The 123,005-nt window shown below is 41.4% G+C and overlaps 2 protein-coding genes, 1 long non-coding RNA gene and 2 other non-coding genes across 7 annotated transcripts; 3 read left to right on the top strand and 2 right to left on the bottom strand.

Annotated features, from left to right (window-relative positions):
* Positions 1 to 5,180: 5,180 nt before the first annotated feature.
* LOC132689821 (U6 spliceosomal RNA) lies at positions 5,181 to 5,286 on the top strand. Its single transcript, XR_009615168.1, has one exon. It is a non-coding gene; the product is annotated as a U6 spliceosomal RNA (small nuclear RNA).
* Positions 5,287 to 14,333: 9,047 nt separating this feature from the next.
* Positions 14,334 to 28,172, top strand: GUSB (glucuronidase beta). 2 transcript variants are annotated; one of them, XM_060649121.3, is made up of 12 exons: positions 14,334 to 14,604; positions 15,930 to 16,115; positions 16,449 to 16,630; positions 16,811 to 16,953; positions 17,406 to 17,593; positions 17,915 to 18,067; positions 18,318 to 18,496; positions 18,575 to 18,721; positions 21,234 to 21,318; positions 22,896 to 23,072; positions 26,139 to 26,274; positions 27,801 to 28,172. In XM_060649121.3, the coding sequence occupies exons 1-12, from the start codon at positions 14,395 to 14,397 to the stop codon at positions 27,968 to 27,970; spliced, it is 1,956 nt and encodes a 651-aa protein (XP_060505104.2). In that variant the 5' UTR covers positions 14,334 to 14,394; the 3' UTR covers positions 27,971 to 28,172. The 2 variants fall into 2 exon arrangements, with proteins under 2 accessions (XP_060505104.2, XP_060505105.2); XM_060649122.3 differs by lacking the exons at positions 14,334 to 14,604; positions 16,449 to 16,630; positions 16,811 to 16,953 and having other exon boundaries at positions 15,936 to 16,115.
* Positions 28,173 to 30,143: 1,971 nt separating this feature from the next.
* VKORC1L1 (vitamin K epoxide reductase complex subunit 1L1) lies at positions 30,144 to 93,527 on the bottom strand. Its single transcript, XM_060649123.3, has 3 exons — positions 93,134 to 93,527; positions 37,658 to 37,767; positions 30,144 to 34,048 (listed from the first exon to the last, which is right to left on the bottom strand). Exons 1-3 carry the CDS (start codon positions 93,490 to 93,492, stop codon positions 33,822 to 33,824), a joined length of 696 nt encoding a protein of 231 aa, XP_060505106.1. The 5' UTR covers positions 93,493 to 93,527; the 3' UTR covers positions 30,144 to 33,821.
* On the bottom strand, positions 84,057 to 84,129 carry TRNAK-CUU (transfer RNA lysine (anticodon CUU)). The gene has a single exon. It is a non-coding gene; the product is annotated as a tRNA-Lys (tRNA).
* An 11,773-nt stretch (positions 93,528 to 105,300) lies between the features above and the next one.
* LOC132689395 (uncharacterized) lies at positions 105,301 to 112,788 on the top strand. 2 transcript variants are annotated; one of them, XR_009614986.3, is made up of 4 exons: positions 105,321 to 105,378; positions 107,607 to 107,674; positions 110,251 to 110,363; positions 112,100 to 112,788. It is a non-coding gene; the product is annotated as an uncharacterized LOC132689395 (long non-coding RNA). The 2 variants fall into 2 exon arrangements; XR_009614987.3 differs by lacking the exon at positions 107,607 to 107,674 and having other exon boundaries at positions 105,301 to 105,378; positions 112,100 to 112,785.
* Positions 112,789 to 123,005: the final 10,217 nt, after the last annotated feature.

The following is a 123,005-nucleotide window of genomic DNA, read 5'->3' on the forward strand; positions in this document are numbered from 1 at the left end:
TTAATCATTAAGGAAATACAAATCAAAACCAAAATGAAAGATCACTTCATGTGCACTAGAATGTGAGTTACTTTTTGTATTTAGTATTAAGGAAAAGGTCCAACTTCATTCTTTCCCATATGGAAATCTATGTGTCTGAGCACCATTTGTTGAAAAGACAATTCATACCCGATTGAATTATCTTGGTACGCTGGTCAAAAAATAGTTGACCAAGGGTAGCTGGGTGGCTCAGTCAAACATCTGATGCAGGCTATGATCTCACAGTTTGTGGGACTGAACCCCTTGTCGGGCTCTGTGCTGACAGTGTGGAGCCTGCTTGGGATTCTCTCTGCCCTTCCCCCACTCGCGTGCACTCTCCCTCTCTACATCAAAAATAAATAAATAAAAACTTAAAGACAGTTGACCAATACAGGGGATGAATTGTATGATATGTGAATTATACCTCAAAAAAACTGACACCCCCCCAAAATAATCAACTATTATTTCTAACAAATAAGTATTGTATGGAAACCAATTTGATAATAAATTCATATTAAAAAAAAAAAGTATTTTCTATGTGGACCAGATATTGCACTCAATGCTTTCAGTTTATTTAGAGTTTGTGGAACTCATCTTCTTCCCTTTCTCGAAAATTTTTTTGTTTCTTCCAGTCTCACCAGTAGGCTCACCAGCATCCTGCTATCAGCCACCACATCACCCACAGAAATTCTACAAACTCACCTTGTTCTCAGTAACACCAATCTCTTACCAACTCCTGTGGCATCTGAATGTGCAAGATTGGGCCTAAAAGCTTAGCCAAATGTTCAATTTTTCACTTATTTTTGCTCAACTTTCCCTCCCCTCCCCATGGCACCTAGACCAAAGCTTTCACACCTTCTTCAACCTCCTAACCTGATCTGAACATCTCCCCCAAGCCCCTGGAAACCATTAATCTACTTTCTGTCTTTATTGGCTTGTCTACTGAATATTTCATATCCATGGAATCATATCATATGTGGCTTTTTGTGCCTGTCTTTTTTCACTTAGCATAATGTTTTCAAGGTTCATCCACATTGTAGCATCTATCAGAATTTCATTCCTTTTGATGGCTGAATAATACTCAATTTTATGATATACAACATTTTGTTTAACCATTAATGATAAACATAAGGGTTGTTTCCACCCTTTGGCCATTATGAATAGTGCCACTAAGAACATTCATGTACAGGGGTATCTGGGTGGCTCAGCCAGTTAAGCATCCAACTTCAGCTCAGGTCATGATCACATGGTTTGTGGGTTCGAGCCCCACATTGGACTCTGTGTTAACAGCTCAGAGCCTGCTTCAGATTCTGTGTCTTCCTCTCTCCCTCCCCCACCCCTGCTTAAGTTCTGTCTGTCTCTCAAAAATAAATAAACATTAAAAAAAATTTTTTTAAAAGAACATTCATGCACAAGTTTAACAAAAACCTCTTAATAACTAAATCCCTCAGTCCTTATCCTACTTGACCTCTCTGAGATTCTAGACAGTGTTGACCATTCCTTCAAGAAATCCCCCCTTTTTAAATTAAATACAATATGCCACAGTTCTGAAAGTAATATTAACATATTAAAAGGATTATATACCATGACCAAGAGAGATTTCTCCTAGAAGGCAAGGATGGTTCAACATACAAAAATTAATCAGTGTGATATACCACATTAACTGAATGAAGGAAAGAAACCTCATATGATTATTTCAATAGATTCAGAGAAAGCACTTGAAAAAACTCAACAAACTAGAAATAGAAGGAAACTAACTCAACATAATACAAGCCATATATGAAAAACCTACAGCAAACATCATATGCAGAGGTAAAAGGATGGAAAGCTTTCCCTCTAAGATCAGGAGCAAGAAAAGGATGCCCACTTCTTCAACATAATCCTAGAAGTCCTAACTAGAGTCATCAGGCAGGAAAAAGAAATAAAGAGCTTCCAAATTGGAAAATAAGACATAAAATTATTTCTATTCACAGACAATATTGCCATATATGCAGAATATCCTAAAGATTTCATTAAAAAACTATTAGAACTTGGGGCGCCTGGGTGGCTTAGTCAGTTAAGCGTCCGACTTTGGCTCAGGTCATGGTCTCATGGTCCATGAATTCGAGCTCTGTGTTGGGCTCTGTGCTGACAGCTCAGAGCCTGGAGCCTGCTTCAGATTCTGTGTCTCCCTCTCTCTCTGACCCTCCCCCATTCATGCTGTGTCTCTCTCTGTCTCAAAAATAAACATTTAAAAAAATTTAAAAAAAACTATTAGAACTAATAAATGCAGGAAATTAGCAAGATACGAGGTAACACACAAATACCAACTGCAGTCCTACACACTAACACTGAACCATCCAAAAAAGAAATTAAGAAAATTTTATTTACAACAGCATCAAAAAGAATAAAATACATATGAATTAACTTAACCAAAGAGGTGAAAGATTTGTACAATTATAACTACAAAACACTGCTGAAAGAAATTGAAGAAGACATAAAAAAATGGAATGACATCCCAAGTGCATGGACACTTAGTGATCTACATGTTTAATACAATCTTTAAGTCAAAATCCAAATCGTGTTTTTAGAAAAATAGAAAAACTCATCCTAAAATGCGTATGGAATCATAAGAGACCCCAAATAACCAAGACAATTGTGGGGGGAAAAAAGTTGGGGTGTCATATTTCCTGATTTCAAAACCTACAGCAAAGCTATAGTAGTCAAACCAGTGTGAGGACGCCTGGGTGGCTCAGTCAGTTAAGCATCCGACTTCAGCTCATGATCTCACCATTGTGGGTTCGAGACCCATATTGGGCTCCGTGCTGACAGCTCAAAGCCTGGATCCTGCTTCAGATTCTATGTCTCCCTGTCTCTCTGCTCCTCCCCTGCTCGTACTCTGTCTCTCTCAAAAATAAAAAAACATTAAAAAAATTAAAAAAAAAAAAAACCGGTGTGATACTGGCATAAAGACAGACATATAGAGTAACAGAACAGAGTTCAGAAACAAACTCTCACATATATGGCCCAACGATTTTCAAAAAGGTGCCAAAACCATTCAGTGGGGAAAGATAGTCTTCACCAAATGGTGCTGAGAAAACTGAATATCCATGTGCAAAAGAATGAAATTGGACCCTTACTGAATACCATGTACAGAATGAACTAAAATGGATCTATGACCTAAATATAAGACCCAGAACCCTTGGAAGAAGACACAGGGTAAAAGCTACAGGACATTGGATTTGGCAATGATTTCTTGGATATGATGCCAAAGGGAAAAAAATAGATTGACTTAATAAAAATTTAAGAATTTTGTGCACCAAAAGACACTAGCAACAGAGTAAAAAGCAACCCACAGAATGGGAGAAAATATTTGCAAATCATGTATCTGTTAAGAAAATAATATCCAGAGGCTATAGTTAACTCCAATTCAACCACAAGAAAACAAACAGCCTGATTCAAAAATGGGCAAAGTCCTTGAACAGACATTTATCCAAATAAGGTATACAAATGGCCAATAAGCACATAAAAACATGTTTAGTATCACTAATCAATAGGGAAATGCAAATCAAAACTACAATGAGGTGGGGGGCACTTGGGTGGCTTAGTCTATTAAGCATCCGACTCTGGATTTCAGCTCAAGTCATGGTCTTACAGTTTGTGAGATCAAGCCCATGTTGGGCTCTGGGCTGAACTTTCTTGGGATTCTCTCTCTCCCTCTCTTTCTGCCCCTCCCCAACTCGTGTGCATGTGCATGAGCATGTGCTCTTCCTCTCTATCTCTCAAAAATAAATAAATAATCATTAAAAAAAACTTACAATTGGATACCATCTCACACCCAGTAGGATGGCTACTATCAAAACCTATAAAATAGCTAGTGTTGACAATAATGTGGAAAAGTTGAAGGCACTTCGGTACTGTTGGTGGGAATGTAGAAGGACATTAGTCACTGGATTTAGGGCCCATCCTAATCCAATATGACCTCATCTTAACTAATTATATCTGCAAAGACCCTGTGTCCAAATAGAGCCATTCCTATGGGTTAAATTGTGTCACCCCCAAAAAAATTGAGGAGAAAAATCACTGAAGCAGAAAGTTGATTCTTTGAAAAGATCGACAATATTGATACACTTTCAGCAAGACTATCTTGGTCTGGTCAGGTTGTTAGAACAAAACACCACAGAGTGGATAGCTTATATAAAACAAGTCTGTTTCTCATAGCTCTGAAGATTGGATGTTCAAGATCAGGGTGCCAGCATGGTCAGATGAGGGCCCTCTTCTGGGTCACAGGTTTTTCATTGTATCCTTGCATGGTAGAAGGGGTGAGGTTGCTTTCTGAAGCCTCTTATATAAGGGCTCTAATCTCATGAAAAAGACTCTGCCCTCATGACCTAATCACCCCCAAAGGCCCCACCTCCTAATACCATCACATTGAGCATTAGGATTTACCATATGAATTTTGAGGGAACACAAATCTTTAGACCATGGCATAGACTTACACAGAAAAGCAAGATATAAGTAACTAAGATCAGAAGTGAAAATGGGAACATTATTACTAAGCTTATAGAGATAAAAAGGATTATAAGAGAATACTATAAACAGTTGTGCACCAACAAATTAAATAACCTAGAAGACACGGACAAATTCCTTGAAACATGCAAATGACCTGAAGTGACTCAAGAAGAAAGGGGAAATCTGAACACACCTATAGCAAAAGATTGAATCAGTAACCAAAAAGCTCCCAACAATGAAAAGTCCAGCACCAGATGGCTTCACAGGTGAATTCTACCAAATATTTAAAGAATAAACACCAATCTTTCTCAAATTCTTCCAAAAAATTGAAGAGGAAAAGACAGTTCCTAACTCACCCCATGAGGTCAGCATTACCCTGATGAAGACATCACAAGAAAAGAAGATTACAGATCAATGTCCCTTATGAATATAGATGCAAAGATTCTTGACAAGATATTAGCAAATTGAATCCAACAACACATTAAGAGAATTATTCACCACGACCAAGTAAGATTTAGCCCAGAAATGCAAGGGTGTGATTCATCGTAAGAAAATCAATCAATGTGATACATCACATTAATAGAATGAAGACAAAAGCATATGATCATCTTAATTGGAGCAGAAAAGGCATTTGACAATATCCAACATTGTTTTATGATAAAAACTCCCAGAAAAATTATGTTTGCTTTGACAGGTAAAATTGGAGTGATATAGGGAAGCTAAACATGGCCCCTGTGCAAGGATGGCATGCAAATTTGTGAAGCGTTCCATATTTTTGTCAACTATACTTTGATTTAAAAAAAAAAAAAAAACAAAAACTCTCGGGACACCTGGGTGGCTCAGTTGGTTAAGTGTCCAACTTCAGCTCAGGTCATGATCTCATGGTTTGTGGGTTCAAGCCCCGCATTGGTCTGTGTGCTGACAGCTCAGAGCCTGGAGCCTGCTTCAGATTGTGTTTCTCTCTCTCTCTGCCCTCCCCTGTTTGCACTCTGTCTCTCTCTCTCTCTCAAAAATAAATAAACATTAAAAAAAAACACCTCTCAGGTGGGGCACCTGGGTGGCTCAGTCAGTTGAGTGTTCAACTCTTGATTTCATCTCTGGTCATGATCCCAGGTTCTGGGATTGAGCCCGGCATCAGGCTCTGTGCTGAGTGTGGAGCCTGCTTGAGATTTTCTCTCTCAGTCTCTCTCTCTCTCTCTTTGTCTCTCTCTCTCTCTCTCTCTCCCTTTGTCTCTATCTCTTCCCCTTGGCTCCTCCCCTGCTCATGTGTGCACACCTGCACACTCCCTCTCTCTCAAATCAAATTATAAATAAATAAATAAATAACTCAAAAGTAGGAATAAAGGGAAATTTCCTAAACATAATAAAGGGCATGTATTTATTTATACAATTATGATAATCTTTTTTATTGGTATCATAATACATTGGCTTATTAATAATTAGGGCATTCTGCATATACAATATCTCATTATGGACAAGAAAATTTTAATGTTGATTATTTGCTAAAGGGCATTTATGAAAAACCCACAGTAAACATCATATTCACAGACTGAAAGCCTTTCCCTTAAGATAAGGAACAAGACAAGGATGCCTGCTTTTACTGCTGCTATTCAATATTGTAGCCAGTGAATTAGACAAGAGAAAGAAATAAAAGACCTCCAAACTGGAAAGAGATAAAACTATGTTCATGGATGGCAGGATTCTGTATTTAGAAAATCCCAAAGAATCCACGAGAAATTTGCTAGAGTGATAGTGTGTTACACCAACCCTAGAAAACTAATACAGTCACATTCTGAAGTTCTGGGTGAATATGAATTTGAAGTGGGGAGAGGCACATTCAACCCACTACACTGGGCTTTCAGATTCCTTTACTGACATTTATTCTTCTATTCCTTTTTTTTTTTTAAGTTTGTTTATTTATTTAAAGAGAGTGAGCGGGGGAGGGGCAGAGAGAGAGAGAGAGAGAGAGAGAGAGAGAGAGAGAATACCAAGCAGGCTCCTCACTGTCAGTGCAGAGCCCAATGTGGGGCTCCATCAAAACAATGAATGAGATCATGATCTGAGCCAAGACCAGAAATCTGATGCTTAATTGACTGAGCCACCCAGGTGCCCCTATTCTTCCATTTCTAATCTGAAGATCACTTTCCCAGACAGCTGAGGTGGAAATAAGACAAGCTGCAGGCAGCCAGTCACTACGTTCTTGTTCCAAACACAACTTCAAAGCCTCTTATGGTCACATTAGCCTGTTTTTGTGTTTCCACCTCTTGTCTTCTCATTGTAAACCAGGTCTCCACACGGCACTGGACCTGTTTGCCTTGTTTTCTGTTTCCCATCTGCTCCAGTTCAGCCAGAACGACTCCCCCTCCCCCACTCATTTGACATTACCCAGTAGAATTTGGATTTTGAGGTTTCCAGAGCCACCCTCCTCCTTAGAACATCTACTGAACTCCGTGAGTTCAGCCGCTCACTTCTGGATCATGTCTTAGAGTTGTATGCTTCCTGCCCAATATTTGAGACTAGGGATTGTCATTTTTGCTAAGGAAAGGGACTGTTGTGGGAGCAGGGACCTGGTTGATCTTCCCTAAAGGTGAAATCAGAAGGAGTGGATCAGTTTGACAAGCTCCCTCCTCAGGGTCAGGACCCAAGCAGAACTTTCATTCGCTGCCTTAGCTGATGCCTGTCCTGTGGCTGACCTTGAAGAATGCCCCCTGCACCCTGAAGTACCCAATGGCTCCCCGAGCCAGGCTTGAGAGCTGGCCTGGGCTGTTGGCAACTGCTTCATCTTCAGTCCTTGCTCTGATAAATCCTCCCTCCTCCAGACAACGGGACATTCATTTCTTTTCTCTACTCTTACCCCTTTGAAAGTCCATCTCTGGGATGTCCTCAAGCATCCTTCCTATCGGCAGAGCAGCTCTGCAGTCTGGAAATGGGAGAGGAGGCAGCCCTGACCCATCTCCCAGACGTTTGCTCCTCAAAGGTGAACTCAGACCCCACAGCAGGCAGAGCCTGGAGATCAAGGACCTGGATAGCGAGAACTTCAATACAAGTTCAAAACCTCCTGACTCCCTGGGTTGTTATTTTTTCCTCCTCTTCCTTTTGTTTCCCCTGGAGTGAACTCTTAAAGAAAAAAAAAACAAAAAACAAAAAACGCCTCTGGGCATTTTTTTTTAGGGAAGGGAGGAGAAAATGTGATTCCATATTTTCTGTAATGTTCTGCTAATCTTGAAAAAAATGTATAAAGTGACAGACCTAAAAACACTGATTTCGTATTCTCAATTCACAAAGCAGGATTATAATATAGACACATTTATTTTCAAACATTAAGAGGCAAAGCCCAGGGGTGCCTGGGTGGCTCAGTTGGTTAAGCATCTGACTTTGGCTCAGGTCATGATCTCACAGTTCATGAGTTCAAGCCCCACACTGGGCTCTCTGTTGTCTGGGTATACCTGCTTCAGATCCTCTGTCTTTCTCTCTCTGCCCCTCACCCACTGTCTCTCTCTAAAAAATAAATAAGCATTTTTTTAAAAAGATGCAAAAGACCACATATTATATAATTCAACTTACATAAAACATCTGGAATAGACAAATCTATACAAAATCTAGACAAAAAATAGATTAGCAGTTGCTTAGGACTGGATGGGAGGGATAGAAGGATAGAAAGCAAAGAGCACAGAGTTTCCTTTTGAGGTGATGAAAATGTTCCAAACTTGATTGCAATGATGGTCACACACATCTGTGAATATACCGAAAATTATTGCATTGTATACTGTAAATGAATGAATTATGTGGTGTTTGAATTCTATTTCAATAAAGCTGTTAAAAAAAATAAACATCAGGGGGTGCATGGGTGGTTCAGTTAAGCATCCGACTCTTGATTTCAGCTCAGGTCATGATCTCACGGTTCATGAGATCAAGCTCCACGCTGGGCTCTGTGCTGATAGCTCTCTTTGCTGAATCCACTGCAAGAATGGGGACCATTTATCACTAGCCAGACTGTCCACATTCCAGAAATGTTATCACTCTGAAAGACCAGGTATTGTGAAAGCCCAGAGGAATCCTGTGGAGGGACCTCATCACTTTAGAAATCAGCCTCCTTGGAAAGAAAAGCAGGAGATTCTGGGTTGACAAAGAGAAACTGGTGACAGTTCACACAGTCTGTAGTCAAATATAGCACATGATCAAGGGTGTTCCACTGGGTTTCCATTAGGAGGAGGTCTGTGTGTGCTCACTTCCCCCATTTATATCTGTATTCAGGAGGGTGGGTCTCTTGTTGAAATCTGATTTTTCGTGAATGAAAAAAATCAATCTGCTGGGTAAGTGAGGCCCAGTGTTACTTGTTCAGCATCTTAAGCCCAGAAAGTTACTGGCATTGAACTTGTACCAAACTCAGCTTCTTTGATTCAGCAAGCTACAGCAGTTAATCAATCACAGGCTATCAGAAAAATTTTAGATGTTATCTGTCTCTTAGAAAGGAAATGATTGGTGGGCTGATGAAAAGATCTGAGGTCGTTCAGCTACAGAAACTAGAAGTTGCCAAATGAGTCCCAGGACCTATTTGAGATAATGTTTAAATGCAATAAAATTTATCTATTGGGAGCAAAATAGGAAGTCTCAGACTTGTGCTCTGATCAGCTGAGTATCCTGTGACTTGCTTATTAAATTCAAAGCTGTGACCATACAATCTTTGCAGGGACATTTTGTGTTGCTGCACTCGACCACGAAGGGAAAGCATTAGTATTTTCCGTCTTAGACATCAGAAAGTCCTTTGGATGTAGGGTAATTTGGGAAAAGGAGTGAATGTGCCATCATCAATGGTAAATGTAGTTTTGGGTGTATTACCTTGAGTAAGTCATTTTACCTCTCTGAGCCTTAATTTCCTCATCTGTGATAGAGACAGAATAGTCATTTTATAGTCTTCCAGAGCCATAAGGATCCCTTAGCAGAATGCCTGCTCACAGGATTTCTATTGTTATTGTCATCAAGTGATAGGAATCCAGTGGGCACCCACACACACCTCACCTTTGCCCCAGTGACGCTCTGTAGGCTCTCACTTGGGGGTCAGGGACCATGTGATGGTAGTCATGGGACAAGGAAGAGGGTCAGCTGCCAGAAAGTCACAGTCTGGCTAAAGCCAGACAGCCAGGACTCTAGTACTGTCCCCTGAGTACAAATGTGCTGACAGCTGCCATCCCAGGAAGAAGGAAAAGGGAGAGGAAATGAAAGACTTGGCATCTGAACCACGCTTAGAAAGATGACCCGGAGATCAGCCCAGACAGTGCTACAGCCTCCAAGACAAGCCTGGGAAAGTATTTCTGGGCCCAAGAGGCGGGTACATAAGCAGAAGTGTGCTGAGGGATGGGAGAAATGCCCAGAAAAGTAACTTAAGACAGACCTACAGTCAAATAGCAAAATGACTCCATGTTTCAGATACAAAATACCGGTGAATAAAGCACAAAAAGAAACAGACCCGGAAAGATCTAGTCAAGATTAAAGTAAGCGAGGCCTCTTTGTGAACCAGACACAAGCAGAAGTGGTGAATAGGGAGCCACAGGGACCTGCCCTGGGTCAAGGGCAGAGCTGGTGGCCGAGCACTTCCCTTCTGTGGGGCAGCAGGAAATGAAAGCACCCATGTGTACCAGCCCCATGGAGGGCCCTCAGGATGCCCAGTAAAGGGGAAGATGAGCAGACCCACCAGGCCGCCAGGCCACATCTCTATTCCTAGAACGCAGCTGGGCAGTCTTGCATGTGAGCACAGGATCAAGAACCACCTGAGGAATGGACGGCGTGGAGTTGGTTGTGAAAGTGCGAAATGGAAACAGCCTAATTGCTGCATAGGAAAAGGGCAGGGGCACCTGGGTGGCTCAGTGGGTTAAATGTCTGACTCTTGGTTTCTGCTCAGGTCATGATCTTGAGGTTCGTGGGACCGAACCCCTGGATGGACTCTGCACTGACAATGCAGGGTCCTGCTTAGGAGCCTGCTCTCCTCACTCTGCCCCTCCCCAGCTCATGGTCTCTGTCTCTCTCAAAATAAACAAACCTTGAAAAAAAAAAAAAAAAAGGAAAAGGGCAAAATCAGTGGTGGTGTATTCACACAGTGGAATCTTCTCCAGCAATTAAAATGGGTGAACTAGAGCTATGTGTATCAGTGTGGACAGTTTGGGCCAAAGCACATGATGTGGCTATGCGTGGTCCTGGGGGTGGGAAAGTAAACCCATCCCCCCAGGGAAGGATGCTGCTGTCACTGAATGGTTATTCAGTCTACCACAGGTATTCAGAGAAAGAGAGGAGCAAGGTCACTTCAGACTACGACCAGTGTCAGGGATAAATCAGGGAGATGTGAGAAGGCGACTGGAGAGGGTGCTAATTTATATTAGGTGTGTCAGAGAAGAACCTGCCCCTTATTTCTCTTGTTTAAAATTATCTTCTGGGGGTGACTAACTGGCTCAGTCATTTAAATGTCTGACTTTTGATTTCGGCTCAGGTCGTGATCTCACGGTTCATGGGTTCAAGCCCCTAGTCAGGCTTTGCACTGGCAGTGCAGAGCCTGCTTGGGATTCTCTCTCTCCCTCCCTCTTTCTCTGCCCCCTCTTCTCTCTCCACCCCCAAAATAAATAAATAAACATTAACTTCAGATTTCCAAACTGTTCACTGGCGGTTGAGGGGCTACATCATCTGGTGACCAATTCAGACAAGTTCTCTGACAAATATTTGGAGGAAAGCCTCAGAAATAAGAGCAGGAACTAGAAACCAGTGCCCAAGAGAGCTGAAACTCAGTAACTTGCCTACATTTGTTAGTTAGGCTAACGTTCTCTTTCTGGCAGATGAGTCCTTAGAGTAGAAAGAGTTTGTGCACCTGTATTTGGAAACATCAAAGAGGGAGCTGGTCTCATTCCCAGATCAGGTTTAGGGGCTGGGGAGAAGAAGATTTCGAGGGTGAGGTGGGTGGGGGCAGCAAGTGAGGAAGACAAATGGGAAGGCCAGGTAGAGATGCTCCAAAAGAACAGCTATGGAGTGGCAGGTGACCCCAGGGAGAGGCAGAGCATTGGTGGAAGAATGGCTTCCAGAAAGAATGAGATGAGGACTGCTAGATCCAGAAAAATGGGGCGGGCAGAAGAGATGGCTCTTCAGTGTGGTAAAGGAGCAAGTTTATAGTGAATGGGGATGGTGAAGGTAAGAGGAGATTGTGTTCTGGATGGAACCTCAGAGGCAGTGGGGTTTCAGAAATAAAGAGTCTAGAGTGTGGTCCAGTATATGAGCAACGATGGGAAAAGAAAGGACTAAAGTCAAGTAGATCACAGAACTGAGCCCCAGGATGGGGAGGCTACTCACAGGGACAAGAAGTAGGACGGAGAAGGGGCTGAGCCACGGGCCGAACTGCACAGTGAGTTTGTGTGAGCAGGGAGAGTCTTGGAGACCAAAGGGGTGTGAGGATAAAGCTGTCTGAATGGGGTATTAAAGAATGAGAGGGGTGCCTGGGTGGCTCAGTCGGTTAAGTGTCCAACTTCAGCTTAGGTCATGATCTCAAGGTTCATGGGTTTGAGTCCCACATTGCGCTCTCTGCTGACAGCTCAGAGCCTGGAGCCTGCTTCAGATTTTCTCTCTCTCTCTCTCTCTCTCTCTCTCTCTCTGCCCCTCCCCTGCTCACACTCTGTCTTGCTCTCTCTTTCAAAAATAAATTAAAAAAACCCCACAAAGACAAAAAACAAACAAAAAGAGAATGAAGGCAGAGGGAAGGGCATGAGCGGAGGCGCAGAGTCATGCAGCAACATGGTGTGTGTAGGAATCGAGGGCCAGGAACGGGTGTGATGGTTGACAAACCAAGCTTTGGGGTTTGGATTTATCCTCAGATAGGGACCTGCTCATTTCTCCTACTCCTATACTCGTAATTTTGGGATGTCTCTAGATACATCTTTGGATCTGCTCTCTACCTGCCTTCACTTCTTTGGTGACCACATAAATCCTCAAAGCTGACAACTTCCAAGTTTACATCTCCAGGCTCATATATTTATACAAGACCAAAAACTTAGGGGTGGAGGTGGGGTAGGAGAGGAAATTGGGCCAATGGGCTTTACCCACCAGGGTCTGTTTTTCAGGTTCACCTTTCATTAGTTCTCTGTCCTCTTCCCCATTAGACGGTAGAAAATCAATTTGTATTAAAGCTGAAGGGTAAATGAAAAATCAATTTATTAATTTTAGGAGACAATAGACCTTTAATTATGTATTTTTTGCCTGTTTTTTCAAAAATATATTTTTGAAAATTTGTTTTTTTTAATTTTAAATGTTTATCTATTGATTTGTTTTATAATTGATTTATTTATTTTGAGAGAGAGAGAGAGAGAGAGCTGGGGAGGGACAGAGAATGAGAGAGAATCCTAAGCAGGCTCCGCACTGTCAGCGCAGAGCCTGATGTGGGGCTTGAACCCACTAACTATGAGATCATGACCTGAGCCCAGATGAGGAGTCAACCAATTAACTGACTGAGCCACCCAGGTAGCCCTATTTATTGATGTTTGAGAGAGAGCGAGCACAAACAAGGGAGGGGCAGAGACAGAGAGATACAGAATCTGAAGCAGGCTCCAGGCTCTGAGTGGACAACACAGAGCTGGATGTGGGGCTGGAATGTATGAACCACAAGATCATGACCTGAGCCAAAGTCCCACACTTAACCCACTGAGCCCCCCAGGTGCCCCTATTTATTTATTTTGAGAAAGAGAACATGGAGGAGGGGCAGAGAGAGAGAGGGAGAGAGAGAATCCCAAGCAGTCTCCGCACTGGCACTGACATCGCTGAGTCTGATGCAGGGCTCAAATTCACCAAATTAGATTATGACCTAAAAGTCTGATGCTTAATTGAGCCACCCGGGCGCCTCTGCCTGTTTGATTTTAAAAAAGCATTTATTGGTTTGATTAAAAGAATAATGTTATGTTCATTGCAGGAAATTTCAAAAAAATCAAAAAAGTATGAGAAACAAAATGGAAATTATCTATAACACCAGTAATGCTTCACATCTATCTGTATTTCTGCGGATACAATATTTTGATCATACTGTATGTACTTTTGCATCCTACTTTTCTTGTTTTTATATTGTGAGAAAAAAAAAAAAACCTTTAAATCTTGTCAGCTCCTAAAATATATTTTATTTTTACTACTCTGGGGACACTGTTGGCAGTATGAAGGCCCATTATTAGGTTGCTTTGTTAAGTATAAAATCAGCAAAAAGTAAAAAAAATAGTATTTTGAAGAATCAGGTAACTGTACAAACAATTTTATCTAGACCAGGTTACTGGGGCCATAAGCCCCCTCTCCTTGCATCTTTATGATCCCACAACACCAACTGGGAGCCCTGAGCCCCTGGTTAGAGGTTTGGGGCTCAGGTGACGGTAGGTGGAGGCCCACGGTCAAGGCTACGGCCGCGGGGTGCACGCCACCAGGCACCGCAGAGACTTCGCCTGGGCTCACGGGCTGTCCGGCTGTTTCCCTGGGTCCCGCTCTGGCCGCAGCCCCGGACCGACCGCCCCGGGCGGGGGAGCAGTCGGACCGGGGAGGACAAGGCGGCGGGGCGGGCGCAGAGCCGGGGACCTCTGCCTTTCAGGACGAGGGCCGGAGGCTCGGGGTCCCGCTCCCCTGAGGGCCTAACCTCGGGCTCCCCGCCGGCCCACCCCCATCCCCGCCGCGGCCCTGTGGCCAGCCGACAGTGGCGTCCCTGCGGCCCCAGAGCTCCTCCGGACCGGGAACTCGCCCTCAACCAAAATGGCGTGGGAGGCCTCAGGTGGGGCACGTGACTTCGCGCGCCGCCGCGTCCGCCTCCAGCGCCGCCCCGTCCGCCTCCAGCGCCGCTCCGAGCCCGGCGGTAAGCGGCTGGCTGTGAGCTGCCACGGGCGAAGCATGCTCCGGGGGCCGGCGGCGGTCTGGGCGGCGCTCGGCCCGCTGCTTTGGGCCTGCGGGCTGGCGCTGCGGGGCGGGATGCTCTACCCCCGGGAGAGCCCGTCGCGGGAGCTCAAGGAGCTGAACGGCCTCTGGAGCTTCCGCGCCGACTTCTCCGAGAACCGGCGCCAGGGCTTCGAGCAGCAGTGGTACCGGACGCCGCTGCGCGAGGTGCGGGCCCAGCGGGGTAGGTGGGCAGGGAGCCTTCCTCTGAGGTCTCGGAGCTGTCGGCCAGGAGGAGGTTAAAGCTGGACGGCTTTGGAGGCGTGGGATCAGACGACGGGGAGAGGGACTGCGAGGGAGGAAACGGGTGGAGGGCCGGCCCGGACGTCCGGGGGGCGGCGGGGCAGGCCTCTGCTCCAGCCCGGTTCGGTAAGACTGGCTGAGCCGGACAGGCTCGCGGCGCTGGCACCGAGCTCGGGGGCGGGAGGACAGGAGGTGTAGGCGTCTTGGCACCAGCCCTGCCCCGGCGCGAAGGACTTGGCACCCACCTGGCCAAGGACTCCCCCCCGGCTCTCCCCTCTGACTTGGGTGGTGTCGGCGGGAAGTGGTGCTGGGCCTGTGTGCCCACTGGCCCTCTCTTCTCCCCTAGATCCTCTTTTCTCAGTCTTTGCCATCCGTTCCCCAGGGGAGGAAGAACTGGGTGCCGGGCTTGTGCCCCACTCACAGTTTCCTCAGCAGAGCAGCCCCTGCCCCCACCAGCTTCCTCCCCGGGGCAGTCAGTTGTCTTCCTCTTAGGGTCTGGTCTGAACAGATCCTCTTGCCTCTGCCTGGGTTGTGGGCTGGGCTCGCCCCTGTCCACAGACTGCCCTGAGAAGGAGCTGGCTGCCCCCCAGCCCCAGACACAAACCATGCTAGCAGGAGGATCTCTTACCAAGTTATGGATCCATTCAGCCAACGTTTTTTGAGTCCCTTACCTGCAGGGCTGTGCCAGACCCTGGGATACAGCTGTGAGGGACAGAGGAAATCCCACAGACAGGATGTCAGGAAGGTCTTCCCCAGGCTGCTTCCAGGCTCACTGAGCTGTCCTGCTGGTGCCTAGAGGACATCTACTGGAGATGTTCAGGGGATGCCCTGTCAGGCTCAGGCTCACCCAGTTCTGCCAGGTTGTCAGAAGGCAGTATCCCATGGGCCCCCAAAGGCCTTCCCTGACCATCCCTGCCACCCTCCACACTCTCTTCATAGAGCCGATCACCTTGCTCAGCGTTGTAGGTATTCACTGTACACTGTTGATCGAGTGACTGAGTGACCGCTGTCTGCTTCGTGGAGCTGTGTGAATTAAATGAGCCCCATAAACGGCATCAGTCAGTTGCTGGCAAAGAATAAGAATGGTGGGGTGGCCTGGAATCCCGGGGCCCAGGAGAAGTCATCTCACCCAGCCTTCTTCCTGCAGGCCGGGTGGCTGGGGGACGTGGCCCCCGGGGAAGGGGGTTGCCTGGGTCCTGGTCTTCGATTCCTAGGTGGTCTGGACCTGATCCCAGCCCTTCTTTCCTCAGTCGGGCCCTACCCTGGACATGCCGGTTCCCTCCAGCTTCAATGACGTGGGCCAGGATAGGCAGCTGCGCAGCTTTGTCGGCTGGGTGTGGTACGAGCGGGAGGCGACCCTGCCCCAGCGATGGACTCAGGACCTGGGCACCAGAGTGGTGCTGAGGATTGGCAGCGCCCACTACTATGCCATTGTGGTGAGTACAACAAGCATCGGGCAGGGCGAGTGGTCAGGTGCAGTTGCTGAGCAGCCTGGGGCTGCCTTGAGGGGTGTGGTTCCCAGGGGTCACCTGACAGCCTGCCTCCTGGGGTGGACTGGGGGGGGGTACACCCATGTCCCACACTGGGGTTGGTGCCCTGGGTCGGGGGAAGGTTGCCTGATGTGTTTAGCTAGAGCTTCATTCCTCTATTCCTGAGGCGGGGGTGGCTGGCGGGGCCCTGAGCCCCCACATACGACACTTCTGTGTGAGGGAGTGCCTGCGATGGCCGCCCTGACTTGCTGTTCCCTCCCCGTATCTCTCTGTCTGCAGTGGGTGAATGGGGTCCACGTGGCAGAGCATGAGGGGGGCCATCTCCCCTTCGAGGCTGACATCAGCAAGCTGGTACAGAGTGGGCCCCTGGCCTCTTGCCGCATTACCGTTGCCATCAACAACACGCTCACCCCCCACACTCTGCCGCCAGGGACCATCCTCCACCAGACGGATACCTCCAAGTGAGCGGCACCCTGCTCCCCCCTCCACCCCACTCCCCACCCTGCCGACTGGTCTTCCCACTAGGGGCAGGGTGGCCCTAGCAGAGGTGAGGCCCTGGCTCTGGGAGGCCAGGGAGACATGTGAGCTGAGGTCAGAGGATCAGAGCAAGGTCCAAGTTGGCCATTGTTCTCCCATCCTAGGTACCCCAAGGGTTACTTTGTCCAGAACATAAACTTTGACTTCTTCAACTACGCGGGGCTGCATCGGCCCGTGCTCCTCTACACCACACCTGCCACCTACATCGATGACATCACCGTCAGCACCAGCGTGGACCAAGACACTGGTAAGGGCTCCCTGCAGGAACTTCCCTCAGCCAGGCCCCAAGTGGCTCTGCTCCCTGTTTGGAAAGATGCTCCAGGAGAAAGCCTCTGCCGGCATCTCTTCCCCCTCGGGCTTCCCATCTGCCCAAAAAGAGCTGAAATCCAGCCTGTCTGAACTGGCACGGGCAGCAGAAATCATTCATCTGGTCTGACCTCATTTTGTGAGGGAACGAAGCCCAAGGAGAAGTGGGGCTTGTGTAAAATCATAGCTCAGGGTGAATCGCTTAGGATTCATGAGAATCTGTGTCCCTTCCCACTGTGCTGCCCTCGCCTCATCTCCCCTCACTGCAGGTTGGGCTCCAGAAATAAACAGTTGTTGGCTGAGGACTCCTCAGAGTGGTGGCTGCAGGAGGCTCTCTGTGTGACCCAGATCGTGTCCCTCCCTTTTTGGTCTGATCTTCCTTGTCTCTTGCAGGGCTGGTGGATTACCAGATTTTTGTTGAAGGCGGTGAACACTTTCAACTGGAAGTGCGTCTTCTGGACGAGGAAGGCAAAGTCGTGGCCCGGGGGACAGGGGGTCGGGGCCAGCTGCAGGTGCCCAGTGCCCACCTCTGGTGGCCATACCTGATGCATGAGCACCCTGCCTACCTGTACTCATTGGAGGTAACGAGGTCTTTTGCCCCCACCCAGCAGCCTTGGCTTCCAAGGGGGTGCAGGACAGGTAGTCGGGTGCACGTGGTCCTCTGAGCTTCCGGTCTGATTTTCTCACCGCTTGGTAGGGAGGCCCAGTTTTGAAGAGCAGGCACCAGGGGCAGGGTGAATATTCCTCCTTGTTAATGGCAGAAGCTGGGAATTTCTGCATCTCTCTGCGTGCAGTCCCAGACGTTGGCCGTTGTGGTTCACGAGGGGCCTTCCCGCTGGAGGGTGGGCTGTGTGGGGCTCAGGCCAGCACGGATGCCTCACACCGGTGCTCGGCTTTCACAGGTGAGGTTGACCGCGCAGACGGCAGCTGGGTCTGTGTCTGACTTCTACACTCTCCCCGTGGGGATTCGCACGGTGGCTGTCACAGAGCACCAGTTCCTCATCAATGGGAAACCTTTCTATTTCCACGGGGTCAACAAGCACGAGGATGCAGATGTGAGTCGTGGCTTCTGGGTTCCTGTGACAGTTGTTGCTCACCACTGTCTTCCGCGTGACCCCTGAAGCAATTGAGGGTGACTCAGAGCAGTGAAGCAAACTGCTTGAAACAGTTGCCGGATGGGGCCTGATGGGGCCTGTCCTTGTGCCAGATTGAGGGCTAATGGGGTGACCCTTCCGGGGCCTGGCTCCAGACGGAGGTGCGTCTGGGACAGGGGAGGGAGGATCACTCGACTGTGCTCTCCCCTAGATCCGAGGGAAGGGCTTTGACTGGCCACTGCTGGTGAAGGACTTCAATTTGCTTCGCTGGCTCGGGGCCAACGCCTTCCGCACCAGCCACTACCCCTACGCGGAGGAGGTGATGCAGCTCTGTGACCGCTACGGGATCGTGGTCATCGACGAGAGTCCCGGTGTGGGCATCGTGCTGGTGTGAGTGCCCGCCGCCCTCCCTGCTCAGCCTGCCGGGGGCGCAGGCGCTGACGGCTCCTTTTCCTCCCTCTGCCACAGCGAGAGCTACAGCAACGTGTCTCTGCAGCACCACCTGGAGGTGATGGAGGAGCTGGTGCGCAGGGACAAGAATCACCCGGCTGTTGTGATGTGGTCTGTGGCCAATGAGCCCGCTTCCTTCCTGAAACCTGCCGGTTACTACTTCAAGTGAGTGCTCCCTCTGCCCTGGGTGGGGTCAGGGGTGAGACCTCAGCCCTTTGGTCTGGGTCAGCCTTGGGTGGCAGCGCTGAGGTTGGCCCTGGGGCAGGCATGTGCTATGAGAGGCAGCGCCCACTCCCAGCCCAGGTGGGGGTGCCTCCGTACATGGTCACTGCAGGGCACCAAGTACACACCCACCACTTGTGATTTCAACCCACTGAGCGCCAGTGTCCCTTTTTCACATCTGAAATGAGATCTAGGGTTAACTTTTTTTTTTAGGTTTATTTATTTTAAGAGAGCGCGTGCAAGTGGGGGAGGGACGGAGAGAGGGAGAGAGAGAGAATCCCAAGCAAGCTCTGCACTGTCACCACGGAGCCTGACGGGGCTTGAACTCACAAACCGTGAGATCGTGACCTGAGCTGACACCAAGAGTCACATGCTTAACCGACTGAGCCACCCTGGGCACCCCTGGAGTTAACTTCTGCACAGAGTGATTTAGACACATAACTTCAGGTTATGAAAAGAACAGTGGCCTGGCCCAACTATGATATAGAGGACGGTCGTTTATATAATTACACGTGAGTGCATGAGCCAACTCCCCAGAAGAGCCAGTGAAGGGGTCAGACGCTTGCACTTAGATGTGGAACCGCCTGAGAACGCAGCTACAGATGCTGACAGTGGGGGCATCGTTTTGGTGACTGATGCCACCGGCGGTGTTTCCTTCACTGCTGTGCATTTACGAAGTGGTGACTCACTCTAGGTAAAGTTCCAAGCCAAACCAAATATAGTCTTCTCTCAATTTTTATGTTATCTCCATTCCTGGGAAATTTAGTGCATGTTACACCTGCAAAAACCACTTGGTGATGCTTTGGGTTCATCTCTGTAAAGTGGCTTTATGAAACTGGATTATGTAGGCACATAATTATACACAGGTTTTTCTTTTTTTTTTTTTTTTTTTTTTTTTTTCCCCAGCATTCTCTAATTTTATTTATTTTTTTTTTTTGGTTTTTTTGTTTTTTTTTTTTTAATATATGAAATTTACTGTCAAATTGGTTTCCATACAACACCCAGTGCTCATTATACACAGGTTTTTCAATGACATGCACGTTCTGACTGTTTTAAGTTACATTATTAGACAGGATCAGCCCATCTAAAAGTTCACGGTCCCATTCACTAAATGCCAGTAGGCTCTCCCGACCCTGGCATTGCAGTGGACAGAAACCACACCTACGGGTGGCTTCCAGAAGTGGGAGGGTTTACTACCTCAGGGTGGGGGTGGTCCTCGGTTCCTTGTCTTTCTTACAATCATGCAGTTGTAACTTGGCCCACAGAGGGGAATCACTTCGCTTGGCTATAGAGGCAGCAGAGACCATTCAGTGTCGTGGAGTGCTGTGAGCTGAGCCGTAGGTACAAGATGCGGGGCTCTGAGCAGCAGGCCCACTGGGCAAAGCTCTGAACGTGCAGCCTGGTGCCTTGAGGCACAGGCCTGTGTGAGCCAGGGCTGGGAGACAGAAGTTTGTTGTGGGGCAGAAAGCGCAGGTGTCCGAGAATGGGTGTCTGCAAGCTTTTCTGGGAGGTGGGGAGAAGGTGATGCATGATCGTTGGTGCAGTAGGGAGGTGGCCAGGGAATGGCTGGAGCTGCCTGGGCATCAGGAGCTCAGCGAGGCTTCAAAGCTTCCTGGAGGCACACAGGTTGTTTCAGAGTGTGGCTCTGGGACTCGAGGTGAAGGGTGCCGTTCTGGCTTGAGGAACCGCAGCCTTCGTATGAGGAGAGCAGGGTGGGAAGAGTGTCATGGAGAAGGAAGCCAGCTGTGGGGACGGGGAGCAGAGGAGCAAGCTTGACCAGTGAACGGAGTGACCTGTGCTGAGGTGGCCTGTGACGGGTCCCCAGGCTGAGCCCCGAGCGCAGGCTGGGCCCTCTGTTGGGAGCCTCTTTCCGCAGCTCCTCCTTGGTGAATGAGACGAAATGCTGTTTCTTCTGAGTATGGGGGTGACTCTCCAGTGTCAGTTAAGTGCCCTGCTATTGTCTCCCAGAGCCCTGTACCGCCCACTTGTAATGGCAGCATAGCGTTTCCCCGTGCAAATGTCTGGTCCCACTGCTCCTGTTCCAGTCTCCAGTGAGTGCCCAGTGCACACACAGCCCGCCTCCTCGCACACATCCTCTACTCGTTAAATTAACGTCCACGTTGGTCCACGCCCCACCCGTTCCCTGTTTTCAAGAGGTTTTTCCGAGATTCTGGCAGCACCCAGCCCAGCCCAGCCCAAGGACCCCAGCTGTGAGGGTGGCCTTCCCTCTGTGGGGGTGGGATTTGGGGAGCGAGAAGGAAAGAGGCCAAGGAACATGATCTAAGGCTAGAAGACCGTGTTTGCCTACCGAAAGGAGTCTTCAAGGTCGGGAGGGAGGAAGGGTTTTGTCTTTAGTTTTTGGCTGTGAGACAGGGTGGAGAGAGAGAGAGAAAGATGGCTGTATGAGGGCCCTTCCCAGACTGATGAGCCTGTGTCTTCTGCCCTCTGTGGACAGGACGCTGATTGCTCACACCAAAGCCTTGGATCCCTCCCGGCCCGTGACCTTTGTGACCAACTCCAACTATGAAGCAGACCTGGGGGTGAGCCTGGGGGTCTCCGTGCCACTTCTCTTCCCTGCCTGTCCTCTCGCCTTGCTCTGATGCTTGCTAACACAGGCTGCTGGGAGGAGCCCTGAGCAGCCGGTCCAGACGCGTCCCTGGATGGTCTTCAGGTTAAAGATAACTAGCTGCTTGTTTGCCCAGCAGTATGGCTTCTCAGTCCAAGGAGGCTGGGCACAGGGAGGTTTCGTGCGTTCTCAGGTCAGAGTCAGGGTTTGATGCTCCGCGGTTTAGTATGCTTTTAAAGTGGCACAGGTGTAAGGGAGCTTAAAGTTGTCACTGTCCAGTGTTTTTCAAACCCAGCTGGTTGTCAGAACCACTCAGAGAAGCTCTTTGAAAGTACAGATGCCTAGATGCTGATCTAATAAGTCCAGGCTGGCAATCTGGACTGGACTGGAATCGAAGGGTCAGACAGGCTCACTTGGCTGGCTGGACCACACGCATCCCTCCCCACCCCCTGGCGCAGCAGCCCCTCGGAAACTATGCGCAGGGTTACACTGAGGCTGTAGATAGAACATGGCAGCAAGAGAATGTGTCTTCACCAGAGAACTGAAGGCCAGTCCTTAAGAGGAAAGCACTACAGAAAGAGAAAACATCTGCAGAAGGAATGGAGGAGAGAACGCAATGTACAAAATGAACTGGCAACACTCCTTTTAACATGAGCGACCAAAGGCTCGTAGCCCTGGTGTTTCCCTTGCCATCTTTTGAGAACAGCCCCTTCAAAGAAGCATAAAGACTGTGGCCAAACACCAGCATGGCACGGGCAGGCACGGATGTCCTCAGAGCCCAAGTGGCATATCCTCGTTCTCGTCTTCTGTGTGGATGGGGCAGCCAGTGCCTGGGCCACAGAGGGTTGCCGGGCTCACCTAGTGGGATGTGTGGTCCGTGTGCAAGTGTCCACCCGTGGCCACTTCCCCAGCTCCCTCTTTCTGCCCGCTGCTTTCAGCCACAGTTTGGAAAGGGGCTCGGTCGCTTGGGAAGGTCGGACCACATCAGCCCCAGTACAGGCTTTCGAGACTGGCTTGTGTTCTGGTGATAGGAGAGGCCGGACAGTTGGCTGGCCTAGCCCTCGCCACTCAGTCCTGAGCACCGCACTTGTAGACATGAGGGGTCCCGCCCATCATTGCCGCTGCCCTCCTAGGAGGGAAGTTTTCGGCCGCTCTGTGGCCCCAGCACCAGCTCACGAATGACATGGTTCGCCAAGACCTTTGTGGGGAAAAAAACCGCCTCTGTCCTTCAGTTGGGAACATTTCCCAGGTAAGGGAAACCCAGTGACAGGAGCGCCACCGCCCCGGGCTGGCGCCGCGGCCGGCTCACGGGGTGTCTGCTCTACCGCTCAGTCTCTCCAGAGCCCAGCTACAGCCAGGTCAAGAGCGTCAGCCCAGGATTATAGACTTGCCTTATTCAGGTCACTTCTAGGTCTGCTACACGTGGGAGCACCTAGATCATTTTCTGCAGCCCCCTGTTGCCTCCTGTGCCGGAAGAGCCCCCTGAGTTTGTGAGCCCTAATGCTCTTACAGTCTTTTGGTTCGTGAACAAGTTTAATGCTCTCACCCTAGGCGCCGTATGTGGACGTCATCTGTGTGAATAGTTACTACTCTTGGTATCATGACTATGGTCACATGGAGGTGATTCAGCTGCAGCTGACAACCCAGTTTGAGAACTGGTACAGGACCTATCAGAAACCAATAATCCAGAGCGAGTACGGAGCAGACACCATTGCAGGGTTTCACCAGGTAAGTGGTGTAGAACATCGTTTATTTTTTCACTCTCGGACATTTCCCCAAGCTGGAAGTGTGCTCCTCTCCCACCCCTCACTTGTCCTGATGATCTCCATGCAGTGCTGGCTCACACCAGCCTGTCCTCCACACTCACGGCTGCCGGACTCGGGCCTCCGCCTCGCTTGCTTGGTCCTCCTTACTGGCCTTGTTTCCAAAGAGCTTCCCCTGGCTGCCCGAGTGGTCTCCTGAGCGAATCCGAGTCTTGGGAGCCTTGTCATTGGCTTCCCCCACGCTAAAGCCCCAGCCCTGGCCGGGGCAGTCAACGTCCTTTGCTCTTTGCCCTCTCCCAGGTCGTCCTCCCCTGCTTTCATTCCTGGGCTGTTTCTACCGTGCTTGTTGGCTCCTGCTCTGGTGTGGGCTGTTCCTTCTGCCTGGAATGCCCACGTAGCACCACATTCACCGACTACGGGATTCTTACTCTGTTCGCATCTCAGCTCAGACGTCCCCTCTTTGGTGAGGTTTACCCGCCTGCCCTAGGCAGAGAAACTGCTCCTTCTGCCTGGTCTTTGTCAGCGTTTCTTACTGGGTGCCATCATTATCTCTTTGGCCGCCTCCCTGACCAGACTGTGGGCTCCAAGAGAGAGACTGAATCCTATGTATCAGTGCTTCCCAAGCCCTCAGCAGTGCCCGGCCCTCAGTGGGTGCTAAATAATAATTGTTAAGGAAATGAATGAAATCTTGGAGCAAGGGTTTTTTTTTTTTTTTCTGTTTATTTTTTATTTTTGAGAGAGAGAGAGAGAGAGACAAAGGATCTGAAGTAGGCTCTGCACTGACAGCAGAGAGCCTGATGCGGGACTTGAACTCACGAACTATGAGATCATGACCTGAGCTGAAGTCAGACGCTCGGCCGACTGAGCCACCCAGGTGTCCCGGAGGAAGATTTAATCACTAGCTTTTCTCTCTCTCTCTCTCTCTCTCTCTCTCTCTCTTTTTTATTCATTTCCTTCCCAAAGATATGATGCTTTATCTTGGGGATTTTTTTCGTGTGGGTTCTTGAAGCACAGCCAGCCTCTCATCCCTACCCAGCTTCCTTACACTCTACTGTCACAAGTACCACATTCCTTGTTGACACATTTAAAAAAAATTTTTTTTGTAATGTTTATTTATTTTTTAAGCAATTTCCCTTTGTGTCTTTTTTTTTTTTTTTTAATTTTTTTTTTAACGTTTTATTTATTTTTGAGACAGAGAGAGACAGAGCATGAATGGGGAAGGGGCAGAGAGAGAGGGAGACACAGAATCTGAAGCAGGCTCCAGGCTCTAAGCCATCAGCCCAGAGCCCGACGCAGGGCCTGAACTCACAGACCGTGAGATCGTGACCTGAGCTGAAGTCGGATGCTTAACCGACTGAGCCACCTAGGCGCCCCCGTAATGTTTATTTTTGAGAGAGAGACAGAGACAGAGTGTGGGTCGGGGAGGGACAGAGAGAGAGAGAGAGAGAGAGAGAGAGGAAGACACAGACTCTGAAGCAGGCTCCAGGCTCTGAGCTGTTAGCATAGAGCCCAACACAGGGCTCGAACCCATAAACCGTGAGATCATGACCTGAGCTGAAGTTGGACGCTTAACTGAGCCACCCAGGTGCCTGACACACCTTTCTTAATATGCTTATCCTTGGTATGTTGAACAGCTACCTCTATGTGCTATATTATTCTGTTCATACCCTTAAATTCATCTTGCTTACACAGAATGCCACTTTACAAACTGGTAAAGTAAGGGAAAATAGCTTATGAAGATAACGTATATGTACATCAGTTCTCCATTTTTGAAAAGGTAACCAACTCTGAATGTTTAAGAAACTCAGTCTAGATCTAGTGCTGATAGGACCCTTTGCAGTGATGGAATGTTTCTGCATTGTCCAAGAGGGTAGCCACCAGCCACATGTGACTCTTGAGGACTTGAAATATGACTAGTTATGACTGAGTTGACTTAGTTTAATTCGGTTTTAAGAATTAGACAATGCGGTTGTCTAATGGGTTGTTTCCATTAAAACAAAGTAAGAACATATACATATACAACTTTGGAACTGGAACAAAACCTGGCTCAGTTGTACCGTTACATTACCAGTGTGTCCTCGATAGCATTTCTATCCTTTTCTTTGGAAAAGAAAGCCAAGGCCTATATATAGGGCTTTGTTCTCTTGTAAAGTGACTGAAAAGCTCTATCCTTGAACGTTTAAGATTTGAGTGCCCCTCAAATTGCCATGGGATGAAAACAGACCGTCCCAGAACCTCTAAAAGGTTATTATATCTTAGTACACAGCACACAGGCGCTCTTCACCAGGTACTGAACGAGTCCACAGATGTGGCCTCTGCCTTCGTTCGTCAGGACCCTTCTCACCTGTCAGGTCCTTGACGTCTCCTCAAGGGAGCTTTGCGTGGCCCTTCTCAGCCCCACCGCTAACCACCCCCTGGCTCTGGCTCTGCGCTCTGCCAGTCACCCCCGTTTACCCTCATTACGCTAACACCTTGAGTCTTTCTTGTCAGAGTATAAAGCCTGCAGGGGCAGGGACGCTCGCCTTTCTTGCTTGTCACTTCATCACCAGAGCCTCCATCCATACTAAGTGATTATTTGTCGAATGGATGGATGGGCTAAGTAGCAGCTGCTCACCCAGACCAGATACAGAGGAATGCGAGTCGAGTTCAAGTGAGTCACACTATTTCTCAAATCGTCAGCTGGCAGCTACTTAAAATGTGAGTTTTAAATTTATTATCTGAAGAGTCATTTTTACTTCCAGTGTAGCTCAGCTTTCAGGCTGCACCGGTGAATAGAGATGGAAGATAAAATATCAAACTCTGCTTAGAAATAAAGCAGTTCCTAATTAAGGTTCCTTAAACAATCCCTTCTCTTTACTCTGGGCTACGCCACAGCCTGGCTGTGTCTCCACCCGCGCCCGAGTCCTGCAGTCACCGCAGCCCACCGTGGAGACGGGTATTTTGGTCACGTCACACGGATCTTTATTTTTACCTACCATTTACAATTCTGCCAGTCCTGCCTCTTAACTTCACTCTTTGCCTTGAATTCCAGGACCCACCTCTGATGTTCAGCGAGGAATACCAGAAAGGTCTGCTGGAGCAGTATCATTTGGTTCTGGATCAAAAACGCAAAGAATACGTGGTCGGAGAGCTCATCTGGAACTTTGCCGATTTTATGACTAACCAGTGTAAGTGGCAGTTGGGTTTGTGGAGTGTACTGTTCCTCATGTTTTCAGGTTGGCCTTTTAGTTCAGGACATTTGTTTGTAAGAGCAGCGGAAACAAGAGGGGGAAAGCTCTAGTCAGTGTAAGCTACGTGAGGATTTCCTAGTTTAGCAAGCAGCAATCACTTGCCTGCTTCCCAGATCATTTCATGGTAAAAAAGCAAACGGAGGAGGTATTATCTTGAGGCAAAAACGACCAACTTGCCTCTGTCTGTTTCACAACAGTGTGTGGAAAAAGTGGACCTAGCGTTGGATTCACGTGGGATACACTTATTATTCCAGAGTACGGTACAAAGCCCGGGAAACTTAGTATATTTTGGTGTGTTTTACATCGTTCGCTTGTAGAAGGCAGGTTTACCAAATGCAAGTGTCAAAGTGTTTGGAATGTGGGAGGGCCTGAAAGTCTTCGGAGAGAATACCGTCTGCATTCTTTCTCAGGCGGGGAGAAGTGAGGGCCACTTCAGTGCCATTCATCGTGGATCCCATTTCTTTCTATACCTGTAGATGTCACTGGTTTCTTGATATCCCATAAACTTAGCATAGCGATTTGGGGAGGTAAGGAAGGATTTGGTAGTAGTGGGATTTATAACCTATTATTCACAGGGAAGGACAAGTCTTTGGAAGGCGAGAGTTTAATGAAAAATTAGAATGGAAAGAGGAAGGTAGAGTAAAAGGAACAAGAACTCAAGCCTCTCTCTGGCAAGTGAGATCGACGGCTCCTGAAGTCTGGTTTCGTGAATGGATGCGCTGGCTCTGTGTAGTAAGAAATTAGCTGTGTGACTGTGGACAGATGATCTGACCCTGTCACAAGCCTGTAAGTGGGGATGAGCCCCCTGCGGGTCGACGTAGGAATTCATGTGATAAAGTGCTTGGCGCAGTGCCTGGCATTTGCTTCTCGTGGAAAGACCTTCCCGTTCAGCGGAAGCTGTGGTTTCACCTGAGGTGGAGAGAAGGTGTGCTGGGAGCCTGTGGCCCGCTTCGCCTCCTTCCCAGCTTCAGCTGCTGCAGAGCAGCCGACCAGCCACTGGCAGTTGGAACCCAGCCGGAAGTCTCCCTGAGAGAGCTTTGAAATCTGGTAGATCCCACCGAGGCACCCTTGCCTGGTCAGGACCCTGGCTCCCACTAGGAGAGCCGTCTCTTTAGAAAAGCCCAGGCCTTTCTCAGGGTAACTCCGGCTCAGTCCCCACTCTCATTACCGGGCAGCTGGGTGCTCATGTTTCAAACCTTATTTTGCAGATAAAAGAAAAATAATTTTAGATTTTCCTCTAAGAGACAACAACAACAACAACAACAAAAATATACCAGGGAGCTAAGCTGTTTGGGGGAGCAGCAGGTTAAATCTTTAGCCTTACGTTAAGTGGCCACTTCAGACCAAGCAATCCTAAGTTTTATAGAAAAGGACATTTCTGTTTCATGCCCAGCTTGTCTCTAGGTTGGTTCCTGTTTGGCCCATCAGAAGTCATCTGAAATACCTTTTTGCCTTGTTTTTAGCACCGCAGAGAGTAATGGGGAATAAAAAGGGGATCTTCACGCGCCAGAGACAACCAAAAGGGGCAGCGTTCCTTCTGCGAGAGAGATACTGGAAACTTGCCAATGAAACCAGGTATCCCTGGTCAGCTGTGAAGTCACAGTGTTTGGAAAACAGCCCATTTACTCTTTAAAGCAAGAGCTACCTCTGCTGACAAGAGCAGATAGCAGCCCCTCCTCCACAAGTAAGGGGCGACTTCCACAGCAGTCCTGGACTGTGCATGGCCGACTGGGAAGTTTCTGGCCCGGATTTTGTACTAATTTCCCAGAAGGGAATGTCAGAGGTGCAAATAAAAGCTTTCGTAGTGTGGGAATAAAGAGTTGTCTTAAAAGTGACCATCCATAAATGCGATGATCTGTATTGCTGGAAAGCATCTGAAATTCTCATGTGTTAGGCTGTTTTCACAAACGTAACTGTGTACGGACTCTTGCGAAACTTGCTTCCACACTCACACCACGGCCGGAGTTGCTGGGTGCAGACGGCACTTCCGTAGGACTAGCCTGGCAGCCCTCAGGCCCCAGGGCCTGTGCAGCCAACCAGGCGCGTGAGGAAGAGACGACTGCTTCTTCAGCTTCACAGATGAGCTCACGTCCCAGTGAATTTACAGAAAGCGATGTTACTGGAATAATCAACAAGGTCTGTGTACCAATTTCCACCAAGTTAAGCTGACAAATAAGCATAAGAAAGGTAAGAGATGAAGAATGTCTGGATCAGAAGGGAGCTCAGAGCTTACCAGTTCTTCCAGGACATTATTCCAACCCCAGCCATAGTCTAGTCTTGACAGAAATGGACAGAGGAGCATAAAGGCCCATTAGTCCCTTCATATCCGACTCCACTGAATGTGACGAGACCCTCTTAAAGAGGTCAGGCCTACAGACAAGTAGTCTAGGGCTTTGTCCTTTTGGATGATGCCACCTGTCTTGCTCCTAGAGGATGGTCTTATTCCTTATGGAATCACTCCTTCTCCTCTTCCAGAGGCTCCGTTAAGGCAAGTAAGGTACATTATTCCAAGATGGCAGTATCGGTCCTGGTTTAAAGCTCAATGCTGTGGGGGCGCCTGGGTGGCTCAGTCAGTCAAGTGTCTGACTTTGGCTCAGGTCATGATCTCATGATTTGGGAGTTTGAACCCCACATTGGGCTCTCTGCCGTCAGCACGGGGCCTGCTTCAGTTCCTCTGTTCCCCGCCTCTCTTTGTCCCTCTCCTGCTCTCTCTCTCTCTGAAATATAAATAAACATTTAAAAAAAGGGGCATCTGGGTGGCTCATGTCCAGTTGAGTGTCCGACTTCAGCTCAGGTCATGATCTCACAGTTCGTGGGTTTGAGCCCCGCATTGGGCTCTGTGACGTCAGCATGGTCTCCCTCTCTCTCTGACCCTCCCCTGGTCATGCTCTGTCTCTCTCAAAAATAAATAAACGTTAAAAAATAAATAAAGCTCAATGGTTTGGAAAAAGGCTCCCTTTGGTGTCCAGTCAAATGGAGGACCATGAACCAAAGCAGTTCTTAATACAGAACTTGATTCACTTCACTTGTGGTTGATTCACATGTCTCAACACATACCCATTTGTATCCTTTCTTTCCAAACTCCAGGAAAGACAGTGAAGATAACTGAACCTTCTTTTAGTGGCCCTCTTTAGACCACTTTTAAGAAATGCAGGTGTTGTTGGTTCAGATATGAAGTTAGGGGTTCTGGGGGTTACACGCTTGTTTTGTTACCAATGAACTTAAGTTCCTTGAAGGAAATCAAGTTTTGCGTTCCATTTAATGTCAAGGAATAACACAGAACTCTTCACTTAACAACATTAAAAAAAAATTAAACACTTAAATGTTTTACAAGTTAGTGGTAAGGTCCATTTCCTAAATCCTGAGGTTCTAGAGAACGCGTTTGTTGTATTCAATAAAATATGGCTGAACTATATTTTAAATGGATTCATCTTCCTTGCAGATGTTACCTTTTTAGGGGACTGAGTGGAGCATTCAGGGGGAGCTGAAGTAAAGCCGTGGGCAAGATCTGATCAGCACGTGCATGTGCTTATAGAACTCTAAGCACTAATTCCTTTCTCATGAATTCTTGACAGCCGTATATATCGTGAGCCCACACGCATTCCAGTACTGGAATCTCTTAAGATTTCTGCCTGTGTCTTCTATAAATTACATCTAGTTTAAGGGAAAAAGAATCAACTCAGGACACCTGTAGAAATGAAGTTACAGTATCAGCTTCAAGAATAGTTTGTAGGAAGACTGGATTCATTGCAGCTTTTTGTTTGAAATGTAATACTGCAGTGCAAGAAGGACGGCCGTACAGCTCCCACAGGTCACGTCTACATTTATTTTATACCAAAAAAGTTATGTGCAACAAATAAACATTCTTACATATTTACATTTGTTTTTACCAGTTAGCAAAACTGTGTCCTAAATCTCTGGTAAAGAATATTTCTATCTATATTAAAGGGGAAGTCTGCCCAGTGAACTCCACTTTAAATGAATGTTTACTCCAGAGCTGAAAGCACTAGTAATAAATATTTTCGATGGAACATACTATACAGGTCATACACCTAATACTTAGGCCATGCTTAATACAGTTTTATAACAAAACATTTCACCTTTTCTGGGCTAATTATTTGTAAAAAACAAACAAAAAAACCAAGTAGCCTGGATTCCCACCCCTGCCCCTTTTGTTTGATTGAAGGGTAGTTCTCACAGATTAGGAATCATTAGTGCTGCCTAAAATGTCTGAATAGAAATGTTCCACCAATGCTTATATCTCGGGGGAAAACCCATGAGGACAAAGGTTGCAGGTTAGGTATTCCTTCCCAATAGGTTGCCAATAATGATAGTGAATTTCTTGTTGGCATTTGTCCAATAGAGATTTTCAAGACAAGGTCTGTCAGCATTCACTCACGTTAAGCAGTGGTTCTAATCTCAGTTACAAAGCAATTGCTGAAGATTACTTTGCACTTTTGCTGATAATCTTAAAGATATAAATGAAATACAAACAAATAAAAGCCAACAATTTAGGTTTAATTAGGTTTAATTTCACTGTAGTCTTGGTCCTATATCCTACTTAGTAGGGTCCAAAGATCTCTTGTACCAAATGGCAGATCTCTGTATGAAACAGTCAATGCTTTCAACATCTTTAAAAGTAATAGATTTAAAGAGAGGTGACATACATAAAGGAAAAGTAATTCCTGGCACACAGCTAGTTAAACCTGAGTTATTTCACCAGTTTACCTTCCTGGAAAGCACCTAGCTGAAATGCAAAACTGAATGAAATCCTCCAAATCACCTAGATTGCCTAGAATTTATCATTTAACCACAGCTTCTCTCATTTCTTCAAATGATATGACTACACAGTAAATAAGAGGCTTCATTTGTTACATACAACTTATTCCCAAAACCAAGAAGCATGGAATAACTGCAAAAAACAGAAATCCAATTCTCCCTCCCCGCCGCAGTTTGTTCTTCAATGTCGGTGGCTGGTAATGTCGCAGTGTTTTAAATAGTCTCAAAAAGTCGTAACGATCCTCAAATTTTATAGCATGGTGTTTTCTCCTTCTTGGAGTGGAAGAGAGGATGTAGAGGGGAGCCTAAATTCTTCCAGGGCAAAAATATCCCAGCACCCACTGGGGTCCTGTTACTGACATACTGGCATTACCCTGCTGTTACTTCAGGCGGCACACCTTCATCACTCAGTGAGAAAACAAAGAGATTAATTCTACTGGGCTCATAGGAATGTGGCAAAAAATTTTTGTACAACTGAAACAGTGGTGTTTCCCCCAAGGCTTAGGAAAGCAAAGGAAAATCTTGAAGGGTCTGGCTGAACGTTTTTACATTTTATCACATAAGAGTTGACATTTGCAAGAACACAACATCAAGACAAGCTTTAACTATACTCTGCTGATTGATACCAAATATGATGAAAATCCATTTGAAATTGGGACATGAGGAACTTATTTAGCACAACCAGTGTTATATATACCACAGAAGTCTTCACTGTTAACCTTTTCCATTCTAGCCTAGAAGAAAGAAGCAGCAAACTGCCTGGCAGACCGGGAAGCACTGCGATAAGGTGACCTCATTGTACAAGTTCTCCAACATTACGACTTGTTTCTCCACAAACACCAGACATCCGATCAATGCTTTCTAGAGTTCTTTAACTAGAAACAAGAACAATACACACATAATAAAACAGGCATTGAAATATTCACATTCATGGGAAAACAGCCTTGAAATCTGAATTCAACTTTCACAAAACCTGTTAAAACCCGTTGGAAGTTCATTACAATTCAGATTTTATACCTGCCTTGGGCCAGAAAAATACAATGCATCAATTAGGACAGTTAGTTGGAAACTGCTGAACAGTTGCTGACTCTACACAGTACGGTTTACAGAGCAGAGCCTGTCCCCTCCCTTCAAAAAGAAGGCTTATTAAAGAAAAGTCACTGGTCTATTTTTAACATAATGATTAATCTAACTGGAAGCAAAAACATTGCTACTACTTCTCAATCTAAGGAACAAAATGATTGTACAGAACCTTTTTATAGACTGATGCAGGCTTTCTACTTCATGGTAAGAGGAAGGAAGGACACTTCTGCCCAAGTTCAACACACAAAATATTTGGTTTGAGATTTAAGACAGAAGGCACTTTTAACATTCTGATATAAGGTGTTAACCATAGAAACATACTGTCACACTTTCATTTGGGTTTATTCAAATCACTCTTAAAACCTATGCATTGCGTAGTTACTAGAAGGAGTAGTGACACCATTAGTGTATTTTACCTTCAGATATTTCTACCCGTACTACTCCCGGTTATGCAAACTGAGCAGCGTGTCAGCCCTAAAATTTACAAATCTAGTATGGACTCTAAAACAATTAGAAACTAGACATCCAATTAGTGCAGAATTAAACAGGAAATACTACAGAGCTACCCAAGAGCAATCCTACTCTGGAGCAACTGGGCTTATACTGGTTATTTCAAGGTCCTAATACTGTTTGGTCGACTGGCACCGATGTTAAGGAAGAATATCTGCATGAAAATTCAACTGCTGTAAGAGACTTTTCCTAAAAATGCCATGTTAATATTTCCAGCTTTTCTCCAAAGAAATCTACCCATTTCCCCATTTTTAGTGTCCTGAAGGCCTTGGATGTGAAGGTCTGGTCACATGACTCATTTTGGTAAGGTTATAATCAATCCAGTTTTATGACTAGACACAGGCTTGACTTGAATGTCCAAATTTAGTTTCTTCCTTTCTGAGGAAGGAGATGAAAGGGAACCAACTACCCTATTATTTTTGCTGTCAGTGCTGGACCCACAGCTGTCAGTACTTTTCACAAGATGCTCTGTATGGACTTACTATTTTCACTATTTCTTCGGTCAACGTTGAGCTGACAATTCTTCATCGCTACACTTCAACTAAACTGTACAGTAAGTTCTGCAGGGATGGATCCAATATTTCTACCTTTATTTACAAATATCACATAAATGGATTCTAGTTGAATCTACATGTTTAAATCCATCGGCTAAAAACATATTACATATTGTAAACATGGCAATATTTAATACAGTATCTATTCTAAAATATTTTCATGTCATGATCACATTTGTTATACCTGAAATTGAATTTATACACATTAGAGAATTACTAGCAATGGTTGCTCACTTTACAATCAAGGGCAGGGGGCTAGGGCTACATTTTATTATTTCAGAAACATTTTCAAAGTAAAGTTAAAGCTTGTCTTTGATTGGCTCGGCATATCCTTTTTTTTTTTTTTTGTATCCATATTTAAAATGAAGATTGACACAAAATAGCTAGGGCCCCTTCTAATTTATAGGATTTTATAAAATCAGTTTAAGATTCTCAGGGAAAGTGTCTGTTGTGAAGAATTAAAAAACAAAAAACAAACAAACAAAAAAAAAAAACGCTGCAAAATAAACTTAATGGAAAAGGGAACTTCAGGCCGTCAGTCCAGAGCTGGTCAGGCTGTCAGTCTTGCTTAGGCTGCAGCTGCCGTTTCCAGGCCTCATTCAAATAAACTAGTCGTTTGTAGTTGATGATAAGAAGAATGAAGTTCAGCACATATGTGATGACACAGATGATGCAAAACTCCTTCAGCACAAAGTACAGAATGTAGGCCAGGTACAATGACCCCACCACAGACACGATGGAGGACGTCATGAGGATTAAAGCTGCGACTGCACTTGCTGTCATGCCTGCAAGAGAAAGAGACGTGTGGCTCCATCAGTCCTTGACAATGGCGAGAAAGTTTCTGAGTTAAAAGCTAGCACTCCATGATTTGCTGCAGCGTTGCAATACTGATTTTACTGCAAAATGCTATGGAATTTGAGAACGAAAGTTACTCATCTATTTTATTAAGATTATGCAGGGTGACTTTTGCACACAGAATACCAGTTTTATAGCTGCAGTGTTTTTGATTTGTCAGTATTCTAGGTGAAGTATCACTTCTATCATAAACTAGCTTTAGTTAAGTCATGCAAAGAAAATATGCAGTCTTGTAATCACATTATGCAATGAGCCAGTCTGTAAAATTGACAGTCTCACCCCCTCCTAATGGATAAAGGAATGTGAGGACCACAACCTTCTCTCCCAAGCAGGACACGCTTCCCCTGGCCTTTGCACTGGAGGCTCCCCATGTGTGGGAAGTAAAATTTGCTTTCCATGTGTAGATCAAATTTATCAAAAATCCGAAATGGGAGAGGATTATACCAATATGCTGCTGAAGAAGGGAAAAAAAAATTGTAGTAAACATTTCAGAAAGGGCTCGCCCTGGAAGATAACGGAAACCACATTTGGCCAGTCGGCCACATGTGGGTCAAAGCAGATCAAGAAAAAAGGCGGTTATGTGCACTAAACCAGGGCTCTCTCGGTGCTGACATCCTCACGTGTATTGTTTTGTAATTTCCCACAGCTAACAGAAATGAGAACGTGTGTGCTTATTCTCAAGGACAGAGGAGTTAGAGCATTTTACACTACCCTCCTACCCAACAACTAACGGACAAGGAAAACACAAAGAGGAAAAAATAATTGGTGGTAGGAGGTTTGAAGAAGTTAATTAAGGAGCTGAAATCCCCACCTCCTGTTGAATGAGAAGCTGCCTGGAGGCTATAGTCTCACCATAAAGGCCTGACTTGCCCACAGGACTGGTCAGTACTAAAGTATGACCTCTCATAAGACTCTTCAAGACTAAGATACTATTGGATTACTTACAGTGAGGGACTGGCCAACCTGGCCACCTGCTTTTGTAAATAAAGACTGACTGGAACCCAGTCACACGCACTCATTTAGGTAACATCTGTGGTAGAGCTGAGTAGCTGCGACAGCCAGCAAAGCCTAGATGGTTTTCTGTCTGGCCCTTAAACAGTTTGCTAACGTCATCGATGCTAAATGTCTAAAACTTCAAAAATTAATGCTGCCACATTAATTTTAAAAAGAAAGTGAGTTTCAGAATGATACGAACTGTTATTTACTTCCTCCATCACTCTTTTCCTTGAGATAATAATCGTTTTTACCTCCTAATACTGATGTGTGGATTAAAAGAGCTGATAGGTGGGGCGCCTGGCTGGTAGAGAGTGCAACTCTTGATCTCAGGGTTGTGAGTTCAAGCCCCACGTTGAGCTTAGAGCTTAGTTAAAAAAAAAAAAAAAAGATAAATAAAGGAGCTAATAGGTACAAAGCACTTCGAATGCTCCATAAATACTGGCTGTTGGTTAAGTACTATTGTACCAAACCTGTCCTAACATAACGTAATGTAGGCTGGTGGCTTGGGACACAATTCCCAGTGGAATTTACAATGTGCTGTAACTCTAAGTAAATGACAGTACTATCAAACAATGGAATATTTTGCAGCTGTAAGGAAGGATGAAGACACTTAGTGGACTGCTATGGATATCAATGTATTAGTCAAGCAAAAAAGAAAGCAGAGTATATAGAACGGTATGTATAGCATATTTTAAAAGCAGGAAAATTAAGATGATATATTTGTATTTTCTTGGATATGCCTTGCGAAACTCTACAGCAACAACAAGCAGATACCAGTTGGGCATGAAAGGCAGTAGGAAGTGGGCAGAGGGGGATGAGGGGTGAGGTAGGCGTTTCGCTGGACAGCATTTTAATTTTTTTTTTTTTACTTTTGAACTCATGAATGTATTACCTATGGAAAAATTAAAAATGCTGTCTCTCAAACACCTTAGAAGGGAGTGAAGATGATGTGCTCTGGAAAACTGTTAAATGAGCTCACATATGCCTTCAATGTGCCTCCAGACATTAAAAATGCATGTGAATGCACAAAATTGTGAACAGAAAAGATACATAGGATACATATGATTTAAAAATATATATATAAGGAAATTCACAAATCAAATATTATAAATAGAAATTTGTTCCATCTCTATCTCCAAAAATTAACATAGTCAAAAGCATGTTTTGGGCTATTTTAATTTTGGCTTATATGTTTGGATTTATAGATTCTTCTTTAGAAATCCAAACAGAAAAAATAAATGGAATAAAAAATAAAAATCTCACTCCTGGCCTCCAACCACCAGACCCTTTCCTATGCATTCACATGCATATATATAACATAAACTTGTATCTATTATACTATAATTTACTTTTTTCACTAACCTATGTCTTGATCCTTCCAGAATATACATGTAGACCTACTTTTTCCTTAAATGGCTACATAGTATTTTCTAGTATGGAGGTAACCTAATTTATTCAGCCATTACGTTTGAACGCTTCCAATTTTTTTGCTATCTTAAACTGTACTGCTGTGCATATCCTTGTGTATATTTTTGTATTTCTATAGGATATAGAACAGGGCAAACTTGATAAGGAATATTTAGAAAACTGAGATTCACAATTTGCCTCATAACAAATCAACTTCAGCTAGACAGAAGAGCAGAAAAGAGCTGGCAGATAATAGGGCAGAATATTAACAATTGAAGCCCAAAGATAAAAATGGATAGATTTAACTCTAAAAACATAAAAAATTTTCGTATGATCAAAATTCACCAAACTAACATAAAAAAGGAAAAAGAATGAGTAAAATGTTTCTAACAAATAGGGAAATGGACTATTATCAGGATCCCATCAACAAAAGTGACAATGTAAGGAAATTAAAATGTAATAGTGGCTGTACTTTGTAACTACTGAATTAGAAATTTAAACATTAAAAAAAAAAATCTATGTGTTTTGACTCATCCATCTCATGTTTGGAAATTTATTTTGCAGAACTAATTCAAGGAGGGAGGTGTGTGTGAAGGGGTCTTTAAACGATGTTGATCACCACAGTGTTAATGAGCACAAAAAAATTGAAACCTTGTTATCAACAACAACAAAAAACTGAAAAGGAGAAACAACATAAGGATTCACATAAAATTAAGTAAAAAGAACAGAAAGCAATGGGAATAGTGGAGGTGTAAAGGTGATGAAATTATGCACATGGTTCACTGTTAATGTTTTCTCAGTGCGTAATAGTTTTAAGTAACCACACAGTATATAAAGTAATAAGAAAAAAAGTTTCCAGGGAAGACTGGAGTAATAAGTTCTCTGATTGGGACTGGTTTTTCTGGACACTATGGGATGTTGCCATCCTTGATTAAACACCAACAGATACCAAGTTCAGCATCAGCATCATCAAAATCTTAGGGAGCCAAATTTTCACAACAGAAAAATGTACTGCAAACTAGTGGTTCTATCATTAACATGCTTTTATTTAATGTAAAGACATTTCAGGGAAAAGACACAAAGTACTAAATGGAATACAACAAAACAAACTTATTTTTGTATTGCTGTATACTTACCAAGTAATAATTGTAGTATATAAAATATAAGTCCAAAGACACTGTTTGGCTGGTTTAATACACCATCCTTTCCAAAAATGGAACCCAAAAGACCAAATCCTCGACCCCATCTGTAAAATAAGGAAAACCAATAACCCTATTTTGAGTCCTCCTATTTTTAAAAATATAAAATTACTTGAGAATGCCATGCCAATACACCCATCTGAATCTCTAAGTTGCCTATTTCTATATATTCTCTTATGCAAAAGGTAGGATAAAGTACTCTTTTTAAATGTTTACTTATCTTGAGAGAGAGCGCACACACGCACGAGCAGGGAAGGACAGAGAGAGAGGGAATCCCAAGCAGGCTCCGCGCTGTCAGCACAGAGCCCAACGAGGGGCTCAAACTCACAAACTGCAAGATCATGACCTGAGCCAAAGTTGGACGCTTAACTGACTGAGCCACCTAGGCACCCTCAAAGGACTCTTTCTCTGATGGCATTAGTATCTGCAGAGGAAGGGCTCTCTCAATTTAAGCCAGAGCCTCCTAGCAGCAGCACCACTCACATTTTGGGCTAAAGAATTCTTTACAGTTGGGGGCGGTTCAGTGCATGACAGGGAGTTCAGCAGTATCCCTGGGCGCTGCCCACTAGATGCTAGTAGTACAACCCGCCAGTTGCGACAACCAAAAATGTCTTAAGCCATTGCCAAATGTTCCTGGAGGGGGACAAAACCACCCCCGTTGAAAGCCACTGACTTAAGCTGCCCTATTTCTTCATTCAAAGTCTGTAGACTGCAGTGTTGCTTCCTGACAAATTTCACCAGGATATGCAATAGGAAATGTATCTTGGGAACACATCTTTAAATGTAGAACAAGAGCAGAAACTATAGGCCCTTCCTAGAATCATACATATACCTCAAGAGTAAAAAATTGACACACTATTTGTTCCATTGTTTTTATTTGCAGTTTAACCTCAAGTTTTGCATTTCACTTCACATTTTCAGAATATTTTCCTATTTTTTAAAAAGATTACTTCTGATCTAATAAAATTTGATTCAAATATCAAACTAACATTTACTTCGGATGAAAACTTTTGAAGATAACTTTAACTACGAGCATGCTTTTTAAAATACCAGAAAGAAAACACTAATGGTTTTAAGTCCATAGCAAAGCACTCAATAAAACCTAAACTTTGGTTTGGAAAACAAACTACCTGAAGACAAGGATAAATAAGTGATTCTTTATTTGTCACACTATTTTAAAATTTTTTTAATGTTTATTTTTGAGAGAAAGAGAGAAAGAGCGTGAGTGGGGAAGGGCAGAAAGAGAAGGAGACACAGAATCTGAAGCAGCCTCCAGGCATTGAGCTGTCAGCACATGACATGAACTCATGAACCGCAAAATCATGATCTGAGCCGAAGTCGGACGCTTAACCGACTGAGCCACCCAGGAGCCCCCATCACCCTACTTTAAAAATATATATATTTTTTACAAGCAAGCGAGAGCCCTGAAGATTTTTACTGTACAGAGTTACACACTTTGAGGAACACAAAATAATCTCCACGTTTCTGTATTCTTTCACACATCAAATACTCATTGCGCATGTTCTAGGTGCAGATAATGGGTCAGGCATTGGAATCCAGGAGAGAACCAGTCAGAAGAGGTGGTGCCCTTGTGGAACTCTTATTCCATTTAGGGAGGAGAAGTAGTGAACAGGTGAACAAATGACAAAGTTATCTCCAGAAACGGATGAAACCATTAACAGATATGTGGGAAAAGTGAGGCGGGAGATTATTCGAGACCAGAGCTTCTGAAAATTTAAAAGTGCATATGATCACTTTGGGGTCTCATTAACATGCAGGTTTTCCTTTAGCAGGTCTGTGTTAGGGCCTAGGACTCTGTGTTTCCAAACAAAACAAAACAACTCCCAGCTCAAGCTTCTAGTCTGAGGACCACACTCAGTACCACTCAGCTCTAGACAGAGAAGGGGTCGAGGGAGCTATTCTAGCTAGATGGTCAGAGATGGCCTTTTCCAGGAACTAAAATCCTGAATGAATTAAATCCTGAATGATGAAAAGCAGCCAATCTCAAGAGGAACAGCAAGTACAAAGGCCTTGAGGCAGGAATGAGCGATGAGTGTCCTAAGGCCATCAAGGCTGACACAGGATGAGGGAAGAATGGCAAGAGAATGAGGCACCCAGTCATTTACATCATTTATGGCCTTGTTTATAGGCCATGATGAAGAGTTTGAATTTTATTCTAATTGCAATGGGAGGGCATTCAGTGGCTTTAAATAGGAGAGTAATATAAGCTTATTTATGATCGCTCTTGACTATTGTGTAAAAAACAAACTGCAGGAGAGCAAGAGCAGCCGGAAGAAACTATATGCAATCAACTTCTTAGCCCCACTCATCTGAGGTAGGAATTCAAATGTAAATCACCACCTTTGGCAATGGAAATAATTGGGCACACTGCCAAAATTATAACCGGCAAACAGAATTTTTACATATTCCAAACACTGATCTCTAATTATTCACATAGGATCATGTCAATCTTTTTCCTGAAAACAATGCAGAAATCCATAGAATGAATATATTGGCTTATCACAGTAATACGTATATAAGGTTTAAAAATCAAATAACACTGAAAGTCTTACAAAATAGACACCCCATACTCCAGCCCTCTCCACACACAGTTCTGACCCCCAGAGGCAACCATTTTGATATCTTTTAACCTTTTTTCCCTATTTAATTCCACATTTCTAAATAATATGCTTACATGGCTATTTCTTGACTTCTGGATTCTAAATATCTTCTGATTTTCTAATATGGTAGACTAGAATGTTGCTTTAAAGAAACATTTTATTGTGGAAAGCGTTAAATGTACAGATGCAAAGTTAACAGAACAATCCATGTAATCTCATCACCCAGCTTCAAAATTAAACCTCTTTTGTTTCATTTCCACCTCTACCCACACACCACTCATGATGATTTTTAGTTATTTTTTAAATTTTAATGCACAAATCTTAACTTTTCTGTAATTAAAAAAAAAATTTTTTTAACGTTTATTTATTTTTGAGACAGAGAGAGACAGAGCATGAACAGGGGAGGGTCAGAGAGAGGGAGACACAGAATCCGAAACAGGCTCCAGGCTCTGAGCTGTCAGCACAGAGCCCGACGCGGGGCTTGAACTCATGGACCACGAAATCATGACCTGAGCCGAAGTTGGCCGCTTAACCGACTGAGCCACGCAGGCGCCCCAACTTTTCTGTAATTTTGATGAATGGAACACCTGACTACTCCTGGATACATCTGAGTAGTCCTGGTATACTAATTCTGGTATACTCACTAATAGTGTGAAAGGTGAATTTAAGTACCTTTCCTAAACAAACAAACGAACAAACAAAACCCAAACATTCCAACACCAGAGAGTCTTCCCATCTCCCCAATTAAGTTCTGTTAGTTCCTTCCTGTCGATCCACACTCCTCTTTACCACAAGCAGTAAGTACCTGGCTATCTAGGTAGGAATCCAACCTCAAAACCAAAATTAGATCTCTGGTCTTCCTGATCACAGTGCTACGGCGTTTCCCTTACGTCACATTAAGTTATAAAGTACAATTACCATTCTAGCATTTTCAACCAAACAGAACGATCACTTAATTACTTGATGAATATAATAAAGTTTAATAAACTTTGATGAACGATGGAATAAGTGTTAGCAAGTCAACTCACAAAGTAGACTGACATTATGTAAGATTATTTTCCTTGGAAAGGTCAATGAGAACAGATTTTCATAAATGACCCTTAAAACTGCTAAGGGTGGTTGTAATTTAAAAACTTCTTGGTGAATTTTTTTCAAGTTGGGACATTTGAAAATACTGAGTTTTCCCCCACTTCTAAAAGCTATATGGAACTATATGAGATACATTTTATGTGCTAACTTTATTCCTGGCTTTATCTTAGTTTCTAACCATTTTCTCCTTGTCCCATCTATAATCACAATTCTATTATTTTACTTATCCCAGACCTGCCCCAAGTAATTTATGGAAGGAGGTGGGATATTAACCAATTGAGGAAAAAAAAATGTTCTCATTTTTTTAAAATGATGATCTTTTTGGTCATTAAAAAAATTATTTTAATATTTATTTATTTATTTATTTAAAAAAAATTTTTTTAACGTTTATTTTTGAGACAGAGAGAGACAGAGCATGAACAGGGGAGGGGCAGAGAGAGAGGGAGACACAGAATCTGAAACAGGCTCCAGGCTCTGAGCAGTCAGCACAGAGCCCGACGCGGGGCTCGAACTCACGAACCGTGAGATCATGACCTAAGCCAAAGTCAGACGCTTAACTGACCAAGACACCCAGGCGCCCCAATGTTTATTTATTTTTGAGAGAGAGAGAGAGAGACCAGAGCACAAGCAGGGGAGGGGCAGAGACAGAGGAAGACAGAAGAATCCGAAGCAGGCTCTAGGTTCTGAGCGGTCAGCACAGAGCCTGACGTGGGGCTCGAACTCACAGACTGCGAGAGCATGACCTGAGCTGAAGTTGAATGCTTAACCGACTGAGCCACCCAGGCACCCGTTGTTGGTCATTTTTTATTAAGTTTTTAATTTTAATTCCAGTGTAGTTAACATACAGTGTTATAGTAGTTTCAAGTGTACGATATAGTGATACAACACTTCCAAACATCACCCAGTGCTCATCACAACTGTACTCTTTAATCCCTATCACCTATTTTGCCCAATCCCCCCCACCCCCTGCCTTCCCTCTGACAATCAGTTTGTTCCCTATAGTTAAGAGTCTGTTTCTTGGTTTGTCTTTTTCCCTTTGCTCATTTTTTTTGTTTCTTAAATTCTACATGCGTGAAATCATATAGTATTTGTCTTTCTCTGGTCTATTTTGCTTAGCATTATACTCTCTAGCCCCATTCATGTTGTTGCAAATGGCAAGATTTCATTCCTTTTTTATGGCTGAGTAATATTCCATTTTACACACACACACACACACACACACACACACACCCCACATCTTCCTTATCCACTCATCTGTCGATAGACACTTGGGCTGCTTCCATATCTTGACTATTGTAAGTAATGCTGCTATAAACATAGGGGTACGTGTATCCCTTTGAATTATTATTTTTGTATTCTTTGGGTAAATACCCAGTAGGGCAGTTGCTGGATCTTAGGGCAGTTCTATTTTTAGCTTTTTGAGGAACCTCCATACTGTTTTCCACAGTGGCTGCACCAGTTTGCATTCCTACCAACTGTGCAAGAGGGTTCCTTTTTCCCCACATCCTGGCCAAAAGCTGGTTCTTGTGTTTTTTATTTTAGCCATTCTGACAGTGATATCTCACTGTAGTTTTGATTTGCACTTCCCTGATGAGTGATGTTAAGCATCTTTTCATGTGTCTTGTTGGCCATATGTACTCCTTCTTTGGAGAAATGTCTGTTCATGACTTCTGCTCATTTTTTAAATTGGATTATTTATTTCTTGGGTGTTGAGTTGTATAAATCCTTTATTTATTTTGGATACTAACCTTTTATTGATGTCATTTGCAGACATTTTCTCCCATTCATTAGGTTGCCTTTTAGTTTTGTTGGCTGTTTCCTTTGCTGCGCAGAAGATTTTTATTTTTTTTTATTTTTAGAAGATTTTTATTTTGATGAAGTTTATTTTTGCTTTTATTTACCTTGCCTCAGAAGACCTATCTAGAAAAATGTTGCCACAGCTGATGTCAGAGACATCACTGCCTGTGCTCTCTTCTACAATTTTATAGTTTCAGGTCTCACATGTAGCTCTTTGATCCATTTTGAGTTGACTTTTGTGTATGGTGTAAGAAAGTGGTCCAGTTTCATTCTTTTGCATGTAGCTATCCAGTTTTCCCAACACCATTTGTTGAAGAACCTGTCTTTTCCCCATTGTATATTTTTTCCTCCTTTGTCAAAAACTGACCATGTAATTTGTGGGTTTATTTCTGGGTCTTCTGTTCTATGGATCTATGTGTCTATCTTAATCCAGTACCATACTGTTTTGATCACTACAGCTTTGTAATGTACCTTAAAGTCTTGAATTGTGATACCTTCAGTTTTGTTTTTCTTTTTCAAGGTTCCTTTGGCTATTTGGGGTCTTTATTTTAAATTATTTTTTTAATGTTTATTTATTTTGGGGGACATAGAGAGGAGACAGAGGATCTGAAGTGGGCTCAGTGCTGACAGCAGAGAGCCCAATGTGGGGCTCAAACTCATGAACAGCAAGATCATGACCTGAGCGGAACTCAAGTGCTTAACCAACTGAGCCACCTGGGTGCCCTGGGGTCTTCTATGGTCCCATACAAATTTTAGGATTACATTCACAAGTTTTAAACTTCTGATGACTTTTATTTATTTGCTTATTTATATATTGGAAATCATTTGCTTTTTTCTTTGGTATTTAAATTTTGTAATGTGTGATGATTTTGCTTTTACCATTATATTTTAACAATACAATTTAATAATAGCAATTGAAAAATTCTCTTTATACAACAAATACATAGATATTTGAGTTCTAAGTATGTGTACTAAATTTAATCACCAAATTTCCACATGGAGAGACCTCCATTTCAGCAATACTTCCTGCCTCTTGACCCATTCCCTCACTTATCTCTTGCTAGGCTGGTAGCAAAAACTTGTTTGATTGATCAGTTTACAAGAAGGAACTGGGCATCTGTAGATCAGACCCTTCTGGATTCCTTCTTTGGGATCTATCTGAACAAAGCTGCATCTAAGACTAAACTTTTTTTTTTTTTTTAATGTTTATTTATTTTTGAGAGAGAGAGAGAACAGGAGCAGGGGAGGGGCAGAGAGAGAGGGAGACACAGAATCTGAAGCAGGCTCCAGGCTCTGAGCTGTCAGCACAGAGCCTGATGTGGGACTTGAACCCATGGACTGCGAGATCATGACCCAAGCCGAAGTTGGATGTTTAACCAACTGAGCCACCCAGGCGCTCCTATTTTTTTTAATTGTGGTAAAACACACACACACACACACACACACACACACACACACACACACATTAAATTGACCACCTTAACCATCTTTAAGTGCACAGTTCAGCAATGTTAAATATGCTTGCATTGTTGTGAAACATCTCCAGAACCTTTTTATCTTGCAAAACTGAAGGAACTCTGCTTTTCTCTCTCCTCCCAGTCCCTGGCAACCACCTTTTCATTTTGTTTCTATGAATTTGACTACCTTACTTTAGATACCTCATATAAGTGAAATCCCACAGTACCTGGCTTTATGTGACTGCTTATTTAGTACAGTTCCTTCAAGGTTCATACATGTAGCATGTGACACGATTTCTTTGCTTTTTAAATAAAAGGCTGACTAATATGCCATTTTCTGTGTATACCATACTTTGTTTATCCATTCGTCCATTCAGGGACACTGGGTTGTTTCCACCTCTTGCCATATAAAGCTTGTTTGCTATTTTTTTTTTCTGGTACCCCAAACAGTTACAACTGCTCTGGTAATTTTTCACCCATTCCTCTGACAGAAACAAGCCCCCTTGATAGTAAAGTTTCAGGTAAAGCCCAATGTCCAAGCAAATCAAAGATGAGGCCCTTCAACAAGAGCTAGGACATCCTCTCCTACCATTTTGTTGTGAGAGTTAACAGCATGGTTCATGGGAGGAAGATGGCCCTGGGTGAAGATTAAAAAAAAAAAAAAAAAAAAAAAAAAGATATTTCTCTCATTCTAAAATCATGGGTTATGATACATCATCAATTTAGTAACAATTTTTCAGAGGAAAAGGTACCATATAAATATCTACATTCATCCAGATGTTAAAGCTAAATAACAATGGAACACAAAAATCAGAGAAACAAAGAAGTTAATGTCTGGGTTTAGAAAATCTTTGTCAAAGTTTCTTTTGAGGAAATGACCAGCTTGTACCAGGAAAGGGCCTCATTCCCAAGCCACTGTGGACACGAGGTGTGGAACAAAACTTAAAATTTTTTCAGGATGAAAGGTCTGTTTTTTCACATTATCTCAAGAACCCAAAAGGGTCAAAAACCACTAAAAAGGAAAAATGGATCCTGGAAAATGCACAACAGTGGGATAATCCTTGTATTGGCCTAGCATAATATCTGGTAATACCATATGTGAAAAAAATACTTGTGATTACTACTATAAAAATTTCTGAGGAACTTGATGGAAGACTTAGATTCTCATTTGGTAAGATTTTTTAAATTTGTTTTCATGATATTAGTTCTCTGATCTTGGAGTCACCCTTCTCAGAGGCAAGCACTTTCAACTCATTTTAGTGGTTTCTTTGGTATTTACCCAGAAATTTCTTTGTATACACATTCAAATGATCTTTTCAGATAATCTATTCAATGATGCAGCAAGCCACAGAGAAATACAGTCCATACCACGGTCTGGCCTTTGGCTTTCATGACATTGCTTAGTGTGTGGTTCTCCACAATCTTTGTTTTACTGTTGTCTCCGTAATTCAGCCGCTGTGGCGCTTCCTTATATTCTCAGCCAGCAAGCTTCCTTCACATTTCTTCCCTCCACCCCCAAGGTGAAGTCTTACAGTGACCATATTATTTATTTATGTAAAATTTAACAACTCTCTGAACTCTGTCAGTATTTTAATTAGGATTATTGTTGTTTTCTCTTCATCATCTGGTTACATTTACACAGGTTTTGAATGGTCCACCCCATCCCTTGTTTTCCCATAAGCCCTGGGAAATGTACTTTTTAAATGTACTTTTGATCAAAGTATCATTTACATATAGAAAACTACCCACAAGTGTATTAAACTTAATTTCCAGGAGTCTCCACTCCCATTTTCTTTTATTTGATGTTAAGTCACTTTTAAGCAATAAATTCCTAGTCCTGGTATTTTTAAGGTTCAATTCCATAGGAAATGCATTTTTTTCAGTAACATATTATATCAGAAATTCTATTAAAACTATAATTACATTTCTTTTTGTGCACAAATTGCTTTTCCTGGAGTTAATAATTCATTCTTATTTTTTCTTTTTCTATGCCACCATCATTAATTTTCCAAAATCCTTCTGAGCAATATTATCCCTTTTTTTTGACACCCTAACATGTTTTTTATTTTTTAAGTTTTTAAAAACTTATTTGGAAATATTTTCAAACTTATAAGAAGTCACAAAAATAAAAATAGAACAAAGAACACCCATATATTCTTTAGAAAGACTCACCTACTGTTATTTTACCCCATTTGCTTTTTTATTCCATCTCCCTCTCCTTCTCTCTACACATACACACACATACTGACTGTCATCCTAACTTCCAATCTCTTCCCTACCTCAAACCTTTCTTAGATCTCCCTTTTGCCCTTGGTTAATCACTTGTTTTGGTGAAACAATCTTTTAGTAGCTTCCCTGAGAAAATATTACACTGGAGGTAACATTTCTGAGATGTGGAGTCTTAAAATATCTTTCTTCTACCATCAGAGTGGATTGGTAGTTTTGGGGGTATATAATTATAAATTAAAAATAATTTTCCCTCAGGAGTTTTAAAGCCATTGTCCTTGAAAAACCTGCTGCCGTTCTGACCCTTGAATATGTCGTTTTTCTTCCTTTATGAGACTTTTAAGAAACTTCTTTTTAATCCTACTGATCTAAAAAAACTTTTTAAAGTTTATTTATTTTTGATAGAGAGAGACAGAGCACGAATGGGGGAGGAGCAGAGAGAGAAGGAGACACAGAATCCTAAGCAGGCTCCAGGCTCTGAGCTGTCAGCACAGAGCCTGCCTGATGTGGGGCTCGAACTCACCAACTGTGAGATCATGACCTGAGCCGAAGTCGGACGCTTAGCCAACTGAGCCATCCAGGTGCCCCTAATCCTGATGTTCTAAAATTTCACAGGGGCACTTGGGTGGCTCAGTCAGTTGAGCATCCGACTTCAGCTCAGGTCATGATCTCACAGTTGGTGAGCTCAAGCCCCATATCGGGCTCTGTGCTGACAGCTCAGAGCCTGCAGCCTGCTTCGGATTCTGTGTCTTCTCCTGTCTCTGCCCCTTCCCATGCTCATACTCTGTCTCTCTCTCTCTCAATAATAAATATACATTAAAATTTTTTTTTTAATTTCACAAAGGATGTGCCTTGATATAGGTCTTAAGTTGTTCATTTTGAAGGGTCCTTGGTAGGCCCTTTGAATGTACAAATTCATGTTTTTCAATGCCAGAAATTTTGCACATATTACCACTTAGCCAAATGTGGACTTCTTAAACTGAACCTCTAGGGGTTTTTTTTTTACCCCTTTCTTTTATTTTCCATCTCTTTTTCCTTTTACTCCATTTTCTTGGAGATTAACATGATGTAACTCTTCCAAGTCTTCTATTAAATTCACTTATTAAACTTACTGCTACCATATGTTTAATTTCTAAGTGTTCTCTCCTATCCTATGATTATTCATTTACATAAATAGAATCTTCTTTGTTTAAAGATACCACTTATTTCTTAGATCTAATGAGATAAAACCATCGATTTTTATTTTAGGTTTACTTCTTGGCAGCTTCATTTAGTTTCTTCTGAGTTCCTTGGTGCCATCTCTCATGTTGGAGACTTTTCTCAAATGTATGAGGATCCTTAACTGTCAATTCACTTGTAAGACCAAGGCATTAAAAATATGAATGTCAATTCTAGCCCTGGACAGAATACAATATGGCTATTCCAGCCTCTCTCTCTCTTCCCTACTGATTACAACTAAAAAATGAACAGAATACAGAGAGCAACTACCCGAGGATCCTAAAAAGGAAAAATAGCCAGTGGATAGAGAAGAAAGGTCAAAACTTGAATAAAAACCAGAACGGTGGAATTTTCTGAGGGTTTTTCCTCCTTTACCTTCTTCTTTTGAACCGAGGGTGGTATAAGTTGTGGAATTGTCCATGGGAAGAGATAATAAAAAAGGCCCACTTTCTGGCCAAAGGATGAGTAAAAGGGACCCATGTGAGTTGGAGAATGTGGGAGCTACCAAGTTTGTTTTCACATTTAATTTTTCCCTCCTGGTCTTGCCTAAAGGGAAGCAAGAGAACTGTACCTCAGGCATGGTTTGAGATACCTTGAATTCTGAGAGAAAAGCCTCTCTCTGTCTGGAAAAAATAAGAAAAGGGGCCCCTGTGGTCTTAAGTATGTGGGAGGAATCCTGTAATTTTTCTCTTTTCTCTCATGGCTTTACCCCAAGGGTGAAGTCAGTCACGTGGAACCGTAGAACAGTAAGAAGGGCTAAAGCTCTCTGTGAGAAACCTGTCTTTTTAGCAGGAGGAATTGTGAAAGGGGCCACTGGGAGTCAGAGATTAGGAAGAGAATCCCAGCAAAGAGCAAGCCAAATAAGGGACCCTTAATTCTGAATAGGAATTAACAGAAGTCCCAGAATCATCCTTGAGATGCAGCATGGAACAGATCCAAAGAAGTATAGCAAAGTCTTTGAGAACTAAACTACTGTATAAACCACCACTCAAGGTGCAGACTAACTAACTACTGAGTGTGGCATGTGAAGGGAAACTCAACCAGGAGAACACGGAAAGCTTCGTCTATAGTGGGAGAGACAGAACCTGTAGTCTTAATCTGATTGAGTTATTGCCAAAACAAACATCAGCATCTCAGAAGATCTTTAACAGGACCCAAAGTCTAACAAAATAATATTCAAAATACACTTAAAATAACATGCCAAAATGACATAACGTACAAAGAATTAAAAAAAAGTGACTAACTCTCAAGGCGAAAAAATAATTAATAGATGTCAAGCCTAAAATAACACAGGTATTACCAGTATAAGATTTAAAACACTTACATCTATATTCCACAAGGTGAAAGTAACCAGAAATGACTGGAAAGGTAAAAGTTCTCAGCAGAGAAGGAATCACTAGAAAAGGTCTAACAGTCACGTCATGGAAATCTAGAAGAGACTGAGGTGCACACACACACAAAGAAATACTGGTAAAAACTCCACAAATTTAGCCAAATATAAACATTTACAGACTTGAAAAACTGGGTAAACATGAAAAAGTTGATAAATTCAAGAACATCACACCCAGACACATCATAAACTGCTAAAAACCAAAGATTGAGGGGAAAAAACTGAAAGCATCCAGAGAAAAATAATACATTACCTTAAAGGAACAATAATTCAGGAGACACTGAAGGCATCTTTTTTTTATTAAGATTTTATTTTTAAGTAATCTCTACACCCAACGTGGGGCTCAAACTGACAACCCTGAGATCAAGGGTCACAAGTGCTACCCACTGAGGCAGCCAGAAGCCCATGACACCAAAGCATCTTTAAAGTACTGAAACAAAAAGAACTATCAACCAAAAATTCTATATCCAGCAAGAGCATCTTTCAGGGATCGAGGATAATTGAAGACATTTCAGAAGCAGGAAACTAAAAGAATTTATTAACCACACACTTGTACTAAGAAAAATGCTAAAAGCAGTTCTTTACATTGAGGGACAAGGATACGAGAGGGAAACACGGGAACTTCAGAAATGAAGGAGGGGAGAACAGAAATGGTATACATTTGGGTAAACATAATAGATTATTAGTCTCCTTATGAGTTCTTTAAAATATGTAAGACTACTGAAAACAAATGTTGTAACATTGTTGGGGCGGGGGGGTTCAATATATGTAGATGAAACACACATGACAACTATAACAAATGGGACAATAAAGGTCCCTTTATAGATGTAAAATTTCCATATTCTCCTTGGTTATTAAATACTAAATCTAAACAGAATATGAAAGATTATGTATATCATAATCTCTACAACTACCACTAAAAAATAATTCAACTAAAAAATAATTCAGAGATATAAACAAAAAGCCTATTGTGAAGTTAAAATGAAATATAAAAACATCCAGATATCCAAAAAAAGATAAGAAATCGGGAATGGATGAGCAAAACAAGAGAGGGTACAAAGAGGGGGAAAAAAAAAGGTAGACCTAAATCTAAACATATCAAATATTAAATTAAAACTAAACAGTCTGGGGGTGCCTGGGTGGCTCAGTCGGTTAAGCGTCCGACTTCAGCTCAGGTCACGATCTCACGGTCCGTGAGTTCGAGCCCCGCGTCAGGCTCTGGGCTGATGGCTCAAAGCCTGGAGCCTGCTTCTGATTCTGTGTCTCCCTCTCTCTGCCCCTCCCCAGTTCATGCTCTGTCTCTCTCTGTCCCAAAAATAAATAAACGTTAAAAAAAAAAAATTTTTTTTTAAAAACTAAACAGTCTGAACACATCAATCATTATGTTGTACACCTGAAACTAATATAATGTTATATATGTCAATTATACCTCAATAAAAAAAAAAATCATCACCCCACCAAATCGAAAGACAGGCATTGTCAAAGTGAATTCAAGAACAAAAAAGGACTGAGTATATGCTGCCGATAAGAAAATCACTTAAATATAACACAGGTTAAAACTAAAAAGATAAAAAAGATATGTCATACAAACAGGAATCTAGAAAAATCTAGAAAGCTAGATTAAAAAGGTTAAAAATGGTAAAGTTTGTGTTATGTATATTTTACCATGAAGGGGGGAAAAAAACCTAGAGTGGCTATATTAACATAAAAAAAGTAGTCTTCAGAACAAGGGAACTTATCAGGGTATAAAAAGAGACAGTATATAATGTTAAAAGTGTCAATTTAACCAAGATGACAAAACAATCCTAAATGTGTAAGCATCTAATAAGAGAACTCCAAAATACAGCAGTGATAGAACTGTAATAATAAATAAATAAATTCATAATTGTACTTAGAGCCTTCAACAAATCTCTCAGTAAGTGATTGAACAAACAGAAAATCAGAAAGGATATAGAAGACCTGAATAGAAAATCAACCAACCTGATTTGACTTTTATAGAACATTCCACCCAACAATAGAATACATGTTCTTTTCAAATACACATAGAACATTCACCAAGGTAAACCATACTGTAAACAAAACATAAACGAACATTGTAAACGAACTTGAATAAATTTAAAATAACTGAATCCATAGAAAGTATATCCTCTGACCATAGTGGGAATTAAACTAGAAATCAGTACAGAAATATACCTGAAAAATGTCACCAATTATTTGGAAATTAACACACTTCTAAAAACAAAAATCCACAGATCAAAAAGTCTTAAGGAAATTAGAAAATATTTTGAACCCAATGAAAACATACATATCAAAAGCACTGGTATGCAGCTAAAGTAGTGCTTAGAGAGAAATTTGTAGGATTAAAAGAAGGAAGGAAAAAAAACTAGGGCAAAAATCAATGAAATTAAAGACAGAAAAACAGGAAGACTGGGGCGCCTGGGTGGCTCAGTCAGTTGAGCATCTGACTCAGGTCATGATCTCACGGTCTGTGAGTTCGAGCCCTGCGTCGGGCTCTGTGCTGACAGCTCAGAGCCTGGAGCCTGTTTCAGATTCTGTGTCTCCCTCTCTCTCTACCCACTCCCCAGCTCATGCTCTCTCTCTTTCTCTGTCAAAAATAAGTAAACATTAAAAAAAAAAAAATTAAAAAAAAACAGGAAGACTAAATGAAATCAAAAGCTGATTCTCTGATAGAAAAAAAACTAAAAAACAAACAAAAAACTGATAAACCACTAGCTACAGTTCATAAAAGGAAAAAGAGAGAGACAAGGAAAGAGAGAGATATATACACAGACACAAAATATCAGATATGAAAGAGAGGATATCATTACAGACAGGTATAGACATTAAAAGGATAAGGGAATACTACTCTATGCCCATAAATTTGACAATTTACAAATAGAGCAATACTTTGAAATTCACAAATCCTAACACTCAAGAAAAAACAGAATCTGAATGGTTCTACTAATAGTTTAAAATCTTTCCTCGAAACAAAAACTCCAGGTCTAAATGGTTTCATTGGCAAATTCTAGATAATATAGAAGGAATAATACCAAATTCGATACAATCTCTTCCAGAAAACAGAAGAGAATGGGACACTTCTCAACTTCATTAATTAGAGGCAAGCATTACCTTGACATCAAAACCAGACAAAAACATTACAAGAAATATTAAAAGAAACAAAACTGCCATAGACCTGAATCACTCATGAAAACAGACACAAAAATCCTCAACAAAATATTATAAATCAAATCCAGCAATACACAGAAGGGATAATGGGAGCACCTGGCTGGCTCAGTTGGTAGAGCATGCAACTCTTGACCTCAGGGTTGTGAGTTCAAGCCCCACGTTGGATGTGGAGCCTATTAAAAAAAATAATAATAATGAATCATGGAATCTACCCCCAAAACCAAGAGCACACTGTATACACTGTATGTTAGCCAACTTGACAATAAATTATATATAAAAAAAATAAAACTAAATAAAAAGAAGGGATAATGTATCATGACCAAATGGGATTAATTCTGAAAATGCAAGGCTGGTTCAACATTGAAAAACCTATCAATGTGCTTCATCATATTAACAGACTAAAGAAGAAAAATCACATGAGGATTTCAATAGATGCAGATAATGCATTTGCTAAACTACAACATCCATTCATGATTTAAAAAAATGTTCAGCAACTGAGAAGGGATTTTCTTTGACCTGATAAAGGTTATTTATATATATTAAAAAAAAAATCCCTACAGCTAACATCACATTCAACAGGGATAGACTAAATTCTTTCTAAGATCAGGAACAAAAGCAAAGTCTGCTCTCACCACTCCTTTTCAACATTGTGCAGAAGTCCTAGTCAGTACAATTATGGAAGAAAATAAAAGTCACACAGATTAGAAAGTTAGAAATAAAATTCTACCTGCAGGCCACATGACTGTCTACATGGAATCCTAAGCGAGAGGATAAATATACAAAAAGATGATAGACCAAATACAAAAATAGAACTCTGACCTACAAACTCTGCAGCAACTAGTTGAGGAAGCCAAACCACAACTTCTAGGGCTATTGACTGGTTCCAAACATCCAGGACTTGATCAATAATTGTCAGCTTCTCTAATTTTTGCCTCCACTTCCAATTTAGGACCAACCAGAGAAAACCAAATACGCTCCCTTAACCAATCACACAGGATGCCCCACTGCTAGTCAGGCAAGCTTCCAGCTTCCCCATACCAACAACTTCCAACAAGGACAACCTGAAGCTTTCTTTTTCATTAAAAAGCTTTTATATTTTCCTTTTAGATTCCCTTTTGAGTCTGTACCAAATGGAAGTAATGGTGGCTGACACCTTACTTGTTCTCATTTGGGTGATCTTCATGGATAGTATGTTAATTCTCCTCAGACTGATCTATAGAATCAATGCAATTCTAATCAAAATGCCAGTGAGATTTTTTTCTGTAGATAGTGACAAAAATTTATACAGAGAGGTAAAGGAACTAGAAGAGCCAAAGCATTTTTGAAAAAAAGTGTAGGGGCGCCTGGGTGGCTCAGTTGGTTGAGTGCCCAACTTCGGCTCAGGGCATGATGTCACGATTTGTGGGTTCGAGCCCCACATCGGGCTCTGTGCTGACAGTGCAGAGCCCGGAGTATGCTTCAGATTCTGTCTCCCTCTCTCTCTGCCCCTCCCCAACTCGTGCTGACCTTCTCTCTCTCTCTCTCTCTCTCTCTCTCTCTCTCTCTCTCTCTTAAAAATAAACATTTTAAAAAATTGTTTAAGAAAAAAATATAGCTGGAGAATACATATTAATTTCAAGATATTCTAAAGCTATAGTAATCAAGACAGTACTGGCAAACAGGTAGATACAGATCAGCAGAGCAGAATACAGAGCTCAGAAACAGACACAATTGATGTTTTTGTTTTTTTCACAATTGAGGTTTTTACCTAAGTACAAAAAAACTTAATGAAGAAAAAAATCTTCAACAAATGGTGCTGGGATTATTAAACATGGATATGCGAAGGAAGGAAGGAAGGAAGGAAGGAAGGAAGGAAAAGAATGAAAAGAAAAGAAAAGAAAAGAAAAGAAAAGAAAAGAAGGGAAAGGAAAGGAAAGAAAAGGAAAGAAAAGAGAGGAAGAAAGAACTTTAACCCATTATCTCATACCTCAAGCATAATTCACAACAGAGAAAATTACCAAAGTGGACTTCGAAACTTAAAACAGTTGGTCCTGAAGATAGTGTCAAGAAAATGAAAAAATAAACTAGAGACTGGGAGAAGATACTTGAAAATTACATATCAGGTAAAGAACTTTTATCCAGAATATATAAAGATCACTAAAATCTCAACCATGAGAAAACAAACAACTCAATCAAAAAAGAAAAAGCAAAAGATTTAAATAAAAACATCACCAGATATACAGATGGCACACAAACATATGGAAAGATGTTCAGCATCTGCAGTCATTAAAGAAATGCAAATTAAAAATCTAATGACACACTACTACATACATACCTACCAGAATGGCAAATAAACAAAATATAACAAAACTAAGCATACACATCTAAGTGCCGATGAGGATGTGAAGCAACTGGAACTCATACATTTGTTGACGGTCATGTAAAATGGTACAGCTGTTTTGGAAAAGAAATGATTCGTTTCTTATGAAGTTAAACATACATGTGTCTGTGACCCAGCAATCCTGCCTGTTCATCCATGAGAAATGAACACTTATGCTCACTCAAAAATTTGTTTGCAAATGTTTATGGTAACTTTATTTATAATTGCCAAAAATTGGAAACAACGCAATTGTCCTTCAACAGATAAATGGTTGAACAAACCAATCACTCAATATCACTCAATAATAAAATGAAAGGATATATGCAACATATATCCATGTTGTATATGCAACAACCTGGATGAAACTGCAAATACATTATAATAAGTTAACAAAATGAGACTCAAAGACTGGATACTGTAAAATTCACTTAAATGATATTCTGGAAAAGGTAAAACTATAAAGACAGAGAATAGATAAATGTCTGCCAGGGATTAGGGATGGACAAGTGTGGACCTCAACAGGTAACTGTTCTGATGCGATGGGACTGGTGGGCACCTGGCTGTGTGCATCTGTTTAAACTCAACAAAGTGTAAGCAAAATAGGGAATTTCACTGTATGTAAGTTTAAATTAATTCAGTTCAAAACGCAGAATGGAATTTCTATTATTGGATGTGGTTTTGTCAACATTATATGTTATCATAAGTAGATAATTAGGCAAAGAGTTATCAATTGTATCAGTAAGGGTCCCTGAATGTCAGTATCTGTACATATTTTACCTAGAAAATAAATTTCTGTACAAAATAAAAATTCCACCAGTCTCCTACCGCTAGAGGTAGGGATGCGCTTACAGCTTTATTCTCATTTCCTTGGGGGTTCCTGAGGGTTCAGAGATAAACACATGCATAAAAGCCATTATGTTTACCTGGAAATTACTCATATTTTATCAAATACATATGTGCCAAGCAGGTGGTATCGGAAGCAGTAGGTAGGAGCTGTGAAGTTGGACGGAGAACACATGAATCAGAGTATCTACCCCCAAGAAGCTTAGTCTTTAAAGAATGGGGAAAAGTCATATTCAGAAACACAGAAATACTGTAAAGTACCTATGTATCTAAGTGAAGAGAGCTTAATTCTGCTTAAGAGGGTTAATAGGTAATTGGTACACAGCAGAGATTGATTGGGGTGGGTGGGTGTCAGAACCGAAAGATAAGACCAGTTAGGAGACTGCTGTGTCCATGAAATGTGAAGGTCTGAACTAGGACAAAGAGCACAAAAGATGAACTCAAAAGAAATTCAGGAAGAAAAATGGACAGATTTGACAACAGAATTGTGAGGGAGTAATGACTGGATAGATGGTGAGGCCACTCATGAGACAACACAGGAGGAAGAACAGTGGATGACTGAGTTAGGTTTTTGTTTTTGTTTTTTAATGTTTATTTATTTATGTTGAGAGAGAGAAAGAGGAGAGAGACAGAGAGAGAAAGAGAGAGAGAGAATCCCAAGCAGGCTCCTCACTGTCAGTGCAGAGCCCAACACAGGGCTCAAACTCATGAACCGTGAGATAATAACCTGAGCCAATATCAAGAGCTGGTCGCTTAACTGACTGAGGCACCCAGGCGCCCCTGGGTTATTTTTAACATGTTGAGTTTACACATATCTCTGAGCCACACAGATAGTTGTGTTTAATAAGAGGCCCAAAATAAAAATCTAAATATTTATAAATGGGTTTAAAATTTGGATTTAGCAGTGTGGTTCTAAAAACAATAGCCATGAAAAAGATAGCTCAGGGAGAGTAGTTTTTTAAATGTTTATTTATTTTTTTAATATTAAAAAAATTTTAATGTTTATTTATTTTTGAGAGAGAGAGAGGGAGACAGAGTGTGATTAGGGGAGGGACAGAGAGAGGGAGACACAGAATCCAAGCAGGCTCCAGGCTCTGACCTGTCAGCACAGAGCCCGACGCCCGGCTTGAACTCACAAACCTCAAAATCACTACTTTAGCCAAGTAAGACACTCAACCGAGCTACCCAGGCGCCCCAAATGTTTATTTATTTTTGAGAGAGAGACAGTGCAAGGGAGCGAGAGCGAGCACAAGCAGAGGAGGGGGCAGACACAGAATCTGAAGCAGGCTCCAGGCTGAGCAGTCAGCGCAGACCCCAACACAGGGCTTGAACCCATGAACTATGAGATCGTGACCTGAGCCAAAGTCAGATGCTTAACCAACCGAGCCACCCAGGTACCCTGGGAGAGTATTTAGAAAAAGATTATATAAAGAAGGAGTCCATGAGGGTGACTGAAAACTGGCTAGCACAATAGGAGAACCAGGAGAGAGTATAAGAGGAGTGAATGAAAGAGAATTTAAGGAAGAAAACAGTCTTCAATATCAAATCCCAAGGAAAAGATTAGTAAGATACAAAGTGAAAAGTACCTTCTAGATTTGGCAATTAAGCTAGTGATTAACCATGATTAAAAGAATGGGCAGGTCTTAGGGGTGCCTGGAGGGCTGACTCTTGATTTTGGCTCGGGTCAGGATCTCATGATCATGAGATCAAGCCCCACATCTGGCTCTGTGCTGGGTGTGGAACCTGCCTAAGATTCTTTCTCTCTCTCTCTCCCCCTCTGAACTCTCCCCACCCCCCAAAAAAGAATGGGCAGGTCTTTTTTTTTTAAATACTTATTTTTGAGAGAGAGAGAGAGAGTGAGCAAGTACGAGGGGGGGGGGGCAAGGGGGGGTAGGGAGGGGAGGGCAGAGAGAGAGGGAGACACAGAATCTGAAGCAGGCTCCAGGCTCTGAGCTGTCAGCACAGAGCTCGATCCATGCAGGGTTCAAACTCACGAACCCGAGATCATACCTGAGCCGAATTTGGATGCTTAACTGACTGAGCCACCCAGGTGCAACATCACTTTAATGTTGGTATGCCCAATTCCAATCTGGGGCAGGGGGCTTCTTATCCCCCACAAAACCAAGCAATTCTTGAACACAAGCAAGCAAGCTGTCTGAGAATTCAACTCAATTCCATCAAGATGTGGAGATTCCAGATTCCATAGATTAAGGGCTAAATCTTTCAAGACCGCCTCCAACCTCAACTTCAGAGGCCAGCTGCCAGCCCCAGCAGCTCTCTGAACCCAGTCCTTCTTGATTTTTAATGGAGGCTTCATTACATAGACTAGCCCAAAAAAACTCCAAAACCAAAAACCAGAATTGATTAATCTAAGAGGAGAAAGAAATTGGTGGGAGAAAAAGAAATCGTGAGATATTATTTTTAAATCCAAATATACCAGTAATCAAATTAACCATGTGAAAGGTCTATTAACATATCTGCTAAAAACACTATTATCAAAACTTGTGGGATTTAGCTAACAGTACGTATAGAGAGAATTTTTAACCATAAATGCATGCATTAGTGATCTAAATATGAATCTCAACCAATTAGAAAAATAAAAGCAAATTAAACCTCCCCAAAGTAAAAGAAACTAATATAAACAGTCAGTGAAATAGAAATAAGTATAATGGCACAAATCAAAGATTAATAAAAGGAATCAATGCCTAGAAAGACCCATCTTTAATTAAAAAAAGAGAAAAAGAAATTTCAAGAATGAGAAAAAGCACACCATTTACAGAAGCTACTTAATGTTCATTTTTCAGATCCCAGCTTTTGACCCTTGACGGGGGAAAAGCCTCCCCACCCCTCCTGTCAGCTTCGTAGGGTTTTTACTCTCATACAACCAAGCTCCTTCCTTGAGAGCTTTTCTTGGATTCTGCACATACATTTATGTGTCTCCCATGAGTCTATGCTCCATGAGAGGGATCCCTCACTGTGACTACCCACAGTCTAGCACAGTGTACAGTCATTTACTTAACAAAAACTGAGTGCCCACCATGTGCCTCGTACTATTTTAGGGGCTCCGAATACAACAAACAAAACAGACAAAATTCTATGCCTTACATTCTCATGGAAGGAGTGGCAAGCAAACAAGTAAAATATATATGTCAGATGGGGAGAAACAGAAACAAGGCAGGGAAAGGGGAGTGTGGGGCTGAAAAAATTATGTTTAAAATTTAAAGTCAGTGAGGTGAGAAAGCAAACTATGCCCACCTGGCAAGTTTGAAGAACAGTCAAGAAAGCATGGATGGAACAAACTGAAGGGGAGAGCAACAGGAGACCAGGAAAGACAAGGAAGAAGAAAGCAATAGGAGACAAAGTCAAAAAACATCAGGGCAAGGGTAGCAGCAGATCATACAGGATGTTTAGGCCATTATTATGACTTTAGCTTTTACTCTCAATGAAATTTGTGGGTGTGGCCACTGTTTCTATTAATTTTTTTTTTTTACTGTTTATTTATTTTTGAGAGAGAGAAAGAGAGAGAGAGTGTGAGTAGGGGAGGGGCAGCGAGAGAGAGACACAGAATCCGAAACAGGCTCCAGGCTCTGAGCTGTGATCACAGATCCCGGTACGGGACTTGAATTCATGAGCCGAAGTCAGACACTTAACGGACTGAGCCACCCAGACGCCCCGCCACTGTTTATAATTTAAAAGGATCACTCTGGCTGCAGTGTTGAAAACAGTCTGAGGGACAAAGGTGGAAATCAGGAGTCCAGTTATGAGGCTACTACAATAATCCCCCAAAAAGACCATGGTGAGAAATGGTTAGACCTCGCATAAATTTTGAAGGTACAGAGAGACACACAAGACTTGCTCATAAATTGCATGTGCAGTGTGAGATAAGGAAAATGGTCTAAGATGATACCAAGGGTTCAGCTTGAGCGGTTGAAAACAGAAGTTGGTATCTTTTGAGCTGGTAAAGAGAAGGCTTTGGAGAGACAGAGAATTGAGGGAGAATTCAGTTTTGGACACATTAAGTTTAAACTGCCCTTTATGTATCCAAGTGATGAGATGTCAGATAGGCAATTAGAGGAGTCTGCAGTTTAAACTAGAGATAAAAATTTGAGAGCCGTCAGCACATGGGTGGTATTTAAAGTCATGACACTGAATGACATCACCAAGTACCCTTTGACAAATGACTCAATTCATCAATCAATGACTAATAAACAAATGACGTGGCCCTCTGAGCTGTCAAGGATCAAACAGTTTTGTTGAACTTTGGAGACTTGAACTTCAGTTGGAGTGAAACCACAACTATGCTGCTTGTTGTGTTTTTTTTTTTTTTAAAGAAGAATCTTCTCAAATATCACCTCCAAGGGGAAAAAATGTATAGCCAATTATAACATACGTTATAACGTATAGTAATATAGTAGTTTATAATTAACAGTAAGAAGCAGGACAAAACTTCCTGGGGTTATAGTTATGTTCCACATCCACATTTCTTAAAAGTGGCACTACTGACAGCTGTGACCAGAGTCTACCCACTAGATGTCAGTACTTCCCTACCCTTCCCATGCCCAGTTGGAATAGCTAAAAATATCTCCACATGGTCAAATGTCCCCTGGGAGGCAACATCGCCACTCATTGAGTACCACTGCCCTATATCTTAACAGAATTTTGGCTTACAAAGGTGTATGTATTTATGTCAAAACTCAGAGAACATATACGATCAGTGTGTTGCACTGTGTGTATTTTAGCTCAAAAGAAAACAAACTACAAACACACAGTGAACTCTAGTTAATGATATACATGCTAAAGTATTTAGGGTTTTTTCAGTGATGGTTGGATAGAGAGATGGATATTTGTATAGTCATGTATAATGTATAATGCAGGCATAGTAAAATGTTAGTGGTAGAATCTAATTGGTAAATATACAGGCACTGTAAAAAACTCTTTAAACTTTTCTGTATGTTTGAAATTTTTCGTAAGATGTTGTGTTATTGTCATTGATCCATTACATAAATCAGGTACCCAGTGGAGCCAGTTCAGAAGCATGGGGATACTTGCGCATTGGAAAGGATCAGCTGTAAGCACTTGTGACTTGGAAAGTCACAAGTTATACCACATAGTATGTTGTCTCTGATGGCTCCTTGAAGAAGAAACAATGCTCTACAGCTCCGCTATCACTAATAACTTATATCAGCAAGTTCACACTTCATAAGTATATAAGAACACTTTAAATAATCTGAAATTTCAGTTAAAACTATAAATGCCGGGGTGCCTGAGTGGCTCAGTTGGTTAAGCGTCAGACTCTTGATTTTGGCTTAGGTCACGATCTGCACTAAGTGTGGAGCTTGCTTGGGATTCTCTCTCTTCTCTCTGCTCTCCTGCTCGTGTTCTCTCTCAAAATAAATAAATAAACATTAAAAAAACCCACAAAACCCTGTAAATGCCTGCACACTGTTTCGTGAATGCATTGTAAAATACTTGAAAATTAAAATGTAATAATGACTAAATATGTTATATTTCTTGTTTCTAATAAGGCATTTTTACTGTAGTATTATCTTATTATGTAATTATACCCCAATACTGTGTAATGTGCTCTGTTGTGTCATATAGTAAGTATCAAATCCTTTTAACAGATACAGTGAAACCGGTTATTTCCTATAGACTTAAATACTAGTGCATATAAAGCCTACAGCTTTACTGCGGGCAATACAATCATCTAGTCCACTGACTTTCAAAGCATGGATCACAAACCAGTGGTGGTCTACGAACTCTCTTATGGATTCATGTTGAGATCAATTCAGAAACTGAAAGTAAGCACTTAGAAACTTTTACAGAAGTGTAACATTACCATGACATCAAAGTGCATTAGTGGATTGTCTTGTTGAACAGAATACAGACAGATCCAGGTGTGGACAAACTCATGTGGTGAGTTGTATATGGCATTACATGTGCTAGTCAAGCATAGAATCAAGTTACATGTGAGATTTTAAGGTAATCTTGCCAGCTACCTGAAGGTGTATAAGATTCTGAGAAAATGCACAGGCTTATTCATTTTCATAACTAGTTAATTTTATGAACATTTTCATCTTAATCAAGCCGGCTTTTTATTTTATTATTTAACATAATTAGCTAAATTAGAGAAGTGAAATTTAGATTACTGTAACCTAATTTACTGAACAAGCTTCAGTGGATTTTTCAGCATCTTTTTAGTGGAAAAGACACATCTTTTCTGAATGCACCAGTGGCAGTAAACGAAATGAGAATGAAGTGGTTCTGAATAGATGAAGACTAGCAGAGGCCTACTTTCAATCAGGAGTATGATCCCTTGTAGAATGAGTTCAGTTTTGTAGCCATAATTGATGGTGAAGTGCTAACATCACAGTATGTTAACTGCAGAGATATACTGGTTAATGGAACAACAAAACCATCTAAATTTAAGGAGTGTTTATATATAAAATGTGCACAAAAATGAGTTCAAAACCAAAAGAATTACTTGAAAGAAAGAGCACTGAATTTAAAAGGCTAACAAAAGCAGATATTCAGTATTTCATCCATAAATGTTTGTTTTACAGGCTTCCTATCCTAGCACTTTGGACTGTTAGAACTAAAATGGTAAATACGATTGTTAAGAAACAAGAGAATAACTAAATCAAAAATATTTGCTTGGAAATATTGGGTAAATCTGTATTTTTCAAAGCTAGCATAACTTACCACATTTAGAAACTAATGATCTGGAAGAACCAATTTACAAAACAATACTTGCAAAGTATTTTTCATTGTACCTGGACAAGTGCACAGATATTGCTAATATGTTGTTTAAATATGAAGGAAGAACTCTTGCTCTCAGTGGAATAGCCAGCAAACACAATCAGAGCTTTGAACTGGATAAAACTATGAAGAATTACATTGCCAACAAAAGTGATCTGGAGTTTTGCAGAGAACAATGTTCTGATGGCACAACTGATATGACAAGAAAACATTCTGGAGTAATTTTCCAGATGAAGAAGCATCAGAAAGTAAATCAACACACTGGTTCTTCTGTTGACAAAATCTTGTTACACAAAAAGTCAGTTTAACTCAACAGCGGGTTTAGTGTCCTAATAAAAATCATGAAAATGTAAAGCATCAAAGATTATTTTATTATGTAATAATAAAGATGTATCTTATAAATGATTACTGATGGATTAATGTTAAAACAAGGTTAATGTTAAAACACTGGCTACTGGGGGGAAGTTGAAATTACAAACTCAGTGTTTTCTGTGAGATAAAAAACAAGTTTCATTCCACTTTTCAAAGATGGCACTAGATAACCACGTTGTATAATATCTTCAGTACTTTTAATGATCTTAAGCCTTACTTACAAGGAAGAAATGCAACATGCTTTTCAATGGCAGTTGAGATAAAGCAAAAAACAAAAGTTTCCTTGGAAGAAGTTTTTATAGATTATCACCATATGATTTATAAATGTAACAGAACACTTTGAAGTTTAACTTTCCATCCAAATGAGATCCACAGATAGGAAATGTAATAGAACCGAACGTATTTCTTTCATTTAAAGATAATTTAACCACTGACAGCATAAACTGCTGGAATTCACTACTGTTGAAAGATAAAGCATCACTTGTTTTTGGTTAAATTCTAAATGAATATTCTGAGCTTGATGAAACTGTTTTTAAGATCACTTCTTCTAATCCCACCAACATAATTAACATGTTCTCTCCTTTATTTTTTAATAGAATACACATTTTTTTATTTTTATTTAAATTTAACATTTTATTTTATTTTTGAGAGAGAGAGACAGAACATGAGTGAGAGAGGGGCAGAGAGAGAGAGGGAGACATAGAATCTGAGACAGGCTCCAGGCTCCAAGCTGTTAGCACACAGCCCGATGCAGGGCCTGAACACACGAACCGCAAGATCACAACCTGAACCAAAATTGGACACTCAATTGACTGAGCCACCCAGGCACCCCTTATTTTTATTCTTGAGAGAGACACAGAGAGAGAGAGGCAGAGGGAGAGACAGTGAGAATCTTACGCAGGCTCCACACTTACCGTGAAGCCTGATGTGGGGCTTGATCCCACAACCCTGGGATCATGACCTGAGCTGAAATGAAGAGTCAGATGCTCAACCGACTGAGCCGCCCAGGCACCCCACAAATCCCTACTTTAGAGTACTATTAAATAAAAGCATAGCAACAGTTTAACCCTATGTCATCATCTGAAAGTACTGCCAACTTCAATCCAACCTAGATAACAAGCAAGACATAAGCTCATTTGTCACATTTAAACTTTAAGTACTGATAAGACAATGCTTGTTCAAGGTATATGTTAGGTGTCTAAAATACCCAACTGCTGGGGTGTCTGGGTGGCTCAGTCAGTTAAGTGTCTGACTCTTGATTTCAGCTCAGGTCAAGATCTCACAGTCATGAGATCAAGCCCCACAGTGGGCTTTGTGCTGACAGCGCAAAGTCTTCTTGGGATTCTCTCTCCCTCTACTTCTGCCCCTCCCCTGCTCGTGCTCTCTTTTTCTCAAAATAAGTAAATAAACTTTAAGATAAATAAAATACCCAACTGCTATTTATCATAACTTTATTTTTATTATTTTTTTTAGGTAATCTCTACACCCAACATGGGGCTCAAACTCACAACAGTTGCATGCTCCACTGACTGAGTCAACCAGGCACACTTCTATTTCATAACTTCAGATACAATTACCAAATAACATAAAGTTAAGAGTGTAATAGAGAAATTTACCATAGTAATTGACTATACATGCACAGTTTTTATAATTCTTCACATTATTTTACTGATTATACTATTAAAATGCAATTTTGTCAGTTGCATAAACTACTTGACCTTTTATTTAGCATGTGTTGTTTGCATTTATTTTTTGATAAATGTTTTTTGTAAACTATCAGTCCATAATAGATGGGAAATTTTAAAAACTCATCTTCTACCAGTTTGAAAAACACTGGGCTAGCCTAAGTAGCTACTTGTATCTTGAGTTTCTGTCAAGAGTAAATCCACATAAATCCTGAATGAATCTCTATTAACTGAAATTTTACCAACACTTGAAGTAAACTTAAATTATTAAATATTCGGAAACTTGAAAGTTTCCAAATACAGAAAAATGTCTTAACCGGTTGTTGGTATTCATATGCAGAGTAGTTGTGGCTTCCCTTTATCAGAGGAGTTCACAGGTCTGACACATTGCTTTCTTTTTTATGGTAAATAAAGAGAACCTGGACTATAGCATATTTTCATATTTAATCCAGCATTTCAGCCACTGAAACTACTGTCTCCAATGGAAAAAAGAAACTGATGAGGATTCTCTTAAAAGCAAAACCTCCCCAGCTGAGATTAACAAACTGAACAAAATTGTCTTTGTAAATATCAACATGTTCTGATTGTAACCTTAGACTCCCTGAAGTGTAAGTAAATTTGAACTTGAAAAATAATTAAACACCTGGTTCAGAGATCTGTAGATCATTAGGCTAGCTAATATCAATGAAAATATTAGACCTTCCCCCCCCATGATTTAAAAATAACAGTGGTATTCACAGTGGCATATATTGCCAGTAATTAAAACTGGACACTGGGAGATGTACTGTGGGTTATTCAGGAATATGAAAGCAAATCTAAGCCACTCTTTTTTTTTTTTAACGTTTTACTTATTTGGAGAGAGAGAAAATACAAGCAGGGGAGGGTCAGAGAAAGAGGGAGAGAGAGAGAATCCCAAGCAAGCTCTGCACTGCCAGTACAAAGCCCGATGCGGGGCTCAAACTCACCAACTGAGATCATGACCTGAGGCAAAATCAAGAGTTGGACACTTAACCAACTGAGCCACCTATGTACCCCTAAGCCACTCTTTGAAGACATAAGTCAGTGCTGGGAAGAGGATACCTGAGGCCATCAGAATTATTGCTACCATAAATAGTTTTCAAGTATGAAGGGAAAAAATTTTAAACCTCCATTTTAACTTAAGGTTTTAATGATTAATTTCACATTAATGTGAAAAGAAATAGAATTCTAGCAGCTACATGCACAAAACTGAGGTTCAGTCCCATTCCCTTCAAATCACCTATCTTGAGTCAATACATTAAGATTTGTTTTCCATCCCTATACGAGGATTCTTACAACTAGAAAAAAAAATGTAAGCACTGCTTTGTAACTTTTTTATTCATCACAGGTTAAATGGTATCACTCCAAAATGCAATCTCAAATCTCTTTCATTCTGCAAAAGTCTCTGCTGACCTCTCAGGAGAAAATGTAAACCGCAAATTATGGATCTCCTTCACTTTCTGGTACACCACTACCACTACTGTTTTACTTATTTTGTTTATATCGTCTGTGTCTGGCATTAAATTGGACTTCAGGAGAAAAGGAACTCTCATTCATCTTTGGGTTCCCAGGTCAAAATTCTAAAGTATAAATAATTAAAGAAAGGAATAACCAATTCTCTCAAGTTCCCAATTGCCGTCCTCTAAAGAATAGGTATTTTGTATTCAAACTTTCATTACTTTTTCTTTGACCAGTTCTCTACCTTCTGGGGTCTCAAAAAGTAGTTGAAGAAGTAGAGGCTGTCTAGGGGCGCCTGCCTGGGTGGTTCAGTTGGTTAACCGTCCGACTTGTGATTTCAGCTGAGGTCATGGTGTCACAGTTTGAGAGTTCAAGCCCCCCATTAGGCTCTGCACTGACAGTGTGGAGGCTGCTTGGGATTCTCTCTTTCTCCTTCTCTCTCTGCCCCTCCCCTGCTCTTGCTCTCTCTCTCAAAAAAAGTAGATGCTGTCCAGAATCCTCCCACATAACAATCTTTGCAAATAAAAACTCCTGAGCCCTAACTTTGTACTACTAAAAGCCTGTGATTCCACATTTTAATTGTGTCAAAGTGAAGTAAGGGAACAAATAACAATACTAATACTAATACTCCATTTTCTTTTCTTTCCCAGCCCTAATGTATTTTAAAATGTACTACACAGTGAAGTTTAAATACCTTAGAGCTGAAAAACAGATATAAAATCTGAGTCTCAAATAGTTGATATAAATTGAGAGGAAAGTAGTAAAATGCATAGAGCTTAATATTTTTAAAGAATCTCAGAAAATTCTGCATATGGGGAAAGGATTAATAGAGACGAAAAGATTTTCAAAGATGAATAACATGACTTGCCAAATTTAAAACAGCAACAGAAGTAGTGAGTAGCAGATAAACTACTACCAAACAAAAAGTGACATAAAACAATAAATGGATAAATTATCCCACAATAATAGAACAACAAAAAGGACAAAACAGACTAGTAAGATGAAAGAAAAAAATCTTAGAAATATTACACAGATCAACCTTACCAATAATAGTTGTAGAAAGAAAAAAAAAAACAGTATTTATTCTTTTAACAAATTTATTGAGCATACAGGAAACTATTGCCAGGCACCAAGGAGGCAATAGTGAACAAGAGTGATATGGAAAAGTTCATATTCTAGAACAAATAAAGCTGAAGTAATAACCAAAGAAATGAAAACTAAACTATTAAAGTAGGAAGAAGGAAGGAGGGAGAGAGGGAAGGAAAAAGGGAAAAAAAGTGAGAGAACAAAGGAGAGAAGGTAGTTGAAGGAAAAATAAATGTACACATTTTGTGTTCTAGCTAAATTTAATGCAGAGATTGGCAGAATTTTCAAACTTCAAAGATAAAGAAGTATCCCATAAGCATCAAGTTACAGTTTAGAAAACAATCTGATTGGCAATGTTTAATACTAGGCATGTAACAAGGAAAAGGTTAAATTGGCACTCCTATACACTATAGGGCACAATTTTCCCTATTGTATTGTAAATAGGCACAATTTTCTAAAGATTAATTTAACAATCCCACTTCTAGGAATCTAGCTTAAGAAAATAATCAATGATGTAAAGATTTACATAAATGTGTACAAGGGTGTTCAACACAGTATTATTTAAAATGGCAAATTGAAAAACAACCTAAATGGCAAATTATCTAGGATGAAGCAAATTACATTTTGGATATTCAGTGAAATACTATACAGACATTAAAACCTCTTTTCAAATATTTTATTATATGTCAAAATGCTTGTGATTCAAACTTAAATGGAAATGAAGAGCATGGCCTCAATTTTTTTTCTTAAAAAAAAAAAGAAAACCCAGCACATACTTATGTATAGACATTTTGATGAATATGCATGTGTACACATACATATTTATAAACAAAAATCAACTGGGAGTGCACTAAAATATTAATAGAGGTAATTTTTATCTCTTTTACTTTGCAAAGCTTTTCAAGACCATTTACATTTAATGTAATGACAGGTTGATATGACTATGTTTAAGTCTAGCATCTGGCTGTTCCCTGTTTGTCCAAACTGTATTTTGTTCTCTTTCCCCTCATTACCTGCCTTCTTTTGGATTAACGGAGAATTTTTTTAGGATTCCATCTCCACAATTACTTGATTAGCTATAATTCTATTTAATTTTCCTAGTGGTTACTCTAGGTTTTACATTGTATCTTTATATTACCTTTAACTTAGGCTGCTTTCCCATAGCAGATAAAGAGCAACTCATGTATTATTTAAGAACTTTCTATAAAATAAACGTTGAAAAAAAAAAAATTTAAAAAAAAAAGGGGCGCCTGGGTGGCGCAGTCGGTTAAGCGTCCGACTTCAGCCAGGTCACGATCTCACGGTCCGTGAGTTCGAGCCCCGCGTCGGGCTCTGGACTGATGGCTCCGAGCCTGGAGCCTGTTTCCGATTCTGTGTCTCCCTCTCTCTCTGTCCCTCCCCCGTTCATGCTCTGTCTCTCTCTGTCCCAAAAATAAAATAAACGTTGAAAAAAAAAAAAAATTAAAAAAAAAGAACTTTCTAATCATATTATTTCCATTTTCCTCCCATCTTTTTGCTCTTGTCATACATTTTACTTCTATATGTTACAAAATCCACAATACATTATTACTTTTGCTTTAAAAACCAAGTATCTTTTTTCCCTCAAAATATTTATTTTGAGAGAGAGCACAAGCAGAGGAGGGACAGAGAGAGAATCCCAAGCAGGCTCCGCACCACCAGCGCACAGCCCATGCAGGGCTCAAACCCACAAACCATGAGCCAAAATCGAGTTGGACACTTAACCGACTAAACCACCCAGGTGCCCCCCAAGTATCTTTTTAAAGCTACTAATTCCAGAACATTTCCAGCACTCCGAACGTAAACACCATACCTGTTAGTCACTCAATTCAATTATCATTTAAAGGAATTAATAATAAATATCTTTATATTTACCCCACATTTACCACTTCCGGTACTTTTCAATCCTTTGTAAAGATCCATATTTCTATCTTAAATAATTTATCTTTTGCCTGAATAACTTCCTTTAACATTTCTTGTTGTACAGGTCTGCTGGCAACAAATACTCTCAGCATGAGTTTGTTCAAAAGTCTTTATTTCACTACTATTTCTGAAAAGTATTTTCCAAGATAAGGAATACTAGGCTAACAGTTCTGTTTGTTTTTAAGCACTTTAATGATGTCTCTCCACCGTCTTTTGATTTGCTAAATTTCTGATAAGAAATCTGCTGACATTCTTGTTACCCTACATAATGTGTCTTTTTTCTCTGCCTGCTTTTGAGATTTTGCCCTATCACTGGTGGTCAGCAATTTGATTATGATGTATCTTGATGTGGTTTCCTTTATACATATTCTCCTTGAGATTTGTTGTGCTTCTTGAATCTGTGGGTTTGCAATTTTCATCAAATTTGGAAATTTTCTGGTCATTATTAAAAATGTCTTTTGTTCTCCTCCCTCCCTCTTTTGTGGGCTCCAATACACATATGTTAGACTGTTCTTGTTCCTGACTACTGTTCCTGTTCTAGACATTGATGATCTGATAATTTTTCCTCACATTTTTTCTCTGTCGCATTTTGAACAGTTTCTACTGTTACATCTTCACGTTCACTGATCTGCTGGTGCCTCATGTGCTGCTAATCCCTTGAGTATATTTTTCACTCCATTTCCATCTCTGGAAGTTATATTGAGGTCTTTTTAATATCTCTCCATTATGTTAACCATTTCCTCTACCTACCTGAACATATAAAGCATATTTAAAAGAGCTGTTTTAGGGGTGCCTGGGTGGCACAGTCGGTTAAGCCTCTGACTTTGGCTCAGGTCATAATCTTGCAGTTGGTGGGTTCGAGCCACACATCAGGCTCTGTGCTGACAGCTCAGAGCCTAGAACCTGCTTCAGATTCTCTGTCTCCCACTCTCTCTGCCCCTCCCCTGCTCACACTCTCTCTCAAAAAATAAACATTAAAAAAAAAATAGAGCTATTAAAAGAGCTGCTTTAATGAACTTTTTTATTCCATCATCTCTGGGTTTATTTCCATTTTTTTATTTTTCTGATTATTTTCTAATTATAGGTCCTATTTTTCTGGTTCTTTGCTTGCCTGGTAATTTTTTAATTGGACAGCAGGGACACTGTGAATTTTATGTTTGGGGTACTAGATTCTGCTATATTCCCTTAAAAAGTGCTTGTTTTTGTTCCAGAACACAATTAAGTTTCTTGGAATCATCTGGATCCTCCAAGGCTTGCTTTTATGCTTTGGTAGGGCAGGTCCAGAGCAGCCTTTATTTAGGGCTAATTTAGCCCTATAACCAAGGCAATATCTTTTTGATGCCCTACATATACTTTGGCTAGTGAGAACATACACTATTCCCAACCTTGTGTGAGTCTCAGCCTACTATTTTTCAGTGGAGTTCTTTTTTTGGCTTCAGGTAGTTTCTTCTTATGCATGTGAAGATCAGTACTCAACTAGACTCAAGGGTACACACCTGCATATCTCTGGGGTTCTCTGGGCAACTTCTCCTCTCTTACACTGTGCCCCACAAATGAGAGCTGCCTTTGCCCCATCCAACTCCCATCTCTGTCTTCTCAACTCAAGGAAACCACTGGGCTCTATTTGGGTTCCCCTCTCAGCTCAGCAGCCTGAAAAACACCTCCCAACAAGAAACTGGGGCAACAACGGAGCTCGGTAAATTCGTTTCTCTTCTTTCAGTGATCACAGCCGTGTTGCCTCTTATCCAAGGTCTCTAAATTGTTATTTCATATGCTGACTTTCCAGTTGTTTAAAATAGCAAGGTAAATTCAGTCCCTGACATTCCATCGTTGCTGGACAGAATCAATTTTGTAATCAACTAGTGATTTCACAATTTCTTATCTAAAGTATTCATCCAGAACTCTCTTTTTTAGTACCTAACAATGCTAACTACTCCTTTTTTTCTTGGAATTTGTTCCACTCTTAGTTTGACACTAAACTCTTAATTCTCCTGCTTCTCTATGATTTCTTATTCTTGAATCCCCAAATATAGGCAAATTTCCAAAGTTCTGTCCTTGCCACATTATCTTTTTCCATCTGTGCAGGATTCTCACCATGTGTGATTTCAACAAGGCCTACAATTTCATTTATGACCTTTCTTTTGCTGCTGACTTTTAACACGAGAGAAGCATCACATGTAACTGGCTCTGGACTTTTTCATTCATGAACAGAATACAAAGAAAAAAAGCAGAACACAAAATGTAAAATCTCAACTCCATTTTAAAATGTGAGAGTTCATACATATACTCTCATAACACGTAACCAAAACAAATAAACAAACACACCCAGAAGTTAATTCAGTTAAAATGTTAAGGATGATAATCTATTCTATGGATAATTTTTTCTTCTATATACTTTTCTGCCTTTTCTACACAGGCACACATAAACACACACACATTGGCATACACTAAATTTATAATGAAAACTTATTTTCTAAATCTCCACTTCCAGCTCACAGCTTCAGCATCTCAAACCAATACATATTCCAAGACTAGTCACATATCTTCCACCTAGAGCCTGCCTGTCCTTCTCTGTTCTATTTAATAGTACAAAGTCCTCTCATAAACTTCAGTCATTTCAACTTGTTCCTCTGTCCCCACACTCAGTCAACAATCCTGACAGAAATGATTCTCAATTCATGGGAAACAATATTACTGCAGAAAGCTCTAGAATAATGATCTTAAGCAGCACTGAATAGCTAGAGAAGGAGATCCCCCCCCCCCCTTTTTTTTTCTAGGTCAGAGATACAGGAGAAATCTGCAGAGGAAGCAATCCCCTTGGCATAGAACCAGGTTGTGCCAGGGGTAAAGAGGTAGACTTTGAGGAAAGGGCCAAAGTTGGACAATAAGCCCAGGGGAAAAACTACCGTACTGAGCAGACTGAGAGTCAAGAGGCTGGGGACTTAATGACCCTCTATTCTGGTTGATACATATACATGAAAACAAGGAGAAATATGTAGTAAAATAAAACTTTAAATGGCACTATGGTATAAATCTGTTTTGCTGACAAAACTGGCATTAAATGATGGTTGATGTGAATAATACACACTACCAACTTTTTACATATAATTAACCAGCTCTGAATGATAAAGTCTTACCTTTTTATTCTAATGCTCCTTTAAAAATAGGTAATAGGGGAGCCTGGCGCTTCAGTCGGCTGAGCATTGGACACACATCAGGTCACAATCTCACGGTTCACAAGTTTGAACCCTGCATCAGCCTTTCTGCTATCAATGTGGAGCCCTCTTCAGATCCTCTGCCCACCCCACCTCCCTCTCTCTCAAAAATAAACATTAAAAAAATAATAAAAATCGGTAATAAGTGAACAAGGTACAGAATTCAAAGATCACAAAATACGATGTCTGAGCCTTGAGGACAGTATGTTAAGTGAAATAAGCCAGTCACAAAAATACATACAAATATTTTATGACTCCACTTTTATGGGGTATCTAGAGTAGTCAAATCCATAGAAACACAACGTAGAATGGGTGATTGCCAGAGGTAAAGGGGAGGAGGAAACGAGGAGCTGTTTAATGGGTTTGAAAAGTTCTGGGGGCACCTGGGTGGCTCAGTTGGTTAAGCATCAGCCTTTTGGTTTTGGCTCAGGTCATGATCTCATGGTTTGTGAGTTTGAGCCCCACTTCGGGCTCTGCTGACAGTGTGGAGCCTGCTTGGGATTCTCTCTTTCTCAAAATAAATTAAAAAAAATTGTTTTAAGTCCTGGATACTGGTTATACAATGATGTGAATAAAATTAAATGAAGAGTACCGAATTGTACACCTGAAATGCTTAATACAGTACATTTTATATTATGTGCACTTTGCCATTATGAAAATTTTTAAAATTTAAAAGTATACGAGTATTCAGGGAAAGTATCTCCCATTTTGTTCCCCAGCCACCAACTTCTCCCCAGAGAGCCAGCATTAATATATTTTTCTATACTTCCAGAAATATTCTATTTATATACTTTTTATGTAAATGACTTAAAAAATATACCCACACAAAATACAGTTGGTCCTTAAACAACACAGGTTTGAACTTTGCAGATTTAGTCATAATAAAATTTTTTTTGATGAATACAGTATAGTACTGTAAATGTATTTTCTCTTCCTCTTAATAAACATTTTTTCTCTAGCTTATATATTTGTATAATATACAAAATATGTGTTAATTCACTGTTTATGTTATGTTCACAGCAAGCCTTCCAATTAACAGTAGGCTACTAGCAGCTAAGTTTTGGGGGAGTCAAAAGTTACACACTGGAAATGCAAATCAAAACTACAATGACTTCATACTAGTCAGAATGGCTAGTATTAAAAACACAAGAAATAACAAGTGCTGGCAAGGATGCGGAGAAAAGGGAACCCTCACCCAGTTGGTGGGAACGTAAGTTGGTGCAGCTGCTATGGAAAACAGTAGTTTTCCTCAAAAAATTATAAATTCTGTATGATCCACTAATTCTCTGCCAGGTATTTACCCAAATGAAAACACTAGTTTCAAGATACATGCACTCTTATTTACTGCAGTATTATTTATAATAGCTAAGAGCTGAAGGCAATTTAAGTGCCCATGGATGGATGGATGGATGGATGGATAAAAAAGATGTGGTATATATGCACACTGAAGTATGACTCAGCCATAAAACAGAACGAAATCTTGCTATTAGTGACAACATGGATGGACCTAGAGGGTATCATGCTAAGTGAAATCAGAGACAAATACCACAAGATTTCATTTATATGTGGAAAAATCTAAACAACAAATGAACAAACAAAAACAGAAAAATTCTCACAGAGAACATACCTGTGGTTGCCAGAGGGAAGGGGGGGTTGAGGGGACAGGCGAAACAGGTGAAGGAAATTAAGAGGTACAAACTTTCAGTAATAAAAAAAAGTCACAAACAGGGATGAAAAGTGTAGCAAAAGGAATGCAGTCTATAATATTACAACAATGTTGTATGGTGACAGAGTGTAACTGCATGTATAGAATTGTGGATTATTTTGAATACCTGAAATGTAACACTGCATGCCAACTATACTTCAATTTTAAAAAATGCAAATTGTACTACACAGGTGGTCAGTGCCCCTAACCCCCATGTTTTTCAAGGGTCAACTGTATTAGCATACTACATATATCATTCATGCACCTTGCTTGGTCTTTTAAAAACATCTTAAGAGATGTTTCTAAATTAGTTCACAAAGAACTCCCTTTCACTTTTTAAGAGCTGCTATTCATTCACTCTATTACATTACCATTAATTATTTCACCAGTTCCCCACTGACTGGTAACCAGATTTTGTCCCAACTTTTGTTATGATAAGCATGGCAATGAATGTCTTCATACTACTTAACTGCCACATACAAGAGTGTATATGTATGTATTCGTGTTTACAAGCACAGAAAAGAACTGCTAAAAAAAAAAGGGGGGGTATGTGCATTATGACTGTGTATATACATGCTATTATCTACTTAGAATTTGTTATTGAATTATAGCATACATTCAGAAAAGTACACAAAAGCTTGATGAATTTTCCCAATGTAAGCACAACTGTGTAACCAGGACCCACACTAAGATATAGAACACTACACGCCTCCAAAAGCTTGTCTTGTGTTCCTTTTCAGTGAGGTAACACTACTCTGACTTCTAACAACATAGCTTTAATTTTGTGTTTTGGAACTTGTATTTTTATCTGGCTCTTTCACTCGCCATTATGGTTGTAAGAACCATCTATTTTTGTGTGTAAATTGTAACTCATTCATTCTTGTTCTCTGTAATATTCTATTGTATAAACACATCATAATTTATTTATCCTTACTACTCTTGAAGTACATACATTTTTAATTTTAATGGATATTATCAAACTGCTCTTCAGAGTTTAGAATCCTACCATTACTATATGGAACTTGATACTTCTCTACATCTTAGCCAAGTTAATCAAAATTTTTGATCTTTGCCAATCTAATACATTAAAAACGTTTTCAATATAGTTTCAATTTGCTCTTATTATGGCTGAAATTTCCTGTTTAAGAACTATTTGTGTTTATTTTCAACTGTCTTTTTTTAAGTTTGTTTGTTTGTTTTGAGAGAGAGAGAGAGAGAGAGAGAGAGAGAGAGAAGAGAAGGAGAGAATTCCAAGCAGGTTCCACACTGTCAGCGCAGAGCCCAATGCAGGGCTCGAACTCAAGAACCATGAGATCATGATCTGAGCCGAAATCAAGAGTTGGATGCTTAACTGACTGAGCCACCCAGGTGCCCCTATTTTCAACTGTCTTTGAATGTACTGTGCCCACTCGTCTGTTGAGATGTTGGTCCTTCCTGTATTTATTTAAAAGGATTCCTGTCTTTTCCTTTTCTTTAAAGGAAATTAGCTCCTTGAAAATGATGCACGGCAAATATTTTTTCCCAGTTTATCTTTGGCATTCCAACTTCATTTATGCTAGTTTTTGCCATGCATAGGTTTTGTCTGTCTTTATGCAAATTAATCAACTTTTTCTCTTTATGGTTTCTGAGATTTTATAAAACTTAGAGCAACTGGAACTCTCATATGTTGCTGGTGGGAATGTAACCTGGTATACTCACTGTGGAAAACAGTTTGGCAATATACACTAAAATTAAACATATATGTAGCCTATGACCCACCACTTCCACTCAATTCCAAGAACAAATGAGTACTTAACACCCAACAAACACATACAAGAGTGTTCTAAGCAGTTTTATTCATTTTAGCAAAAAAAAAAAAAAAAAAAGTAAACAACCAAAATTTTTATCAATGATAGTGTGGCATATTAACACAATACTACACAATAAAAAAGAACTGCTACATGCAACATAAATAAATCTCATAGATACAGTGTTAAGCAAAAGAAATGAGACACAAAAGAAGACTTAATATATTGATTTATTTGAAGATCAAAAACAGGCAAAACTAATTGATGGCTAGAGGCCCAAAAAGCGATTACCACCAAGGGGGTTGGTACTGACTAGGAGGCAAATATAAGGGAAACTTTGGGGGTGCTAGAGAGTCTATTTCCTGATCTAGATGACAGATCCTGTTACACGTGTACAGATACATAAAAAATATTGGCCCTTTAAAATATGTGTACTTTCCTTTTTTTTTTTATTTTTTAAATTTACATCCAAATTAGTATATAGTGCAACAATGATTTCAGGAGTAGATTCCTTAGTGCCCCTTCCCCATTTAGCCCATCCCCCCTCCCACAACCCCTCCAGTAACCCTCAGTTTGTTCTCCATATTTATGAGTCTCTTCTGTTTTGTCCCCCTCCCTGTTTTTATATTATTTTTGTTTCCCTTCCCTTATGTTCATCTGTTTTGTCTCTTAAAGTCCTCATACGAGTGAAGTCATACGATTTTTGTCTTTCTCTGACTAATTTCACTTAGCATAATACCCTCCAGTTCCATCCACGTAGTTGCAAATGGCAAGATTGCATTCTTTTTGGTTGCTGAGTAATACTCCATTGTGTGTGTGTGTGTGTGTGTGTGTGTGTGTGTGTGTATGTATGTATATATATGTATGTGTGTGTGTATATATATATATACACACACACATATATATATATACCACATCTTCTTTACCCATTCATCCATCCATGGACATTTGGGCTCTTTCCATACTTTGGCTGTTGTTGATAGTGCTGCTATAAACATGGGAGTGCATGTGTCCCTTCGAAACAGCACACCTGTATCCCTTGGATAAATGCCTAGTGTGCAATTGCTGGGTCGTAGGGTAGTTCTATTTTTAGTTTTTTGAGGAACCTCCATATTGTTTTCGAGAGTGGCTGCACCAGCTTGCATTCCCAAAATATGTGTACTTTCCTATCTGTGAATTGTATCTCAATAAAAGCTTTTCTTTTTTTTAAGTGAGATGGCAAGCTAGCTTTCTTTTTTCTCAAATGGCTAACACAATACTACTTACTTATCGAAGAATTCACTGTTTTCACCTTCATTACCTGTGACATTTCTATAAATGAGGTCACAGCACTACTCTCAGCTCTGTTCTGGGGATAACCTACCTGCTCCGGCATGCTTAATCACTTCAGCTTGAACCCTGACTTTCACAGTACTAATTCTCCTTCGTGAATTATTGATTTTCATATTTTATAAAAAATTCCATTTGTGTTCTTTCATATAAACTTTAGAATCATGTTTTTAAAAGCCTGTGGAAATATTAACTGGGATTACACTGAATTTACAAATTATGTTTGATCAACTCCAAAATACCTTCAATGTAAGATGTACAATTTTATGTAGCCCTAAAAAAAAGGACATTGCTACCCTGACATAATGCTGCCTTGTGACTGAGGATTTTTCTTTTAGGCTTATTAAAATAGCTCTTTTAGCATATGCATATGAATTGTGCTTATAATGAAAGGAATATAAGTAAAATAAACTGGTTAAGATGTTCATAAATAAAACTTCTTCACCACTACCACATGGCCAGAAGTGACTAGAAGGTATCCTCAATTTTAAGGCATATCTCAATTAAAAAAAATTTTTAATGTTTGTTTATTTTTAAGAGAGAGAGACAGAGACAGAGCACGAGTGGGGCGGGGGCAGAGAGAGAGAGGGAGACAGAATCCAAAGCAGGCTCCAGGCTCTGAGCTGTCAGCACAGAGCCCTACACAGGGCTTGAACTCGCAAACCACGAGACCATGACCTGAGCCGAAGTTGGACGCTTAATCAACCCAGGTTAAGCCCAGGCACCCCAAGGCATATCTCAATTTTAGAAATGACAAGACGCAAAAGTGTATTTAGCAATATGCAATATGACAGTCTACAGGGATAATGATATCTTTCCAATGTGACAGTTATCCTATCTAAGAAAAAGTTATGTTTCAGCATTTATTCAATTATTTTATGTCCTTCAGTGAAGTTTCACATTTTTCAGAGATACCCTTTGTCTTCTTGTTAAATGTTTTGGTTTTTTTTTTAATGTATTTTGATATAGACTTTTTTCACTTTAAAAATTCTGTTAGCAAGATGTGCAAAACTGCTGTTTAGAAATCTACAAAACATTACTGAGAAAAAAATTAAAGAAGACCAAAACACACTGACAGACAATGTTCATGAACTGGAAGATGCAACTGTGTAAATATTTCCATTATCCCTAAACTTATTCAATGCCAATTCCAATCAAAATCCTAACAAGTATTCTTGTAGAATCTTACAACCCGATTCTAAAATGTATATACAAATGCAAGGAGCCAAAAATAACCAAGATTTATTATTTACTATTTATCAAGATTTATAAAGCTACACAGTAACTCTCAAACCTGAGATTCTAAAGAGCTTCAGTTCATGTGCTTTTATCTATTATATTTATCACATTTGAAATTAAAATAGAAAACTGAAATATTTGTTCACTTAAAAATAACAAGAGGGGTGCCTGGGTTAAGCTTCCGACTTCGGCTCAGGTCATGATCTCGCAGTTTCTCGCAGTTCGAGCCCCATGTCGGGCTCTGTGCTGACAGCTCGGAGCCTGCAGCCTGCTTCGGATTCTGTGTCTCCCTCTCTCTCTGCCCCTCCCCTGGTTGTGCTCTCTCTCTGTCTCTCAATAATAAATAAATGTTAAGAAAAAAAAAATGTTTTAATTAAAAAAAAATAACAAGAAATCCATTACATATTAACAGAAATAAATTCTTTATGAAAAATCACTATTTTCCAAAACAAAAACTTAGTGAAGAGTCACATCTGGCTTAAAAGGAGACAGTTTTTGTCTAGAGACAATTAAAAAAAATTCCACATAGATTGTTGACCTAAATGTGAAAGACAAAATGTAAGAGAAAATATCTTTATAGAGAATATCTTCAATACCAAGATACAAAAAGCTGATTATAAAGGAGAAGGTTAACTATGTTAAAACTAATAATTTCTGTTAATCAAAACATACTTTTAAGAAAATGAAAAGGCAAAGCAAGCCACAGAGTGGAAGAGAATATACACAACACAGATTATCTGAAAAAATATACATGAACATACATAGACATATATAGACACATGTATATACATACACACATATATACATATAAATATGTATATACATATGTATCTTAAAATGAATAAGACAAAGAACAAACACCAGGTAAAAAAATGGGCAAAAGACTTTAATGAGCCTTTCAAAGAGAAGATATCTAAATGGCCAACAAAAAAACAGAGGAAAGGCTGCTCAACCCCTTTAGTAATTAGGGAAATGCAAATTAAAACCAAATAGGAACGTTAAATAGAACAACCACTTTGGGAAACTGTTCTATAGTTTCTAACAAAATTATATACCTACCCTATGACCCAAAAATACACTGAGTGTGTGTGTGTGTGTGTGTGTGTGTGTGTGTGTGTGTGTGCGTGTGTGTGTGTGTGTAAAATCATACAATGGCGCTAAGCAATAAAAAAATAACTGATAAAACCAACAACTTGGATGAACTGCTATTATGCTGGGCAAAAGAAGCCAGACACAAGAGAGTGCATACTGTTAGGAGTCCTTTTACATGAAGTTCAAGAATAGGAAAAGCAAATTTACAGTGATAGAAGTCAAAACAGTATTGTCAGGGGGCGCCTGGGTAGTTCAGTGGGTCCAGCGACCGACTTCGGCTCAGGTCATGATCTCACGTTTGTGAGTTCGAGCCCCGTGTCAGGCTCTGTGCTGACAGCTCAGAGCCTGGAGCCTGCTTCTGATTCTGTCCCCCTTTCTCTCTGCCCCTCCCCCACTCATGCTCTGTCTCTCTCTGTCTCAGAAATAAACATAAAAAAATTAAAAAAAAAAACAGTATTGTCAGAATAACAGCTTCTGACTGAAAAGTTGCATAAGAGTACTTTCTGAGGCGATAGGAATGTTCTTCTGAGTAGTGGCACATGCATATATAAAAAAATTTTCAAGTTGTACATTTAGGATTTTTGCATTTTACTGAAATACACCTCAATAACCCACAAAAATCCATTACATATATACCAGAATGGCTAATAAAATTTAATAGACTGACAATTCCAACACCCGACAAACAGGTAGAACAACAGGAAATCTCATACATTGTTGGTAGGAATCTAAATTATTGCAATCACTTTGGAAAACAGTCTGGCATTACCAACTAAAATTGAAGACACACAAAAATGTTCATAGCAGCATTATTCATAATTGCTGCAAAGTGAAAACAACTTAAATGTCCATCCAAAAAAAGAGTGAATAAGTTAATTGTGATGTATCTGTATAACAGAATAGTCAGCAATGATACCTAAACTCTAGCTCCGTAAAACATGGATGAATTTCACAAAATACTGTTGAGTGAAAGCAGCCAGAATAAAGAATACAAACTAAATGGTTCCATTTAAATGGAACCGTTTACAAAGTTCAAAAAGCAGGAAAAACTAAACCAAGTTTAGATGCAACCTCAGGTAGAAAAGTAAGAAAGTGAGTATCATAAAAGTCAGGACAGAAGTTAGTTACTCTTGAGAAGGAGGAAGAGTATATTTGATAAGGAGGGGGTTAAGGGAGGGCTTTCTGAAGACAATAGTCTATTTGATTACCTGGATGTTGGTTACAAGGGTTATGCTTTGTCATTACTACGTCAAAAAAGATGCACAGCTCAAGGTCTCTTCCATATGTATGTTACAAATCAGAACAAAAAAGGTTAAAAAAAAAAAATCAATGGGACCTGGTGATTGATTGGATTTGGTGGGGGAGGGGAGGGTAGAGAAACAACCAAGGACAACTCCCAGGTTTCTGACTTGCACAACTGCTGGGGCAGTGATGCCTTTCACTGGGATCAGAAAAAGCATTTTCAGGGTAAGAATATTAATTAAATCTTGGACACATTAACTTATAGCATTTTGGAGACATCTAACTAGAGATGTCCAGCAGGCAATTAGATATGCAGATCTAGAGTTCAAAAGAGAGATATAAATTTTGAGGCTATAGACATAAATTTCCAGGCTAGAGATATAAATTTTAGGTTCATCTGTGAGTGATGCCATGAACACAGACATGACTGTTTAGAGAAAGAAGACTAACAAGAGGGTAGGGCTGATTCCTGGTAAACCAACATAATGGGTAATTGCAGGAGGATAAGCCAGTAAAGAAAGCTGAGAAGGAACCAAGTGGTAGGAGGAAAATCAAGAACATGTCATGAACCATTAAGCAAGGGAAGAGAACGTCTCATGAGTAATAAGTCACCCACTGCAGGTTGATGCATACTTAAGAGAGAATATGGCTTATGTGCAATACTCAGCAAGCCAGTTTTTATTCCACCTCTTTCTGGTTGATTTGAGACAACAACCCAAGAGAAAAACCAATGCTTCTGAGAATGGCTGAAAGTTTCTATGTTATCTTTAGAAGTGAGCAATCAAGGCCCTTCTCACTGTTCTTTCTCCCTGATTCTCAGGAAGGAAGAGGACAGATTTGAGAGCACTGATAGGGTCTGTGTGATACTGGGTAGAATCGCCATTAAAAGTTCAGCACACGAGTACAGGCTCACTTTTCTGCTTCTTCTACATGACTAGAGTAGTATGAGAAGCCCTCAAGAGGGTTTCTCTTCTCTAAGTGAGAGCCAGGGCCAAACCTACTACTTGGGCAGAAAAGGCCTGAGGCGTGTGGCCAAGGCCAGATCAGCAGTCAGCCAAAGCAAATATGCGCTTTGGTTACACAGCCCTGGGCACTGATAGGAATGAGTTAGAGCAGGCTTTGCTCACATCACAAAGGAAAAATCTAGCCATGTTTGAGAATTGGGGAGATGAAAGGGGTCCATATCACAGCCTGTTTTAGTTTGAAACAATTTAAGACTAACTGGATTAAAAAAAAAAATTTCCACATGAACCCAGCTGGGCTCATTACATGCTTTTGTCTTGGGAGTTTGGTACCCAAGTCCTAGTTAAGAATAAATGCAAAGTATTTTAGTTTTTCATTTGTAAGTACAAATATTTAACATAAATTTCTTCCTTGGGGAGCCTATAGACTTGAAAATAGTGGTTGCAGACTAGAGAAAATTGTTCCTGGGATCCATGACCAGGAATACCATCATAAAATTTCTCAATTTACAGCACCACATAAATCACATACAAAACAAGACCACAGTGGGCATCTAGGTTAAAATGATAACAGATTAGTAACTCCAGAAATAGATACAATATGTTACTTGATGGGAAGTTTTGAGTAAAGGTTGACTCCCAAATTCATCTAAAAATTAAGTACAATTCTAATCAAAATCTCATTGGGATGTTTTTTAGAACTCATCAAAATAAATTCTAAAATTCACCTGAGATGGCATAGCCAAAACATTTTTTAAAATGAGCATATTTGCCCTATCAGATATCAAATTACTATTTAAAACCACAGGGCAGATGGGGACTATAGTAATGGAAATGTGTGGAAACACAGACAGCAAGTCACTAGAACAGAGCTGAGAATCCAGAAAGAGGCCCTACAGAATACAAGGAAATTCTTGTGGTACTTCAAATATGGTCAAGTCAATAAATTGGGAGTTAGGCAAAAGTCTATCAATTTAGAAAAAAGTTAGATCCCTACCTCACACCACACACAAAAGTATATTCCATTCAAACTAAAGGAGCTAAATATGAAAAAAAATTCAAACAAAATATATGAAAGTTAAAAAAAAACCAACCACCTTGGGATGCTACAGATTTTGCGGAACAAGATTAATGAAAGAAAAAAAAAAAACATGTTTTAAAACAATAGCTACATTTTATGAGCATTTACTTTTGTGCCAGGTGCTATACTGTTTACAGAAACTGGTGCATTGGTACACTTCATATTCACAATAATCCTGAGTTAAACACTACTGTCACCCTCATTTTATGAAGAGGAAACTGAGACAAAAGAGAGATCAAGTTATGCAGCCAAGATTTCAATCCAGGTACTCTTGCTCTATAGAAGTCTGTGATAGTAATTTTTTTTTTTTTCAACGTTTTTTTTAATTTATTTTTGGGATAGAGAGAGACAGAGCATGAACGGGGGGAGGGGCAGAGAGAGAGGGAGACACAGAATCGGAAACAGGCTCCAGGCTCCGAGCCATCAGCCCAGAGCCTGACGCGGGGCTCGAACTCACGGACCGCGAGATCGTGACCTGGCTGAAGTCGGACGCTTAACCGACTGCGCCACCCAGGCGCCCCTGTGATAGTAATTTTTAACACAATGCACAAGCAGAAATAAATCAAACTTCTAAAACACAGTGTAGTTGAGTATACTCCACCTTAATTCATATTTTGTCATGGATCTTCCACTATTTTACTTCTCAAATACAATGATTATTTATTTTTTTTTGAGAGAGAGAGCATGCACAAGCAGAGGAGGGACACATACACAGAGAGAGAGAGAGAGAGTGAGAAAGAGAGAGAGAGAGGGAGACAGAGAGAGATGTACAGAATCTGATGCAGGCTCCAGGCTCTGAGCTGTCAGTGCAAAGCCCAATGCAGGGGCTCGAACTCTGAAGTTTGAGATCATGACCTGAGCCAAAGTCGGACGCTTAACCGACTGAGCCACCCAGATGCTCCTCAACGACTATTTTTAAAATGGTCAATAATCACACAACAGTGACAATAGCATCCTTGAAATTCCCCTAAGTTATAGATGCTCATAATGAAAGCAACTTTATAGCTTATAATCTAATGGTTTTAAAAATTCTTAGTAAAAGAATTTTTTCCAAATGAAATTTTATGTGGATCTATAATGAGAAACAGATTAAAGTAGTATTTCATTCTATCACTGTATTTTATTTAAGTATTTACAGCTTTTTAAGTGTTTTATTTTATTTATTTTAAATAGGCTCCACGCCCAACGTGGGGCTTGAACCCACAACCCTGAGATCAAGAGTCTGATGCTCTACTGACTGAGCCAGCCAGGCACCCCTTATCAGTATATTTTAAAAGCTCAAGTTTATAACATTTACAATGAAGGTGTTCTGATTAACACAAACTAAATTATGGATGATTGGGGCAGTCAGACTTGTTATGTTTTGATTGCACAGTATCAAGAAAAGCCCGATCCAAAGAGATTAGCAGTTGCAAATGATAAAGACTTTTTTTGTCATTTTTTTAATAGTACATTAATGCTATCTAAGGATTTTATTATACCTGTCCAGAAGTCTAAGTAGAAGAATATTCCTAAGTTAAATCTCTAATAATAAATCTTAAAATATGTAATAATGATGACATGACATATTATGCATAAAGCAGTCACATGTAATAGTGTAAGGCAATAAGAGTTCCGTAATAGTGAATTTGCTGATACAATTTTACATGAGCAAACAAGCACCGGCCTGAATTTTTAAAATTACCAATATATAGCTGTAATTCTTCTAATCAATAGTATTTTTTAGAATTCAAGTATATACACAAAGAAAGCAAGAAACTCTATTATAAGGATTGTTATCCTGAATGGTGGTATTATGGATAATTTTAATTTTTTTTTTTAAGAGAGAGAGAGTGCACGAGCAGGGGAGAGGTAGAGAGAGAGGGAGGGAGAGAGAGAAAATCCCAAGCAGGCTCTGTACCCGCAGCATGGAGCCCAACACAGGGCTGATCCCCCAAACCGTGAGATCATGACCTGAGCCAAAATCAAGAGTAAGACACTTAACCGACTGAGCCACCCAACTGCCCTAGGATAATTTTAATTTTGTCCTTTTGCTTATTTTCCCTCAAATATTCTAAACATGTTACTTTCCCCCTCTTCTTTTTTACTTTTTATCTCAAAATAACTATAAATCACAGGGATTTGCAAAAAATGCACAGAATGGTCCCCAGGTCACTTTTCCAAACTTTATATCTTGGTTAATATCTTGCATAACTATAGTACAATATCACAATGAGGAAACGAATCTATTTTTTTTTTTTTTTTTTTTTTGAAAGAGAGAAAGAGGAAAGAGCAGGGAACAGGCAGAAAGGGAAGGATCAGAGGATCCAAAGTGGGCTCCATGCTGACAGCAGAGAGCCCAACACAGAACCCGTACCCACAAACCTCAAGATCATGACCTGAGCCAAAGTTGGACATTCAACCTACTGACCCACCCAGGTACCCCCAGGAAACTGATCTGGGTACAATCTAGAGTTTACTGAGATTTCATTACCTGCATGTTTGTGTATGTGTGTGTTTCTATGCAATTTTATCACATTTGTAGCTTCGTGTAACCACAACTGAAATACAGAACTGTTCCTTCCCCACAAGGCTCCCCTCAAGCTACCTGCCTTAACCAAGCCATCCCTTCCCCCATTCTGAACTCCCTGGCAATTACTAATCTGTTCTCCATTGCTATAATTTTGTTATTTCAATAATGCTATATAAATGCAATCATACAGTATGCAACTATTTAAGATTGGTACTTTTTCTCACCTAGCATAACTATCCTGTGAGATAACCTGGCAGTGGTTATCACAGTGGTCTCTACTGTGTTAAAAAATTTAGCATGTTATGCAATTGAGTATATATAAATGTTTATAATGTTTTAAAGTTTAACATGTTGAAATGTGAATCAAATGCTTATGAAATCCCTGTTGTACCACCACACAACTAGGAGTTTGGGGAATGAATTTTGAAAACGGATAATCTAATACCAATCTAGTGCAACTGAATACAAATACTATATAGAAGAGAAACCCAAGGCTCAGTGCTTTTAAGTTTTGTCCAAGTTTGCAAGAACACATGGTTTATAAGAATGCCTGGTTTTGCATTTTTCGGGACAAGCTCTAGATTCCAGTCCTTTCCCAACCCAGGTGGGTCTATGTTACATCCAAATATGGCCACTTGCTAGTCCCCCCAAAGGGCCACCGTTTTCTGCCTTTCCCAATACTGTTCCCTAAAGTCTTCCAAATTGTCAAGGAAATGAATCCCTGTTAAATTCCTACTTCTGTATGGTGATTTAGCCAGCACCACACCCCAGGCCCAATTCTCCTGACTCCATGTACAGTAGGTCCATGACTCAACATCTCTCTCAGAAAGGGCTACCCCACCCTAGTACGAATTCAAACTAACTTTCTCCCCTCCCCGCCTCTGGTGCCTAGATGCCCTTTATCTTCCTTTCCTTGGCAATTATGTTAAGTCTTCCTGATAGCTCACCGCACTGCATACCTGTTCACTAAGTGTGACAAACTCCTTATCTTCACAAGTTGAGGATTAGAAGGCAACCACTCCAGAAACAACTTCTTATATACCATACCTCCATAGTAATGTCCTTACTTTTCTAAAAAAATTGCTCTAAAAAAGTAAAAGCTACAATACAAACACTAGGCATTTTGGCATACAGATGTTAAAAAAAAATGGCACCAAGGTTGGCATAGTTTTAAAAATTTGGCTGATATGGGCATCACTCTGTCAATATTAGATCACTCAATCTAATATTGAGACAGACTGCCTGGGTTAGAATCAGGCCTCTGCCATCGTATTACCTAAATCAAGTTTCATTTGTATTTTGTGTGCCTCAGTTTTCTCATCTGTAAAACAGTGATAAAAGCACCTCATAGGCCTGTTATGAGAACTAAATAATACAAGTAAAGCATTTAGAACACTGCTTAGCACACAGTAAGTATTATCTTAAGTTTTCACAGTTATCTCTAATGCATGGCAGTCTGGTCACCCTTTGTGGATATGCCTCCTTTCCTCTTGTACTCTAAGTCTGTACTGCTTCTGAAATTTCCATACCAAGAAACAATAGTAACATAAGAACCTATATTTTATTTATTAGGTTCATATCAGTCAAAACAAACTACTAGAACAAATTTTCTTTTACATATCAGCAATTATTAACAACATAACAAATGTGAATATAAGCACTTAAAATATGTGATGGAAAGAATGCTAACAAAAAGTAAGGTACACATCAGGATATATAATATGATAATTTATGTTTAAAAATGGGGGTGGCACCTGGGTGGCTCAGTTGGTTAAGCGTCCGACTTTGGCTCAGGTCATGATCTCACAGAGCATGAGCTTGAGCCTCACATCAGGCTCTGTGCTGACACCTCAGAGCCTGGAGCCTTCTTCGGATTCTGTCTCCCTCTCTCTCTGCATCCCCACCCCACTTGTGCTCTCTCTCTTTAAAATAAATATTTAAAATAAATAAATAAAATAAAAATGGGAAGAATAATACGGTCATATTTATGCTTGTATGTGCACAAAAAGCTCTGGAAAGTTTCACAGTTGCTGATGGAGGACAACTGCATGTTTGGGTGACAGGGTTATGAAGGAGATTATTCACCATATATGCTTAGTATCTTTGAATTTGAAGCAGCAAATGCATAATCTATACAAGAATTTAACTCAAAAAAAATGTAGGCGGGGTCTCTAAACAAGTACTCTGGAAGCCAGGCTTCTAGTCCCAATCTGCTGTAACTGTGTTACCCTGGGCAAATTGTTTAACCTCTGAGTCTAGGTGGACAAAGCGAGGAGCACCAAAAACTTCAAGGTTCTATTCTAAAAATGTAAGATCTCAGGGCGCCTGGCTGAGCATGTGAGTCTTGATCTCAGGCTCATGAGTTCAAACCCCACGTTGAGCAGTAGAGCCTACTTTAAAAAAAAAAAAAAAAAAGGAAGATTTCAACAAAGGGGTAGTAAGTAGATGGCACTACTACTTTTTTTTTCTGTCATGAGAGGAGTACTAAACCAACATTTTGCAAAAGAAGGCAACTTTTTGAGGAGTTGATGGCTTTCAAATACTATTTTACAGTTGATGGCTTTCAAATACTATTTTGCAGCTTTTAAAAATGTAGAATTGCCAAGTCTATTAATCTTTAAAGATAACTTGTATTACTCTTAACAAAAAAAACCTTTCTTAGAAGGGGGTCTAATGTAACTTGCAGAAAATACCTATAAAGAATATTCTGCATATCATATTGTTTCTCTTGCCATGCTTCTGAAATTGTTTTAAATGGACTTTAAGTCTTTATACTATGGCATGGAGGGAACAATAAAGTATAATAATTTACATTTAAAAAATACACAAATGACTGGGGCACCTGGGTGGCTCAGTCAGTTGAGCGTCCGACTTCAGCTCAGGTCATGATCTCACGGCTCGTGAGTTCGAGCCCCGCTTCGGGCTCTGTGCTGAGCCTACTTCATATTCTGGGTCTCCCTCTCTCTCTCTGCCCTCTCCCGCTCATGCTGTCTCTGTCTCTCAAAAATAAACATTAAAAAAAATTTTTTTTAAATACACAAATGACTATACCTTAAACAAACAACTTACATTACTTAAAGGCATTTATTATCAGATACTGCAAAAAAAGTAACATCTCCAATCAATGGCAACAGCCATAATTGAGTATATAATTTATTCCAGGTACTATCCAGGTATTCATTCCTCCTATCATTGTTAATCCCACCATCCTCTGGCAAAGCAGGTTTTAACAGCCCCATTTACCATATGTAGCAATGGAGGCTCCCTGAAGGTAAGTGACCAGCTTGAGGTCACAGTCTAACAAGCAGCAGAACTAGGAGCCCACCAAGAATCTTTGGATCTGAGCTCTGCACAAAACAGGGGCTACTGAATGTTGGCTGGAAGGCTGGTGCAGGTTTGCAACAGACTTTTTACTGATTTGTATAAAAATGAGGAAAAATAATAAGAAAGGAAACTTTTTAATAAAGCTAAATGATTCAATCTTATTTCATTTTACTTTACAGAGAGATGGTATGGGAGGGGGCAGAGGGAGAGAGAGAATCTGAAGCAGGCTCAGCAGGGCCTGATGCAGGGTTTGATCCCATGACCCTGGGATCATGACCTGAGTTGAAAGCAAGAGTGGATACTCAACCAACAGAGCCACCCAGGTGCCCCTAAATGATTCAATTTAGAGGTCTTTTATTCTGAAATTCTGTCCTCTCAAATTATTTGAGTTAAAATATCCTTTTTTATTTATTTATTTTTTTATTTTTTTATAAATTTTTTTTAACGTTTATTTATTTTTGAGACAGAGAGAGACAGAGCATGAACAGGGGAGGGGCAGAGAGAGAGCGAGACACAGAATCGGAAGCAGGCTCCAGGCTCTGAGCCATCAGCCTAGAGCCTGACGCGGGGCTCGAACTCACGGACCGCGAGATCGTGACCTGAGCTGAAGTCGGACGCTCAACCGACTGAGCCACCCAGGCGCCCCAAAAATATCCTTTTTTATTTATTTTTTTTATTTAAAAAAAATTTTTTTTAACGTTTATTTATTTTTGAGACAGAGAGAGACAGAGCATGAATGGGGGAGGGTCAGAGAGAGGGAGACACAGAATCCGAAACAGGCTCCAGGCTCCGAGCGGTCAGCACAGAGCCTGATGCAGGGCTCATGACCTGAGCCGAAGTCGGACGCCTAACCGACTGAGCCACCCAGGCGCCCCAAAAATATCCTTTTTTAAAATAAAATGATAGTGAATGTAGCTAGTGATATGTTACTGTTTTTATTGGCTACACCTGACAAAACAAAACAAAACAAACAAAACAAAACAAAACAAAACAAAAATTGGTAACTCCACTGCACCCAATTTGGGGTGGTGGTGGATAATTTCTTCTTTAAAAACAATTTTTTTAAGTTTATTATTTATTTTGTGAGAGAGAGAGACAGCATGGGGGGGGGGGGGGGGCGGCGGTGGGAGGGGCGGTTGGGTAGCAGAGAAAGGCAGAGAGAAAGATTCCCAAGCAGGTTCCTTGCTGCCAGTGCAGAGCCCTACATGGGGCTTGAATCCACGAAACCTTGAGATCATGACCAGAGCCAAAACCAAGAGTCGGATGCCCGACAAACTGGGCCACCAGGTGCCTTCTTCTTTTTTTTTTTGCTTAATTTTTATTTGAGAAAGAGAGCACACTCAGGGATGAGGGAAGAGGGAGAGTGGGAGGGAGGGCTGAAGGAGGGGGAGGGGGAGTAGGAGAGGGGGAGGGAGGGAGAGGGAGAGAGACAGAGAGAGAATGAATTTTAAGCATAGGCTTAAGGCTGTGCTCCATGCTCAGCACAGAGCCCAACGCAGGGCTGGATCCCATGACCCTGGGATCATGACCCAAGATGAAAACAAGAGTCAGATGCTCAACCAACTGAACTATCCAGGTGCCCCAATAATTTCCTTTGAAATCCAAAGTCTGGAAACTATTCCCTTAAGACAATGATGCCTTCCTAAAAATACTAGAGGACTTTACAAACACAGATACATCCCCACCTAAAATTCTCTCTTTAATCTCTATTCTGTTTGGATTAAGACACTGAAGGACTGAAAAATGAGAATAAAGTGGGATTTAGCAATCCAAAGTCACATGAGTTAACACGGGGGGGGGGGGGGGGGGGCTTACTTTAGGATTCATCAGGTAACTTTCCTCATCTTTTATCTGCAATTCTACTCATTCTAACATGGGCTCAGACTTCCTTTTCCTAAAATAGTCACATTTTTAATACCTCTACTAAGTGGCAATCAACAATTAAGTCAAAGAAAAAGAATTACTTGAGGTCTCCAATAATCTGATTTTATTTAAAGCCTCTCTGAAAAAATAAAAAATTTTAACAATGTTTATTCTAACTATATACAAAAAAAATTGGTCTATAAATCAGACTCAAGCCACTTTAATTTCCAAATTTCTGTACCTCCATTAAATACACACACACACACACACACGGTATACACATACATATATATATATATATATATATATATATATATATATATATATACATAGTTTTGTAAGCAGTTTATAAACAGGCTGATCAAACTGGATAAATTTCTTGAAAATAATTTTATTGTGTATAAGGCAAATAAGTTATTTACTCCTTTTGTTAGCCACGTTTTATTTCTTACCTATCCTCCTTTAGCAAGCATCAAACTTACTTTATGTAACTAAAAGTTAGTTGCAATAACAACGTATTAAATTCACATTTAAAACTATGGTTTTTAAGATCCAGTTATTTTTAGTCTTACTTTTATATTACTTTATGGTGCTTTATTAAAATTTAAAAAAGAGCACAAAAACATGGACCTTAAATGACATATAACTGAAAATACCTAGAGTCTGCACTTATTACATGGTTCAAAACATGCCTTCTCAAAGGAAAATCAATTTTAAGAACTTAACCACACAGTTTGGGTAACATAAAGCAGTCTTTCCATGCCCACATGTTAAAAGGCCCAGTTAAATTTATTATAGACTACAGTGTTTGCAAAATCTAAAACTGGTAATAATTCTGCCTAAACTCCATACTCACCTAATATCAAAAGTTATTTTTATTTCTTCTTTTTAAAAATTACTTAAAATATACTGCTGGATAGTCTTTTCACTATATATTTATTCAACTAACTCTGGGTGCAAGCTACTTTTAAGTGTAAAAGTCCTTTCCAATGGAAGTGAAAATAACATAAAAATGTTTGCATAAAATACACTCAGTGGCTCTCAAAGAGACGCTGAGTCTATTAAGTCTATTAACTTGGTTCAAAATACCCAATCAAAAATGTTAGCTTTTGTCACATTGATATATTTTAACTGTTAACTAATATCTACATTTTAAACGCACTGTGTTTAATGTAGCAATAATGATGACTATTTTCTCACTAACGCAACAGGATTTTAAGGGCAAATGAGATAGAGCTGTCTAACTGGAAAAGACTGGCTGCCTGCAGTTTGTAAATAGTAACAAGACAAACTCCCATGCTTGCTTCTTCATGTAATCACCAATATGTAGGTCAAAATAAACTAGTGAGCTATACATTACCAACTACCTAGCAATTACGGATCAACAGGAGGGGAAGAAACTGTTCAAATATGACTACTGTTAAGAAATGCAAATACTAAGCATCGTATGTCTTTATAAAAATTGTAACCTATCAATTCTGAAATCATTTTCACTTTTGCTTTTAATGAACCCCCCTCACTAATTTAAAAAAAAAAAAAAAGCCGCCACTTTAAGATGTAAATTCCTCTTTTTTTCCAAAGTAACTTGCCTTGGAAAATCTAACTCAGAAAATAAAATATAACAGATAAATCACTACAACATTTTAAAAAACCTAAAGTTATCAGTAAACAAAACCAAAAACAATCCCTCCACTTAGGCAAGGCGTGTATTTTTAATCTTCTATGGGTATCCCATTGTACTAATCAGCAACGTTTAAAAGTCACCAAATGCTCCAAACACTACCACTACACATGACATACTCCCTTTTACTCAAATGAAGCTTAAACTAGACCCAAACTCAGGCCAATTCCCCCTCTCAGGCACACTGAAATAAACGAGGGGAAATCCAAGAAATCAGATATGTTAAGTGCCGGTATCTTCTTCCAGAGTAGGGTCAAATTCGTGTTTGCCTGCAAATGTCACCGTCTCAAGAAGTCTGCAAATTCTCATTAGCGCTATAGAGTACAAAGAGGCCTGACCACAGAAACACCTGTCCTAGCACTGAGAAGACAGTGGGAAATGCAACCCAAGCCCACGCCGGCCGCACAGCCTCCGGCTGCAGCGAGCCGGGACGAGGGGTGGACACTGACCTCACCGCTCCCACGGCAGGGTCCCACACGCTCGACCCGCCTTCCCCGGCGAGAACCAGGAAATCTGTCAAGCCGGCCGGGACCCACCCTCCGCGAACCCCTCTCGCTCCTTCCCAGCCCGGCCCCAGCCGGCCCAACTGCTCCCGGTCCGCTCCGGCCTCCCGGCTGCACTCTGCCACCTCATCCCTCCTCGCCGGTCTCGCGGCCCCGCCGCCTCCACCCCGGGAGCCTGAACTCGGGCCGTCCCCCGGGCCGGAGCCCCCGGCCGCCGCCCCCGGCCGCGGCCAGGCTCGCAGCGCCGTCGGTCCCTCCGCGGCCCGGTCCCCGCCGCCCCCCAGGCCCGAGCTCCCGCCGCGCGCTCCCCACCCCCAGCCTCCGCCCTCACCCCGCTCGGCCGCTCCCGGCCCGCTCCCCCCAACCGGGCTACCTGGAGGCAAGGGCGGCGGAGCACTTCACCCAGGGCCCTAGGTCGCAGAGGGCCCGGTGCTCGGGGTCCCGCTCCTTCTCCCGCTCCACGTGGTAGGCGTAGATGGAGAGCAGGATCCCGGCGGCGCACACTGCATACCGGGCCACCCGCTCCCACCGCGGCACCGACACTCTCAGCAGGACGGGCGCCGCCATCTTCCCCCCTCCGCCGCCGCCGCCGCCGCCTCCTTCGCCGCCGCCGCCGCCTCCCTCCGCCTCCACCTCAGCCGCCGCCGCCCGTCGGGGCCCGACCCAGCCGCCGCCGCTACCGCCACCGCCTCCGCTGCCGCCGCCACCACCGCCGCCGCCGCCGCGCCCCATTGGCTCGACCGCCTCCTCTGGGCCCCGCCCCCACAGGCGCGCGGCCCAACCGCCCCGAAAGGAGAGAGCCCGGCGGGGCGGGGAAGGCGCGCGCGGGCGCAGCGGGAGGGGGCGGAGCGCGCAACCGTCGGGAGGCCGGGCCGGCAGGAGGAGACAGAGGCGGCGCGGCGCGCGCGGCGGGCGGGGCAGAGTGGAGGGGCGTGGCCAGAGGAAAGAGGGGCGGGGCTCCGGGAGGGGAGGGGAGGGGTCGTGAGGGGAGGGGAGGGGTCATGAGGGCGGTGAGGTGCCTGAGGGCTTTAGGGGGCTGGGTGCAGCGAATAATAAATTTCACGTGTGACTGAGTAAGCCCTTGGCCCCTCCCCCTGGGGGGTGGCGATCATTGCCATCCCTTTTTCCTTTTTTGTCATCATTTGATATTTTTGGACCCAATCCACATTAACCCGGGCCAATGCCTGGAGTTCCAGAACCATGCTTCCATTACCTGATATTCCCCACAACCTCCAAGCACCTCCGTGTTCAACAGGTGCAAACTTAAATATTTTTTAAATTATTTATGAAAAAAACAACAAAGTTATGAATGCCTTGCTTCTCTGTAAGTTGAACTTGAGATGGGTTAACATAATTAATGTAATATAGAAAAATATAAAAACGAACTAAAAAAACAGGAAAAAGAAAAAGACAAATCAGAATAAAAAGAAAGACCAGGAGTAAGAACACAGGTAAGCAGGCCATAGAGTCTTGCATAATTATTAAGATTGAACCATAAATTTGGCTCTGAGCTTCCTGGTGATCACAACTAAAAGGAGAACATGTGTGTGTGATTCTCACGGTCTCTAAGAAGAAAGAAACACACCATTCTTGGGGATGGCCAGCTTTTCCCTGGTTTCAGTTCTCAGAGATTTCAGGAGCTTTACATAGTGATTTTGAGTAACAAGCAATGTCCTTGTTGGTAACAGATTACCCCAACGTTAGCAGCTTAAAACAAAAATCCCTTATTTTCTCACAATTTCTGTGGGGCGGGGATGCGGGTACCACTTTGCTAGGTCCTCTGGCTCAAGGTCTCTCACATTCAACTCGTGAGTCAGGGCTGCAGGCATCTCAAAGTTGGAGAATCCTCTTTCGGGCTCACTCAAATGCCATTCACAGGCCTCTGGTTCTTTATTAGTTCCTGGCTACATGTACCCCTCCATAAAAAGCTGCTATCTTCCCCTAAGACAAGGGATAAGAGAGGGAGATGGAAGTCACAGTCTTTGTTGTAATATAATCTCAGAAGAGACAGCCCATCACTTTTACTTACTCTATTACTTAGAAGCTAGTCCACAACCCAAGTGTCCATCAGGGATGAATGGGTAAAGAAAATGTGGTATTATATATACCATGAAATATTATCCGGCCATAAAAAAGAAGGAAATTCTATCATTTGAGACAACACTGATGAATCTTGCGGACATTGTGGTAAATGAAATAAGTCAGACAGAGAAAGACAAATATTATATGATCTCCCATGTATGTAGAATCTTAAAAGGCCAAACTCAGAAACAGATAGATTGGTGATTGGCAGGGGCTAGAGGTTAGGGGAAATGGGGAGATGTTGATCAAAGGGTACAAACTTCCAATTATAAGATGAATAAGTTCTGGGGATCGAAGGTGCCACATGGTGAATGTGGCTAATAATACTGTATTATATACCTGAAAGTTGCTAAGAGAGTAAATCTTAAATGTTCTCACCACATAATACTCACAAATTATGTGAGGTGATGGATGCATTAACTAACCTCATTGCGGTGGACATCTCACAATCAATTTGATCACAAAATGATCAAATCATGTACACTTTAAACTTACACAATGTTATATTTCAACTATATCATAATAAAGCTGGGAGGTAAAAAAAAAAAAAAAAAAAAAAAAGCTAGTCCCTAGGTTCAGTCTGCAATGAAAGGGAGGGGATTACACAAAAACATGGAAACCAGGAGAGGGAATCACTGGGAGTTTATCTTACAGGCTGTCTACCACAGTCCTCAAAAAATCACTACTCTCTCTAGTGGTTTCCATAAATCTGAGTGGACTCATTCTGCTGCAACCTCTCTCCTTCTGTATCCCTTTCCTGACTTGATGAGATCTGTTGATTATCTGGCTTCTTTCACTCATCATGATGTCTATGAGGTTTATTATTAATAATTGCACATAGCTATTATTATTTTTCATTGTTGTGTTAGAGTCCATTATATGAATAACCACAGTTTTATTTGTCCATTCTCTCCCCACTGTTGATAGACATTTATCCTGTTTTAGCTGTTATGAATGAAGTTGCCATGAACATTCTATAAACGTCTTTTGGTGGACATAAACACTCATTTCTATTGGTAATAACCCCATGAGTGGGATTAGAGTCAGACGGAATTAGTGATTACTGCCTCTGTCAATTCAGGTCTTCCATAAAGAAGATGCCAGGGTAGAATTAGATATGCAAGACATTTCCAGGGGGCCTTGCCCGTGAAGGCTAAAGGAGAGAGGGAGGAAGAGTAGACATGGGGAACCTCCAGACCACAGTGCAGATCTGACCGCTGTGAAAACTCCACAGTCTCAGCCAGGCTGACAGGGAGCCCAGTGTACAAACTGTCCATCATAGGAGCTGTGTGCAGTGTAGGATGGCCTGGAACTAGGACCTCTGCCATGCACAGTCACGGGCCGGGAGCAGCCCGAAAAAAGCATGGCCTCAGCATGAACACTGGGGTGGGTCTAAAAGTGTGGCAGCTGGAGCTATTGGCCAACTAGCCTCCTTGCAGCAGGCTCTCTTGAAGGGAGATCTGAACAGTGTATCACCAGGGCCACCAAGCTACCAAACGGTTTTCCAAAGTGGTTATACCAATTAAAACTCCCACTAGCAATGTCTGAGATTTCTTTATACTCTACGTTCTCACCAACCCTTGGAAGTGCCAATGCTGTTAGTTTTACACATTTTGGTGGTTCTCTGGAGGGATCTCATTGTGTGTTTTTTTTAAAGTTTATTTATTTATTTTGAGAGAGAGAGTGTGTGTGTGAGAGAGAATGCAAGTGGGGGAGGAGCAGAGAGAGAGGGAGAGATAGAATCCCAAGCAGGCTCTGTGGTCAGCGAGGAGCCCAATGTGGGGCCCAACCCCACAAACGGTGAGATCATGACCTGAGCTGAAATCAAGAATTGGACACTCAACCAACTGAGCCACCGAGTGCCCTTTATTATGGCTTTAAAATGACGACTAATGAATTGGGACACCTTTCATATGCTTATTGAGTACATAAATGTTCTCTTTTGTGAAGTGCCTACCCAGGTCTTTTTCCCACTTAAAGAAAAAAAATATGTTGTCTGTCTTTTTCTTATTGGATTATAGAAGTTCTTTATATATTGTGGATACGAGTCCATATGTGTATTGGAGATATCCTCTGCCACACTGTGTCTTTTTTTTAAAATGTTTATTTATTTTTGAGAGAGAGAGAGAGAAATTACATGCATATGAGCAGAACAGGGACAGGTAGAGAGGGGGACAGAGGATCCAAAGGCTCCATGCTGACAGTAGACAGCCCAATGTGGGGCTTGAACCCACAAACTGTGAGATCATGACCTGAGCTGAAACCAAGAGTCAAATGCTCAACCAACTGAACTTGTCTTTTTTTAATTGTGTTTGTTGCTGAACAATAGAAGAGACTGTGAATTGGGGTGCCTGGGTGGCTCAGTCGGTTAAGTGGCCGACTTCGGCTCAGGTCATGATCTCGCGGTCCGTGAGTTCAAGCCCCACATCGGGCTCTGTGCTGACCGCTCAGAGCCTGGAGCCTGTTTCAGATTCTGTGTCTCCCTCTCTCTCTGACCCTCCCCCGTTCATGCTTTGTCTCTCTCTGTCTCAAAAACAAATAAACGTTAAAAAAAAAAATTTAAAAAAAAAAGAGAGAAGAGACTGTGAATTCCTCGCATACATTCCACTACCTCTCACCTTGGAAATGTCAAACTCCTACTTATTCACAGCTTAGATATCTCTTTCTCCTGGAAGGCTTTTCCACCTCTATTATAATAGTGAGGATTCTGGTAATACAAACTCAGTTCACCAGGCCAGGGACTCAAACCCCATCAGGACTCTCTCTGCCCATCTTCCCACCTCTGTGTGTTGATTTTGTTCTCTCAGGCCAGCTGTGTGCATTCGGAAGGAAAAGTGGCTACTGGTTCCTCCATCTTGCATCTTTGTTTTCTCCTACCAGAAGGGAACTGCCTGCCATCCCTTAAATCCAATTTTAAAAATCCTGATGAAGAATTCCAGGTTGACCAGCCTTAGGTCACTCATGGGCCCTGTAGCTAGAAAGAGTGATGGCTATGACAAACCCACACACCCACAGGAGATTCTGTAAAGGAGCAGTCCTCCCAAAGAATGAAAAAGTGATATTATATTCTCAAATGCATGAAGAGGGAACGAGGCAGACAAAGTAGGAGGTTAATCCATTCACTTATTTCACAAATGTTTATTGAGTACCTACAACGTGCCAGGAACAATTGCAAGGGTTGGAGCCATAGAGAAGATGAGCAACAGCCGTTGCCTCACAGAGCTCATGTTGTGTGGGAAGCTAGGTGAGGCTGTTGTGTGGGAAGCTAGGTGTTCCTGTTGAGGACTCACAGAGAAGAGCCCCTGTTGTTGTACAGAGGAAGGTCCTCTGCTCCCAGGCAGGTAGAGCTGTTCACCAGCCTTTCCGCAGTACCAGCAGACAGCCAGGGTCTTCACTGGCTGGTGGGCAAAACTCTGGGAGATTGATTTCCAATTCAAGAATGTAAACTTCAAAATTTATACACAGATGGAAACGTCATACATTGCTGGTGGGGAATGTAAAATGGTGTAGCCACTTGGAAAACGTGTCTCAAAATGTTAAACATAGAATCACCATGTGACCCAGCAATTCCATTCCTAGGCACATATCCAAGAGAATTGAAAACATGTGTGCACAGAAAAACTTATCCATGAGTGTTCATAGGAGCATTATTCCTAATGGCCAAAAAATGTCCATCAACTGATAAATGGATAAACAAAATGTAGTATGTACATACAGTGGAATATTACTATTCAGCCATAAAGAGGAATGAAATAGGGGTGCCTGGGTGGCTCAGTCGGTTGAGTGTCCAACTCTTGATTTCGGCTCAGGTCATGATCTTGCCGTTTGTGGGACTGAGCTCCACATTGGGGTCTGTGCTGACAGCAAGGAGCCTGCTTGGGATTCTCTCTCTCTCTTTCTCTCTCTCTCTCTCTCCCCCCTCCCCAACTTGTGCGTGCATGTGCACACATGCACGTGCACTCTCTCTCTCTCTCTCTCTCTCAAAATAAATTAATTAAAAAAAAAGGAATGAAGTACTGATACATGCTTCCACATGGATGAACCTTGAAAACATGCTAAATGAAAGAAGACAGACCCAGACACAAAAGGCTATGTATTGTATGATTCCTTCTATTTTAAAAAAATTTTTTAATGTTTATTTATTTTTGAGAGAGAGAGAGAACAAGCAGGCGAGGGGCAGAGAGAGAGGGAGACACAGAATCCAAAGCAGGCTTCAGGCTCTGAGCTGTCAGTACAGAGCCTGACTCGAGGCTCAAACTCACGAACCCATGAGATCATGACCTGAGCTCAAATCAAGAGTCAGAGGCTTAACCGACTGAGTTCCCCAGGCACCCCTCCTCATTCCCTTTCATGGAGGCTTGGCAGGGATCTCTGCTCTAGCTTGTCACCTTGCTTTCTGGGGCCTCTGCATCCATGGCCACATCCCCTTGGGCCACTGCAGTTCCATCCCTGGGCTGGTTTGAAGGCCTATCTTTCATCAACACCTGAAGATGTGCCTTTCTTCCTGCCAAGCATGGCTATGTGGTTAAGCTTTTTTTCCCGGTATGTTTTATCCAATATTTCTGCATTTTCTGTGTTGGCCCAATCTATCATGCCAGAACCAGAAATCCAAAAAGGTTTTCATAAGCTTGTTCATGACCCCAAACTTGCTTTGCTGAGTTAGAACACTATATTCTACGTTTTCTGTTTGGGAAAAGGTCACAGCAAGGATATAGCAGGACAGTACTGGAAGTAGCTGACCAGCAATCTTTCTATAGCAGGATCTGTGAAAGCCCAAGCCTCCCAGGACCCTTCAGGAAAACACCACTGAAAGTAAGTGTCCTACTGAGAGGGGATGGATGTGTCATTTTCTCATTCAAGGGATAGTAGAGTCTGATATCATTTCATAACTGCCAGTACAGAGGAAATGCTCATTTTTTTTTTTTTTTTTTTTGGAAATGCTCATTTTTAAATGATGAGGAGTGGACCAGTAAACATCCTATGTACATGGATGACCCGCTGTCTCACTAGGCGATGAAGCCATCCACTGAGCACACATCTAAGAGCTAGACACTGTCGGCCTCTTGATATGTTGTATTTAAACTTCATACGATCTGTATAAGGTAGGTATCATTATCCCCAGTTTTCAGGAGAAAAGTAAGTCTGAGAGGATTAAGTAACTCGCCCTATTACTTAAGAGGTAGAACTTCGTATCAGGAGTGTTGAATCGCTATATTATACACCTGAAACTGACATTACACTGTATGTTAACTAACTGGAAGTTTTTTTTAAAAAAGGGGGGGAGGGCTTCAATTAAAACCTAGGCCTGTCTGATTCAGGTGTCTCCCGCTTTCCACCTATGTAGCTCCCCTGTGGGAAACCACTTCTCAATTTCACTTGGATGCTCTGTTTGTTACTAGGATGCAGTGAATGGATTATTCACTACCTCTCCCCTTCCATTCTACTCTATCAGTATAACTAAGTTCCAAGGTCTTGTTTCTGCATCCAGGTGAAAACAGATATTTCCCTGTGGTCTGAACTAGGCTGAACCCAGGGTTAAATCCTGAAGTCTGCTGAGATTTCATCTGCACGCTGCCATCCCACATACTACCCTGGGGCAGCCTGAGGCCCCTGTGACATGTCTTCATTGAGATCTGTTCCTCCCCAGATCTATGAACCCCAGCACAGGTACCCTGACTGGTAGGATAAGCTTGGTCCCTGAGCTTCAGGAGGAACTCTGAAGCCTGTGACTTCCCCCTCCAGGCCTCCTGTCCCTGTCATCCTGTTCTAAGTTCTTTTACTGTATTAGCTCATTTAATCCTGACGACAACTGTTGATGCAAAAACTATTGTTTTCCATGGTGTACAGATAAGGAAACTGAGGTTCAGAAAAGCCAAGTAACCTGCCAAAAATCACACAGCTAATAAGTTGCAGAACTGGGATTCAAACTCCAGCAGTCTGGTTCCCAGATCCATGCTCTTAACTCCTGTGCTATGATCTAAGATGCACAGAGAATTTGGACTTTTTCCTTTAGTATTTATCACTATATAATATAATGTGCATTATTCTTCAAAAAAAAAAAAAAGAAAAGAAAAGAAAAGAAACTATTTTAGGGGCCCCTGAGTGGTTCAGTCAGTTAGGCAACCGACTTTTGGTTTTGGCTCGGGTCATGATCTCATGGTTTGTGGGGTCAAGTCCCACGTTGGGCTCCATACTGATGGTGTGGAGCCTGCTGGAGATCCTCACTCTCCCTCTCTCTCTCTCTCTCTCTCTCTCTGCCCCTCCCCTGCTTGCTCTCTATCTCTCTCTCAAGACAAAGAACTAAGCGTTAAAACAAAAAACCTCTTTTATGTTTGTCTCTATCACTAAAATATAAGCCTCACAAGGGTAGAGATCTTTGTCTATTTTGTTCACCACTGTATCAGCATCTATGTCAGCATCTAAGACAGACCTGACCAGAGTAGGTACTTAGGAAGTACATTCTGAATGAATGAATGAGTACTGTAAAAATGTTAACCATTAGTGTCTTTGCACAAAAAAATAGGCCCACAGCAAATATGTTTCCCCACATAAAAGAGAAGTCCTCCCCACAGAGATTACTTTCTTTACCATCCCAGACCCAAAGGCAAAACTCAGAAGATTTTGTTTGCTCTCTCTGCTTTTATCACACTCTCTCAAGCCCTTAGCTTTCCTGAGGATGTCAGTGTCCATCCAATGGCCATGCAATTACCCTGACTCATCGCCCAGATCTCCCTCAACTCTGATGACCTTTGCTTCCATTCCACCTAAATTGCCTATAGGAGTGGCCTTTGCGATCCTTTCAAACGTCCAGATTTCTGAATTCTTGAGCTCTAATATTCTGCTCTTTGTACACACCCTCTGTGGCAGATTGTATTTTCCAAGATGGTTGCAATGAGATTCCCCATGCAACACACTTTTCTCTGTGATGTTGACCCTGCTCCTGTCAAGGTTGAGTCTGTGTTCCTTTGAAGCCAAGAGGGTCTGTAACTATGGCAGAAGTGACCCTCTGTATTTCCAAGTCTAGATCATAAAAGGTGATACTTCTTCATGGTCTTCTTGGAATGTTTGCTCTTTGAGCCCAGTCACCACGCTGGGAGGAAGTCCAGGCCACACAGGGAGGCTGCACTTAGATCTCCCAGCCAACAGCCCCAGGTCTCAGCTGACAGCCAATATTAGTCACCCAACATGGGACTGAAGATGGCTTTGAGATAACTCCAGTCCCAACCATACTAACAGCATGAGCAACCCAAGTGAAAATCACCTAGCCGAATCCGGTCAACTATACCAGAACCATTAAAAAAAAAAAAAAAAAAAAAAAAAAAAGGATTATGTTTTAAGCCTCTAAATCTTTGGGGTTATACATTATGCAGAAAGAGTAACTGAAACACATTCTTTTCCTTCTAGCTCTCCAGTTCTCTTACGCACCAAACCTAGTCTCTCACTGGAAACCTGCTGTGACCTAATCAATGTTTTCCCCATAGACACAGCAGGAGATGGGTTGGGGCATCTTTCTCCTTTTCATGGCCATTTCCAGACCATTTTTCATCCTGCTTGGCTAACCTAAATGTCTCTGCATTCTCCCGCATTCTATCACCAAGAATATTCAATCTGTACGAGTGCAGCAAGTCGGTTCTATAGGGTTCCCTCCCTAAGGATTTCTGAGATTCTCTGAGGAAGCTAAAATGCCACCCCTAAAGAGGTGAGTTAATTTGCTCACAGTCCATATCACAGCCAGCAGTGAAGCCACATGCCAGCAGTACCTGGCTGTCCCTGCACACCACACTTTCTTTTCTTATATGCACTCTCCTTGCTATATGAGAGCAAGAATACTTTTGATCTAATCAATGTGCATGCTTTCTGTTTAAAGCAAAATACATAATAAATTAACCCTGCCAAGGTATCGAATTCTTAGTGGAACCATGTGTTAAAAGCAGCTGTCTTCAAACACAACTCTTATGAATGTTTATAATTTTGTTTCCTGATTAGAGACTTCCCATGATACTCTGAACTCAACAATTCACAGGAAGCCCAAGAATAAATTATCAAAAAATCATTAACAAAAATCTTTACTTTATTTAATAATTGTGTTGGTGATCTTTTCTTGCTGGTATAGAAAATATTTTTTAGAAGATGCCTCGGTGTTTAGGAACAAGGAGACTTCTAGCAACTTTTTGGCCATGAGTTGGATACAACACAAGGTAAACCTCTTTTATATAAGAAATACATTTCCAAAAGTGTTGAATAAAGGCACATTTTGAGCATCAAAGGAATTGGTCTGGAATAAGAGTAGAGGGGCAGGATTGTGTAGGTTAAGAGCATAGGTTGGAATTGAAGCTTTAATCACCCTTCGCCTCAGTATCTTCATCTATAAAATGGGGGTGGCAGTAATACCTGCCTCAGAGGGTTTGAGGAAGGTTTAAATACATGGTGACTGACCCACACCAGGTGCTCAATGAATGCTAACTCTTGTTATCTTAATCTTTGTCTCTATGTATAAAAGAAAAATGCAGCATTCAGTGAAAGTTTTTCCAAAAGCAATGGCTTAAAATAAACTGCTATTTGAAGACTAAGATTATCATTTGGGTAAATGCTATCCCAAATTTAACTGATCTGTATTCCAATAACTACATGAAACACATCAAATTGTGTAGTTACTTAGAAGAACATTTAACAACTAATGCAAAATGCAGATTCCTGGGCTTTGCTTCATATCTGATTCCCATCAGAGAAGATGCCTAGAAATGTGCATTTTTGTGAAACCTCCCTCCAGGTGATCCTTATGATCAGGCAAATTCAGGCAGTAACATTGATTGAAGGGTTGGGGAGTGTATGATTTTCCTGAGGAGGGCATTTTAGTAACCCTCACCTTGAATAGTCTCCAGGTTAAATGATATTGTTGAGCAGCTGTTTTCAAATTCTAATGTACTTAAGAATCACCTGGAGAGGTGGTAAAAATTCAGATTCCTAGTCCTACCTTTAAGAGATTCAGATTCAGAGATTCAGGTGGCACTTGGGAATCAGCATTTTTTAACCAGCCCCTCCCCTCTAGGGTGAGTCTTTGAGAAGCATTTTTGACTCTTGTCATTCACATGCTAGAGAGGAAACAGACATAGCTATTTTTTAAATCTGACTTTCCTATGTAATTTGAACATCTCAGACCTCCTCAACTTGTAGGTACAAACAACTTCACAATAAAATTATAAATGGATCTTGTGAAATTCGAATACTAGATGATTATCCAAGAATCAGTTCTCCTCTCCAGGTATATATCCGGAGATCTCAAAAAAGTGCCTTCATGTGTATGTGTGTTTTTTGTTCAACAGACTGATGGCTCAAATTTCAGCCTCACCACTTACATGCTGTGGGCAAGTTGTTATTTATCTATTGCTGCATTACAAATTATCCCAAAACTTAGTGGCTTAAAACAGCAGCAATCATTTTATTATTTCTCATGGTTTCTGTGGTTGGGAGTTTCAGCAGGGTTTGAGTTGGCTCAGTGTCTTTCATGTGGTTACAATCAGACAGTGGTTGGAACTGGAATAGCAGGGGGTGGAGGAGCTGGGGTTTGCTGGATATCTCTCCCTCTTCAGGTAGTTTCAGGACCTCTCTATGTGGTCACTCCTTGTGGGTAAGTTTGAGCTTCCTCACAGCATGGTGGCCTCACAGCAGTCAGACTGCTTCCATGGTAGCTCAGGGTTCAAGGATAAGTATTTCTTTCTTAAAAAAATGTTTGGGGCACCTGGGTGGCTCAGTCAGTTAAGCGTCCAATTTCGGCTCAGGTCATGATCTCATGGTTTGTGGGTTCAAGCCATGCATCAGGCTCTGTGCCGACAGCTCAGAGCCTGGAGCCTGCGTTGGATTCTGTCTCCACTTTCTCTGCCCCTCCCCCGCTCATGCTTGCTCTCTCTCTCTCTCTCTCTCTCTCTCAAAAATGAATAAACAGGGGCGCCTGGGTGGCTCAGTCGGTTGAGCATCCGACTTCTGCTCAGGTCATGATCTCGCGGTCCGTGGGTTCAAGCCCCGCGTCGGGCTCTGTGCTGACAGCTCAGAGCCTGGAGCCTGTTTCAGATCCTGCGTCTCCCTCTTTCTCTGACCCTCCCTTGTTCGTGCTCTCTCTCTCTCTCAAAAATAAATAAATGTTAAAAAAAAATAAAAAAAAATGAATAAACATTATTGCCACATTATGTTTATTTATTTTTGAGAGAGAGAGAGAGAGAGAGAGAGAGAGAGCATGAACAAGGAAGGGGAAGAGAGAGAGGGGGACAGAAGATCTGAAGTGGGCAGCAAACCCTTTATGGGACTCAAACACATGAACCATGAGATCATGACCTGAGCCGAAGTCAGATGCTTCACTGACTGAGCCACTCAGGCACCCCCAGCATAAGTATTTCTGTAAAGAAGGTGGAAAGTGCATCTCCTTTGTGACCTAGGCTTTGAGGTCACATTGCCTCATTTCTGCTGCATTCCATAGGTTACAAGAGATTCAGAAGCCTGATCAAGATTCACGTGGAGGAGAATAGACCCCATCTTTCAATGGTAGGAGGATCAAAGTCACACTGCAAAATAACACGTGGGTTAGGACATATTGTGGCAGCCATCTTTGGAAAATGCAATCTGCCATATAACCTGTCCAAGCCTGACTTGTAGACGGACGATGATAAAAATATCTACTCACTAGGGTTGTAGTGAGGACTAAGAGAAGAAATACATGGAAAGCACTTAGAATAGTAGCCACCATGCTCCATAAATACTACCTATTATTATCACCATTATCATCATCACTCTTTCTATTGCTTACTGAATGGGCACTGTGCAGTCATCGCCCCACAGGTCCTCAGAACTGCCTCTCTGAGACCAAATACACCACTGCCTCTGGCCTCTATTTCCCTGAAACACCCTCACTGTCTGTAAATCTTCCACCATTGCTAGTGTCATGCTGGCTGAGCCAAGACCCTGCAGCCGCCGGTCCCCACACATTCTCAGATATTCCAGTGCATAGACCCCACACCAACTGGCAGCAATCCACTGCTGCCACTGCCTCAGCAGCATTATTGCCACCAATCCCAAACTCTAGCAGGCAGCCCAACATTTCCACAAAGGAGTCACCTCTGAGTGACCTGTCCCCCCCCCCCCCCCCCGCCTCTTTCTGTCACCGCATACCTGAGGGGCAAATACCTGCTGATTCCCCCCACCACAAATGTCCATTGAGAAGCAAGTAACAGAATCAAACAAGTAAACAAAACAACTCCCTCCCTCAGTACTATGCTAAGTTGTGGAGGCTGGAACACTGTTGTCTGGGCCCTAAACTGGCATATTGTAGTAAAACCTTTTCTCAACTGACAGACATGGCTGTTCTCCCTGGAGCAAAACACACTCCTAGGATGGGTTCTGACATCAGACCCAGGGCTGTTTCCTGCATACACCTCCTCTTTCCTCCTCACCCTGGCCCTGTTTAAACATGTGGCTATCACACCAGGTGCCATGAGGAATATGGTAGTTTCCATAGTCTCCTTCCATTGGTCCCGACAAGTGTAGTTGTAAATTGTAAACAAGACTGAAGTTGATTTTCCCCCAGAGTCTCCCCATACAAGTCAGTAGATGCAGATAGATATTTGGGAGGAAGGGAACCACTTAGGCCCAGACACGGAACACATTTAAATCCCAGCTCTGCCTGCCGGGATACTCTGTCATACCTACCAGGACCCCCTCAACCACTTGCTTGTTTAGAAAATAGGCAAAATGTTCCATGTATTTAGGAAAGAGTTTTCATGATTTCCTTGACTTAGGCTGTGGTGGGGGGACTGTTACCCTGGATGGGCGAGATAGCCCTTCCAGGAACAGATTTCAGCAGGTGTTTTAGAGGAGATGAGGAGGGGCATAAAGAGATCACCAGGAGTCAGACTTCACAGCTCAGGCTGAAGAAGCAGTTCTCACAAGTGATTCTATGGGCACTGGGGTCCACACCATGCACTTTGGTACACAAATGTCAGTGCGGCTCAGGGGAGGCTGGGGGACTCAAGTGTCAAGTGGATGTAGCCCCACTGCGGTGGACATCTGTTCTCACCCAGGGGTACCCAGGATCTAAAGTGCTCTTACACTTGGCAATCCCCACCTAAGGAGACAGCCCACCTCCCACTGAAAGAGCTGAAAACATTAGACATTTGCTTTTCTCAGCTTTGCTGGAGGTAATGTATGGGGGAGACCCACGGGCCTTGTGTCAGGAAGTAGATGCAGTGGCAGCATCTCCATCTCATTTCTTCTGGAGGTGACAGTGACAGATTTCTGGTGTCAGTGGGACAGTCTGGGTGTACAGCCAGGGCATCTTGGAGAGGGATCTCTTCACTGAAATAGCCCCCAGATAGGATCTGGACGTTTGTTTCTGTCTAGAGACATCCTCATCATGTTTTCTTTGGTTATCCAGGAATTTTGAAAACTATCCAATATCATTTTAACAAGAAGTTCCTTTTCTTTTCCTTTTTTTTTTTTTTTTTTTAAGTTTCTGTCTTTATTTGTTTTGAGCGAGGAGGGGGTGGAGAGAGAGAATCCCAAGCAGGCTCTGCACTGTCAGCACAGAGCCCAGTTCAGGGCTTGAACCCATGAACCATGAGATCATGACCTGAGCCTAAGTCAGGCACTTGACCAACTGAGCCACCCAGGCACTCCTCGTTCCTTTTTTTTTTTTTTTTAATTAGCCTGAATTGATATGATGCTTGCCCGTAAGACTTTGACCAATACTGGCACTTTTAAACATTTTTTAACTCTAGAGACTTCAGGGCACAGTACTCTCCACAGGGATACCAATGTCTACAAGGGTGCCACTGGCCCAGCAGGGGTAAGTCCTGTCAAAGGGCTGTGGATATCAACCAAGAAGACCAAGGCTGGGAGGTGGGGGCTGGGGAAGAATGCATTGGATGCCCTGGGGTAGCAAAGTTGCCAGTTCTCACCTGTAAAACATTCTTAGGAGACTGGCCTTAATGGTGGAAGGACGATCCTACCACAGCAGGTGAGAGTAAGACCCAGAGAGACATTTAGCGTATTCATGACTGTCGATGTGACCTTCCATTTATCTCCAGGCCCGTGTAGCCCCAGGAAATCTGTTATTCCACAACAACCTCCACTGTACCCTAGGGAACCTGTCAACCAGGCCCTGGACACAGACTGTAACCTCAAAATGGGGATCATGAAAGCTTGTTAGAATGCCTGGGGCTGAGAGAGAAAGAATTCTGGAATTTGTTGTTTGTCTCTCTCTCTATATATGTTGTCTCTCTCTCTCTCTCTCTCTCTCTCTCTCTATATATATATATATATATATATATATATTTTTTTTTTTTTTTTTTAAGAAGGCTTCACACCCAGCACAGAGCCCAACATGGGGCTTGAACTCATCACCCCGAGATGAGATCAAGGCCTGAGCTGAGATCAAGAGTCGGATGTTCAACCAAATGAGTCACCCAGGCCCCCCTGTTTGTTTGTTTTTAATTGAGGTATATCAGTATGGTTTTTGTAAAAACAAAACAGAAAAAATAAAAAACAAAACCAAAACCCTCTTTTTTAAGTTAAAAAAAATCTTTACATTTATTTATTTTTGAGAGACAGAGCACAATTGGAGGAGGGGGAGAGAGAGAAGGAGACACAGAATCCTAAGCTGGTTCCAGGCTTTGAGCAAGCTGTCAGCACAGAGCCCTACATGGGGCTCGAACCCACCAACTGAGAGATCATGACCTGAGCCAAAGTCAGATGCTCAATTGAATGAGCCACCCAGGCTCCCTCCCTCCACAAAAAACCCTCTTTTAATGCCTTTGCCTATGGCAGGTGATATAGGAAGGTGGTATGAAGAGAGGGAGAAGGGGACAGAAAAGAAGGAAAATAAGAGAAAAGGAAATAGGGAAGAATTTCAAGCCAGCAGTGTCACTTTCACACATCTCTGCAGGGTTTAGGCGGTAGCACGAGATGTCAGGCCATCCAGGGTGTGCCCGTATCATTGTCACCATTCTAAGGGAGGCTTAAAGTTCATTTCCCAGTGAGGTACTTCAGGGTTAACAATGCCCTACCATTTGAAGGAAGGAGTCCAGGGCTTGGCTGCCACTTAAACTGTCTCTGTCTCAGTGCCCTCAAAGGAAGAAGAGAAGGGAGAATTCAGGCACTTTTTTTTTTTGTTTTTTTTTTTACTATAAGTTCAAGTGTCCTTTCAAAAGAAACAAAAAAGAAATCACAGAAATATCTATAATGCTACAAGACAGGAACCAGAATAAGAACAAACGGTAAGCTTTTGAGTCGGAGCCCTCCCAGTGGGGAGGGGGTGGCTGGCAGTGAGGACCAGAGCTTCTCCAGAGGGTGGAAGTGAGAGGAGCTTGCAGGGGCCATGACGGCTCACCCTGCTCCTGAACCCGCTCGCACCAGCAGCCCTCTTACAGCCAGCCAGTTAGTCTTGTGCCAGCAACTGTGGCCAATTAACCCTTTTTATTTCATGAGGATGAAAAGTGAGTGATTATTTTTTTGGAGCAAAGAAGTTGACTCTGAACTTTATAGGTGAGGGGATCTTTTGAGATGACTGAGTCCAACCCCTTTGATAGCAAATTTCAGTAAAATTAAATCTGTAAATGAAACACTTGACACACTGAAAGGAGTCCTGGTAGATGAAGCACGTTTAAGAGAGTGAGGGTTCTTGGGGTGCCTGGGTGGCTCAGTTGGTTGAGCATCCAACCTCGGTTCAGATCATGATCTCACGGTTCATAAGTTTGAGCCCCACGTTGGGCTCTCTGCTGTCAGCACAGAGCCCGCTTCAGATCCTCTGTCCCTTCTCTTTCTGCCCCTACCCTGCTTGTTCTCTCTCTCTCTCAAAAATAAATACACATTAAAAAGAAAGAAAAAGAGAGAGCGAGAGAGAGACTGAGGGTTCTTGATAGTCCTGGATGAAGTGTTGGTTATTTACTGCTGCACAACAGATGACCCCCAACTGTAAAATCTTTAGTGGCCTAAATGACAATACCTGTCATCTCAGAGTTTCTGTCAGACAGGAGTCCAGGCTTCCAGGAACCCACAGCCTAGCTGTGTCCTGTCTCTCTGGGTTCTTACAAGGTTTCATCAAGTTGTCAGCCAGGGCTGCAGTCTTATCTGAAGGCATGACTGCAGAAGGATCTGCCTCAAAGCTCCCTTACATTGTTCTGATTGTTGGATTCACTTCCTCACTGGTTGTTGGACTGAGGGCTTCAATTCTCTGAAGCTGTCGTCCACGGGCTACCCTCAGTTCCTCTCCATATGGCAGCTCGCTTTATCAGAGTGAGCAAGCAGAAAGAGCAAGAGAGGGTGCCAGCAAGAAAGAATGTGCTAATGAGATGGAAGTCCCAATCTTTTGTAACTTAGTCCTAGAAGTGACATCGCATCACCTTTGTGTATTCTGTTCCTTAGAAACAAGTCACCAGGTCCAGCCTATACTTAAGAGGAAGGCATTATACAAGGGAGTGAATGCCAGGAGGCAAGATTATTGGGAGGCACGTCAGAAGCTGCCTGCAAAAACAAGGGTATGTAGAAGGTAGGAAAAGGGTCAGAACCACAGAAGTATAGAATTTTCTGATTGAAATGAAAGGGGCCCAATAAATCCAGCCATCTGCATGTTGCCTGAATTCCTAATATAGCTCCCTGTCAAGTAGCTTTTCACTCTACATCTGCACAACGGTGTAGTTAGAAATGGTAATCCTGGTTATACTGGGCTAGAAACCACCTGCCTATAACATTCATCCATGCCCAAGAGGCACGCTATAACCCATGAAAATGGTGGAAAGGTCAGAAGATTCTATTCTCTTTAATGGTTAACTGCTTTGATGAAAGCTAAAAAGTAAATTGTAAATAAAGATTTGGTCTAATTTTAAAGTAACCTGGAACATGTAGAATGTTTCTCCAGTTATTAGTTTATATATGTTGACATATAAAACACAAAAGATCTTCCTAAGAAGCTGGACAAGTCAGTAAGTTTTAAAGAAAAAAGTAGTGGGAGTATTGAATATTACCAAAACAGACATCAAAGTCAGCAGCTAAAAATTTCAGAACTAAGACAATAAACAGATTAAAAGGAAGAGAAGGCCCTAGTGCTTTACTCCTTTGACATTAAGGATATTTTTCATATGGAATTTTGAATTTGGCAAGAAGTGTGAACTGTGGCTTCATGACTGGCAGACAGCATTTCAGAGTTCACAGACTGCTCTCTGGGAAACTGTTGTAGCCAAGGTTGTGGCATCATGCTCGACCACTCACTTCTTCAAAGAGCTAGCTCAAATGGCTATTTGTAAATGTCAACTCTAGTCTCAAAAGAGAAAAGATTGTAGAAAGTAATTATAAACTATCAGAAAACAATAAAGCTAGGAGGGACGGAGGGAGGGAGGGAGGGAGGGAGGGAGGGAGGGAGGGAGGGAGGGAGGAAGGAAGGAAGGAAGGAAGGAAGAAAGGAAGGAAGGAGGGAGGGAGGGAGGGAGGGAAGGAAGGATCTTTTCCCTTGAATACTCCTCCCTTATTTTGGGTGATTACAAGATTATAGGAACTCACATAAGGCCTACCTTGAGAACCACAGCACTATTTTGGGTGTGTGCTTATTGGAAAACAAAACTCACTAATTAACTCATAGAATAGCCAAGATGCAAGGATCTTAGGGAACATGTGGTGTCATCCCTAATTTTGAAGAAATTGGGTTCCAAAGAGACTTAAGTAACTCACCAAGTAATTAGAGCAGAGTGACACTTAGGTCAGCTATTCTCACAGGGGGTCCAATATGAAACAACTAAAGCCAGCTTGGTAATGTCTCCATCTCAGGGGGCAACCAGTTTGTCCTTTGCCTTTTGCACTGACTCCACAAGAGGTATTTCTCAACATTGTGTTTATGCAAACTCTTGAGCAGCACAGACTCCTGAGCTAAGAGACTCTCCACTCTGTGTGCAATTGAGGGCAAAGGCTGGGATAGCTTGGCCCTGCTCCAAACTCTTTCCTCGGAGGCCTGAGGGGACAGAAAAAACACATGTACTTTTCCTAGTTGGGTAAATAGAGACCAGGCTCATCAAATAGAGGTGAAAGTGACTTTATTCTTGAAGTAAATGAAAAACACTCAAACCTGAGGAGAACATTGACTGTTCCTACTCAGTATAAAACTTTACAACTGGCCAATTCTCATGGAACAGGTGGGATAGGGGAGAAACCTGAAAAGATAGTTGATGTTAACTCTAGTGGAGACAGAAATAATTCATCTGCTTTTCTTTATGCTTTCTCTCAGCCCAAATGAAACAGCTTTTAATTCCAAATGCAAAATAAACAACATGGAAATATAAGACAGCACATTGAAAAGACCCAAGAGTCAAAGGAGGAAATTTGTATCCAGAGGTGTTCCATGAAATTGAGTGCTGAGAGATAAGAAAAGGAAAAAAAATGGAGAGTGAAGAAAGCAACATTTTGAGAGCTGAGCAGGTTTTTTTTTTTTTTTTATCAGAAATAGTGTTTATTGGACTCCCCTCCATAAAAAAAAAAAAAAAAATTGCTTATGGAAATAAGATTAGTATCTCTTCCCTTTGGTTCCCAGAACACCTAAAAAAGGAGATGAGAGGGAAACAGGGGAGGAAGGAGAGAAAGAAGGACTTGGTGAGAACTGGGTAAGTCTTCAAGAAAGTTGGGGGTCAGGTCCATGCTTTTGCTTCTCTGCTCTCCCTTCCAATTCTATAATTGGCACAAGAAAGGATTCCAGCCCTACTTTGGCTTATCTCTCATATTCTTAAATCCATGCCTGTTCCTCAAGTATTTAGTTAGGGAGGAAAGCTGTGAGCTGGTAAAGTCTGCTCCCCCACCACCTCTGGAATTTTCCCCACGGAAATAGGACACAATAAAGTCAGACAATGCGAGCATTCACACCAGGGCAGCCAGGGATGCCTTTGTTCTGGTGAACCAGAATGAAGCTTAACTAAATATGCTGTGAAGCAACTTAAGCAAAGTGGAAAGAGAAAATGATTTTCCACTTCTAGATATAGCAAAATACATTAGCAATAGCGCTTGGGTCTAAGCAAATCCGATGAGTTACAAATGATCATTTTCATTATGGCCTAATGAGATCACGGTTGAAGTAAGTTAATAACGATTAAAGTTAATGAAAAAGGGTGCCTATATAGTTTGTTTTCTCTAAAGTTGTGTCTTTTTTTAGCCCCACTTTATTGAGGCATGATTGACATACAAAAAGCTGTACATACTTAATGCATACCACTCAGTGAATTTAGGAGTCAAATTGTGTCTTCTTGGGGTTATACAGTAATTAGATTGCCTAAACATTTTAAACATTCAGAAATGCTACCTGGATCACTTAAAAGTCAGTGTGTGATGATACTAAGTGTCTAAATTTAGCTGTTTTGATAACAGCTCTCTGATTAAAAGAAGGAGTTTAAAAGACACTACCTAGGAGTACTCTGGGACAGAAATGATGATAGCGAGATTGAAACAGTGGTTGTGGGATGAAGGAGAGGGAGGCACACAGAAGAGGTGGTCCAGAGGTACAATCAAATAGGACTGGGAGAGCAAGCATATCAGGTGGGGAGCATGAAAGGAAAATCAAAAGAGGGCTCCCAGGTCCCTGGGTTAGATGGCCAGGTTTGGCATGAGGCTTCAGTCACTGAGCTGGCAGATGAAAGAGGGGCAGTGCCACCACGCAGCCAGTCAACACACTCTGACCAAGTGACTGCAGAGGGCTGTGTGTTCTCCAGATTGCTGCCAGATTATGGACAACTCACTTGCCCTGGCTGCCTATCTTCACAGTTACAAAATGAAGCTTGTTTTAAGACTCTGCTAACGTCGTGTTTAACAGTTGGTGTAGATATTCAGAAGCCCCCAGATAATGTACACATTTAATGAACTTTATGGGTAAACAAATTAAATAAAATGAATTCCATGAAGAAAAGAATTATGCCTTTTGGATATCTCATTTGGTAATCCCTCATTATGCACAATATGCCATTTAACAAGCATGCTGGGAGAATGGTCCTTGGGGTGGGGGACAGGGGACCAAGAAGGTGGCAAGGAACAGAGGGACACAGCCCTAGTGACACCCTTGTCTACCTTGCCTCACTCTTGTCCATTCCTTTCTATAATCCAATAAATGAAAAATAGTTTCCCAAATGTAAAATACATGCTTCATTCAATGACAGAATAGACAATGTTCAAATTTACTGAGAGGGAAAACCCCCCATTTGGAGGGGCGCTTGGGTGGCTCAGTCCATTAAGTGCCCTAACTTTGGCTCAGGTCATGATCTCACAGTTCGTGGGTTCGAGCCCTGCATTGGCTCTGTGCTGACAGCTCAGAGCCTGGAGCCTGCTTCAAATTCTGTCTCTTTCTCTCTCTCTGCTCTTCCCCCATTCATGCTCTGTCTGTCTGTCTGTCTGTCTCTCTCTCTCGCACAAATAAATAAACATTTAAAAAAATTAAAAATTTTGGAAATTAAAAAAAAACATACATAGGTCAAAGGAACTGAAAAAGAAAAAAAAGCTAAATTAAATGTTATTAGAGAAAGCAGAAACAATTTTAAGGAACTTGGTTTTTATACAGACCGGTATGGTTGGTTTCTTGTCCTTTCTTTTCCATTTCTTGTCCCTCTCAAAGTGTGGGTTTCATTGACAAACTTGGGGAAAGAGGTGTTGAAGGAACATTCATTATTTAGAAATCCACTGCTGCCCAAGGGCTACGTTGAGTCATAACTAATACACTTCAACTGGGAGCCTGTAACAATGATTTCTCTTTGTGTGAACTCTTGAGCAACACACACTCCTGAGCTAAAGACACTCCACTCTTTTTGCAATTGGATGGAGCAGATGTAGTAGGAGAGACAGGCATTGTCTCCAACATCAAAGGAGTGAATGAAGATATTGGTTTGAGAAGCCAGTGATTTCCCAAGAAGCCTCCACAGCCTGACCCCACTGGGCCTTCCCAGGCACTGAATGTGAAGGTGAAGGAATCTGGGGCTGGGTCATATTTTCTCAGAGTCCCTGCTCAAAACTTGGCCTGGAGTGATCAAAGGAAGTTGACATAGCTCCTCTTCATTGTCCTGCTCCCTCTCTTGTCCCTCCATGTTCAATTTCTCAACAAGCAGCTAGAATGTTCTTTAAAACAAAGACAAGTTACTCAACCATCCAACAACCTCCAAAATTCTTAGAATAAAAACCAAAGACCTTACTAGGGGCTCAGAAACTCTTTCTGACAGGCCCCCATGATCCTCTGACGTCATCTTCTGCCTCTCTCTTCTGTTCTGGCCACACTGGTCTCTCCGTGGTTTCTCAAACACATCAGGCACATTCCTTTCTCAGGGACCCTGTACTTGCTGATCTCTGTGTTGGAAGACTCTCAGATCTTCATGTGACTCCATTTCTCACTTCATTCAAGTCTTTGCTCAATTCATCTTGTCAGAGAGGCCTTTCTTAACCCTTCCTCTAAGCAGTACGCCCTCATTCTCTATCCTCTTGCCCTGCTTTTTCTTCATAGACTTATCATATCCTAACCTTACATTATATCTTTAATGCTTATTGTTTGCTTACCCTCACCTTCTGGGAGAAGAAATCTTGTACTTGATGAATGAATGAATGAATGAATGAGAAAAGAGTGATTGATGATAACCAGTGAAAGGTTATTCCCTTTTAATTAGTTCAGATTCAATAATAGGAAATGCTATCAGATGAAATGTTTCAATGGTAGGTAGGATCTCCATATAAAGGTGGCAAATCCCAATATCTCCCTCCATTGATGATCATTCATTCTCAAGACATTTATTGTATGCCTAGTATGTGCCAACTACATTCTGAGAATGAACAAGATGAGACTCCTGCCATATGGTGCTCAGGTCCTAATTTGGGGAGGAGGACATACAATTTAAAAAATAAATAACAAGCTAATTTTTTAATGTGATATATGCTCTGAGGGAACTAAGCAGGGTGATATTATGGGAAGGAGAATGAGTTCCTTCTTTAGACAAGATGAGAGAGAAATCCTCTGTAGAGCTGATGCTTGAGCTGAGGCCTGAGAGACAAGAAAGATCTAACCATAGCATGGAAGTCCATTTCATGCAGGGAAGAGCATGTGCCAGGGTCCTATGGAAGAAAAATACTTGGTATTTATAGGAGCAGAAAAGAAACCCTTTTGCTGGAGCACAATGAACAAGAGGCAAGGGTTAGAAGAGGACAGGCCCAACCAGATCTAGGATTTGGTCTTGTTTTTATTTTATTTTATTTTATTTTATTTTATTTTATTTTATTTTATTTAACTGAATTCTAAACCATTAAATGCTGTCAAGTGTAGGACTGACATAATATCATTTATATTTGAAAGTCACTCTGTATATCAGTTATCTATTGCTGTATAACAAACCATCCTAAGCTTAGTGGTGTAAAGTAACAACATTCATGATTAGTCTCACAATTCTGGAGGCTGATTAGACTCAACTAGGTGGTTTTGCTCAAGGTCTCTGGTGTAGTTGTCTTTAAATATTGACTGTGACTGGAGTCATCTGAACGTTTCTTGGCTCAAATACCTGGTGGTTAACGTGAGCTATCAGCTGGGACCTTAGCTGGGGCTCTGATGGAACACCTACATGTAACTTGCCCATGTGGCCTGGGCTTTCTTTTTTTTTTTAACGTTTATTTATTCTTGAAACAGAGAGAGACAGAGCATGAACAGGGGAGGGGCAGAGAGAGAGGGAGACACAGAATCTGAAACAGGCTCCAGGCTCTGAGTGGTCAGCACAGAGCCCGACGCGGGGCTCGAACTCACGGACGGTGAGATCATGACCTGAGCCAAAGTCGGAGGCCCAACCGACCGAGCCACCCAGGCGCCCCTGGCCTGGGCTTTCTTAAGTAATGGAAAATGAGTTGCTAGAGAAACAATGCCAAGAGAGAGAGAGCCAGGTGGAAGTCATATCATCTTTTATGACCTGGACTTGGAAGTCATAGGCATGTGACTAAGTCCATGTTCAAGGGAAAAAGAAATGGATTCCACCTCTTGATGACAGAGTGTCAAAGAATTTTCAGACATGATTTAAACCACTACATCCTGGTTCCTGAGTGGAAAATAAATTATATGGGGACAACAGTGGAGGAAGGGAGAACAGCTAGGCATCAATGCACTATTCAGGAAAAAATGACAATGGATTGGAGATGAAAGACATGCAGAATACTAGGCCACATTTGGGAGGTACAAATAACAGGACTTGGTAGTGGATTGGATGTGGAGCACAAGAAGGATGACTCAGGCCTTTGGTTTGAACAACAGGATGAGTATTGGTGCCATTTACTCCTATGGAGAACATTGAGGGAGGAACAAGTGACTGGGAGGCAGGAGATGAAAACCAAGAGTTCTCTATAAGACATTTGGCTTTTGGGATGCATACTAGATATGCAAGTGGAAATAGCAAGGAATCAACTGAAATTTAATTTAAGTTCAAGAGATGGGTGTACTCTTAAGGTATAAATATGCCAGTTATTAACATATACATAGCATCCAAAGTCAAGGATAGAAGAAATCACCTATCCAAAGGATGTAGTCAGACAAGATGACTAATCCTAGAGATGCTACAACATTTAGGACCCTATTTGGAAGAAAACATAGCCTCATTTTAGAAGAAAGTGCCCCTAAAAGTGCTTTGCACTACAGATTAATTAGGAAATAAGAGCACAAGGATAAGAAAACAATACCACAGAATGAGATAAAAAGGAAGATTATAGACCTAAGCAAGGAAGCAAGAGAGACCAAATACCACTATTAAAATCTAATCAATTAGAAACAAGGAAGAGACTCAATATGATCAAAAATAAAAATTAATCCTGAGATAACCATAGTGAATTTAGAGGATAAAAGAAACAGATTAAAGCACTCCTCCCAAATTATTGATTATGAAAATTACAAAGAGACAATCCAGGTTGTTAACCGGTGGCCCCAAGGTAGAGAACATAAAACATGAAACAGGAAAAGTGTGCAGAGATATAAAAGAATGTAATCAGCAGTCAAAGGGCACACCATATACCTGGAAAAATTAATATAGAATGACTGGCCCAGAGCCAATCCTGGCTAAGCTATTGGGCAGGAAAGCATGACCTACACATGAGAAGAATCTTCAGGTAGGCTCAGAGCTATCCATATCCACAGCCAGTCCCAGGTGATACTAAAGTCATAACTTGAAAGGAAATCTAGAGTCATAGCTCAAAGGAAGAGAAGAAGAAACAGACAGTGAATCTAGAATATTCCACTCATAAAGATGTCATCCAAGTATAAAATCATTAAGCACAAACTCTCAAACACCAACTCAGGAAATAAAGCACATATGAGCTAAAATGGAAGCTGCAGATTAAAAAGAATAATCATATTTTCATTATCTTTTTTATAACCTTAAATGAATCTTGAAGAAACAAATATCACTTGTGCATAAGCATTTATCTGAAGTTCAGAAAATCCCCTATCTTTAGTTTCATTAGCTTCTGCTATATCAAGCAAAATTAAAGTTAAGATATATATTTAAAATACACGTAAAATATGTAAAATTGTTTTTATCTATTTGTCTATATATCTATTAAACTACATATTTTCACAGAAAGAGGTATGAAATGATTATCACCTAATGCTAAAGACAGATTTGGCGGGTGGGGCGGTTGGTGGTAGGAGATTTCATGATTTGTTACTTTCTCCTTTGAACTTTTGTATATGACTTGAATTTTATATAATTACAAATTATTTTTCTAAAAACAATAGTCATTCTAAAAATTTTTTAATGAAAGCAGATATTAAGAGTTACAAGCAATAATATTTGTTCAGCACCTATTACACACTAGATATTTTGCACATATTGGATAATCTAAGCCACATATAACTCATCAAGGTAGGAATTATAAATTCATTTTCCAGAAGAGGAAACTGAGGTCCATGGGTATTTGTTAATTTTCTAGAGTCACACAGCTAGTAAAGGCAGAGTCAGAACTTGCCCTGATGCCAAAGCCAATGTCCCTCCCACTGGCCTGCCTCCTGGTGGTTTTATCAAACTCAACTCCCCACCCCCACTGTGTGCACATGAATGTTCACATACACACATTTCCATCTGCCCAGATCAGGAACTTGTTATGACAAGCCAAATGCAATAACCCATTTCCTGACCAAAGCTATTATTCATTATCTCTATGATTTGGGAAATAGCTGCTGATTTCACCCTGAAAAGGGTCATACTTAGGTCTTAAGAGAAGTAGTAATTACAGACCTTCTGTTCTGTGTGGAAAGATATGATATTCAGATATACCCAGCCCTTTGAGATGCTCTGCTGGCAAGTGGTTGAAGTGCAAAGTACTATTGACTCATGGTCCTCTCTGTCCACTTTCATTAGTGATGTTATTTTGTTTTTTAGTGTTTGTTCTAAGATGGTTTCAAAAGCCCAAGGGAGCTTATCAATTTCTAGGTATTCAAATATCTCTTCCACAATGAATGTTTGTGTGATATATATACACAAATCAAAAAGTAAATTCTTAATGACAGATGAAAGCAAATAGCAACAAAAGCGTAACCCGTGCTCCCAGGCCATGCTAACTCTAGGCTGGAGATGAAAACTGAGGCTACCACCATGGCCCTAGGAGAATGCCATTGGTTTTGCTCCTACCCACCTGTTTTCTGGGAACTCCATCTGCTATAAAATCCCGAGTTGCCCTGGGCATGTATCACACGTGTTCTTGGCTACTCCATTGGATCTTCCTCCGATGCACGTTCTTAATTATGTCTTCTGGCATTGTGGGGCCCAGGGTAGCAATGGTTGCCAGGGTCATGGCCCACCTGAGACCCCATTGCTGCCACAGTATCCACACAAAGCTAATCCTACTTCCACCTGTCCCTCCAACAATCTAGTTTCCACAGAGTGGTATATGTAAAACATGAATTCCCTGGTTCCAGAGGCATTCCATTATACATCCCAAATGGCTCGCCATGGCCTGTAAGACTTTGCAAGGTCTGATCCCATCTGTCTGTCTAGCAAGTTTAATATGACTGTGTGCTGGAGGAAAATGGATGATTAAAGAACATACTGAGCAGACCTCTCAGACTTACTTTTCCTTGACCCTGGCCCATCACTTTTGAACCAGACATTTGTGCCTTTGTGCTCTTTCCTCCTGATGAGCTCTTTGTTAACAGACCCTGACAGTCCTGCACCAATCTCCCAGATTTGCCAGGAGGTGGGTGCTGAGAAGTTTCGATACCCTCATCACCTTTATTTAACAGCCCTCACTAAAGTCATGTCGAATAAACCTAAGTCACTATAATCTAAGTGAAAGGGGTGTGTCATAACTTCAAGACAAGTCAGGTAGCTGCAACCCCCTCCAAACCCAACCACCCCCACCCAATTTCTGCCTCTAAGTTTTCTGAGGCGGAGATTCTGAAGCTGCCACTGATGAAAACTGGTATGGAAAAAAATATGAAAAAAGGACTATGGGATCTTGGACAGAAGTCTCCAACTTCAACTGGAAACGTAAAGAAGGTGGCACAAGTTTTAAGTCCAGTTTTAATGTCAAATAAGAGTCATCATGAGGGCTTTGTATGTCAAGCTAAGCAATTCTTTTGTCCAATTAATTAGTGATATCTGGAGTAGGCAAATGCTCCCCCAGGAGATTCCAAAAATGACTACTGAGGGATAGAAAGAAAATGCTAGAACTTCTATTTATATTTATTTTTACCTTGGCCATTTACATTCTTCTTTTTGTATATATTTTATATTCATATATTGTGGTTGCATGATCAAAAACATTTTACTGATGGGGATGCAGGAACCCACTGCTGTAAAAAATATGAGCCCATTTGAAGAATTTAAGCCGGGGGATGACAAGATCAGGTTTTATTTCAGTAAAATCACTCTGAAGTGTGGAGAATGAATTAATTTGAGGTGAAAACATAGGCAGAGGGGTCACCTAGGTGGCTCAGTCGGTTAAGCATCCAACTTTAGCTCAGGTCATGATCTCACGGTTTGTGCTTTGGAGCCCCTCGTCCAGCTCTGTGCTGTCAGATCCTCTGTCTCCCCCCTCTCTGCCCCTCCCCCACTCATGCTCACTCGCATGCATGCTCTCTCTCTCTCTCAAAAATAAATAAACATTAAACAAAAAGAATGAACGGGAAGGCTGGGTGGCTCAGTTGGTTAAGCCTCCAACTCTTGGTTTCGGCTCAGGTCATGATCTCACATTTCATGAGATCTCTCCTGACCATGCAGAGCTTGAGTGGTCTCTCTCTCCCTCTCTTTCTCCGCCAACTTGCACTTTCTCTTTCTCTCAAAAATAAATAAATAACCTTAAAATAAAATAAAATAAAGAAAAACAAGAAAATACAGGAAGAGTCTCAAGATTAAGAGATATCTGAATCCTTCAACTGAAGCAGTGGGAATAGGAATTGACTGGGGAGTGAGGACAGAGACAGAGGGAAGAGAGGATGAGAAATATTTAGCAGACAGAATCAACCAGACCTGATGGTCAATACATAGGACAGCAAGGGAAACAGACAAGTTTCATATGACTTTTAGGTTTCTAGCCTATGTGGCTGAGTGGAACCAGCATCCAGGATAAGGAAGCCAACCATGAGGCAGGAGCTGGATATTGGAGAAACTGCCTATGTCACAGAAGTCTGCCAACAGGAACAGGTCAGAAGCAAGAAGGAAAACTTCCTGCAATGTCTTCTCTGTTACCCTCTACTGACAATGCTGGACATCATAACCGCTGGCCAAGAGAACATATTTAAAGGGCCCATCTTTATTTCTGCAGAGCAGACAATGAAGAAAGCACTAAAGCTGAGAGGCAATAAATTAATAATAACTGATATAATTCACTTTTGGCTTCTCAGCTTCCACAAAAGATTTTCAGTTTCATCTGAGTCCAAGTATATGTTCCTAATCCAAGTTTTAGTATCCCATTCTTTACCAAATGATGCCCCAACTTTACATAATGCCCTAGTTTCACATGGGAAACTTTTACTTTCACTTGGTGAGACTGTAAGTTCTTGTAATTCAGGAACTCACGCTTAAATTTGTATTCAATTTTCAAAATTAGCCCCATGGATAGGAGAAATAAGAGATTCTTTTAAGGCTGTTATGGCAACTCTTCTGTTCGCAGACCATGACTTAAGTTGAGTATTAAAGACTTAAGCTTGTTGGTTTTCTTTCTGTAAGTGCTCAAGTGCACTCTCAAAAATCCACCCCGCACCATAGTCTTCATAGTCCTCATTATGTCATGAAGGTCAAGTGCGGCATCCACTTAACCCCCAAGGCATGTGCTTCAGTTGACATTTCATCACAGTAAGCATAAGTGATAGCTTGATTAATTGTGATGTCACTGATGTCATAAATTACCCACATCTCGTTTTCCACTGACAAGGAGCTCAGCACTGCACTCAAGGACAAAGGCATGACCAAACTCATCACCAAACCCCATCTTTGTGGGTCTATATCCTGGTACTACTGATACCAATTCTGTGTCTGTCAGGGTCTAATCAGGAGACATAAACCACACAGAAGTTGAACAGGTAAAGTTTAATATAAAGAATTATTATAACAGAGGATCAGAGTAATGAGAGATTGGCCAGTAAAAAGTAAAAAGATCTTTAAAGAATACGAGAATGGTAGATATAAGATGTAGCTACTATCCTTAGGTTGAGATAGAGTGCCCAAGGAAGGGACCCCCTGCCCTCAGGGCTGATATCCAGAACTTTCTGGAGGAGAGACAGTTGTGGGGTATTGAATGGAAGAAAGTTGTTGTGGTGCAGCCCTGGTGGAGCTGCTAGAAATCTGCCCTCCAGAACTTGTTAGAAATCTATCCTCCAGAGTCCTAGATTAAACTGTTAATTAAGAGATATCTCACTGGAGGCACTCTACTATATGCCACTCAAGTGGAGTGCTGGGGAAAGCTGCTGGCCATTAGGTGCTACTAACCATGAAACACTACAGGAGCCTGGTGCTGGGAAGCTCTGTGTCTGTGGAATAAGTGCACCAGAACCGGGGGGGGGGGGGGGGGGGGCGTGGGAGGTGCGGGGCGGGAAGCCCCTTCCTCTTCCTCTTGCAGTGTTTCTCGAGCCTCCTCTACTGACAGTGTTTCATATTGTGTCAACTGGCAAAGGAAACATTTAAAGGACCCACTTCCATGTTCACAGAGCAGGCCTT

Source organism: Panthera onca, chromosome E3 (assembly GCF_046562875.1).
Source record: "Panthera onca isolate mPanOnc1 chromosome E3, mPanOnc1 haplotype 2, whole genome shotgun sequence".
In the NCBI taxonomy this organism is placed as follows: domain Eukaryota; kingdom Metazoa; phylum Chordata; class Mammalia; order Carnivora; family Felidae; genus Panthera; species Panthera onca.

Coding starts and splice junctions, on each gene's coding strand:
- GUSB (XM_060649121.3), top strand. CDS start 14,395: ATGCTCCGGGGGCCGGCGGCGGTCTGGGCGGCGCTCGGCCCGCTGCTT. Junction 16,631..16,810: donor CACCAGACGGATACCTCCAA/GTGAGCGGCACC, acceptor CTCCCATCCTAG/GTACCCCAAGGGTTACTTTG. Junction 16,954..17,405: donor CAGCGTGGACCAAGACACTG/GTAAGGGCTCCC, acceptor TGTCTCTTGCAG/GGCTGGTGGATTACCAGATT.
- VKORC1L1 (XM_060649123.3), bottom strand. CDS start 93,492: ATGGGGCGCGGCGGCGGCGGCGGTGGTGGCGGCGGCAGCGGAGGCGGT. Junction 37,768..93,133: donor TCCGCCGCCCTTGCCTCCAG/GTAGCCCGGTTG, acceptor CTTATTTTACAG/ATGGGGTCGAGGATTTGGTC. Junction 34,049..37,657: donor TATACTACAATTATTACTTG/GTAAGTATACAG, acceptor TTTCTCTTGCAG/GCATGACAGCAAGTGCAGTC.